The 137,845-nt window shown below is 49.0% G+C and overlaps 6 protein-coding genes and 1 long non-coding RNA gene across 22 annotated transcripts; 2 read left to right on the top strand and 5 right to left on the bottom strand.

The window, feature by feature from the left end:
- Window positions 1-46,674: 46,674 nt before the first annotated feature.
- LOC112992116 (uncharacterized) lies at window positions 46,675-56,096 on the bottom strand. 12 transcript variants are annotated; one of them, XR_010385440.1, is made up of 4 exons: window positions 55,494-55,623; window positions 54,718-54,915; window positions 47,882-53,671; window positions 46,675-46,909 (listed from the first exon to the last, which is right to left on the bottom strand). It is a non-coding gene; the product is annotated as an uncharacterized LOC112992116 (long non-coding RNA). The 12 variants fall into 12 exon arrangements; XR_010385438.1 differs by having other exon boundaries at window positions 46,675-47,961; window positions 50,523-53,671; XR_010385443.1 differs by having other exon boundaries at window positions 46,675-50,606; window positions 51,039-53,671.
- A 1,736-nt stretch (window positions 56,097-57,832) lies between these two features.
- On the bottom strand, window positions 57,833-66,332 carry COLGALT1 (collagen beta(1-O)galactosyltransferase 1). 2 transcript variants are annotated; one of them, XM_064499435.1, is made up of 12 exons: window positions 66,061-66,332; window positions 65,859-65,969; window positions 65,631-65,748; window positions 64,465-64,599; window positions 63,991-64,195; window positions 63,729-63,848; window positions 62,246-62,322; window positions 61,881-61,987; window positions 61,154-61,286; window positions 60,361-60,488; window positions 59,853-60,059; window positions 57,833-58,577 (listed from the first exon to the last, which is right to left on the bottom strand). In XM_064499435.1, exons 1-12 carry the CDS (start codon window positions 66,276-66,278, stop codon window positions 58,310-58,312), a joined length of 1,827 nt encoding a protein of 608 aa, XP_064355505.1. In that variant the 5' UTR covers window positions 66,279-66,332; the 3' UTR covers window positions 57,833-58,309. The 2 variants fall into 2 exon arrangements, with proteins under 2 accessions (XP_064355505.1, XP_064355506.1); XM_064499436.1 differs by lacking the exon at window positions 65,859-65,969.
- Window positions 66,333-66,742: 410 nt separating this feature from the next.
- NIBAN3 (niban apoptosis regulator 3) lies at window positions 66,743-81,994 on the bottom strand. Of its 2 annotated transcripts, XM_064499434.1 has the most exons (14): window positions 78,722-81,994; window positions 75,898-76,028; window positions 74,718-74,849; window positions 74,133-74,247; window positions 72,812-72,979; window positions 72,186-72,301; window positions 71,978-72,082; window positions 71,019-71,181; window positions 70,136-70,323; window positions 69,467-69,622; window positions 69,069-69,185; window positions 68,735-68,842; window positions 67,756-67,867; window positions 66,743-66,963 (listed from the first exon to the last, which is right to left on the bottom strand). In XM_064499434.1, the coding sequence occupies exons 1-14, from the start codon at window positions 78,774-78,776 to the stop codon at window positions 66,749-66,751; spliced, it is 1,881 nt and encodes a 626-aa protein (XP_064355504.1). In that variant the 5' UTR covers window positions 78,777-81,994; the 3' UTR covers window positions 66,743-66,748. The 2 variants fall into 2 exon arrangements, with proteins under 2 accessions (XP_064355504.1, XP_025970779.1); XM_026114994.2 differs by lacking the exon at window positions 71,978-72,082.
- A 61-nt stretch (window positions 81,995-82,055) lies between these two features.
- On the bottom strand, window positions 82,056-84,791 carry PGLS (6-phosphogluconolactonase). Its single transcript, XM_026114995.2, has 5 exons — window positions 84,391-84,791; window positions 84,210-84,317; window positions 83,520-83,621; window positions 82,866-83,006; window positions 82,056-82,554 (listed from the first exon to the last, which is right to left on the bottom strand). The coding sequence occupies exons 1-5, from the start codon at window positions 84,655-84,657 to the stop codon at window positions 82,417-82,419; spliced, it is 756 nt and encodes a 251-aa protein (XP_025970780.1). The 5' UTR covers window positions 84,658-84,791; the 3' UTR covers window positions 82,056-82,416.
- A 163-nt stretch (window positions 84,792-84,954) lies between these two features.
- Window positions 84,955-96,548, bottom strand: SLC27A1 (solute carrier family 27 member 1). Its single transcript, XM_064499433.1, has 13 exons — window positions 96,411-96,548; window positions 96,065-96,232; window positions 94,021-94,415; window positions 93,020-93,181; window positions 91,857-91,926; window positions 91,663-91,754; window positions 91,413-91,522; window positions 90,163-90,372; window positions 89,734-89,860; window positions 89,344-89,481; window positions 88,692-88,856; window positions 87,489-87,635; window positions 84,955-86,595 (listed from the first exon to the last, which is right to left on the bottom strand). The coding sequence occupies exons 2-13, from the start codon at window positions 96,229-96,231 to the stop codon at window positions 86,438-86,440; spliced, it is 1,941 nt and encodes a 646-aa protein (XP_064355503.1). The 5' UTR covers window position 96,232; window positions 96,411-96,548; the 3' UTR covers window positions 84,955-86,437.
- A 494-nt stretch (window positions 96,549-97,042) lies between these two features.
- On the top strand, window positions 97,043-101,130 carry NXNL1 (nucleoredoxin like 1). The gene is made up of 2 exons (XM_026115007.2): window positions 97,043-97,368; window positions 98,409-101,130. The coding sequence occupies exons 1-2, from the start codon at window positions 97,043-97,045 to the stop codon at window positions 98,698-98,700; spliced, it is 618 nt and encodes a 205-aa protein (XP_025970792.2). The 3' UTR covers window positions 98,701-101,130.
- Window positions 101,131-102,439: 1,309 nt separating this feature from the next.
- On the top strand, window positions 102,440-129,089 carry GMIP (GEM interacting protein). Of its 3 annotated transcripts, none has more exons than XM_026115003.2 (21): window positions 102,440-103,471; window positions 113,956-114,049; window positions 114,144-114,219; window positions 115,079-115,142; window positions 116,061-116,186; window positions 116,529-116,593; window positions 117,326-117,436; window positions 117,717-117,797; window positions 118,128-118,316; window positions 118,439-118,576; window positions 119,003-119,193; window positions 119,796-119,917; window positions 120,944-121,030; window positions 121,155-121,253; window positions 121,353-121,492; window positions 121,828-122,016; window positions 122,520-122,657; window positions 123,226-123,422; window positions 124,017-124,311; window positions 126,093-126,213; window positions 126,713-129,089. In XM_026115003.2, exons 1-21 carry the CDS (start codon window positions 103,216-103,218, stop codon window positions 127,231-127,233), a joined length of 3,300 nt encoding a protein of 1,099 aa, XP_025970788.1. In that variant the 5' UTR covers window positions 102,440-103,215; the 3' UTR covers window positions 127,234-129,089. The 3 variants fall into 3 exon arrangements, with proteins under 3 accessions (XP_025970788.1, XP_025970790.1, XP_025970791.1); XM_026115005.2 differs by lacking the exon at window positions 102,440-103,471 and adding an exon at window positions 106,185-106,381; XM_026115006.2 differs by lacking the exons at window positions 102,440-103,471; window positions 113,956-114,049; window positions 115,079-115,142.
- Window positions 129,090-137,845: the final 8,756 nt, after the last annotated feature.

Genomic DNA, 137,845 nt, shown 5'->3' with positions numbered 1-137,845 from the left:
ACAGCGGTCACGCAAGGACTAAAGGGCCAAAACAGAGCTCAGGCACAAAAGGAAGGCTGACAGAGTAGTCCAGAGTAAAATAAAGGGGTTCCTCAGAGCTCTACAGGACCAACAGAGGTCTATGCAGCACAACAAAGCTCTAAAGAGGAATCCACAGCAGATTAGATGTCTCTTATGCAGACTAGAGAGCAACTAAAAGAAGGCAGAAGAGAACATGCAAAGCCTTCAAATGGGTTCAGAAGAAAACATGGGTACTCGGGCACCTAAACGAGGGAAAGAGCACTCTAGGGCATAAGAGAGGGCTAAGGAAGAATTCTGAGACCACTAAAGAACTCCTAAAGGAAACAGCCAAAAGAGAGCTCTAGGGAACAAGTAAGGACAAAACAGTAGTCCAGAGTGCACTATAGAGGTGCTAAGCGGCCCGCATGGCCAAGGAATGACTCTGGAAAACAAGGAAGAAATCTGAAGGGCTTCTGAGGAGACTAGAGAATTCCAAAGGGGGCTGTGCAGCCAGAGAACAGCTCTGGTGCAGAACAAGCACCACACCCCAGGAGTGGTTCTGCACAGACCAGAAGGCTCCTAAGGGGACTAAATGGCAAAAAAAACAAAACTGGCTAACGTGACAGACCTCTGGAGGTGCTCTGAGGGGACAGGAAGGCTCTTATAGTATGCAGATGACCAAAAGAGGGTTCTGGGGCACAACAAAGACCTCCAGAAGGGTTCTGAGTGCACTATAGGGGTGCTAAGGGAACTGGAAATCCAAAACACAGCTTTGAATCATGACAAAGGCCTTTACAAGCCTGCTGACGGGACTAGAGGGGTGCTAAGGGGTCTGCAGGACCAAGAGAGCTCTGCAGGGGAAAAATAAAAGGGTAAAAGATGAGGACAAAGCAGAATAGAGGGCTGCAAAGTGTGGTAGAGAGACAAAAGAGGGCTCCACAACATGAAGAAAAGTCAGAGAAGAATTGTGAGGCGTCTACCAGGGTCCTGAAACACTCTACATATCCAAAATGGAGATCTTAAGCAAAAAGACAGTTCATAGAACAGTCCAGACTACACTACAAGGGTGCTAAGGGATCTACATGGTCCAGAAATGCCTCTGGGGAAAAAGCGAAAAATATGGAGGGGTTGCAAGGAGACTACAGGGTGTCTAAGGGGCCTGGGGGCCCAGAAGAGAACTGGGGGACCCCATTCTGTGGAAAAGAGGGGTCCAGAACGCACTAGAGGGATGCTAAAGTGTCTACATGGTCAAGAAATGGCTCTGGAGAAGAAGGGAGAAATCTGGAGGGGTTACGAGGAGACTAGAGGGTGTCTAAGGGGTCTGGGGGGCCTGAAGAGAGCTGGGGGGCCCAATTCTGTGGAACACAGAGGTACAGAGTGCACTAGAGGTGTCCTAAGGCATCTACACAGTCAACAAATGCCTCTGGGGAAGAAGGGAGAAATCTGCAGGGGTTGCGAGGAGACTAGAGGGTGTCTAAGAGGGCTGGGGTCCAGAAGAGAGCTCGGGGGCCCCATTCTGTGCAAAAGAGGGGTCCAGAGCGCACTAGAGGGGTGCTAAGGTGTCTACACTGTCAAGAAATTCGTCTGGGGAAGAAGGGAGAAATCTGCAGGGGTTACAAGGAGACTAGAGGCGGTCTGGGGGGCCCAAAGAGAGCTGGGGGGCCCAATTCTGTGGAAAAGAGGGGTCCAGAGCACACTAGAGGGGTGCTAAGGCATCTACATAGTCCAGAAATGACTCTGGGGAGGAAGGGAGAAATCTGGAGGGGTTGTGAGGAGACTAGAGGGTGTCTAAGGGGTCTGGAGGTCCCAAAGAGAGCTGGGGGGCCCAATTCTGTGGAACAGAGGGGTCCAGAGTGCACTAGAGGGCTGCTAAGGCTTCTACATGGTCAAGAAATGCCTCTGGGAAAGAAGGGAGAAATCTGGAGGGGTTGCAAGGAGACTAGAGGGTGTCTAATGGGGTACAGGCCCAGAAGATATCTGGGGGTCCCAATTCTGTGGAAAACAGGGGTCCAGAGCGCACTAGAGGGGTGCTAAGGGATCTACATGGTCCAGAAATGGCTCTGGGGAAGCAGGGAGAAATCTGGAGGGGTTGCAAGGAGACTAGAGGGTGTCTAAGGGACCTTAGGGGCCAGAAGAGAGCTGGGGGCCCCAATTCTGTGGAAAAGAGCAGTCCAGAGCACACTAGAGGGGTGCTAAGGCATCTACACTGTCCAGAAATGGCTCTGGGGAAGAAGGGAGAAATCTGGAGGGGTTGCAAGGAGACTAGAGGGCGCCTAAGGGGTCTGGGGGCCAGAAGAGAGCTGGGGGGCCCCATTCAATGGAAAAGAAGGTTCCAGAGCACACTAGAGGGGTGCTAAGGCATCTACACTGTCAAGAATTGCTTCTGGGCAAGAACGGAGAAATCTGGAGGGGTTGCGAGGAGACTAGAGTGGGTCTAAGGGGTCTGGGGGGCCTGAAGAGAGCTCGGTGGCCCAATTCTATGGAAAAGAGGGGTCCAGAGTGCATTAGAGGGGTTCCAAGGCGTCTACACTGTCAAGAAATGGCTCTGGGCAAGAAGGGAGAAATCTGGAGAGGTTGCGAGGAGACTAGAGGGTGTCTAAGCAGTCTGAGGGGCAGAAGAGAGATGGGGGTCCCCATTCTGTGGAAAAGAGCGGTCCAGAGCACACTAGAGGGGTGCTAAGGGGTCTATATGGTCCAGAAATGCCTCTGGGGAAGAAGGGAGAAATCTGGAGGGGTTGCGAGGAGACTAGAGAGGGTTTAACAGGTCTGGGGGCACAGAAGAGAGCTGGGGGTCACATTCTGTGGAAAACAGGGGTCCAGAGCGCACTAGAGGGGTGCTAAGGCGTCTACACTGTCAAGAAATGCCTCTGGGGAAGAAGGGAGAAATCTGGAAGGGTTGCAAGGAGACTAGAGGGTGTCTAAGGGGTCTGGGGGCCCAGAAGACAGCTGGGTGGCCCATTCTGTGCAAAATGGGTCCAGAGCGCACTAGAGGGGTGCTAAGGCATTTACATGGTCCAGAAATAGCTCGGGGGAAGCAGGAGGAAATCTGGAGGGGTTGCGAGGAGACTAGAGGTTGTCTAAGGGGTCGGAGGGGCCTGAAGAGAGCTCGGTGGCCCAATTCTGTGGAAAAGAGGGGTCCAGAGCGCACTAGAGGGGTGCTAAGGGGTCTGCATGGTCTGGAAATGCCTGGGGGAAGAAGGGAGAAATCTGGAGGGGTTGTGACGAGACTAGAGGGTGTCTAAGCAGTCTGAGGGGCAGAAGAGAGATGGGGGGCCCCATTCTGTGGAAAAGAGTGGTCCAGAGCACACTAGAGGGGTGCTAAGGTGTCTACACGGTCAAGAAATGCCTCTGGGGAAGAAGGGAGAAATCTGGAGGGGTTGCAAGGAGACTAGAGGGGGTCTAAGGGGTCTGGGGGCACAGAAGAGAGCTGGGGGTCCCATTCTGTGGAAAAGAGGGGTCTAGAGCGCACTAGAGGGGTTCCAAGGCGTCTCTACATGGTCCAGAAATTCCTCTGGGGAAGAAGGGAGAAATCTGGAGGGGTTGCAAGGAGACTAGAGGGCGCCTAAGGGGTCTGGGGGCCAGAAGAGAGCTGGGGGGCCTCATTCTGTGGAAAAGAAGGTTCCAGAGCGCACTAGAGGGGTGCTAACGCGTCTACACTGTGAAGAATTGCTTCTGGGCAAGAAGGGAGAAATCTGGAGAGGTTGTGAGGAGACTAGAGGGTGTCTAAGGGGTCTTGGGGAGCAGAAGAGAGCTGGGGGGCCCCATTCTGTGGAAAAGAGTGGTCCAGAGTGCACTACAGGGGTACTAAGGTGTCTACACTGTCAAGAAATGGCTCTGGGGAAGAAGGGAGAAATCTGGAGGGGTCGCGAGGAGACTAGAGGCTGTCTAAGGGGTCGGAGGGGCCTGAAGAGAGCTCGGTGGCCCAATTCTGTGGAAAAGAGGGGTCCAGAACGCACTAGAGGGGTGCTAAGGGGTCTGCATGGTCTGGAAATGCCTGGGGGAAGAAGGGAGAAATCTGGAGGGGTTGCGAGGAGACTAGAGGGTGTCTAAGGAGGCTCAGGGGCCCAGAAGAGAGCTGGGGGGCCCCATTCTGTGGAAAAGAGTGGTCCAGAGTGCACTAGAGGGCTGCTAAGGCTTCTACATGGTCAAGAAATGCCTCTGGGAAAGAAGGAAGAAATCTGGAGGGGTTGCAAGGAGACTAGAGGGTGTCTAAGGGGTACAGGCCCAGAAGATATCTGAGGGTCCCAATTCTGTGGAAAACAGGGGTCCAGAGCGCACTAGAGGGGTGCTAAGGCGTCTACATGATCCAGACATGCCTCTGGAGAAGAAGGGAGAAATCTGGAGGGGTTGCGAGGAGACTAGAGGGTGTCTAAGGCGTCTGGGGGACCTGAATAGATCTGGGAGTCCCCATTCTGTGGAACAGAGGGGTCCAGAGTGCATTAGAGGGGTTCTAAGGCGTCTACACTGTCCAGAAATGGCTCTGGGCAAGAAGGGAGAAATCTGCAGGGGTTGCGAGGAGACTAGAGGGTGTCTAAGGCGTCTGGGGGACCTGAATAGATCTGGGAGTCCCCATTCTGTGGAAAAGAGGGGTCCAGAGTGCATTAGAGGGGTGCTAAGGCATCTACACTGTCAAGAAATGGCTCTGGGGAAGAAGGGAGAAATCTGGAGGTGTTGCGAGGAGACTAGAGGGTGTCTAAGGGGCCTGGGGGACCAGAAGAGAGCTGGGGGGCCCATTCTGTGGAAAGGAGGGGTCCAGAGTGCACTAGAGGGGTGCTAAGGCGTCTACATGGTATAGAATTGGCTGTGGGGAAGAAGGGAGAAATCTGGAGGAGTTTCGAGGAGACTAGCGGGTGTCTAAGGGGTCTGGGGGACCAGAAGAGAGCTGGGGGCCCCATTCTGTGGAAAAGAGGGGTCCAGAGTGCACTAGAGGGGTGCTAAGGAGTCTACACGGTGAAGAAATACCTCTAGGGTAGAAGGGAGAAATCTGGAGGCGTTCCGAGGAGACTAGAGGGTGTCTAAGGGGTCTGGGGACCCAGAACACAGCTAGCAGTCCCAATTCTGTGGAAAGAAAGAGGTCCAGAGCACACTAGAGGGGTACTAAGGTGTCTATACAGTCAAGAAATGCTTCTGGGGAAGAAGGGAGAAATCTGGAGAGGTTGTGAGGAGACTAGAGGCTGTCTAAGGGGTCTGGTGGGCCAGAAGAGAGCTGCCGGGCCGTTTCTGTGGAAAAGAGGGGTCCAGAGTGCACTAGAGGGGTGCTAAAGCATCTACACTGTCAGGAAATGCCTCTGGGGAAGAAGGGAAAAATCTGGAGTGGTTGTGAGGAGACTAGAGGGTGTCTAAGGGGTCTGGGGGGCCAGAAGAGAGCTGGGGGGGCCCATTCTGTGGAAAAGAGGGGTCCAGAGCGCACTAGAGGGGTGCTAAGGCGTCTACACTGTCAAGAAATGGCTCTGGGGAAGAAGGGAGAAATCTGGAGGGGTTGCGAGGAGACTAGAGGGTGTCTAAGGGACCTTAGGGGCCAGAAGAGAGCTGGGGGGGCCCATTCTGTGGAAAAGAGGGGTCCAGAGCGCACTAGAGGGGTGCTAAGATGTCTACATGGTCCAGATATGCCTCTGGGGAAGAAGGGAGAAATCTGGAGGGGTTGCAAGGAGACTAGAGGGCGCCTAAGGGGTCTGGGGGACCAGAAGAGATCTGGGGGGCCCCATTCTGTGGAAAAGAGTGGTCCAGAGCACACTAGAGCGGTTCTAAGGCATCTACACTGTCAAGAAATGCCTCTGGGAAAGAAGGGAGAGATCTGGAGGGGTTGCGAGGAGACTAGAGGGTGTCTACGATGTCTGGGGGGCCAGAAGAGATCTGGGGGGCCCCATTCTGTGGAAAAGAGGGGTCTAGAGCACACTAGAGGGGTTCCAAGGCGTCTACATGGTCCAGAAATGCCTCTGGGGAAGAAGGGAGAAATCTGGAGGGGTTGCAAGGAGACTAGAGGGCGCCTAAGGGGTCTGGGGGCCCAAAGAGAGCTGGGGGGCCTCATTCTGTGGAAAAGAAGGTTCCAGAACGCACTAGAGGGGTGCTAAGGCATCTACACTGTGAAGAATTGCTTCTGGGGAAGAAGGGAGAAATCTGGAGGGGTTGCCAGGAGACTAGAGGGGGTCTAAGGGGTCTGGGGGGGCTGAAGAGATCTGGGGGGCCCCATTCTGTGGAAAAGAGGGGTCCAGAGCGCACTAGAGCGGTACTACAGCGTCTACACTGTCAAGAAATGGCTCTGGGCAAGAAGGGAGAAATCTGGAGAGGTTGCGAGGAGACTAGAGGGTGTCTAAGGTGTCTGGGGGACCTGAAGAGATCTGGGGGTCCCCATTCTGTGGAACAGAGGGGTCCAGAGCGCACTAGAGGGGTACTACAGCCTCTACACGGTCCAGAAATGGCTCTGGGCAAGAAGGGAGAAATCTGGAGAGGTTGTGAGGAGACTAGAGGGTGTCTAAGGGGTCTTGGGGAGCAGAAGAGAGCTGGGGGGCCCCATTCTGTGGAAAAGAGTGGTCCAGAGTGCACTACAGGGGTACTAAGGTGTCTACACTGTCAAGAAATGGCTCTGGGGAAGAAGGGAGAAATCTGGAGGGGTTGCGAGGAGACTAGAGGCTGTCTAAGGGGTCGGAGGGGCCTGAAGAGAGCTCGGTGGCCCAATTCTGTGGAAAAGAGGGGTCCAGAACGCACTAGAGGGGTGCTAAGGGGTCTGCATGGTCTGGAAATGCCTGGGGGAAGAAGGGAGAAATCTGGAGGGGTTGCGAGGAGACTAGAGGGTGTCTAAGGAGGCTCAGGGGCCCAGAAGAGAGCTGGGGGGCCCCATTCTGTGGAAAAGAGGGGTCCAGAGTGCACTAGAGGGCTGCTAAGGCTTCTACATGGTCAAGAAATGCCTCTGGGAAAGAAGGAAGAAATCTGGAGGGGTTGCAAGGAGACTAGAGGGTGTCTAATGGGGTACAGGCCCAGAAGATATTTGAGGGTCCCAATTCTGTGGAAAACAGGGGTCCAGAGCGCACTAGAGGGGTGCTAAGGCGTCTACATGATCCAGACATGCCTCTGGAGAAGAAGGGAGAAATCTGGAGGGGTTGCGAGGAGACTAGAGGGTGTCTAAGGCGTCTGGGGGACCTGAATAGATCTGGGAGTCCCCATTCTGTGGAACAGAGGGGTCCAGAGTGCATTAGAGGGGTTCCAAGGCGTCTACACTGTCCAGAAATGGCTCTGGGCAAGAAGGGAGAAATCTGGAGGGGTTGCGAGGAGACTAGAGGGTGTCTAAGGCGTCTGGGGGACCTGAATAGATCTGGGAGTCCCCATTCTGTGGAAAAGAGGGGTCCAGAGTGCATTAGAGGGGTGCTAAGGCGTCTACACTGTCAAGAAATGGCTCTGGGGAAGAAGGGAGAAATCTGGAGGTGTTGCGAGGAGACTAGAGGGTGTCTAAGGGGCCTGGGGGACCAGAAGAGAGCTGGGGGGCCCATTCTGTGGAAAGGAGGGGTCCAGAGTGCACTAGAGGGGTGCTAAGGCGTCTACATGGTATAGAATTAGCTGTGGGGAAGAAGGGAGAAATCTGGAGGAGTTTCGAGGAGACTAGCGGGTGTCTAAGGGGTCTGGGGGACCAGAAGAGAGCTGGGGGCCCCATTCTGTGGAAAAGAGGGGTCCAGAGTGCACTAGAGGGGTGCTAAGGAGTCTACACGGTGAAGAAATACCTCTAGGGTAGAAGGGAGAAATCTGGAGGCGTTCCGAGGAGACTAGAGGGTGTCTAAGGGGTCTGGGGACCCAGAACACAGCTAGCAGTCCCAATTCTGTGGAAAGAAAGAGGTCCAGAGCACACTAGAGGGGTACTAAGGTGTCTATACAGTCAAGAAATGCTTCTGGGGAAGAAGGGAGAAATCTGGAGAGGTTGTGAGGAGACTAGAGGCTGTCTAAGGGGTCTGGTGGGCCAGAAGAGAGCTGCCGGGCCGTTTCTGTGGAAAAGAGGGGTCCAGAGTGCACTAGAGGGGTGCTAAAGCATCTACACTGTCAGGAAATGCCTCTGGGGAAGAAGGGAAAAATCTGGAGTGGTTGTGAGGAGACTAGAGGGTGTCTAAGGGGTCTGGGGGGCCAGAAGAGAGCTGGGGGGGCCCATTCTGTGGAAAAGAGGGGTCCAGAGCGCACTAGAGGGGTGCTAAGGCGTCTACACTGTCAAGAAATGGCTCTGGGGAAGAAGGGAGAAATCTGGAGGGGTTGCGAGGAGACTAGAGGGTGTCTAAGGGACCTTAGGGGCCAGAAGAGAGCTGCCGGGCCGTTTCTGTGGAAAAGAGGGGTCCAGAGCGCACTAGAGGGGTGCTAAGGCGTCTACACTGTCAAGAAATGCTTCTGGGGAAGAAGGGAGAAATCTGGAGAGGTTGTGAGGAGACTAGAGGCTGTCTAAGGGGTCTGGTGGGCCAGAAGAGAGCTGCCGGGCCGTTTCTGTGGAAAAGAGGGGTCCAGAGTGCACTAGAGGGGTGCTAAAGCATCTACACTGTCAGGAAATGCCTCTGGGGAAGAAGGGAAAAATCTGGAGTGGTTGTGAGGAGACTAGAGGGTGTCTAAGGGGTCTGGGGGGCCAGAAGAGAGCTGGGGGGGCCCATTCTGTGGAAAAGAGGGGTCCAGAGCGCACTAGAGGGGTGCTAAGGCGTCTACACTGTCAAGAAATGGCTCTGGGGAAGAAGGGAGAAATCTGGAGGGGTTGCGAGGAGACTAGAGGGTGTCTAAGGGACCTTAGGGGCCAGAAGAGAGCTGGGGGGGCCCATTCTGTGGAAAAGAGGGGTCCAGAGCGCACTAGAGGGGTGCTAAGATGTCTACATGGTCCAGATATGCCTCTGGGGAAGAAGGGAGAAATCTGGAGGGGTTGCAAGGAGACTAGAGGGCGCCTAAGGGGTCTGGGGGACCAGAAGAGATCTGGGGGGCCCCATTCTGTGGAAAAGAGTGGTCCAGAGCACACTAGAGCGGTTCTAAGGCATCTACACTGTCAAGAAATGCCTCTGGGAAAGAAGGGAGAGATCTGGAGGGGTTGCGAGGAGACTAGAGGGTGTCTACGATGTCTGGGGGGCCAGAAGAGAGCTGGGGGGCCCCATTCTGTGGAAAAGAGGGGTCTAGAGCACACTAGAGGGGTTCCAAGGCGTCTACATGGTCCAGAAATGCCTCTGGGGAAGAAGGGAGAAATCTGGAGGGGTTGCAAGGAGACTAGAGGGCGCCTAAGGGGTCTGGGGGCCCAAAGAGAGCTGGGGGGCCTCATTCTGTGGAAAAGAAGGTTCCAGAACGCACTAGAGGGGTGCTAAGGCATCTACACTGTGAAGAATTGCTTCTGGGGAAGAAGGGAGAAATCTGGAGGGGTTGCCAGGAGACTAGAGGGGGTCTAAGGGGTCTGGGGGGGCTGAAGAGATCTGGGGGGCCCCATTCTGTGGAAAAGAGGGGTCCAGAGCGCACTAGAGCGGTACTACAGCGTCTACACTGTCAAGAAATGGCTCTGGGCAAGAAGGGAGAAATCTGGAGAGGTTGCGAGGAGACTAGAGGGTGTCTAAGGTGTCTGGGGGACCTGAAGAGATCTGGGGGTCCCCATTCTGTGGAACAGAGGGGTCCAGAGCGCACTAGAGGGGTACTACAGCCTCTACACGGTCCAGAAATGGCTCTGGGCAAGAAGGGAGAAATCTGGAGAGGTTGCGAGGAGACTAGAGTGGGTCTAAGGGGTCTGGGGGGCCAGAAGAGAGCTGGGGGGCCCCATTCTGTGGAAAAGAGGGGTCCAGAGCGCACTAGAGGGGTGCTAAGGCATTTACATGGTCCAGAAATAGCTCGGGGGAAGAAGGGAGAAATCTGGAGGGGTTGCGAGGAGACTAGAGGGTGTCTAAGGGGTCTTGGGGAGCAGAAGAGTGCTGGGGGGCCCCATTCTGTGGAAAAGAGTGGTCCAGAGCACACTAGAGGGGTGCTAAGGGGTCTACATGGTCTGGAAATGCCTGGGGGAAGAAGGGAGAAATCTGGAGGGGTTGTGACAAAACTAGAGGGTGTGTAAACAGTCTGAGGGGCAGAAGAGAGATGGGGGGCCCCATTCTGTGGCAAAGAGGGGTCCAGAGTGCACTAGAGGGGTGCTAAGGTGTCTACATGGTCCAGAAATGCCTCTGGGCAAGAAGGGAGAAATCTGGAGGGGTTGCAAGGAGACTAGAGTGGGTCTAAGGGGTCTGGGGGGCCACAAGAGAGCTGGGGGCCCCATTCTGTGGAAAAGAGGGGTCCAGAGTGCATTAGAGGGGTTCCAAGGCGTCTACACTGTCCAGAAATGTCTCTGGGGAAAAAGGGAGAAATCTGGAGAGGTTGCGAGGAGACTAGAGTGGGTCTAAGGGGTCTGGGGGGCCACAAGAGAGCTGGGGGGCCCAATTCTGTGGAAAAGAGGGGTCTAGAGCGCACTAGAGGGGTGCTAAGGCATTTACATGGTCCAGAAATAGCTCTGGGGAAGAAGGGAGAAATCTGGAGGGGTTGCGAGGAGACTAGAGTGGGTCTAAGGGGTCTGGGGGGCCACAAGAGATCTGGGGGGCCTCATTCTGTGGAAAAGAGGGGTCCAGAGCGCACTAGAGGGGTGCTAAGGCATCTACACGGCCAAGAAATGGCTCTGGAGAAGAAGGGAGAAATCTGCAGGGGTTGCAAGGAGACTAGAGGCTGTCTAAGGGGTCGGAGGGGCCTGAAGAGAGCTCGGTGGCCCCATTCTGTGGAAAAGAGGGGTCCAGAGCACACTAGAGGGGTGCTAAGGGGTCTGCATGGTCTAGAAACGCCTGGGGGAAGATGGGAAAAATCTGGAGTGGTTGTGAGGAGACTAGAGGGTGTCTAAGGGGTCTGGAGGTCCCAAAGAGAGCTGGGGGCCCCAATTCTGTGGAACAGAGGGGTCCAGAGTGCATTAGAGGGGTTCCAAGGCGTCTACATGGTCTAGAAATGCCTCTGGGGAAAAAGGGAGAAATCTGGAGGGGTTGCGAGGAGACTAGAGGGTGTCTAAGGGGCCTGGGGGGCCACAAGAGAGTGGGGGGGGGTTAATTCTGTGGAAAAGAGGGGTCCAGAGTGCATTAGAGGGGTTCCAAGGCGTCTACACGGTCTAGAAATGCCTCTGGGGAAGAAGGGAGAAATCTGGAGGGGTTGCGAGGAGACTAGAGGGTGTCTAAGGGGTCTGAGGGGCCCAAAGAGAGCTAGGGGGCCCCATTCTGTGCTAAACAGGGGTCCAGAGTGCACTAGAGGGGTGCTAAGGCGTCTACACTGTCAAGAAATGCCTCTGGGGAAGAAGGGAGCAATCTGGAGGGGTTGCGAGGAGACTAGAGAGGGTCTAACAGGTCTGGGGTCCAGAAGAGAGCTGGAGGGCCCCATTCTATGGAAAAGAGTGGTCCAGAGTGCACTAGAGGGGTGCTAAGGCGTCTACATGATCCAGACATGCCTCTGGAGAAGAAGGGAGAAATCTGGAGGGGTTGCAAAGAGACTAGAGGGTGTCTAAGTGGCCTGGGGGGCCAGAAGAGAGCTGGGGGGGCCCAATTCTGTGGAACACAGAGGTACAGAGTGCACTAGAGGGGTGCTAAGGCGTCTACACAGTCAAGAAATGCCTCTGGGGAAGAAGGGAGCAATCTGGAAGGGTTGCGAGGAGTCTAGAGCGTGTCTAAGGGGCCTGGGGGGCCAGAAGAGAGCTGGGTGGCCCATTCTGTGCAAAACAGGGGTCCAGAGCGCACTAGAGGGGTGCTAAGGCATTTACATGGTCCAGAAATAGCTCTGGGGAAGAAGGGAGAAATCTGGAGGGGTTGTGACGAGACTAGAGGGGGTCTAAGGGGTCTGGGGGGTGCAAAGATATCTGGGGGGCCTCATTCTGTGGAAAAGAGGGGTCCAGAGCGCACTAGAGCGGTACTACAGCGTCTACACTGTCAAGAAATGGCTCTGGGGAAGAAGGGAGAAATCTGGAGAGGTTGCGAGGAGACTAGAGGGTGTCTAAGGCGTCTGGGGGACCTGAATAGATCTGGGAGTCCCCATTCTATGGAAAAGAGGGGTCCAGAGTGCATTAGAGGGGTTCCAAGGCGTCTACACTGTCCAGAAATGGCTCTGGGCAAGAAGGGAGAAATCTGGAGGGGTTGCGAGGAGACTAGAGTGGGTCTAAGGGGTCTGGGGGGCCACAAGAGATCTGGGGGGCCCCATTCTGTGGAAAAGAGGGGTCCAGAGCGCACTAGAGGGGTGCTAAGATGTCTACATGGTCCAGATATGCCTCTGGGGAAGAAGGGAGAAATCTGGAGGGGTTGCAAGGAGACTAGAGGCTGTCTAAGGGGCCTGGGGGACCAGAAGAGAGCTGGGGGGCCCATTCTGTAGAAAAGAGGGGTCCAGAGCGCACTAGATGGGTGCTAAGGCGTCTACATGGTATAGAATTGGCTGTGGGGAAGAAGGGAGAAATCTGGAGGAGTTTCGAGGAGACTAGAGTGGGTCTAAGGGGTCTGGGGGACCAAAAGAGAGCTGGGGGGCCAATTCTGTGGAAAAGAGGGGTCCAGAGCGCACTAGAGGGGTGCTAAGGCATCTACATGGTCCAGAAATGCCTCTGGGGAAGAAGGGAGAAATCTGGAGGGGTTGCGAGGAGACTAGAGGGCGCCTAAGGGGTCTGGGGGACCAGAAGAGATCTGGGGGGCTAAATTCTGTGGAAAACAGGGGTCCAGAGCACACTAGAGCGGTTCTAAGGCATCTACACTGTCAAGAAATGCCTCTGGGAAAGAAGGGAGAAATCTGGAGGGTTTGCAAGGAGACTAGAGGGTGTCTACGATGTCTGGGGCGCCACAAGAAAGCTGGGGGGCCCCATTCTGTGGAAAAGAGGGGTCCAGAGCACACTAGAGGGGTGCTAAGGCGTCTACATGGTCAAGAAATGCCCCTGGGGAAGAAGGGAGAAATCTGGAGGGGTTGCGAGGAGACTAGAGGGTGTCTAAGGCGTCTGGGGGACCAGAATAGATCTGGGGGGCCCCATTCTATGGAAAAGAGGGGTCCAGAGTGCATTAGAGGGGTTCCAAGGCGTCTACACTGTCCAGAAAGGCCTCTGGGGAAGAAGGGAGAAATCTGGAGGGGTTGCGAGGAGACTAGAGTGGGTCTAAGGGGTCTTGGGGAGCAGAAGAGAGCTGGGGGGCCCCATTCTGTGGAAAAGAGGGGTCCAGAGTGCACTAGAGGGGTACTAAGGTGTCTACACTGTCAAGAAATGGCTCTGGGGAAGAAGGGAGAAATCTGGAGGGGTCGCGAGGAGACTAGAGGCTGTCTAAGGGGTCGGAGGGGCCTGAAGAGAGCTCGGTGGCCCAATTCTGTGGAAAAGAGGGGTCCAGAGCGCACTAGAGGGGTGCTAAGATGTCTACATGGTCCAGATATGCCTCTGGGGAAGAAGGGAGAAATCTGGAGGGGTTGCAAGGAGACTAGAGGGCGCCTAAGGGGTCTGGGGGACCAGAAGAGATCTGGGGGGCCCCATTCTGTGGAAAAGAGTGGTCCAGAGCACACTAGAGCGGTTCTAAGGCATCTACACTGTCAAGAAATGCCTCTGGGAAAGAAGGGAGAGATCTGGAGGGGTTGCGAGGAGACTAGAGGGTGTCTAAGGCGTCTGGGGGGCCAGAAGAGAGCTGGGGGGCCCCATTCTGTGGAAAAGAGGGGTCTAGAGCACACTAGAGGGGTTCCAAGGCGTCTACATGGTCCAGAAATGCCTCTGGGGAAGAAGGGAGAAATCTGGAGGGGTTGCAAGGAGACTAGAGGGCGCCTAAGGGGTCTGGGGGCCCAAAGAGAGCTGGGGGGCCTCATTCTGTGGAAAAGAAGGTTCCAGAACGCACTAGAGGGGTGCTAAGGCATCTACACTGTGAAGAATTGCTTCTGGGGAAGAAGGGAGAAATCTGGAGGGGTTGCCAGGAGACTAGAGGGGGTCTAAGGGGTCTGGGGGGGCTGAAGAGATCTGGGGGGCCCCATTCTGTGGAAAAGAGGGGTCCAGAGCGCACTAGAGCGGTACTACAGCGTCTACACTGTCAAGAAATGGCTCTGGGCAAGAAGGGAGAAATCTGGAGAGGTTGCGAGGAGACTAGAGGGTGTCTAAGGTGTCTGGGGGACCTGAAGAGATCTGGGGGTCCCCATTCTGTGGAACAGAGGGGTCCAGAGCGCACTAGAGGGGTACTACAGCCTCTACACGGTCCAGAAATGGCTCTGGGCAAGAAGGGAGAAATCTGGAGAGGTTGCGAGGAGACTAGAGTGGGTCTAAGGGGTCTGGGGGGCCAGAAGAGAGCTGGGGGGCCCCATTCTGTGGAAAAGAGGGGTCCAGAGCGCACTAGAGGGGTGCTAAGGCATTTACATGGTCCAGAAATAGCTCGGGGGAAGAAGGGAGAAATCTGGAGGGGTTGCGAGGAGACTAGAGGGTGTCTAAGGGGTCTTGGGGAGCAGAAGAGTGCTGGGGGGCCCCATTCTGTGGAAAAGAGTGGTCCAGAGCACACTAGAGGGGTGCTAAGGGGTCTACATGGTCTGGAAATGCCTGGGGGAAGAAGGGAGAAATCTGGAGGGGTTGTGACAAAACTAGAGGGTGTGTAAACAGTCTGAGGGGCAGAAGAGAGATGGGGGGGCCCCATTCTGTGGCAAAGAGGGGTCCAGAGTGCACTAGAGGGGTGCTAAGGTGTCTACATGGTCCAGAAATGCCTCTGGGCAAGAAGGGAGAAATCTGGAGGGGTTGCAAGGAGACTAGAGTGGGTCTAAGGGGTCTGGGGGGCCACAAGAGAGCTGGGGGCCCCATTCTGTGGAAAAGAGGGGTCCAGAGTGCATTAGAGGGGTTCCAAGGCGTCTACACTGTCCAGAAATGTCTCTGGGGAAAAAGGGAGAAATCTGGAGAGGTTGCGAGGAGACTAGAGTGGGTCTAAGGGGTCTGGGGGGCCACAAGAGAGCTGGGGGGCCCAATTCTGTGGAAAAGAGGGGTCTAGAGCGCACTAGAGGGGTGCTAAGGCATTTACATGGTCCAGAAATAGCTCTGGGGAAGAAGGGAGAAATCTGGAGGGGTTGCGAGGAGACTAGAGTGGGTCTAAGGGGTCTGGGGGGCCACAAGAGATCTGGGGGGCCTCATTCTGTGGAAAAGAGGGGTCCAGAGCGCACTAGAGGGGTGCTAAGGCATCTACACGGCCAAGAAATGGCTCTGGAGAAGAAGGGAGAAATCTGCAGGGGTTGCAAGGAGACTAGAGGCTGTCTAAGGGGTCGGAGGGGCCTGAAGAGAGCTCGGTGGCCCCATTCTGTGGAAAAGAGGGGTCCAGAGCACACTAGAGGGGTGCTAAGGGGTCTGCATGGTCTAGAAACGCCTGGGGGAAGATGGGAAAAATCTGGAGTGGTTGTGAGGAGACTAGAGGGTGTCTAAGGGGTCTGGAGGTCCCAAAGAGAGCTGGGGGCCCCAATTCTGTGGAACAGAGGGGTCCAGAGTGCATTAGAGGGGTTCCAAGGCGTCTACATGGTCTAGAAATGCCTCTGGGGAAAAAGGGAGAAATCTGGAGGGGTTGCGAGGAGACTAGAGGGTGTCTAAGGGGCCTGGGGGGCCACAAGAGAGTGGGGGGGGGTTAATTCTGTGGAAAAGAGGGGTCCAGAGTGCATTAGAGGGGTTCCAAGGCGTCTACACGGTCTAGAAATGCCTCTGGGGAAGAAGGGAGAAATCTGGAGGGGTTGCGAGGAGACTAGAGGGTGTCTAAGGGGTCTGAGGGGCCCAAAGAGAGCTAGGGGGCCCCATTCTGTGCTAAACAGGGGTCCAGAGTGCACTAGAGGGGTGCTAAGGCGTCTACACTGTCAAGAAATGCCTCTGGGGAAGAAGGGAGCAATCTGGAGGGGTTGCGAGGAGACTAGAGAGGGTCTAACAGGTCTGGGGTCCAGAAGAGAGCTGGAGGGCCCCATTCTATGGAAAAGAGTGGTCCAGAGTGCACTAGAGGGGTGCTAAGGCGTCTACATGATCCAGACATGCCTCTGGAGAAGAAGGGAGAAATCTGGAGGGGTTGCAAAGAGACTAGAGGGTGTCTAAGTGGCCTGGGGGGCCAGAAGAGAGCTGGGGGGGCCCAATTCTGTGGAACACAGAGGTACAGAGTGCACTAGAGGGGTGCTAAGGCGTCTACACAGTCAAGAAATGCCTCTGGGGAAGAAGGGAGCAATCTGGAAGGGTTGCGAGGAGTCTAGAGCGTGTCTAAGGGGCCTGGGGGGCCAGAAGAGAGCTGGGTGGCCCATTCTGTGCAAAACAGGGGTCCAGAGCGCACTAGAGGGGTGCTAAGGCATTTACATGGTCCAGAAATAGCTCTGGGGAAGAAGGGAGAAATCTGGAGGGGTTGTGACGAGACTAGAGGGGGTCTAAGGGGTCTGGGGGGTGCAAAGATATCTGGGGGGCCTCATTCTGTGGAAAAGAGGGGTCCAGAGCGCACTAGAGCGGTACTACAGCGTCTACACTGTCAAGAAATGGCTCTGGGGAAGAAGGGAGAAATCTGGAGAGGTTGCGAGGAGACTAGAGGGTGTCTAAGGCGTCTGGGGGACCTGAATAGATCTGGGAGTCCCCATTCTATGGAAAAGAGGGGTCCAGAGTGCATTAGAGGGGTTCCAAGGCGTCTACACTGTCCAGAAATGGCTCTGGGCAAGAAGGGAGAAATCTGGAGGGGTTGCGAGGAGACTAGAGTGGGTCTAAGGGGTCTGGGGGGCCACAAGAGATCTGGGGGGCCCCATTCTGTGGAAAAGAGGGGTCCAGAGCGCACTAGAGGGGTGCTAAGATGTCTACATGGTCCAGATATGCCTCTGGGGAAGAAGGGAGAAATCTGGAGGGGTTGCAAGGAGACTAGAGGCTGTCTAAGGGGCCTGGGGGACCAGAAGAGAGCTGGGGGGCCCATTCTGTAGAAAAGAGGGGTCCAGAGCGCACTAGATGGGTGCTAAGGCGTCTACATGGTATAGAATTGGCTGTGGGGAAGAAGGGAGAAATCTGGAGGAGTTTCGAGGAGACTAGAGTGGGTCTAAGGGGTCTGGGGGACCAAAAGAGAGCTGGGGGGCCAATTCTGTGGAAAAGAGGGGTCCAGAGCGCACTAGAGGGGTGCTAAGGCATCTACATGGTCCAGAAATGCCTCTGGGGAAGAAGGGAGAAATCTGGAGGGGTTGCGAGGAGACTAGAGGGCGCCTAAGGGGTCTGGGGGACCAGAAGAGATCTGGGGGGCTAAATTCTGTGGAAAACAGGGGTCCAGAGCACACTAGAGCGGTTCTAAGGCATCTACACTGTCAAGAAATGCCTCTGGGAAAGAAGGGAGAAATCTGGAGGGTTTGCAAGGAGACTAGAGGGTGTCTACGATGTCTGGGGCGCCACAAGAAAGCTGGGGGGCCCCATTCTGTGGAAAAGAGGGGTCCAGAGCACACTAGAGGGGTGCTAAGGCGTCTACATGGTCAAGAAATGCCCCTGGGGAAGAAGGGAGAAATCTGGAGGGGTTGCGAGGAGACTAGAGGGTGTCTAAGGCGTCTGGGGGACCAGAATAGATCTGGGGGGCCCCATTCTATGGAAAAGAGGGGTCCAGAGTGCATTAGAGGGGTTCCAAGGCGTCTACACTGTCCAGAAAGGCCTCTGGGGAAGAAGGGAGAAATCTGGAGGGGTTGCGAGGAGACTAGAGTGGGTCTAAGGGGTCTTGGGGAGCAGAAGAGAGCTGGGGGGCCCCATTCTGTGGAAAAGAGGGGTCCAGAGTGCACTAGAGGGGTACTAAGGTGTCTACACTGTCAAGAAATGGCTCTGGGGAAGAAGGGAGAAATCTGGAGGGGTCGCGAGGAGACTAGAGGCTGTCTAAGGGGTCGGAGGGGCCTGAAGAGAGCTCGGTGGCCCAATTCTGTGGAAAAGAGGGGTCCAGAGCACACTAGAGGGGTGCTAAGGGGTCTGCATGGTCTGGAAATGCCTGGGGGAAGAAGGGAGAAATCTGGAGGGGTTGTGACAAAACTAGAGGGTGTGTAAGCAGTCTGAGGGGCAGAAGAGAGATGGGGGGGCCCCATTCTGTGGAAAAGAGGGGTCCAGAGTGCACTAGAGGGGTACTAAGGCGTCTACATGGTCTAGAAATGCCTCTGGGGAAGAAGGGAGAAATCTGGAGGGGTTGCGAGGAGACTAGAGGGGGTCTAAGGGGTCTGAGGGTCCCGAAGAGAGCTAGCAGTCCCAATTCTGTGGAAAAGAGGGGTCCAGAGTGCACTAGAGGGGTGCTAAGCTGTCTACATGGTCCAGAAATGCCTCTGGGGAAGAAGGGAGAAATCTGGAGGGGTTGCGAGGAGACTAGAGGGTGTCTAAGGAGGCTCAGGGGCCCAGAAGAGAGCTCGGGGGCCCCATTCTGTGGAAAAGAGGGGTCCAGAGTGCACTAGAGGGGTGCTAAGGCATCTACACTGTCAAGAAATGCCTCTGGGGAAGAAGGGAGCAATCTGGAGGGGTTGCGAGGAGACTAGAGGGTGTCTAAGGAGGCTCAGGGGCCCAGAAGAGAGCTCGGGGGCCCCATTCTGTGGAAAAGAGTGGTCCAGAGTGCACTAGAGGGCTGCTAAGGCTTCTACATGGTCAAGAAATGCCTCTGGGAAAGAAGGGAGAAATCTGGAGGGGTTGCCAGGAGACTAGAGGGGGTCTAATGGGGTACAGGCCCAGAAGATATCTGAGGGTCCCAATTCTGTGGAAAACAGGGGTCCAGAGCGCACTAGAGGGGTGCTAAGGCGTCTACATGATCCAGACATGCCTCTGGAGAAGAAGGGAGAAATCTGGAGGGGTTGCGAGGAGACTAGAGGGTGTCTAAGGCGTCTGGGGGACCTGAATAGATCTGGGAGTCCCCATTCTGTGGAACAGAGGGGTCCAGAGTGCATTAGAGGGGTTCTAAGGCGTCTACACTGTCCAGAAATGGCTCTGGGCAAGAAGGGAGAAATCTGCAGGGGTTGCGAGGAGACTAGAGGGTGTCTAAGGCGTCTGGGGGACCTGAATAGATCTGGGAGTCCCCATTCTGTGGAACAGAGGGGTCCAGAGTGCATTAGAGGGGTTCCAAGGCGTCTACACTGTCCAGAAATGGCTCTGGGCAAGAAGGGAGAAATCTGGAGGGGTTGCGAGGAGACTAGAGTGGGTCTAAGGGGTCTGGGGGGCCACAAGAGAGCTGGGGGGCCCAATTCTGTGGAAAAGAGGGGTCTAGAGTGCACTAGAGGGATGCTAAGGCATTTACATGGTCCAGAAATAGCTCGGGGGAAGAAGGGAGAAATCTGGAGAGGTTGCGAGGAGACTAGAGGGTGTCTAAGGGGTCTTGGGGAGCAGAAGAGAGCTGGGGGGCCCCATTCTGTGGAAAAGAGGGGTCTAGAGCGCACTGGAGGGGTGCTAAGGCATTTACATGGTCCAGAAATAGCTCTGGGGAAGAAGGGAGAAATCTGGAGGGGTTGCGAGGAGACTAGAGGGTGTCTAAGGGGTCTGGGGGGCCACAAGAGATCTGGGGGGCCCCATTCTGTGGAACAGAGGGGTCCAGAGCGCACTAGAGGGGTGCTAAGGCATCTACACGGCCAAGAAATGGCTCTGAAAAAGGGAGAAATCTGCAGGGGTTGCAAGGAGACTAGAGGCTGTCTAAGGGGTCGGAGGGGCCTGAAGAGAGCTCGGTGGCCCCATTCTGTGGAAAAGAGGGGTCCAGAGCACACTAGAGGGGTGCTAAGGGGTCTGCATGGTCTAGAAATGCCTGGGGGAAGATGGGAAAAATCTGGAGTGGTTGTGAGGAGACTAGAGGGTGTCTAAGGGGTCTGGAGGTCCCAAAGAGAGCTGGGGGCCCCAATTCTGTGGAACAGAGGGGTCCAGAGTGCATTAGAGGGGTTCCAAGGCGTCCACATGGTCTAGAAATGCCTCTGGGGAAAAAGGGAGAAATCTGGAGGGGTTGCGAGGAGACTAGAGGGTGTCTAAGGCGTCTGAGGGGCCCAAAGAGAGCTACGGGGCCCCATTCTGTGCTAAACAGGGGTCCAGAGTGCACTAGAGGGGTGCTAAGGCGTCTACACTGTCAAGAAATGCCTCTGGGGAAGAAGGGAGCAATCTGGAGGGGTTGTGAGGAGACTAGAGGGTGTCTAAGGGACCTTAGGGGCCAGAAGAGAGCTGGGTGGCCCATTCTGTGCAAAACAGGGGTCCAGAGCACACTAGAGGGGTGCTAAGGCATTTACATGGTCCAGAAATAGCTCGGGGGAAGAAGGGAGAAATCTGGAGGGGTTGCAAGGAGACTAGAGGGTGTCTAAGGCATCTGGGGGGCCACAAGAGAGCTGGGGGGCCGCATTCTATGGGAAAGAAGGGTCCAGAGCGCACTAGAGGGGTGCTAAGGCATCTACACTGTCAAGAATTGCTTCTGGGCAAGAAGGGAGAAATCTGGAGGGGTTGTGACGAGACTAGAGGGGGTCTAAGGGGTCTGGGGGGTGCAAAGATATCTGGGGGGCCCCATTCTGTGGAAAAGAGGGGTCCAGAGCGCACTAGAGCGGTACTACAGCGTCTACACGGTCAAGAAATGGCTCTGGGGAAGAAGGGAGAAATCTGGAGAGGTTGCGAGGAGACTAGAGGGTGTCTAAGGCGTCTGGGGGACCTGAATAGATCTGGGAGTCCCCATTCTGTGGAACAGAGGGGTCCAGAGTGCATTAGAGGGGTTCCAAGGCGTCTACACTGTCCAGAAATGGCTCTGGGCAAGAAGGGAGAAATCTGGAGGGGTTGCGAGGAGACTAGAGGGTGTCTAAGGGGTCTGGTGGGCCAGAAGAGAGCTGGGGGGGCGCATTCTGTGGAAAAGAGGGGTCCAGAGCGCACTAGAGGGGTGCTAAGGCGTCTACACTGTCAAGAAATGGCTCTGGGGAAGAAGGGAGAAATCTGGAGGGGTTGCAAGGAGACTAGAGGGTGTCTAAGGGGCCTGGGGGACCAGAAGAGAGCTGGGGGGCCCATTCTGTGGAAAAGAGGGGTCCAGAGTGCACTAGAGGGGTGCTAAGGCGTCTACATGGTATAGAATTAGCTGTGGGGAAGAAGGGAGATATCTGGAGGAGTTTCGAGGAGACTAGCGGGTGTCTAAGGGGTCTGGGGGCCAGAAGAGAGCTGGGGGCCCCATTCTGTGGAAAAGAGGGGTCCAGAGTGCACTACAGGGGTGCTAAGGAGTCTACACGGTGAAGAAATACCTCTAGGGTAGAAGGGAGAAATCTGGAGGCGTTCCGAGGAGACTAGAGGGTGTCTAAGGGGTCTGGGGACCCAGAACACAGCTAGCAGTCCCAATTCTGTGGAAAGAAAGAGGTCCAGAGCACACTAGAGGGGTACTAAGGTGTCTATACAGTCAAGAAATGCCTCTGGGGAAAAAGGGAGAAATCTGGAGGGGTTGCGAGGAGACTAGAGGGTGTCTAAGGGGTCTGGGGGAGCAGAAGAGAGCTGGGGGGGCCCATTCTGTGGAAAAGAGGGGTCCAGAGCGCACTAGAGGGGTGCTAAGGCGTCTACACTGTCAAGAAATGGCTCTGGGGAAGAAGGGAGAAATCTGGAGGGGTTGCAAGGAGACTAGAGGGTGTCTAAGGGACCTTAGGGGCCAGAAGAGAGCTGGGGGGGCCCATTCTGTGGAAAAGAGGGGTCCAGAGCGCACTAGAGGGGTGCTAAGATGTCTACATGGTCCAGAAATGCCTCTGGGGAAGAAGGGAGAAATCTGGAGGGGTTGCAAGGAGACTAGAGGGCGCCTAAGGGGTCTGGGGGACCAGAAGAGATCTGGGGGCCCCATTCTGTGGAAAAGAGTGGTCCAGAGCACACTAGAGCGGTTCTAAGGCATCTACACTGTCAAGAAATGCCTCTGGGAAAGAAGGGAGAGATCTGGAGGGGTTGCGAGGAGACTAGAGGGTGTCTACGATGTCTGGGGGGCCAGAAGAGAGCTGGGGGGCCCCATTCTGTGGAAAAGAGGGGTCTAGAGCACACTAGAGGGGTTCCAAGGCGTCTACATGGTCCAGAAATGCCTCTGGGGAAGAAGGGAGAAATCTGGAGGGGTTGCAAGGAGACTAGAGGGCGCCTAAGGGGTCTGGGGGCCCAAAGAGAGCTGGGGGGCCTCATTCTGTGGAAAAGAAGGTTCCAGAACGCACTAGAGGGGTGCTAAGGCATCTACACTGTGAAGAATTGCTTCTGGGGAAGAAGGGAGAAATCTGGAGGGGTTGCCAGGAGACTAGAGGGGGTCTAAGGGGTCTGGGGGGGCTGAAGAGATCTGGGGGGCCCCATTCTGTGGAAAAGAGGGGTCCAGAGCGCACTAGAGCGGTACTACAGCGTCTACACTGTCAAGAAATGGCTCTGGGCAAGAAGGGAGAAATCTGGAGAGGTTGCGAGGAGACTAGAGGGTGTCTAAGGTGTCTGGGGGACCTGAAGAGATCTGGGGGTCCCCATTCTGTGGAACAGAGGGGTCCAGAGCGCACTAGAGGGGTACTACAGCCTCTACACTGTCCAGAAATGGCTCTGGGCAAGAAGGGAGAAATCTGGAGAGGTTGCGAGGAGACTAGAGTGGGTCTAAGGGGTCTGGGGGGCCAGAAGAGAGATGGGGGGCGCATTCTGTGGAAAAGAGGGGTCCAGAGCGCACTAGAGGGGTGCTAAGGCATTTACATGGTCCAGAAATAGCTCGGGGGAAGAAGGGAGAAATCTGGAGGGGTTGCGAGGAGACTAGAGGGTGTCTAAGGGGTCTTGGGGAGCAGAAGAGAGCTGGGGGGCCCCATTCTGTGGAAAAGAGTGGTCCAGAGCACACTAGAGGGGTGCTAAGGGGTCTACACGGTCTGGAAATGCCTGGGGGAAGAAGGGAGAAATCTGGAGTGGTTGTGACAAAACTAGAGGGTGTGTAAGCAGTCTGAGGGGCAGAAGAGAGATGGGGGGGCCCCATTCTGTGGCAAAGAGGGGTCCAGAGTGCACTAGAGGGGTGCTAAGGTGTCTACATGGTCCAGAAATGCCTCTGGGGAAGAAGGGAGAAATCTGGAGGGGTTGCAAGGAGACTAGAGGGTGTCTAAGGGGTCTGAGGGTCCCGAAGAGAGCTGGGGGGCCCCATTCTGTGGAAAAGAGGGGTCCAGAGCGCACTAGAGGGGTGCTAAGGCATCTACACGGTCAAGAAATGCCTCTGGGGAATAAGGGAGAAATCTGGAGAGGTTGCGAGGAGACTAGAGGGTGTCTAAGGCGTCTGGGGGACCTGAATAGATCTGGGAGTCCCCATTCTGTGGAACAGAGGGGTCCAGAGTGCATTAGAGGGGTTCCAAGGCGTCTACACTGTCCAGAAATGGCTCTGGGCAAGAAGGGAGAAATCTGGAGGGGTTGCGAGGAGACTAGAGTGGGTCTAAGGGGTCTGGGGGGCCACAAGAGAGCCGGGGGCCCCATTCTGTGGAAAAGAGGGGTCCAGAGTGCATTAGAGGGGTTCCAAGGCGTCTACACTGTCCAGAAATGGCTCTGGGGAAGAAGGGAGAAATCTGGAGGGGTTGCGAGGAGACTAGAGTGGGTCTAAGGGGTCTGGGGGGCCACAAGAGAGCTGGGGGGCCCAATTCTGTGGAAAAGAGGGGTCTAGAGCGCACTAGAGGGGTGCTAAGGCATTTACATGGTCCAGAAATAGCTCTGGGGAAGAAGGGAGAAATCTGGAGGGGTTGCGAGGAGACTAGAGTGGGTCTAAGGGGTCTGGGGGGCCACAAGAGATCTGGGGGGCCTCATTCTGTGGAAAAGAGGGGTCCAGAGCGCACTAGAGGGGTGCTAAGGCATCTACACGGCCAAGAAATGGCTCTGGAGAAGAAGGGAGAAATCTGCAGGGGTTGCAAGGAGACTAGAGGCTGTCTAAGGGGTCGGAGGGGCCTGAAGAGAGCTCGGTGGCCCCATTCTGTGGAAAAGAGGGGTCCAGAGCACACTAGAGGGGTGCTAAGGGGTCTGCATGGTCTAGAAATGCCTGGGGGAAGATGGGAAAAATCTGGAGTGGTTGTGAGGAGACTAGAGGGTGTCTAAGGGGTCTGGTGGGCCAGAAGAGAGCTGGGGGGGCCCATTCTGTGGAAAAGAGGGGTCCAGAGTGCATTAGAGGGGTTCCAAGGCGTCTACATGGTCTAGAAATGCCTCTGGGGAAAAAGGGAGAAATCTGGAGGGGTTGCGAGGAGACTAGAGGGTGTCTAAGGGGCCTGGGGGGCCACAAGAGAGTGGGGGGGGGTTAATTCTGTGGAAAAGAGGGGTCCAGAGCACACTAGAGGGGTGCTAAGGGGTCTACACAGTCAACAAATGGCTCTGGGGAAGAAGGGAGAAATCTGGAGGGGTTGCGAGGAGACTAGAGGGTGTCTAAGGGGTCTGAGGGGCCCAAAGAGAGCTAGGGGGCCCCATTCTGTGCTAAACAGGGGTCCAGAGTGCACTAGAGGGGTGCTAAGGCGTCTACACTGTCAAGAAATGCCTCTGGGGAAGAAGGGAGCAATCTGGAGGGGTTGCGAGGAGACTAGAGAGGGTCTAACAGGTCTGGGGTCCAGAAGAGATCTGGGGGCCCCATTCTGTGGAAAAGAGTGGTCCAGAGCACACTAGAGCGGTTCTAAGGCATCTACACTGTCAAGAAATGCCTCTGGGAAAGAAGGGAGAGATCTGGAGGGGTTGCGAGGAGACTAGAGGGTGTCTACGATGTCTGGGGGGCCAGAAGAGAGCTGGGGGGCCCCATTCTGTGGAAAAGAGGGGTCTAGAGCACACTAGAGGGGTTCCAAGGCGTCTACATGGTCCAGAAATGCCTCTGGGGAAGAAGGGAGAAATCTGGAGGGGTTGCAAGGAGACTAGAGGGCGCCTAAGGGGTCTGGGGGCCCAAAGAGAGCTGGGGGGCCTCATTCTGTGGAAAAGAAGGTTCCAGAACGCACTAGAGGGGTGCTAAGGCATCTACACTGTGAAGAATTGCTTCTGGGGAAGAAGGGAGAAATCTGGAGGGGTTGCCAGGAGACTAGAGGGGGTCTAAGGGGTCTGGGGGGGCTGAAGAGATCTGGGGGGCCCCATTCTGTGGAAAAGAGGGGTCCAGAGCGCACTAGAGCGGTACTACAGCGTCTACACTGTCAAGAAATGGCTCTGGGCAAGAAGGGAGAAATCTGGAGAGGTTGCGAGGAGACTAGAGGGTGTCTAAGGTGTCTGGGGGACCTGAAGAGATCTGGGGGTCCCCATTCTGTGGAACAGAGGGGTCCAGAGCGCACTAGAGGGGTACTACAGCCTCTACACTGTCCAGAAATGGCTCTGGGCAAGAAGGGAGAAATCTGGAGAGGTTGCGAGGAGACTAGAGTGGGTCTAAGGGGTCTGGGGGGCCAGAAGAGAGATGGGGGGCCCATTCTGTGGAAAAGAGGGGTCCAGAGTGCACTAGAGGGGTGCTAAGGCGTCTACATGGTATAGAATTAGCTGTGGGGAAGAAGGGAGATATCTGGAGGAGTTTCGAGGAGACTAGCGGGTGTCTAAGGGGTCTGGGGGCCAGAAGAGAGCTGGGGGCCCCATTCTGTGGAAAAGAGGGGTCCAGAGTGCACTACAGGGGTGCTAAGGAGTCTACACGGTGAAGAAATACCTCTAGGGTAGAAGGGAGAAATCTGGAGGCGTTCCGAGGAGACTAGAGGGTGTCTAAGGGGTCTGGGGACCCAGAACACAGCTAGCAGTCCCAATTCTGTGGAAAGAAAGAGGTCCAGAGCACACTAGAGGGGTACTAAGGTGTCTATACAGTCAAGAAATGCCTCTGGGGAAAAAGGGAGAAATCTGGAGGGGTTGCGAGGAGACTAGAGGGTGTCTAAGGGGTCTGGTGGGCCAGAAGAGAGCTGGGGGGGCCCATTCTGTGGAAAAGAGGGGTCCAGAGCGCACTAGAGGGGTGCTAAGGCGTCTACACTGTCAAGAAATGGCTCTGGGGAAGAAGGGAGAAATCTGGAGGGGTTGCAAGGAGACTAGAGGGTGTCTAAGGGACCTTAGGGGCCAGAAGAGAGCTGGGGGGGCCCATTCTGTGGAAAAGAGGGGTCCAGAGCGCACTAGAGGGGTGCTAAGATGTCTACATGGTCCAGAAATGCCTCTGGGGAAGAAGGGAGAAATCTGGAGGGGTTGCAAGGAGACTAGAGGGCGCCTAAGGGGTCTGGGGGACCAGAAGAGATCTGGGGGCCCCATTCTGTGGAAAAGAGTGGTCCAGAGCACACTAGAGCGGTTCTAAGGCATCTACACTGTCAAGAAATGCCTCTGGGAAAGAAGGGAGAGATCTGGAGGGGTTGCAAGGAGACTAGAGGGCGCCTAAGGGGTCTGGGGGACCAGAAGAGATCTGGGGGCCCCATTCTGTGGAAAAGAGTGGTCCAGAGCACACTAGAGCGGTTCTAAGGCATCTACACTGTCAAGAAATGCCTCTGGGAAAGAAGGGAGAGATCTGGAGGGGTTGCGAGGAGACTAGAGGGTGTCTACGATGTCTGGGGGGCCAGAAGAGAGCTGGGGGGCCCCATTCTGTGGAAAAGAGGGGTCTAGAGCACACTAGAGGGGTTCCAAGGCGTCTACATGGTCCAGAAATGCCTCTGGGGAAGAAGGGAGAAATCTGGAGGGGTTGCAAGGAGACTAGAGGGCGCCTAAGGGGTCTGGGGGCCCAAAGAGAGCTGGGGGGCCTCATTCTGTGGAAAAGAAGGTTCCAGAACGCACTAGAGGGGTGCTAAGGCATCTACACTGTGAAGAATTGCTTCTGGGGAAGAAGGGAGAAATCTGGAGGGGTTGCCAGGAGACTAGAGGGGGTCTAAGGGGTCTGGGGGGGCTGAAGAGATCTGGGGGGCCCCATTCTGTGGAAAAGAGGGGTCCAGAGCGCACTAGAGCGGTACTACAGCGTCTACACTGTCAAGAAATGGCTCTGGGCAAGAAGGGAGAAATCTGGAGAGGTTGCGAGGAGACTAGAGGGTGTCTAAGGTGTCTGGGGGACCTGAAGAGATCTGGGGGTCCCCATTCTGTGGAACAGAGGGGTCCAGAGCGCACTAGAGGGGTACTACAGCCTCTACACTGTCCAGAAATGGCTCTGGGCAAGAAGGGAGAAATCTGGAGAGGTTGCGAGGAGACTAGAGTGGGTCTAAGGGGTCTGGGGGGCCAGAAGAGAGATGGGGGGCGCATTCTGTGGAAAAGAGGGGTCCAGAGCGCACTAGAGGGGTGCTAAGGTGTCTACATGGTCCAGAAATGCCTCTGGGGAAGAAGGGAGAAATCTGGAGGGGTTGCAAGGAGACTAGAGGGTGTCTAAGGCGTCTGGGGGACCTGAATAGATCTGGGAGTCCCCATTCTGTGGAACAGAGGGGTCCAGAGTGCATTAGAGGGGTTCCAAGGCGTCTACACTGTCCAGAAATGGCTCTGGGCAAGAAGGGAGAAATCTGGAGGGGTTGCGAGGAGACTAGAGTGGGTCTAAGGGGTCTGGGGGGCCACAAGAGAGCCGGGGGCCCCATTCTGTGGAAAAGAGGGGTCCAGAGTGCATTAGAGGGGTTCCAAGGCGTCTACACTGTCCAGAAATGGCTCTGGGGAAGAAGGGAGAAATCTGGAGGGGTTGCGAGGAGACTAGAGTGGGTCTAAGGGGTCTGGGGGGCCACAAGAGAGCTGGGGGGCCCAATTCTGTGGAAAAGAGGGGTCTAGAGCGCACTAGAGGGGTGCTAAGGCATTTACATGGTCCAGAAATAGCTCTGGGGAAGAAGGGAGAAATCTGGAGGGGTTGCGAGGAGACTAGAGTGGGTCTAAGGGGTCTGGGGGGCCACAAGAGATCTGGGGGGCCTCATTCTGTGGAAAAGAGGGGTCCAGAGCGCACTAGAGGGGTGCTAAGGCATCTACACGGCCAAGAAATGGCTCTGGAGAAGAAGGGAGAAATCTGCAGGGGTTGCAAGGAGACTAGAGGCTGTCTAAGGGGTCGGAGGGGCCTGAAGAGAGCTCGGTGGCCCCATTCTGTGGAAAAGAGGGGTCCAGAGCACACTAGAGGGGTGCTAAGGGGTCTGCATGGTCTAGAAATGCCTGGGGGAAGATGGGAAAAATCTGGAGTGGTTGTGAGGAGACTAGAGGGTGTCTAAGGGGTCTGGTGGGCCAGAAGAGAGCTGGGGGGGCCCATTCTGTGGAAAAGAGGGGTCCAGAGTGCATTAGAGGGGTTCCAAGGCGTCTACATGGTCTAGAAATGCCTCTGGGGAAAAAGGGAGAAATCTGGAGGGGTTGCGAGGAGACTAGAGGGTGTCTAAGGGGCCTGGGGGGCCACAAGAGAGTGGGGGGGGGTTAATTCTGTGGAAAAGAGGGGTCCAGAGCACACTAGAGGGGTGCTAAGGGGTCTACACAGTCAACAAATGGCTCTGGGGAAGAAGGGAGAAATCTGGAGGGGTTGCGAGGAGACTAGAGGGTGTCTAAGGGGTCTGAGGGGCCCAAAGAGAGCTAGGGGGCCCCATTCTGTGCTAAACAGGGGTCCAGAGTGCACTAGAGGGGTGCTAAGGCGTCTACACTGTCAAGAAATGCCTCTGGGGAAGAAGGGAGCAATCTGGAGGGGTTGCGAGGAGACTAGAGAGGGTCTAACAGGTCTGGGGTCCAGAAGAGATCTGGGGGCCCCATTCTGTGGAAAAGAGTGGTCCAGAGCACACTAGAGCGGTTCTAAGGCATCTACACTGTCAAGAAATGCCTCTGGGAAAGAAGGGAGAGATCTGGAGGGGTTGCGAGGAGACTAGAGGGTGTCTACGATGTCTGGGGGGCCAGAAGAGAGCTGGGGGGCCCCATTCTGTGGAAAAGAGGGGTCTAGAGCACACTAGAGGGGTTCCAAGGCGTCTACATGGTCCAGAAATGCCTCTGGGGAAGAAGGGAGAAATCTGGAGGGGTTGCAAGGAGACTAGAGGGCGCCTAAGGGGTCTGGGGGCCCAAAGAGAGCTGGGGGGCCTCATTCTGTGGAAAAGAAGGTTCCAGAACGCACTAGAGGGGTGCTAAGGCATCTACACTGTGAAGAATTGCTTCTGGGGAAGAAGGGAGAAATCTGGAGGGGTTGCCAGGAGACTAGAGGGGGTCTAAGGGGTCTGGGGGGGCTGAAGAGATCTGGGGGGCCCCATTCTGTGGAAAAGAGGGGTCCAGAGCGCACTAGAGCGGTACTACAGCGTCTACACTGTCAAGAAATGGCTCTGGGCAAGAAGGGAGAAATCTGGAGAGGTTGCGAGGAGACTAGAGGGTGTCTAAGGTGTCTGGGGGACCTGAAGAGATCTGGGGGTCCCCATTCTGTGGAACAGAGGGGTCCAGAGCGCACTAGAGGGGTACTACAGCCTCTACACTGTCCAGAAATGGCTCTGGGCAAGAAGGGAGAAATCTGGAGAGGTTGCGAGGAGACTAGAGTGGGTCTAAGGGGTCTGGGGGGCCAGAAGAGAGATGGGGGGCCCATTCTGTGGAAAAGAGGGGTCCAGAGTGCACTAGAGGGGTGCTAAGGCGTCTACATGGTATAGAATTAGCTGTGGGGAAGAAGGGAGATATCTGGAGGAGTTTCGAGGAGACTAGCGGGTGTCTAAGGGGTCTGGGGGCCAGAAGAGAGCTGGGGGCCCCATTCTGTGGAAAAGAGGGGTCCAGAGTGCACTACAGGGGTGCTAAGGAGTCTACACGGTGAAGAAATACCTCTAGGGTAGAAGGGAGAAATCTGGAGGCGTTCCGAGGAGACTAGAGGGTGTCTAAGGGGTCTGGGGACCCAGAACACAGCTAGCAGTCCCAATTCTGTGGAAAGAAAGAGGTCCAGAGCACACTAGAGGGGTACTAAGGTGTCTATACAGTCAAGAAATGCCTCTGGGGAAAAAGGGAGAAATCTGGAGGGGTTGCGAGGAGACTAGAGGGTGTCTAAGGGGTCTGGTGGGCCAGAAGAGAGCTGGGGGGGCCCATTCTGTGGAAAAGAGGGGTCCAGAGCGCACTAGAGGGGTGCTAAGGCGTCTACACTGTCAAGAAATGGCTCTGGGGAAGAAGGGAGAAATCTGGAGGGGTTGCAAGGAGACTAGAGGGTGTCTAAGGGACCTTAGGGGCCAGAAGAGAGCTGGGGGGGCCCATTCTGTGGAAAAGAGGGGTCCAGAGCGCACTAGAGGGGTGCTAAGATGTCTACATGGTCCAGAAATGCCTCTGGGGAAGAAGGGAGAAATCTGGAGGGGTTGCAAGGAGACTAGAGGGCGCCTAAGGGGTCTGGGGGACCAGAAGAGATCTGGGGGCCCCATTCTGTGGAAAAGAGTGGTCCAGAGCACACTAGAGCGGTTCTAAGGCATCTACACTGTCAAGAAATGCCTCTGGGAAAGAAGGGAGAGATCTGGAGGGGTTGCGAGGAGACTAGAGGGTGTCTACGATGTCTGGGGGGCCAGAAGAGAGCTGGGGGGCCCCATTCTGTGGAAAAGAGGGGTCTAGAGCACACTAGAGGGGTTCCAAGGCGTCTACATGGTCCAGAAATGCCTCTGGGGAAGAAGGGAGAAATCTGGAGGGGTTGCAAGGAGACTAGAGGGCGCCTAAGGGTACTGGGGGCCCAAAGAGAGCTGGGGGGCCTCATTCTGTGGAAAAGAAGGTTCCAGAACGCACTAGAGGGGTGCTAAGGCATCTACACTGTGAAGAATTGCTTCTGGGGAAGAAGGGAGAAATCTGGAGGGGTTGCCAGGAGACTAGAGGGGGTCTAAGGGGTCTGGGGGGGCTGAAGAGATCTGGGGGGCCCCATTCTGTGGAAAAGAGGGGTCCAGAGCGCACTAGAGCGGTACTACAGCGTCTACACTGTCAAGAAATGGCTCTGGGCAAGAAGGGAGAAATCTGGAGAGGTTGCGAGGAGACTAGAGGGTGTCTAAGGTGTCTGGGGGACCTGAAGAGATCTGGGGGTCCCCATTCTGTGGAACAGAGGGGTCCAGAGCGCACTAGAGGGGTACTACAGCCTCTACACTGTCCAGAAATGGCTCTGGGCAAGAAGGGAGAAATCTGGAGAGGTTGCGAGGAGACTAGAGTGGGTCTAAGGGGTCTGGGGGGCCAGAAGAGAGATGGGGGGCGCATTCTGTGGAAAAGAGGGGTCCAGAGCGCACTAGAGGGGTGCTAAGGCATTTACATGGTCCAGAAATAGCTCGGGGGAAGAAGGGAGAAATCTGGAGGGGTTGCAAGGAGACTAGAGGGTGTCTAAGGGGTCTTGGGGAGCAGAAGAGAGCTGGGGGGCCCCATTCTGTGGAAAAGAGTGGTCCAGAGCACACTAGAGGGGTGCTAAGGGGTCTACACGGTCTGGAAATGCCTGGGGGAAGAAGGGAGAAATCTGGAGTGGTTGTGACAAAACTAGAGGGTGTGTAAGCAGTCTGAGGGGCAGAAGAGAGATGGGGGGGCCCCATTCTGTGGCAAAGAGGGGTCCAGAGTGCACTAGAGGGGTGCTAAGGTGTCTACATGGTCCAGAAATGCCTCTGGGGAAGAAGGGAGAAATCTGGAGGGGTTGCAAGGAGACTAGAGGGTGTCTAAGGGGTCTGAGGGTCCCGAAGAGAGCTGGGGGGCCCCATTCTGTGGAAAAGAGGGGTCCAGAGCGCACTAGAGGGGTGCTAAGGCATCTACACGGTCAAGAAATGCCTCTGGGGAATAAGGGAGAAATCTGGAGAGGTTGCGAGGAGACTAGAGGGTGTCTAAGGCGTCTGGGGGACCTGAATAGATCTGGGAGTCCCCATTCTGTGGAACAGAGGGGTCCAGAGTGCATTAGAGGGGTTCCAAGGCGTCTACACTGTCCAGAAATGGCTCTGGGCAAGAAGGGAGAAATCTGGAGGGGTTGCGAGGAGACTAGAGTGGGTCTAAGGGGTCTGGGGGGCCACAAGAGAGCCGGGGGCCCCATTCTGTGGAAAAGAGGGGTCCAGAGTGCATTAGAGGGGTTCCAAGGCGTCTACACTGTCCAGAAATGGCTCTGGGGAAGAAGGGAGAAATCTGGAGGGGTTGCGAGGAGACTAGAGGGTGTCTAAGGGACCTTAGGGGCCAGAAGAGAGCTGCGGGGCCCCATTCTGTGGAAAAGAGGGGTCTAGAGCGCACTAGAGGGGTGCTAAGGCATTTACATGGTCCAGAAATAGCTCTGGGGAAGAAGGGAGAAATCTGGAGGGGTTGCGAGGAGACTAGAGTGGGTCTAAGGGGTCTGGGGGGCCACAAGAGATCTGGGGGGCCTCATTCTGTGGAAAAGAGGGGTCCAGAGCGCACTAGAGGGGTGCTAAGGCATCTACACGGCCAAGAAATGGCTCTGGAGAAGAAGGGAGAAATCTGCAGGGGTTGCAAGGAGACTAGAGGCTGTCTAAGGGGTCGGAGGGGCCTGAAGAGAGCTCGGTGGCCCCATTCTGTGGAAAAGAGGGGTCCAGAGCACACTAGAGGGGTGCTAAGGGGTCTGCATGGTCTAGAAATGCCTGGGGGAAGATGGGAAAAATCTGGAGTGGTTGTGAGGAGACTAGAGGGTGTCTAAGGGGTCTGGTGGGCCAGAAGAGAGCTGGGGGGGCCCATTCTGTGGAAAAGAGGGGTCCAGAGCGCACTAGAGGGGTGCTAAGGCGTCTACACTGTCAAGAAATGGCTCTGGGGAAGAAGGGAGAAATCTGGAGGGGTTGCAAGGAGACTAGAGGGTGTCTAAGGGACCTTAGGGGCCAGAAGAGAGCTGGGGGGGCCCATTCTGTGGAAAAGAGGGGTCCAGAGCGCACTAGAGGGGTGCTAAGATGTCTACATGGTCCAGATATGCCTCTGGGGAAGAAGGGAGAAATCTGGAGGGGTTGCAAGGAGACTAGAGGGCGCCTAAGGGGTCTGGGGGACCAGAAGAGATCTGGGGGCCCCATTCTGTGGAAAAGAGTGGTCCAGAGCACACTAGAGCGGTTCTAAGGCATCTACACTGTCAAGAAATGCCTCTGGGAAAGAAGGGAGAGATCTGGAGGGGTTGCGAGGAGACTAGAGGGTGTCTACGATGTCTGGGGGGCCAGAAGAGAGCTGGGGGGCCCCATTCTGTGGAAAAGAGGGGTCTAGAGCACACTAGAGGGGTTCCAAGGCGTCTACATGGTCCAGAAATGCCTCTGGGGAAGAAGGGAGAAATCTGGAGGGGTTGCAAGGAGACTAGAGGGCGCCTAAGGGGTCTGGGGGCCCAAAGAGAGCTGGGGGGCCTCATTCTGTGGAAAAGAAGGTTCCAGAACGCACTAGAGGGGTGCTAAGGCATCTACACTGTGAAGAATTGCTTCTGGGGAAGAAGGGAGAAATCTGGAGGGGTTGCCAGGAGACTAGAGGGGGTCTAAGGGGTCTGGGGGGGCTGAAGAGATCTGGGGGGCCCCATTCTGTGGAAAAGAGGGGTCCAGAGCGCACTAGAGCGGTACTACAGCGTCTACACTGTCAAGAAATGGCTCTGGGCAAGAAGGGAGAAATCTGGAGAGGTTGCGAGGAGACTAGAGGGTGTCTAAGGTGTCTGGGGGACCTGAAGAGATCTGGGGGTCCCCATTCTGTGGAACAGAGGGGTCCAGAGCGCACTAGAGGGGTACTACAGCCTCTACACTGTCCAGAAATGGCTCTGGGCAAGAAGGGAGAAATCTGGAGAGGTTGCGAGGAGACTAGAGTGGGTCTAAGGGGTCTGGGGGGCCAGAAGAGAGATGGGGGGCGCATTCTGTGGAAAAGAGGGGTCCAGAGCGCACTAGAGGGGTGCTAAGGTGTCTACATGGTCCAGAAATGCCTCTGGGGAAGAAGGGAGAAATCTGGAGGGGTTGCAAGGAGACTAGAGGGTGTCTAAGGGGTCTGAGGGTCCCGAAGAGAGCTGGGGGGCCCCATTCTGTGGAAAAGAGGGGTCCAGAGTGCACTAGAGGGGTGCTAAGGCGTCTACACGGTCAAGAAATGCCTCTGGGGAATAAGGGAGAAATCTGGAGAGGTTGCGAGGAGACTAGAGGGTGTCTAAGGCGTCTGGGGGACCTGAATAGATCTGGGAGTCCCCATTCTGTGGAACAGAGGGGTCCAGAGTGCATTAGAGGGGTTCCAAGGCGTCTACACTGTCCAGAAATGGCTCTGGGCAAGAAGGGAGAAATCTGGAGGGGTTGCGAGGAGACTAGAGTGGGTCTAAGGGGTCTGGGGGGCCACAAGAGAGCCGGGGGCCCCATTCTGTGGAAAAGAGGGGTCCAGAGTGCATTAGAGGGGTTCCAAGGCGTCTACACTGTCCAGAAATGGCTCTGGGGAAGAAGGGAGAAATCTGGAGGGGTTGCGAGGAGACTAGAGTGGGTCTAAGGGGTCTGGGGGGCCACAAGAGAGCTGGGGGGCCTCATTCTGTGGAAAAGAGGGGTCCAGAGCGCACTAGAGGGGTGCTAAGGCATCTACACGGCCAAGAAATGGCTCTGGAGAAGAAGGGAGAAATCTGCAGGGGTTGCAAGGAGACTAGAGGCTGTCTAAGGGGTCGGAGGGGCCTGAAGAGAGCTCGGTGGCCCCATTCTGTGGAAAAGAGGGGTCCAGAGCACACTAGAGGGGTGCTAAGGGGTCTGCATGGTCTAGAAATGCCTGGGGGAAGATGGGAAAAATCTGGAGTGGTTGTGAGGAGACTAGAGGGTGTCTAAGGGGTCTGGTGGGCCAGAAGAGAGCTGGGGGGGCCCATTCTGTGGAAAAGAGGGGTCCAGAGTGCATTAGAGGGGTTCCAAGGCGTCTACATGGTCTAGAAATGCCTCTGGGGAAAAAGGGAGAAATCTGGAGGGGTTGCGAGGAGACTAGAGGGTGTCTAAGGGGCCTGGGGGGCCACAAGAGAGTGGGGGGGGGTTAATTCTGTGGAAAAGAGGGGTCCAGAGCACACTAGAGGGGTGCTAAGGGGTCTACACAGTCAACAAATGGCTCTGGGGAAGAAGGGAGAAATCTGGAGGGGTTGCGAGGAGACTAGAGGGTGTCTAAGGGGTCTGAGGGGCCCAAAGAGAGCTAGGGGGCCCCATTCTGTGCTAAACAGGGGTCCAGAGTGCACTAGAGGGGTGCTAAGGCGTCTACACTGTCAAGAAATGCCTCTGGGGAAGAAGGGAGCAATCTGGAGGGGTTGCGAGGAGACTAGAGAGGGTCTAACAGGTCTGGGGTCCAGAAGAGATCTGGGGGCCCCATTCTGTGGAAAAGAGTGGTCCAGAGCACACTAGAGCGGTTCTAAGGCATCTACACTGTCAAGAAATGCCTCTGGGAAAGAAGGGAGAGATCTGGAGGGGTTGCGAGGAGACTAGAGGGTGTCTACGATGTCTGGGGGGCCAGAAGAGAGCTGGGGGGCCCCATTCTGTGGAAAAGAGGGGTCTAGAGCACACTAGAGGGGTTCCAAGGCGTCTACATGGTCCAGAAATGCCTCTGGGGAAGAAGGGAGAAATCTGGAGGGGTTGCAAGGAGACTAGAGGGCGCCTAAGGGGTCTGGGGGCCCAAAGAGAGCTGGGGGGCCTCATTCTGTGGAAAAGAAGGTTCCAGAACGCACTAGAGGGGTGCTAAGGCATCTACACTGTGAAGAATTGCTTCTGGGGAAGAAAGGAGAAATCTGGAGGGGTTGCCAGGAGACTAGAGGGGGTCTAAGGGGTCTGGGGGGGCTGAAGAGATCTGGGGGGCCCCATTCTGTGGAAAAGAGGGGTCCAGAGCGCACTAGAGCGGTACTACAGCGTCTACACTGTCAAGAAATGGCTCTGGGCAAGAAGGGAGAAATCTGGAGAGGTTGCGAGGAGACTAGAGGGTGTCTAAGGTGTCTGGGGGACCTGAAGAGATCTGGGGGTCCCCATTCTGTGGAACAGAGGGGTCCAGAGCGCACTAGAGGGGTACTACAGCCTCTACACTGTCCAGAAATGGCTCTGGGCAAGAAGGGAGAAATCTGGAGAGGTTGCGAGGAGACTAGAGTGGGTCTAAGGGGTCTGGGGGGCCAGAAGAGAGCTGGGGGGCGCATTCTGTGGAAAAGAGGGGTCCAGAGCGCACTAGAGGGGTGCTAAGGTGTCTACATGGTCCAGAAATGCCTCTGGGGAAGAAGGGAGAAATCTGGAGGGGTTGCAAGGAGACTAGAGGGTGTCTAAGGGGTCTGAGGGTCCCGAAGAGAGCTGGGGGGCCCCATTCTGTGGAAAAGAGGGGTCCAGAGTGCACTAGAGGGGTGCTAAGGCGTCTACACGGTCAAGAAATGCCTCTGGGGAATAAGGGAGAAATCTGGAGAGGTTGCGAGGAGACTAGAGGGTGTCTAAGGCGTCTGGGGGACCTGAATAGATCTGGGAGTCCCCATTCTGTGGAACAGAGGGGTCCAGAGTGCATTAGAGGGGTTCCAAGGCGTCTACACTGTCCAGAAATGGCTCTGGGCAAGAAGGGAGAAATCTGGAGGGGTTGCGAGGAGACTAGAGTGGGTCTAAGGGGTCTGGGGGGCCACAAGAGAGCCGGGGGCCCCATTCTGTGGAAAAGAGGGGTCCAGAGTGCATTAGAGGGGTTCCAAGGCGTCTACACTGTCCAGAAATGGCTCTGAGAAAGAAGGGAGAAATCTGGAGGGGTTGCGAGGAGACTAGAGTGGGTCTAAGGGGTCTGGGGGGCCACAAGAGAGCTGGGGGGCCCAATTCTGTGGAAAAGAGGGGTCTAGAGCGCACTAGAGGGGTGCTAAGGCATTTACATGGTCCAGAAATAGCTCTGGGGAAGAAGGGAGAAATCTGGAGGGGTTGCGAGGAGACTAGAGTGGGTCTAAGGGGTCTGGGGGGCCACAAGAGATCTGGGGGGCCTCATTCTGTGGAAAAGAGGGGTCCAGAGCGCACTAGAGGGGTGCTAAGGCATCTACACGGCCAAGAAATGGCTCTGGAGAAGAAGGGAGAAATCTGCAGGGGTTGCAAGGAGACTAGAGGCTGTCTAAGGGGTCGGAGGGGCCTGAAGAGAGCTCGGTGGCCCCATTCTGTGGAAAAGAGGGGTCCAGAGCACACTAGAGGGGTGCTAAGGCATCTACACGGTCAAGAAATGCCTCTGGGGAATAAGGGAGAAATCTGGAGAGGTTGCGAGGAGACTAGAGGGTGTCTAAGGCGTCTGGGGGACCTGAATAGATCTGGGAGTCCCCATTCTGTGGAACAGAGGGGTCCAGAGTGCATTAGAGGGGTTCCAAGGCGTCTACACTGTCCAGAAATGGCTCTGGGCAAGAAGGGAGAAATCTGGAGGGGTTGCGAGGAGACTAGAGTGGGTCTAAGGGGTCTGGGGGGCCACAAGAGAGCCGGGGGCCCCATTCTGTGGAAAAGAGGGGTCCAGAGTGCATTAGAGGGGTGCTAAGGCGTCTACATGATCCAGACATGCCTCTGGAGAAGAAGGGAGAAATCTGGAGGGGTTGCAAAGAGACTAGAGGGTGTCTAAGTGGCCTGGGGGGCCAGAAGAGAGCTGGGGGGGCCCAATTCTGTGGAACACAGAGGTACAGAGTGCACTAGAGGGGTGCTAAGGCGTCTACACAGTCAAGAAATGCCTCTGGGGAAGAAGGGAGAAATCTGGAAGGGTTGCGAGGAGACTAGAGCGTGTCTAAGGGGCCTGGGGGGCCAGAAGAGAGCTGGGTGGCCCATTCTGTGCAAAACAGGGGTCCAGAGCGCACTAGAGGGGTGCTAAGGCATTTACATGGTCCAGAAATAGCTCTGGGGAAGAAGGGAGAAATCTGGAGGGGTTGCCAGGAGACTAGAGGGGGTCTAAGGGGTCTGGGGGGTGCAAAGATATCTGGGGGGCCCCATTCTGTGGAAAAGAGGGGTCCAGAGCGCACTAGAGCGGTACTACAGCGTCTACACGGTCAAGAAATGGCTCTGGGCAAGAAGGGAGAAATCTGGAGAGGTTGCGAGGAGACTAGAGGGTGTCTAAGGCGTCTGGGGGACCTGAATAGATCTGGGAGTCCCCATTCTGTGGAACAGAAGGGTCCAGAGTGCATTAGAGGGGTTCCAAGGCGTCTACACTGCCCAGAAATGGCTCTGGGGAAGAAGGGAGAAATCTGGAGGGGTTGCGAGGAGACTAGAGTGGGTCTAAGGGGTCTGGGGGGCCACAAGAGAGCTGGGGGCCCCATTCTGTGGAACAGAGGGGTCCAGAGTGCATTAGAGGGGTTCCAAGGCATCTAGACTGTCCAGAAATGGCTCTGGGGAAGAAGGGAGAAATCTGGAGGGGTTGCGAGGAGACTAGAGTGGGTCTAAGGGGTCTGGGGGGCCACAAGAGATCTGGGGGGCCCCATTCTGTGGAAAAGAGGGGTCCAGAGTGCACTAGAGGGGTGCTAAGCTGTCTACATGGTCCAGAAATGCCTCTGGGGAAGAAGGGAGAAATCTGGAGGGGTTGCGAGGAGACTAGAGGGTGTCTAAGGGGCCTGGGGGACCAGAAGAGAGCTGGGGGGCCCATTCTGTAGAAAAGAGGGGTCCAGAGCGCACTAGAGGGGTGCTAAGGCGTCTACATGGTATAGAATTGGCTGTGGGGAAGAAGGGAGAAATCTGGAGGAGTTTCGAGGAGACTAGAGTGGGTCTAAGGGGTCTGGGGGACCAGAAGAGAGCTGGGGGGCCAATTCTGTGGAAAAGAGGGGTCCAGAGTGCACTAGAGGGGTGCTAAGGAGTCTACACGGTGAAGAAATACCTCTAGGGTAGAAGGGAGAAATCTGGAGGCGTTCCGAGGAGACTAGAGGGTGTCTAAGGGGTCTGGGGACCCAGAACACAGCTAGCAGTCCCAATTCTGTGGAAAGAAAGAGGTCCAGAGCACACTAGAGGGGTACTAAGGTGTCTATACAGTCAAGAAATGCCTCTGGGGAAGAAGGGAGAAATCTGGAGAGGTTGCGAGGAGACTAGAGGGTGTCTAAGGGGTCTGGGGGAGCAGAAGAGAGCTGGGGGGCCCCATTCTGTGGAAAAGAGGGGTCCAGAGCGCACTAGAGGGGTGCTAAGGCGTCTACACTGTCAAGAAATGGCTCTGGGGAAGAAGGGAGAAATCTGGAGGGGTTGCAAGGAGACTAGAGGGTGTCTAAGGGACCTTAGGGGCCAGAAGAGAGCTGCGGGGCCCCATTCTGTGCAAAACAGGGGTCCAGAGCGCACTAGAGGGGTGCTAAGGCATCTACATGGTCCAGAAATGCCTCTGGGGAAGAAGGGAGAAATCTGGAGGGGTTGCAAGGAGACTAGAGGGCGCCTAAGGGGTCTGGGGGACCAGAAGAGATCTGGGTGGCCCATTCTGTGGAAAAGAGGGGTCCAGAGCACACTAGAGCGGTTCTAAGGCGTCTACACTGTCAAGAAATGCCTCTGGGAAAGAAGGGAGAAATCTGGAGGGGTTGCAAGGAGACTACAGGGTGTCTACGATGTCTGGGGGGCCACAAGAGAGCTGGGGGGCCCCATTCTGTGGAAAAGAGGGGTCCAGAGCGCACTAGAGGGGTGCTAAGGCATTTACATGGTCCAGAAATAGCTCTGGGGAAGAAGGGAGAAATCTGGAGGGGTTGCGAGGAGACTAGAGTGGGTCTAAGGGGTCTGGGGGGCCACAAGAGAGCCGGGGGCCCCATTCTGTGGAAAAGAGGGGTCCAGAGTGCATTAGAGGGGTTCCAAGGCGTCTACACTGTCCAGAAATGGCTCTGGGGAAGAAGGGAGAAATCTGGAGAGGTTGCGAGGAGACTAGAGTGGGTCTAAGGGGTCTGGGGGGCCACAAGAGAGCTGGGGGGCCCAATTCTGTGGAAAAGAGGGGTCCAGAGCGCACTAGAGGGGTGCTAAGGGGTCTGCATGGTCTGGAAATGCCTGGGGGAAGAAGGGAGAAATCTGGAGGGGTTGTGACGAGACTAGAGGGTGTCTAAGCAGTCTGAGGGGCAGAAGAGAGATGGGGGGCCCCATTCTGTGGAAAAGAGGGGTCCAGAGCGCACTAGAGCGGTACTACAGCGTCTACACGGTCAAGAAATGGCTCTGGGCAAGAAGGGAGAAATCTGGAGAGGTTGCGAGGAGACTAGAGGGTGTCTAAGGGGTCTGGGGGACCTGAAGAGATCTGGGGGTCCCCATTCTGTGGAACAGAGGGGTCCAGAGCGCACTAGAGGGGTGCTAAGGAGTCTACACGGTGAAGAAATACCTCTAGGGTAGAAGAGAGCAAGGAACCTGGAGAGGTTGTGAGGAAACTAGAGGGTGTCTAAGGGGTCTGGGGGCCCAGAACACAGCTAGCGGTCCCAATTCTGTGGAAAAAAAGAGGTCCAGAGCACACTAGAGGGGTACTAAGGTGTCTATACAGTCAAGAAATGCTTCTGGGGAAGAAGGGAGAAATCTGGAGAGGTTGTGAGGAGACTAGAGGGTGTCTAAGGGGTCTGGTGGGCCAGAAGAGAGCTGGGGGGGCGCATTCTGTGGAAAAGAGGGGTCCAGAGTGCACTAGAGGGGTGCTAAAGCATCTACACTGTCAGGAAATGCCTCTGGGGAAGAAGGGAGAAATCTGGAGGGGTTGCGAGGAGACTAGAGGGTGTCTAAGGAGTCTGGTGGGCCAGAAGAGAGCTGGGGGGGGCGCATTCTGTGGAAAAGAGGGGACCAGAGCGCACTAGAGGGGTGCTAAGGCGTCTACACTGTCAAGAAATGCCTCTGGGGAAGAAGGGAGAAATCTGGAGGGGTTGCAAGGAGACTAGAGGGTGTCTAAGGGGTCTGGGGGGACCAAAGAAAGATGGGGGACAAATTCTGTGGAAAAGAGGGGTCCAGAGCACACTAGAGCGGTTCTAAGGCATCTACACTGTCAAGAAATGCCTCTGGGGAAGAAGGGAGAAATCTGGAGGAGTTGCGAGGAGACTACAGGGTGTCTAAGGGGTCTGGTGGGCCAGAAGAGAGCTGGGGGGGCCCATTCTGTGGAAAAGAGGGGTCCAGAGTGCACTAGAGGGGTGCTAAGGCGTCTACACTGTCAAGAAATGGCTCTGGGGAAGAAGGGAGAAATCTGGAGGTGTTGCGAGGAGACTAGAGGATGTCTAAGGAGTCTGAGGGGCCACAAGGGATATGAGGGGCCCCATTCTGTGGAAAAGAGGGGTCCAGAGCGCACTAGAGGGATGCTAAGGCGTCTACACTGTCAAGAAATGGCTCTGGGGAAGGAGGAAGAAATGTGGAGGGGTTGGAAGCAGACTAGAGGGTGTCTAAGGGGTCTGGGGTCCAGCAGAGAGCTGGGGGGCCCCATTCTGTGGAAGACAGGGGTCCAGAGCGCACTAGAGGGGTGCTAAGGCATCTACATGGTCTAGAAATGCCTCTGGGGAAGAAGGGAGAAATCTGGAGGGGTTGTGAGGAGACTAGAGGGTGTCTAAGGGGTCTGGAGGTCCCAAAGAGAGCTGGGGGGCCCAATTCTGTGGAACAGAGGGGTCCAGAGTGCATTAGAGGGGTTCCAAGGCGTCTACATGGTCAAGAAATGCGTCTGGGGAAGAAGGGAGAAATCTGGAGGGGTTGCGAGGAGACTAGAGGCTGTCTAAGGGGTCTGAGGGGCCCAAAGAGAGCTAGGGGGCCCCATTCTGTGGAAAAGAGGGGTCCAGAGTGCACTAGAGGGGTGCTAAGGTGTCTACACAGTCAAGAAATGCCTCTGGGGAAGAAGGGAGAAATCTGGAGGGGTTGCAAGGAGACTAGAGAGGGTCTAACAGGTCTGGGGGGCCAGAAGAGAGCTGCCGGGCCGGATTCTGTGGAAAAGAGGGGTCCAGAGCGCACTAGAGGGGTGCTAAGGCATCTACACTGTCAAGAAATGGCTCTGGGGAAGAAGGGAGAAATCTGGAGGGGTTGCAAGAAGACTACAGGGTGTCTAAAGGGGACTGGGGGCCAGAAGAGAGCTGGGGGGCCCCATTCTGTGTAACAGACGGCTCCAGAGCACACTAGACGGGTGCTATGGCATCTACACGGTCAAGAAATGCCTCTGGGGAAGAAGGGAGAAATCTGCAGGGGTTGCAAGGAGACTAGAGGGTGCCTAAGGGGTCTGGGGGGCCAGAAGAGAGCTGGGGGGCCCCATTCTGTGGAACAGAGGGGACCAGAGCGCACTAGAGGGGTGCTAAGGTGTCTGCACTGTGAAGAAATGCCTCTGGGGAAGAAGGGAGAAATCTGGAGGGGTTGCAAGGAGACTAGAGGGTGTCTAAGGGGTCTGGGGGCCAGAAGACAGCTGGGGGCCCAATTCTGTGGAAAAGAGGGGTCCAGAGCACACTAGCGGGGTGCTAGGGCGTCTAAAAGGTCCAGAAATGCCTCTGGGGGAGAAGGGAGAGATCTGGTGGGGTTGCGAGGAGACTAGAGGGTGTCTAAGGGGCCTGGGGGGCCAGAAGAGAGCTCCAGGTCACAGCAAGCACCCCAGTAGGGGTGTTCTGAGCAGGCGAGGAGTTTTAAGGGGACTAGGTGGCCAAAAACCCAACTGTGGGGAACCAGGACGAAATATGAAAGGTTTCTGAGGAGACCAGCTGTTCTCTAGGAGGCCTGGGGTCCAGAGAACAGCTCTGGGGCCATACCAGCACCCCAGGAGGCATGCTCAGCAGAGCAGAGGGGTCCTAAGGGGCCTAAACAGCCAAAATAGGAGAACTGGCTAACAAGGAAGACCTCAGGAGGTGCTCTGAGGGGACAGGAGGGGATGGATTTTGAGCAGACTAGGGGACGCATAGAGGTATGTGAGGCACAACCAAGGAAGACAGAGGAGTCTTAAGGGGACTGGAAGGAAAGGGGAGCAGAAGGAAAGGGGATCTGATAGGATAGAGGGCACATGGAATGGTCATAGGGATAGGGCATAGAGAGCACTCTACAGTGCAGCCAATGGAAAAGAAGGGCCGTAAGGCATACTGAAAGGGTGCAATGAATGCATAGGGTTCTGGGGTACCCCCAAGGCAAACCAAGGCATCCTGAGGGGAGCGTGTGGCACTCAGAGGGGTTCTGATGGGGCTAAAGGGCTAGGAGATGGACCCTAAGGGGCTCAGAGGGCAGAGAGGCATCCTGAGAGGACTAGAGGGAAAAGCAAAGGCGCCGAGACGCACCAATGGCAAACGGAGAGGTTTTGAGGAGACTAGAGGGAAAAGAGAGGGGACTTAATAGGACAAGAGGACAAACATAGGAGTCTTGATGCTACCAGAGGGCCTACAGACACCAAATGTCAGAATAATCTTGCAGGAACTAGAAAGCAGCAAAGAATTTTGAAGGGACAAGAGAACAAATGGAGTGCCTTGGAGCACACCTAAAAGCAAATGGATTGGTCCTGAGGGAACTAGGGAGCAAATGGGTGAGTCCTGGGGGGGACGTGGAGGAAAACTGAAGGTTCTGGGGCATTAGCTCACCTGCCATAATCTTCCTGTGTGGAGCCTGCTTCTTCCCTCTGAGAAGCTGGCCTTTGCTTTCATTGCACAGGCAGCTGTGAACTGTTGCGTAGTCTCGGCAGACAAGTTGGGGATCGCTGCCCAGGCAGTCGTGACCTGCAACACTGCATGCTCAGAACAGCTCTCAGGAAGTCACACGTACTCATAACCTGAAGAGCAAAAAGCAAATCTCTCTTAAGGTCAGTTTTTATTTCATCATAGGAGCAAGCTTTCCCTCTCTTCTGCACTGTACTGCCTCTAACAGCACACCTTCCTCATCACCATTTTCCCCTGCTCCTTTCACTCCTCTCAGTTGCCCCTGCGTCTTAGATCTCTAAAGCAGCTGTTTCTCATCCACAGGTACTTTCCTGTCCTGTTGCCGATTCACCCCCCGGTTGTCCTATAGCAAGCAGTTGAGACACCTTGGCCTAATTCTTAGCCGCACACGCCTTTTGATCTGGCAAGCAGCTCAGACAGAGCAGAGGGCAGCAAGAAAGGTGGATCTGAATGTAGTAGACTTGGGCACCGAGCAAGATGGAAGCAGCAGCAAGGCATCAAAGAGATGGCATCTTTGTAAAGAAAAGAGATATAGTTCCAGGCAACTGGGGATTCTCTGTACCTGTGGCCAGGGCTCCTTCCTCTGCAGGCTCTTTCCACACAGTTAAAGGTAGCTGAACGCAGTGCCCTTGGGAGGCAGTGACATGGTGTCCCCGGTACTGCTGTGGGGTGGCTGTTCCAGGGTCTCTCAGGCTGTTTTGGGGTCCTTGGACAGAGACAGTGCTGTTCACATTTCCTTGAGGTCTTTCCCTTGTGCTGCACAGCAGGACAGCTCTGCACCATGCCCTCCCAGCACTGCCACTCCTCATAGCTGCTGCCTAATTGGCCCCAATCTTGAGCAAAGCTACAACTACCAGGAGCCCGCAGCGCCCTCCTACTCTCCCTGCCCTCCCCATTTCCAAGAGGGACGGCCCCAGCCCCTGGGGGCAAGCCTGCCTGGTCACACCAGAGATGGAAAATGCTTCCTGCCTTGTACCAGGGAAAACCAGGGAAATGCCACTGTCCCCAATGACCTATGGGGACTGCTGCGTGAGCGGCACATGTCCAGTAAGGAACAGACCCAGCGGGCCACTGCTGCAAGGCCGAGAAGGCACCGGCACCTGGAACTGCAGCTCCTGGCCTGCCACAGAGCATAACGTGGCCGGCTGGTGAGAACCCCGCTGGCAAAGGACTGCCCCTCTGGCCGCCTCGAGAGGCACAGCATGCTGTCCGAGCAGCCCAATGCGGGAAGACTACATCTCCCGGCATGCCGTTCAAACCAACATGGCCTCCCGGAAGCCCGGTGCCGGAAGACTACCGCTCCCGGCATGCCGCGCAAACCAACATGGCCTCCCGGAAGCCCGGTGCCGGAAGACTACCGCTCCCAGCATGCCTCGCAAGCCAACATGGCTTCCCGGAAGCCCGGTGCCGGAAGACTACCGCTCCCGGCATGCCGCGCAAGCCAACATGGCCTCCCGGAAGCCCGGTGCCGGAAGACTACCACTCCCGGCATGCCGCACAAACTAACATGGCCTCCCGGAAGCCCGGTGCCGGAAGACTACCACTCCCGGAATGCCGCGCAAGCCAACATGGCCTCCCGGAAGCCCAGTGCCGGAAGACTACCACTCCCGGCATGCCGCACAAACCAACATGGCCTCCCGGAAGCCCGGTGCCGGAAGACTACCACTCCCGGCATGCCGCACAAACCTCCCGGAAGCCCGGTGCTGGAAGACTACCGCTCCCGGCATGCCAACGGCGCACCCCTGTTTCCCCCCCCGTTCCCCCCCTCTCGCCCGTAGCTCTAGGTGAAGTTTAACCCTGTGGAGATTCCGTTCCTTTCCGTCCCGCCCCCGTTCCCTTTTCCTCCCTGTCTCCCCGGAATCCACCGCAGAGCCCCGAGCGCGACCCCGCGATCCCCAGCACCGGCCCGGGGCTCCCCCGACACCGCCGCGGCCGGCTACGGGCCAACTCCAACACTGCCCCTGCCTCCCCCCACGACCCTCCCTGCGCTTCCCCTGGGATCCCTCCTCCCCCTCCCCAACGCAGTCCCCAGCGGACATAGGAGACACCCCCCCCCTCCCCGTGCTCCTCCGACTGCGCAATAAACCGCACCACAGCCCCAGCAGACCGCCTGCCTTCCCCCCTCCCCCGTCCTGGCGCACTCCCCTTCTCCCCCCCCAGCACCACTGCAGACCCACCGCACCTCCTTCCTCCCCACCCGAACCCCAATGCACCCCCTCACTCCCCCCCTCCCCATACCACCACAGCCTTGGCACACCCCCTTCCTCCCCCCGCTTCCGTGGTCCTGGTGCACCCCTCTTCCCCACCACTCAGCCCCCACCACCCCAGTACACCACCATCACTGGCCCTGGTGCACCCCGGTTGCACTGCCCGGGACGCTCCCATCCACCAGGACCCCCAGCGCACGTGGGACCCGCAGCCTGGAGCGCACCTCCCCTGGCCCCGCTCACCTCCTCCACGGGGCAGTTGCTGTGCCCGTCTCAGGCGGCAGCACTCAGCAGCAGCTCCAGCGTCCGGAACCAGCCCCAGCATGACCTTCCCCCAAATGCAGCCCCAGCCCCAGCATGTGCCTGCCCTTGCCATCAGCCCCACCTGGGGCCTGTCCTGCCACCCAGCTCCACCTGGCATTCATCCCAGCCCCAGGGCCTGCAGCTGCAGCCCTTCAGGAACTGGGGAGGGGGCCTGGCCATCAGCCCCATGAGGGACAGCTGGGGCCACCAGGGCAGCAGAGGCACCCCCACTTCTGAGAGCAGCTTCCTGAAAGCTGAAGGGAGAGCCCTGGGGTGTAGAGAGGGGAAAGGGGAGTATGCAGAGGACAAGAGAACAAATCGAGAGCTCTGGGTGCAACAAAAGTAGAGAAAGGCAATGATAGAGCAAACAGAGTGACTCTGGGGGCGCCACCAAGAAGCACCCAGAAAACTCTGGGACAGGAAAGAAAGCTAAACAGAGACCTTTACAGCATGCTCCAAAACAAACACAGGGCCCCACAGCCCACCAAAAGGCACACAGAGGCCTTGGGGGGAACCCAAAATGTGAATTGAGGGCTCCGGAGGGCATCAGAGGGCAAATGCAGGGCTCTGGGGCAAACCAAAATACAAATGAAGGGCCTTGGTGCACACCAGAGGGGCCATAAGGCATGTCACAGGGCTCAGTGCGGCTGACAGGATGATGCCTGCAGGCTGCCCCCCATCCCCATGGAAACTATCTCCCCACTCCAGGCACGCAGGCCCTGGCCCCAGACCCACAAGGGACACTGGGGAGTGCTGGAAGCAAATCCAGAAGCAGTCTGGGAACCTCACACAGCCCTGCAGGGGCCCTGGCTGCCCCCACGATGATGGGAAACACCCCCAAGAGCCCAGGCAATGCAAGGGAAATTCCCCACAGCTCTGGGAACAGCACTGGGGTCCCTAGGAAGCGCAGGCACCCCACAGTACAAGGGACTCGGGGACCAGCTCCCAGCCCCGGACACAATGTGTAACCTCCTCCCCTGGGCATCATCTTCAGGCAAACCGACAGCAGGAACCACAGACATAAGTGCAAAGAATAAAGCAACTGTTTATTGTTTTACTGTGCAGAAACAACATGTGGAAGCCATGGAGTGCTAGCATGCTTCCCCTTACCTGTGATGCCTGAAGAGTCATCACCACACCAGCGTCCATCTGTCATCCATCAGGAAAGGGTCAGCTCCTGCTGCTGCCCTTGACGTGACAGATGTCTGAGTAGCCGACAGCCTACTCCTCTGCTTTTTCCTTCAGGGATAGGATTCAGCTCTGAGAGTTGAGAGGAAAATGCCTGATCTCGCCTGTCTGCACTTCCGCCCTACCTGACTAGAGCCCTGCAAGACACCTCCACAGCTCTCAGCTCACCCGTCACACTGCCAGTCTCAGTGTGATGGGCCTGCGCCATATCAAATCCAGCGCTCAGGTCAGCGCGCAGAGCTGAACGCTGGATACAGGGGAAGGTTACAAACCCCAAAGAAGGGTTTGCAGCCTGCTGCTTAGGCTTCAGGGCTTACAGTTTATTATCTAAGGACTTAGCCCTTTTCGTTTATCAGTAAGTCATAAGCCCTGAACCCTAAGTGCCAAACTGCAAGTCTTGGAACCCAAATGGCTGCCGAGGCTTTAAAATTTATGGATGAGGTTGGATTTTAAATTCTGCACCCTGATCGCTAAATGAGCAAACTGTAAACCCTGACTGATAAAGACTGAGTCCCCCAAGAGAAAGTAATAAACCATAACTTCGGAGTGAGAGACCCTCAACAACAAACTAAACAATAAACCTTAAGTGAAAAATTCCAGACCCTCAGCTTTAAGCAACAAACACCAAAGCACCCATGAGCATGGAAACAGTCAAGGGAAGCCAAGGAGTTTTGCCTACAGCTTAAGCAGTTTCCCTTCAAACAGAAGCACAGCAGAACAGGAAGACACGCACCAGAATCACATTACAGTTGCTGTTTAGAGGCTTGGTTTTAGCCACCATTCAAATGTGAGCATGTGCAAGAATCACTCCATGGGACTGCACTAAGCTGCACTCCCACTGAACCTACCTGAAACCCTGCAAGCACTAACTCATCTCTGTGTCAGACAATTAATATTTTTGGTCCTCTCAGCTCCATGGGCAAACATCCACAGCCAGCGACGCCAGTGACCACCTAGGGGACAACCACCTTGCACCTCCCAGCCCTGCTCGTGTACGATGCGGCCCAGGACTTAGCTGTGTCCACGCTGCAAGTCAGAGCTCACCCTCCATGGCCAGCCGCGCATCTCCGCAGAGCTCCCAGCTGCGACGAGGCTCCTTCGACTGCCCGACTGGGCTTCGGCACCTGCAAAGAGGCCAGAGCAGTTAGTGAGAGGCCAGGCAACTGCACAGCCCTCCTAGAACTACTCCCTAGTCCAAGGCTCGTAATTGTTCCCACAGTTATGACTGACCCTCCATGCTGCTTCAGTCACCCTCTCTGGCTCCATTTCATCACAAAGATGTCACAGCAGCTCTCACGGACAGTCAGCCTCGCTCAGGCACCCGGCCACCTCCAGCCTTCGGTAGGTGGTCCTTCTCAGGGAAACTCTGCCTTTGATGGACACTCTCAGAAAGCACTGTCCAGCCAAGGCAGGATAAAAACTAAGGCCTCCAAAAACTCCAAATCCTGGAGAGACAGAGCTGATGGGAAACCGACTCATGCTACCAGCACCGTAGATTACGGTTTTGCTGTGTACTATGGTGCTGTTGCTCATACACATGTAACCCCATTTCTCTGCTATAGCAAAGTTACTGTTGTAGCTGGCTCCTGAAAGAAACTGTAATTTGCGAAAGCAAAAATCCCAGGTAAAACAGCTGCATACTTAAGACATCAGTTGTGAAGGACCTTTACTTTCAAAGTACAAACAACACCAGAATCCCTTGAACCCCTTGACTTCAAAGAAGGAAGCTCCAGAAGGTTTACGGCCCAACATTAGTAAAACTAGAAACAGAAATTGTTTGGAGGGGCCAGAACAGCAAAGAGCACGGAGTCCCAAGGAAAGAAACGAGCCAGAAACTAGGTAAGTGATTGCACTTGCTAAGATAAACTCAAAGCATTCTTCATCAGGAAGTGACAGCAGGGAGGGGGTGTGGGTGTTGACAGCACAGCATAGCCCCTCAGGAAGCACTAAATCAACAAAATGGGTTGAGCTGTAGACATAGGAAAAACACCAGTTTGCATAAAGGCAGACCTGATAGAAAAGTGGCCTCGATGCCAGTGTTGCGCTCACGACTCAAGCTGCATCGCGCAGCAGCCCTGGCTGCGCACAGGTGGAAAAGACGCAGTAACTGCAGACCGTGCTGACAAGTAGGACAGACGACAACAGCAGATGCTCCAGACCGCCCTGCCACGAGCACCTGTCCTAACGCTCGAGTACTCGGAGCCTCTGCTGCTCTCTCCCTCCGTGACACCATCCTGAGGAGCCCCTGGAGCCTCTTTGCTGTCTACTATATATCCCACAGCATCTTTAGCCCACTAGTGCTCCCCCACTGCACACCCACAGCCCCACACCTCCACAGGCAGAGTCAGTGCAGAGGTGTCTGACGTGACCCGAACCAGGCCGATTGATGGCACCCTCTGGGCGCTGCCAATCATCTCCGCTGAGCGCCAACTGCCTCTTGGTGCCTGTCACCCCAGACAAAACACACAGCAATGACAGATCTTCAGCTGGACACAGGGACAGGGAGCAGAACAGAAAAGAGGGGTAGAGATCTTGGCAGATGGATGGAGAAAGAAAGAGGATAGAAAGAAAGAGGATAGAGATCTGGCCCCAGGGTCAGTGCGCTGGACAAAGGAACGGAAAGAGAGGGAGAGAGGGCCACACAGGTGGATGGAGGGCTACACAGAGGACCAGGGAGCAGAAGAGAGAAAAAGAGGGAAGGGGAGGTGGGCAGAAGAATAAAGAGGGGCAAGGAGGGGAGGGGAGGCAGGCAGAGGGACAGGGAGCAAAAGAAAAGGGGGGAGAACCGGACGGAGGAATGGAGACTGGAAGAGAGGGACAGAGAGCCGGTCGGAGCGATGGGAAGAGAATGAGAATGATGAAGAACTGGCCAGAAAGGTGGGGAGAAAAAAAGAGGGAGGGGAAGTCAGACAGAGAGATGGGACAAAACAGGGAAGAAGAGGGACAGGGAGGCAAATAGATGGGTGAGGAGCTGAACAGAGCAGCGGAAACAGAGAGAGAAGGCTGGAGAGGTGGACAGAGGCCTGGGAAGGCAAAGAGAAGTACAGAGACAGAAGAGAGCGGCAGATGGATGGGGAGCCGGACAGAAGGACAGCAGGCAGGTAATGGGATAGGGAAAGCAAGAGAATGATGAAGGGCTGGATAGAGCGATAGGGAGCCAGTCAGAGGGATGGCGATACTGAGAGAGCTGGAAAGAGTACAGAGGGATGGGGAGCTGGGCAGAGGAATGAGTAGCTAAACAAAGGGATGGGGCACAGGACAGAGCCACAGGGAAAGAAAGAGAAGGATGGAGCGCTGGACAGAGGGACAGGGAGCGGAACCGGATGGATCCTGACAGCCCGCAACAGCCCTCGCCACGCTCCGACTCCACTCACTTGCCGAGCACGCAGAGCTGTCTGCATGCCACTGTGCCCAAAGTCCGCTCGTGGGCCTGCTTGCCCATCTCCCTACGGCTCCAGGGCATCTGCAAGACTGAGGGTGCATGCACAGGCCCAGGCCGGGGAGGAACCCTGCGTTTGGTCACTGTATTTTACTACTCCTTGTGCATTAGCCCCTTTCAGATGCTCAGCCCCAAATGCCCTTAACAACCTCAGTACCCATGGCACCTAGTTTTTCCACACGCTCAAATCTTCGTTGCTCTTTCCCATCTTGTTTGAAAACCCTGCCAGACCCCTTCTGTACTTACGTGCCTCCTCAAAACAGTATCACCAAAATCAACAAAACAGGCTGAGCTGCTCCTCTTCAAGTTGCTGGCCCTCAGAACAGTATCCTGCAAATGAAGCAAACCACCAAGGTCACTGGGAGATTCTCATTTTAGAGCTTTTTTTTTTCTCCCAAAACTTTTACGATGGCTCCCTAGCCTGGGCAAATGCAGATCCTCCCTTAAGCGCTGTAGCAGTTTTTACTCTGGCGTCCCAAGTGGCCGTTATGACATTAAGCAGCAAAGCAAGGCAAAGATGGGTGGGGTCACAGCTTACCCATCTAGCCACGAAAATTCTTATTTTAGGCCTCACTGGTTATTCCAGGTAAACAGACCAAAACAGAGCTCCAAACAGGCAGGTGAGGCTTCGCACAGACCTCGTGGCCCTGCTAGCAACAGCAATGCCATAGCGACTGGTAGCCCAGTCGCTATTCCCCCACCCCTTTGCTGGTCCACACATTGTGGCTTTTTACTCACAAGTCCGGTAAGGACGCGACCAACCTTCCTACGGCCAAAGGCTCCTCGTCAAGACCAGGCAGAGAAACTTTCCGCTGGCATTTGGATTCTCCTGGACACTCGACACGTGATAACTTACAAAGGTCCGAGGGCAGTGGTAGCCTGTAGTTCTTCATGGCAGCATACAGTCATTCCCCGAGGTTCTGAACGCCTAGGATTAACACAGTTTATCAATACAAAAATACTATCGCTACAGGGTGTAAAGGCAAGCTAACATTTCTGCAACCAAAGAAAACCTCTTCGCATCTGACAGAATGAGCCACACGTGCCAGCACCTATAGCTCGAGGCTAGCAACCCCTCCCGGGCAACGTTATTCTGGCAGGCTGCGGATCTGAACTCCTCCGTCTCTCCTAAGAGTCTCTGTTGGGACATAACAACTTTGTCAGCCAGCGCTCGTTGATGGAGGCATAGTAAAATCCATCACCCTACAAAAGCATAAAGCAAAGCAAAAAAAAAAAAAAATCAAAACTCTGCAGAATCGTAAGAATCCAAAGTTGTTTATAAGCACAAAAGCGGCTCTAATACGCACACAAGCAAGGTAAACGAGAATACGCAAGCCACAAGTACTGCTTCCCCCAAACCCTGTTCTGGAAGCTATGAGGACAGTCGGGCTGTCTGTGAAAGGGAAGTTAGACTAAGTAGCTGCTAGAGATTAATCTTTCAGAAACCTTCTGCATCCACATTTTTTGCGCAACCGTGCTCTGCCCCCCCGTCAATTCAGACACGCACAAGAAGATCCACTGCTTGTAACACTTGCACAGCAACCCCCCTGCTCGTTAAGGTTAGCACCCACTGTGCCAGTTGCTGTCTATTCATTTCCCTGACCTTACTGCTTTAGAGGGAATTGAGCAGATTGGACTGCCTCGGTGCTATCAAGGGTAAAAGTCTCAAAAACGGTGTCAGCCCAGATTGCTGCTAAACATTCTCACAGCCAGAGAATTTCTGTTCTGGCCCCGAAGGGGATGTAAGGATCAGCCTACTGGCACCCACGTTCCCTTTACCGCCGTTTTCTAACAGTGCTGCTCCCACGGAGTCAGCAGATGTGGAAAGCATTACTGAAAAAGGCTTGCCTTGTACTGGGAATTTGAGGGCAGGAGGTGTTACAGTCACTTCTCCCAGTTTAGTGAAAGCAGCGTCACATTCCTTGTTCCAGCTCCATTCCCGACTCCCTCCCAGTACTTTCCACCACGGTCTGCTGATACCGGCAAAGCCACATTAACACTGCTGGAGGAAATTAAATCCTCCTAAAATTGCTCTAAGTTGGAACTGATGAGAAGGAGCCTTAATGCCACAAGCCTTTAACTTTTCTTCTGTCTACCGTCCTCCTGCTTCCCCAAAAACCATTGCCAAGTAACTAACCAGCAGTTGCACTAATTGAGCCTTCCTAAAATTGATCTCTTAATTTTACACTTCAGACGCCTCTCCCTCTCCCTCTCACTTCCTCTTCAGTAACTCGGGTCACTTCACCACCATTCCCCTAAGATAATAATTCGCTGTCTCGCAGCTCATCAAGTATGATGCTTCACAGACATGTCACAGACACAGACAAGTTACCCGCACGAAAATGAACGCACGCAGCATACTTCTTGTAATGCACACAAACCTTCTGTTTTATGTTGGTGATCTGTTATTCGGATCACTATTAATGGTGATCCTTCCTTGCCAGGAGGAATGGGCTTTCCATTTCTGGCAGAGGGAGACAGCTTTCACTTGGTTCCACTTTGATTTTATTACATCAGCTTGCTTACATTTTTTAGTCTCTTCAGCCATAGCAATTAATCTAAAAAAGGAAGTAGTATATATTCCCCTTTCTATATATACATGTACAATAACAAAACAAAATAGAAACAGCCAAAGCAAAACTAAGGCAGATACAGTTAACAATAGCCACAGGGTAGGAATAGGTTACTTAGTCCTCAGTGCTACCTCTGGGAGGCCAGGAGAACATCTCCTACTGTAGCAGTTTCTGGTGCTATTAAGGGTCTGCTGCATTTTTGCTTCCTTGCTTCATCCCATCCCTTAGGTATTAATCACAAAAAACTGCTTGCCCATTTTTTCTCTTTGTCAGCATTTGCTATCATTGGTTCCGCCTCTGCAACAAAGAGATAAACTTGCATTTTACTTTCAGTGAAACACTTAGATTTATGCAGGTTTTTTTTTCTCTTTACCATGTTCTTTTTCTTTTTTTCCTGTTTCTTCCCCCCTTTTCCTTAAAAGAAAGGTCATACAGCACTTTGCATCATACATTACAGGGTAAACAGTCTGGAAACATTACAGCAATTAGGGCTAGGTTATTAGACAGGTGAGCGCATTACCTAATACTTAAGTATGCCATCTTCCATGAAAGCGTGTTTTTATTCTGCTTCAGTATTATTATTACTGTTCTCAAACCCTTGTACACAGGCACTTAACCAACAATTCTGTTGGTCTTTAACTACATGGAAGAACGATAAGCCTTGATTTGCCTGTCTCCGGTTCAAACCTATTACCTTTTTGATACAGCTCCTAGATTCTTCTTATGCTTGGATGCTGGCCTCACAGGTGATGACCAAAATGAACAACTGGATCACTAGTTCTAGCTGCTTCTCTTCAAGGCATCCCCCTTTGGTGGACTACCCTGCCAAACAAACCAAAAAGACTGCTGAGGCCGCGAGGGTATCAGATTTTTTTTTTTTGGACCACTTCTCCGAGGCTTTCAGGGTGACTGACATGACCGCTTCTCTTCACATTACTCAAAGCTACATTCATCTATTACTTAGGCCTAAACTGTTTCTATTTGAAGAGGGGACTGTTGCTTGTTTAAACTTTACGTATAGTCCATGACCTGCTTTGCATCCTCTCGAGTCCCTTCTGCTTTCACAACTCTTGTGGTAATTAAAGGTGGTAATTAATAGTACCCATTGTCCTACAGGCTGGAGTAAGACATTTCGCCTGCTCTGAGGAGGTACCTAAAAGCCATGCTGTTTTCTACAGCATCACCGGGGCTTCCCAGAGCCCATCAGTGTTCTCTTAGGCTATTCCCAAGCCTTTTATGTTTTGAGAATATTCCTTAGTCTGCCATTTTATGTTAACATTCTCCTTAAGCGTTGCACGCAGCACAATTATCCCAGATCAGCCACATCTTGCATGTACAGAGGCTTCCAAGAGGTGGCGCGGAAGAAGAGAGAAAAAAATCTGTCATCTGTGCATCCACCCATCAATACTCTTCACTAGGAAGTGCTGTAAAGTCCCTTTTCTCTACAGTGGGACTGAGTCAAGGGGGAGACACAGATCACATCCCATCTTTATTAGAACACCTCACTGCTGTGGGTACCGGGTCTGGGAGTGGTTTTAGGATGCTTTGGGACAGAGTCTAGGGGAAGGTCTAGAGTCAGTGACAATGTTGTGGCAGGGCTTGGAGGCATTTTAGAGTCTGTGGGGGTGTTGGGGCAGGATTTGTGAGTGGCTTAATGGCTTTGGGAGGGGCTGGTTGCAGGAAGGGTGGGACTCTGCAGGGCCCCTGGGGCAGGGGATGCCATCCCAGATGCATAGTGAGTGCATAGGGGTGCCACACGTGGCTGTCAGCTTTGCACGGGGAGCCACTGGTCTCCCACCCCACCAGAGGAGAGCAGCAGGGATCTACGAGCTCACAGAGAATGCCAGAAGAGGCAGCAGGGAACTCACCAAGGGCCCCGTATCCCAGAAGAGCGGCGAAGGACCCCGCGTCCCAGACGAGAGGAGGCATCCGGCTGCTGTGCCACTGCTGGAGACATCCAGGCCCCTGCGCAGCATACGAGTGCCTGGGGAGATGTCAGAGGCAACGGAGGACCCATCGACACATGCTGCCATGCTGCACTGGGGAAGCCCATGGCTTTGGGGCAGCTGTACAGGAGAGAGCAGGGCTCAGCAGGGGCTTCAATCAGTTGGTGCCCAGATTGGCTGGTGTCCACAGTCTGTGTCTGGGGATGGGGGAGCCCTCAGGGTGTCTGGGAGTGTCTTTCTTCTACCCATCTCCTTGCTTGCCTAACCACAATTCTCAAGTAAATAACTTGGGGCTGCTAATCATACCCGACTCAAGTTGACCTTAACCCTGGTTGGTCCAGAGGTTTTAAACTTCCTCGTGACTTACCCGCACTCCCGGGCACGCCTGATGCAACAGGAGCCGTCCCCCCCGCCGACGCCGTGCCCCAATCCCGCTCCGGGGCCCGCCTGCCCACCCCCCCCGCCCCCGCTCCTCCAGGCTGCGCCTGCAGGGGCGAGCGCACGCCCCGGCCCGCGCTGGGGAGGAACCGGGGCCCTACAGGCGACACACGGAAAAGGGAAAGGCAGATCCGCGCTCCCGGCGCGGCGCGGCGCCGGGCCCAACCCCCCCCTCCCTCCCCTCGCCACACAGCGACGGCCCCACCGGCCAGGACACAGCCCCACGCCCGCGGCCACCCGAAGGCACGCGCTCGCCTCACCGGGGCCCTCAGATGCTCGACTCCAGGCGGCCTCGGCCCTCACCCGCCCCCGCCGAGCGAAAACACCCTCCCTGCTCGCCGCCATCTTGCTCCCCAGCACCGCGCATGCGCCGGCTACGGACCACGCGGCACAGGCGGGGGGAGCGGGGGGGGAGCAGGGGAAGGGGGGGGAGCAGGGAGTGAGGCGAGACCCGGAATAGCGCCCTCGCGTGGTCGCAGCGCGGCGCTGCAGCCGGCCGGCTCCCGCGGACGAACCGCAGCCCGCCGCGGCACCGCGGAGCTCGCAGCGAGCGCCCCGAGGCTGCTCTGCCCGCGCCCGAGAGCGCGGCGGGGATCAGCGGGCAGGCGCTAGTGCTGCCGCGGTGAGAGAGTACCGCGGAGCGCCTTCGAGACGGCACTGCCCGTCCCTGCAACCCCAGGAAGCACCGAGAAGGAAAAGCACGCTGGGCTCCCGGTCCGTGAGCACCGGGCAGGGGTGACGAGCGCAGCCCACTCGCTTACCCATTACCGAAAGAGCGGAGAGTAGCAGCGAACACGGCGACCGGCAGCGCGCATGTGTGCGTCCGCTGTCTGCAATGGCCTTCGTATGCTGCCGGGGGGGTGGGGGGGCGACGCAGTGCTGGTGCAGTACTATCCTGTCGTCACCCGAGGGCAGCAATGAGCACGAGAAGACCAGTAGGCATGCGCGCCCGTTACGGGTGCAGTACTGCTTTTCTGACACGCGATGGCAGCAGTGAGCGCGGCGGAACGCAGTGCGCACGCGCGTCCCCGTTGCGGGTGCAGTACTGCTTTTCCGACACGCGATGGCAGCAGTGAGCACGCTGGAGGTGTTGAGGCAGGGTGCTGGGGTTGTTGTGGGCTTTGGGGCAGGATTTGTGTGTGCTTTAGAGGCTTTGAGAAGCTAGTTGGTGTAGGCAGGGGCATCTGCCCAGGACCTCAGTTGCAGGGGGCGGGGGGGTTGCCAGGTGGATGAAGAGGCGGGGTTGCCGGGAGGAGGTCAGGGTGGGGATCCCATCCCAGAGGGGTACTAAGTGCATATGGGTGCTGCATATGGCTGCCAGTTTTGCAGGAGGAGCCATGGGGTCCACAGAGGAGGAGGAATCCAGGAACTTTTGGGGAACTGTGGAAGAGGCATCAGGGAACTTGCCAAGGGCACAGCATCCCAGGAGAGGTGTGTAGTGTGTAGGACCCCTTTGGCCCTAAGGAGAAGGCATTGGGCTGCTGTGCCAGGACTGGAGACATCCAGCTCCCTCTGCCACGCATGTGTGCCTGGAGAGACATCTGTGGCAATGTAGGATCGTGAGGCACATAGGGGATTATGGAGCCCTATGGCTTTGAGGCAGGTGTATAAGATGAGTGGGCTTGGGGAGGCTCAGTGTGTGATCCAGACTGGTGCCCAGATTGGCTGGTGCCTGCAGTCAGTAAGAAGGAAAAAACACCTCAAAAACCAAGCTTCCTGCGCACCAAAAAAACCTGCTGTGAAAGCAAGCATGCTTTAAACACTACCATGTTTCAGCGCTGGCTGCAAACCCAATGAAGTGGCACACAACCACCAAAAACCAGCCTGGAAGCGAGAGGGGCAGAGACAGGGCCCCACATCACGAAGCCGGGTCCAGCCAGCAGCAGCCCACACAGCCGCGCCAGGCTCTCGCGCAGCCAGGAGCCAGGATGCGTCCTGAGAAACCAGAGACGAGTGCTGTAGAAGAGGTAATGACTTTTATTAGACTGACACTTTCACCGGGGGGGGGGACGCTAGCTCTTAAGCACACGGCCCTTCAGAAATGGGAGGCGTTCCTAAGTATTTTGGAGGTAGGTCTAATTTCTTTTTCAGGACGGAACTGACTGGGTTGATACGGGAACTGCCAGGCAAATCATAGGATGTTCAGCCTCTCCCCCTCTAGCTTGCAATGCACCATGTGTCACGGCCGACTGCAGCCACTAACTGTAAGTTTAGTAGTCTTGCTTTTAGTAGGAAAAGTCAGTGGTCTCACTCCAGCTCATAGGACATATACCCACAATACAAATAGCAATGACCTCCCTAAGAAGAGACCGAGTAGGGAAAGGGTCACATTGAGCAAACGGACCTAGGGCTCCTCCAGGTCCCGAGAAGCTTAGAGTAGGCAGCCACAGGTTTCCAAAACTGCTGCCCATACTATAAACCAACTTCAGCCTCCAGGGCTGTGAAGCATCTCCTCAATAAAATACTTAAAAAGTGAGTTTGAGCTCAACAGAGTTCAGCTTGTGCTGTGCTCCTTCCCCAGGCACTCTGGGCTATTGGTGAGGAAATGGGACTGTTCAAGTCATAGCCAAAGATTTTATAAAAAGAGGAAAAATCTCTCTCATACGGAGAGAGATCTTCAGCTTGTGTCAGGGATTTTCGTTAGCTGTAATCTACAGATCTGGCTGCGTTTCACTATGCTTTCCTAGCAGCAGCGCAAGCCAGAAGACAATTTTCCTATTGAGTACCAATTTCCAAGACGGAAAAGAAAGCATTGACATTACAGCAGTTGCCTGCATAAGGGTCTTGCACCAAGGAGTGACAACTGAAAGGAACCATGGAGTGAGCGTGGCCAAGTTTTTTCAGCGTTCTCCTCCTCGCATCCCAAGATACCGAAGGTCAGCAGGACTCCAAACGTAAACTCTCACCAGCTTCATCACCTAACCAAATTTGCCTTTATATCCTTGAACAGAGAATGAAGCCCCAGTAATCCCCCTACCTCCCCCCTGCAGAATGTTATACCTTTTCTTGTCATCTACCCCTGCTCTTCCCTACAAGCCAGTCCTTTTGTCCATCCCCTACAGTAGGCTCGATCTGGTCATAGCTCATCTCGAGCTGTACTGTCAAGAGGGGATTGTAACACATCTGAGTTCTTGGCCTCATTTCTCAGCTCCTGCTGCTCTTTCATTTTCTGGGATTTGGCACGATCCCAGTCAGTCTTTATTTTCTCATTGTTCCACACCACTGAGGTCTCCGTGTCACTGATGTAGCCATCGTCACCAGTATAGTGAGTTGGATAAACTAACAGTGGCTCCACTGAAAAGGCCAGCAAATTCCGATTTTCAAAATGCTTCATGTAGTCAGAGCTGTGCACAAAACAGAAGAAAGAAAGAAAGAATAGCATCGTATGTCCCACATTCACCTTACAGTCCACCTCCAGCCTTAATTTAGCCTGTGCAGCAGATTATAACCTGCTCAACCTTTCAATCTGCAGTCCCAGCAAGGGAGGGACACCAACAGAACACAATGATCCCTTCAGGTCCAGTTCCCAACTATTCCAGGCACTGGCATAACTGAGTCCCTTCTTCAGAAGTACTGTCTTCCTGCAAACCCCTTCTTTCTCCCAAAGAAGGGCGGCTGCAGCTGCAGAAGATCTGGTAGCTTTAGGAATTTAGAGCTAGTCAGATGTTTCGAGGCCAGCTCCAAATTTTTCAGCACGCTCCAGCCATATTTGAGCTCTGTGGGGGGGGGTCTGACCATGTTATAGAGCCATGCAGAGAGGGATTACCACGTACAACAGCACATCCAGAACAGCTACTGAATGCTATCCAGAGGCAAGTAATATCCAGCAAGAGTGTCTAATGGCAAAGGCCCAGACTAGGGCAAAGGAAACAGCTGTCAGCCTCCTCCCGGTGAGGCAGCTTCTGAACTCAGGGAAGGATCTGCTGCAGGTCTGCTTGCCACAATACAATGGCAAAGATTTTAGAAACTGCACCAATGGGCAAACTTAGGGAACAAATTCCTCTATAGACACCAAGCCACCGAGTTGCGGAAGGGCTATGGCATGTCCCTTTCGCATGTGCTTCTAGCAGCGCACGCAGCCATTTAAGTAACTTAGTAAATTCATTGTGCGGCTCTGAACATAGAGTTAGAACAGAATAGGGGTTCCAGTTTTGACAAAATATAGCTATCACATGAAAAACTAAAAATGGGGGGGGGGGGAGAAAGAAACAGAAGAAAAAACCCCTATTCCATAGGCCTCCTTTTTCAACAAACATTTGAAAGCTTTTCAAAAAACAAATGAACAAAATCAATCCCTCTCAAGGCCCGAGGAAACTGAAAAGACACAGTATCCCCAGACCAAATCTACAGGTTACTATCAAAATGAGTCACAGTCTGGGAAACAAAAGGTGCTTCTGAATTTGTTACAAGTGTGACAAAGACTAGGTCAAGAGCCTTTCTCCAAGGGAAATGGACTCCAACTCTGGAGACATTCCCAAACTTGCAGAAAGAGCGCTTGCACTGGAGCCCTGCCCATGGCAAACATCTTCCTCAAAGTGCAATTCCCAAGATGTCTGTCACTAACCCACCCCGCCTACTGACACCGGCAGAGGCCCCCTGAGAAGGCAATTCAGACTCACACAGGATGCTTGTCAAACATGACTGGAAGAAATTCATCAACGGGTAACATTTTGGAGAGCGGCTCAGCTGCCAGCAGCTTATGAGCTCCCTGTAGTGAAATCACATAGGCCAAAGTCCAGTAGGAATAATCGGCTTCCACGAGGTTCCGCACGTGAGGCACAGACTTTTCAGGATGCTCTACCTGCATCCGCTTCCTCCCAATGTAACTGCAAGAGGTGAGGAAGGTGCAAAATTAAGTCTCCTTCTAGAAATACATTCCAGCTCTGCCAGGCTCTGAGCTAAGAAGTGCCAGGTGAAACCCGGGCACCCCTGTGACACAAACAGCAAGATATGAGGGCGGCAAGACTTGGACTCTTGTCTCTACAGTAATTCACTACAGGTAGAGAGCAGAGGAGCCAGGCGCAGTAATATATGGCAGCAAACACATCACTGCAGAAATCATTACTTCTAATTATGAGAGGGAGCCTCATAATGCATAAGTTTGACTTTTCAATTTTCCGTACTTACATCAGATCCCAGTCCAAAGCCTCCTCTTCCAAGTCATACATGAGATTCATCAGACGCCGTTTGAAGAAGATCTCAAAGCGCAAGTCATCCTCAAACACTACTGATTTCTCCAGCCCCCTCTCAACAATCTGGCAATTTATCAGAAGATGTTTTTTTACAGGCAAAAAAAAAAAAATCCAACAAACCAACAACATTGACTGCCATTCTCCTCTCCTTCCGGCCCAAAACCTCTTCTTATTTCTCCCGCTACTATAATAAAGACTGGAAACTCTAGAACCAACAACAGTGCTGGGACCTGCAGAACTGGCAAATCAGTCTCACCCCCACATTTTGCCTTCTCAAGACAGCTACAAAATACAGGCTCCCTTTGATTGTCATCAGGATTAGGGACTCGTCCAGTCACCGAGAGCAGCCAGCCAGAAGCCTAATTTGTAAGCCAGCCTCCACATGCATCCTTTTCACAACTTGTGGTGTGATCCAATAAATCATTCTCCTAATACTCATGCCAATCGTCTGGCCAAAAAAGCACCTGCAGATATCCTTTCCCTGACAAAGCAGGGACAGTGCTTTCTCAAATGTCTCAAGCAGAAACTTCTCCCATGTCTTTCCCCTTCTCCTCATCCACAAAACCTAAGTCCACGCTTGTCCTTTGTGCCCCTGCAAACCCACAGCAGAGGGACCATCAGCAACAGTATGACACATTGCAAGCATATAGCCAGTGAGTGCTCTTTCGTGCAGAAGCACCAGGACACCCAAAGCCCTCTTTAGAACAGTTTCTCATTCGCTCACTCACCTCCTTCCAGATTTTGTAGTGACTGAGGAAACAACCCAACTCTCCTTTGGTGAGTGGACGGCCGTGGTACGGATCCTTATAACCTGGCAGCATTTTAATTCCCAGAGCTTCTACCTCACTGCTATTCATAGCTCTGTAAACCAGCAGAACAAGGGTTAGCACTTTCCTATTAAGCAGAAGACAACTGCCAGATTTGGATCTCAGATGAAACTTTCCTCCCAGGTAATCCCTAAGCCATTTCTACCGGTCTTCCACAGAGAGAATCCAACACAGGCCTCACCACCCTCGCTGCCCTCAGCAAGTTTATGCAGGACACGGGCAGTCTGTGTCACTATAATACGGCAACAGCTCGCAGAGCTACTCAGCCAACATCTCGTTGCCTTCCCCCGAGGCTGCGCACATGCACACAGAAGAGAACAGACCATCCAAATCCAAGCAGTATTCACCAAATCTCAAATCACACCATGATGGGGAGAATGGAAGGAGAAAAGCCCCACAGTCCTTGGCAGACTTCTTTGGGCAGAGCCCTTTCTGATGGGACCAGGAGGCACCAGTGACAAAATATGGCTCCTCCTCCTCCTCTTCCAAAAACACCCCTTTGAAATGCATGTTGCCATCCTCCATCCCCTCCCACCAAGTTCTGTTTTCCAGGGACCCTTCTAGAGATGTTCCAGCTCCTTCTGTTGCCAGGAATTGTACTGGCACGAGCCTGATCCTTGGGACTCACTTGCCATCCACCGCTTCAACGATTTTGCACTCGATCTGCTGCTCGTACAGTGTTCGCAGCATTCGGTCTCGTCTGTCTGTCCGGCGCTTCAAGTTAATCATGAAAACCTGAAAACAGAAAGTCTACTGTCACAAATGTACAGGGAGGTTCCTGCTGTATGGGTGAAGATAAAGACTAAGTGGCAATCCTGCTACATTCCGCCTGGAACTCAAGGGCAGAGACAGCCAGTGCTCACCAACAGATTCATCAAGACCAGTCAGAGCACCCGTGACCAAGAGGGTAGCCCACCAGCTCAGTTCAGGCAGGCTAAACGTCATTCCTCATCTCAGTGCCATGATCATACAGAGCAAGAGCGCAGAGCTCACCTCATCAAAGCCCATCTTGTCAGGGATCTTGGGTGGGACAGATACATATTGCGAAGGCTCTGCTGGAGGGTTCTTCACTAAAGGCAAACAATAAGGAAACCCGTTTGCATTCCATTTTATTCAAAGCATTAACACACACAGACACAATCAAGGGATCTCTACCAGTGGCACCAGTTCCTTGTAGGGTGCTACTATGGCTACACAAGGACAACCGCTTAAACGTAATCAAATACAAACAGTCCTGTTAGCCTACTGGGGATGGAGAAAGAAAAAAAACAGCACGACACCTCTTCTGTGACCTTCGCCTCTTTTTCTGCTGCCAAAACAGCAGAGCACCCAACTGCTAATACTAAGTCAATCCCCCACATACATCCAGCAGGAAAGATATACTTAGCTTTTACTGCTGATTGACAAGTTACTATATTATACTTTCATTTATTATTCACCTCAGACTTTTCCTCTTCATATAAGAGCTTTCCAGTCTCAGATCTATGAGCGAATAAGAGAACGTTTGAACAGGAGACCATTGACTAGAGTTGAATTTACAGAAATATTCTGCTTCTGTGGACAAGGAGAATGAAACTTGTGAAATGAGGAGGAACACATGCAGTCTGCAAATGGCCAAAGAAAACTGGAAATAAACCTCTGGCATCAGAGCCTCAGATTGAGGACACTGTTTCAAAACAACGTTGGCTTGAGACCTGGGCTACCTCTCCTGAAACGTTCACACTTAAAAAGATGTTCCTTCATACGACTCAGTCCCATCCTTTTAAATACTAGCAGAGACTCTACTTTCGTAAAAGAACCTTTGTGCAAACAAGACCAAACAAAGATATACTGTGAACCTAAGCAGCAGCAGGATACCCAAGGGAGAGGAGAAAGTACAGCAAACTCCAAAATACACCGCCCTCCCCCCCCCCGTACTGTAAACATGAGACTTCAGAACACTGCTTGTGTATGCCAGGACAAGAGGGTGCTGCCACAGAGATCTTCCTGAGACTAGAGGCTGAGAAGAAGAAAAGCTGAAATAGAAGTCAATGGAGCCAACGGCAATCCAGAGAGGCCACAGGCCTTGCAAGTTGGGAGGGGAAAAAGCAAAACCAGAAGATACAGTCTCTGCTTTCATGTGGCACAAAAAAAAGAAAAAAGAAACATCAAAGAAAAAAGAGAGAGAGAGAGAGAGAAGAACCAAAACAAATTATTCAGATGTCAAATAGCGTAGCTATACCACCCCCTTCACCCCTATAGGAGACACCAAACCTCCTTCCGGGTTATTTTCGTAAGGTATAGATCAGTTCTAAATGTGCTGTATTAACTATTCCTCCCTTAACCTTTTCCTCCAGTCACCCAGAAATCCAAGAGGGTTGAAAGACTCAAAGGCATACCCTAGGAAAGCAGTACAGCTTGAACACAGCACAGAGCAGATCTGAACTGAAATTCCATAGACCTCAGTTCCACCCACAGCAGTCTCAGTACCACTTACCCATGATCTCTAGCTGGACATGCATGAAACTCTCCATCTCATCCCGCAAGGTGCTGTGGGATCTTAGCGGCACCGGAAGAAAGCCATAAACTTCCTTGTTACAAACAAACATCTGGACTTCTAAAATTAACACACATGTATAGCAAATAAAACACTGCTCAAATCCCACTCCTTCACAAATCCAGCCCATTACAAGACTATAAAAATATCCTTCAGACTGAGCTAAAGAGAAACAGTAGTAAGCCATTACCCACTAGCTCACCTGCCTGCCTACAGGAAAATGCAAAAACAATGATGTCATCAAAAGACCAGGTGTAATCAGGGTGCGGTGGGTAGAAAGCAAGGTCCCGGGAGGCCTCTTTCCGCAAGTCAATAAGAAAAGTGGAATGCACCATGGGGACGGCAAAGCAGCCACGTCGATCTCGTTTCCGAATAGGAATGTAGGCAGGAGTGCGCTTATAATAACCCTGAGAGAGGGAAGATCCACACACAAACCCTTAGGTTTGCTTTTTGTGTTTCTCTGCATCTCACACTTGCAGAGCTACCCAAGCCAAGGCAGAAAGAAACTCCAGGGAAGGGCATGGCGGGGAAGAGAGCACAGCTCTAGAGTGAGCAGGAGCCAGAGAGAGCCGGACACAAAACTCCCCGAAGATTAGCACCCTTGCTACTAATAATTCAGAGCAGTAGGAGGGTAGCAAAGATATAATACGAGCTAGAGACCCAGGCCATCTCTTACCTGAGAAGTCATTCCACACCAGAAATTAGAATAAGCGGCACGAGAATCCAGCATGGGTGCTACCACGGTCTTATTCTCTGCCATCAGCAAGCCCAGGGTGTCTGGATTCGTCAAGATGTTATCTGCATCGACAAACTGCAGCAAGCACAGAGAAATCCAGCACACGTGGTCAGTCATAATGCAGCCGGTCTCTCTTAGCGTTAGTCTAACATGCCATTCAGTGAATATTTTCTGCTCGGTTATACGCGTGCTCTGCAGGCTACCCCCATGACTGTACACAGTCCGTCCTATGCAGCATTTTCCAGAGCCAGAGGAACGCTGACATGCATTTCTTCGCTTTCTAGGAATTAGAAGATGAAGTGACTGTTCCCACCCAGAAAGTACAAAGCATACCAAGATACACGTTACCATGCACCAGAGTGCCCAGGGCACAACGCAGCACGTGTGCAGGACGTTACAGAGCAGCTGATATTTCAACTAGAAAGCCTAGGACCCCTCTTCAGGACATGGAAGGAGTTCACAAAAGTCTCCAAGGGAAATCGTTCACGCACAGGACTGAGAAATGCAAAAGGGAACGTATAACAAACAGCAGCTACCCCAACAGCCAGATCATCTGCGACAGCCATACGAGCCTCCAGACCCAAGATGACGTTTCCACAAGAGCAGTTTTTTGTTTGTTTGTTTGTTCTTACACATCCCCAGTTCTCAAAAGACTCAACAGCAACCGAGGCGACTCGCACAACAGCAGCAAAAGCACTAGAGCTTTCCGAATGGTTCGCTTTTCCCTGCCAGGGCCCTCAGAGCATGCAACAGCACTTGTTATCCAGCAGCTACACAGTCAGCAGCACAGTCCAACCGAGTACACCCCGAGAGAAAAGCGAGCAGTTGCAATCTGTCAGGGCATCGCAGGAATAAAACTCAGTTGCTAGGTCACAATGCACTGGCCAGTACCCAAACGGGAACGCCAGGGGCTGCACAGACCGCGAGTTACTAACGCGACAACTAGCTCTTTGCGTGCTTCTGTGACGCTGCTGAAGAGCCAAGCGCGTTAACCAAATCAGTAGTAAACAGCAAACAAAAACTACCTAGCGTAAGCCAAAGCCATCAGGAGGTCAACCGGGCAGCCGCCGCAGCAAAGGGCCCCTGCGGGCAGGCAGGTCCCTTACCAGGATGTAGTCAGCCCACATGTCCCGGGCGGCCTTCAAGGCTGCCTGCCGGAGCTTCATCACGTACTCGTAGCGCGAGTTCGACCAGTGCTTCGGGCCCTCCTCGTCGGGGTAGGACCTGCCGGGGAAGCGGCGCCCGTGAGGCGGCAGCGCCCGTGAGGCGGCAGCGCCCGTGAGGCGGCAGCGCCCGGCCCGGCCCGGCCCCGCCGCCCCCGCGCCGCCGCTCACCGGGGCTCCTCCAGCGGCCGCCACTCCACGCGGTGGTAGAGGCCCTGCACCCGCACCAGCCACTCGCGCAGCACCGCCGTCGTGTTGTCCGCGCTGTGGTCCGTCGCCACCCTGCGACAAGAGTGCTCAGCCGCCGCCGCGGGCCCCGCCGCCGCCCGCCGCCCCGGCCCCCGCCCGCCGCCGCCCCCGCCCCGGGCCCCACCACAGCGCCGTGCGCTCCTTGGGGTGCCGCAGCCGCTCCAGGGCGCCCAGCACGGCGGGCAGCGAGTGCGCCGCGTTGCGCGCCAGCAGCGCCACGGCCACGCGCGGCGCCCGCAGCGGCGACTCGGGGCTCCAGCGCTCCTCGGGGAAGTAGGCGCCGGCCCGCGCCGCCGCCAGCAGCAGCGCCAGCGCCAGCCGCAGCCGCGCCGCCGCCGCCATGGCCGCCGCGCCGCGCCGCGCCGCCGCCCTCCGACAGCGCCCCGCCCCGCCCCCTTAGGCCCCCCCGCCCCGCTCCCGGGGGGGGCGTTGGAGCGCGGCTGTGCTTAACGCTACATGTCCTTCATGCTACGTCTAAATGTCTTTAATGCTACGTCTCCCTCCCGCCCTGCTCCGCATTTTCCGCCTCCCGCGCGGCAGCTTGGGCAGCCCAGTCGTCTGCGGAACATTCGCGGGGGTTTTCCGGATCCCAGAAGCGCTTCATCCCTAACGGGGGGATACTTCACGTGTCGTAGTGGTTTTGCCCCAGCGGTCTCGTAACGCAGATGTCCTGTTCTGAAGCCGCCTGCCGCCTTCAGCGTCCATGCTTAGGCCATACCCTTAAACGTATTTCCACTTCTTTATACCAGCAGGGAGCCTCACAGGCACATTTTGCATTTGGAAGGATGCGCAAGCTCAGCTGGGCCTGTACCTTACCATATTTTCTCACCTGAGGCTGATTTATTGACTTGGCAGGTGGGAAAATTTACAGTGTCCAAGGCACTATTGCTACTCAATGCTCCCATTCTTATTTCAGAGAGTTCCCGGGCTGTCGCTTCGTGGAGCAGGTTGTCCACGCTTTCCAGAACACAGAAGAAACTGTCACTGTAAAGATTATGTTTGTTACGACCTGAGGCCTCTTTCAGGGCTGAAACAAGGAACAAAAGTAATGTAAAACATCAATAAACATAAGTAACATATCAAACTTTTACTTCCAAATGCTGCCCTTCTCACAGGCATATCTGTTTTTAAATCTGAGATGACTTCTAAGAGTCACTACTACTTGGCCCATCCAAGTTCTACTGTGGCAGCATGGTGCAAACTGTTTTAGAGGCACTTAAAATACTGCTGCCAAGGGTTCACCTCTGCTCTTCCTCCCCCCCCCCCAACATATTTAAATAGAATTAAAAAAGACTATTAAGGCTAGTGTGTTTAGAGGAACCGATTGTAGCAGATGTGCAGATGTGCACTAATGATTCATCCTTAGCATAAAAGCTCTTCTGTTCAACACTTTAAAAGGAAGCAGTAAATATGCAGCCCTCCCATGACATCATGCTTGTGAAATGAGATTTTTTTTTTTGCTCACATTGGCCAGTAGGAGGTTTAGAGGTTACAGCGAGCAAGTGGGAACAGTGGGGGAGGGAAAGAGAATTGGCAAGAATAAGCTATGTCAACATTAGTATTCTGGCAACATTAGTATTTTAACCACAGGCAACATCTGGGAAGAAACTTAAGCACAGAAACATGGAAATCACTGTATAACTGCTTAAAAAAAAAAGAAGAAAAGATCAGCTGCATACAACAAAGCAGAAGTTAAAAGCTTGGCAGCAGTAAATATTTTGGTCTCAGGATATACCCTCCTTTCTTTAGCAGAAGATGAAGGAACAATCGCTGTAAATCAGTCTGTCTTGGTATTTTCAGAGGAGCACAATTTCCTTACCTTTGCTAATGGCTTTCAGCAATACAGCCAGAACCATTTCTTCATAAATATTTTCCACATTTATGATGCCACTGAAATCAGCAAACACGTAACTTTCATATTTTGGCAGCTCCTACCAAAGGAAATACGTGAGAGGACGATCAGGCAATATCAGCATCGCATACACCTCAAAGACATACGATCAGGGCTGGTATTGGTCTGACAGCATTTCAAGTACACCAAAATGCGTTATTCCTCTAACAGTTGCTTCTTTGCCGAAGGCACTCTACATTACCCGTTGCTTGACAACTGTTAATTCCCTAAGATGATCTTGTATAACACATCATTTGTATTCACAGCTTATCAGAAGGAAAGATTGCAGTCAGCAGCCAGGATGGGAAGAACCTACAGAAATTAGTTTAAGACTCCCTAGAAATCAGGCAGGACAAGAAAGGAGTGAGCAATCAATGCGCTCAAATCGCAGAGACAGAAGTATTTTCTCCAAAGCAGAGTGCCCTTCAGTAAGAGCAATTCAGAAACCACCACTAGGACCAGCTACAACAGGAATCAGTCCAAGCAGCATTCTGGCACAAGGCGGAAGAGGAAAGAGGGGGGGAAGGGGAAGAGGAGAACGCTCTGTGAAATCGCTAAATGACCGTCACCTCTATGGTGTGAAACAGATTATGACTTATATCCATTTAGAGGAAATTTACTGGATGCCTTGTGTGAGAGGGCTGTGATGGCATGGGTTATTTAAAAGCTCTTTTCTTCAGGGTTACGGTACAGTTCCTAAACACTAGAATACTAGAGAAGGGGGAAAAGCTGTACTGAAGGGAAGAGAAATCACCTATCCATCCAGTAAAAACTTCTGGCTTTGCAAAGCTTTCCAGAAGAATCAAGTTATTTTATTTTTGCTGAGCTAAAAATCTACTTATAGGAGCCCCCTTTCCATCTCAGCTGAGTCAGAACCCCTTCCAGTCTCTCTCAGATTCAACCTTACCAGTTTACACCTGGACTCCAAATGCTTCAGCAGAAAAGGAAGAAAAATCTGAACCAACCACTCCTGAGCAAACTGCTTCCGGGTAGAACTGCTGTCATAGTCAAATTTCTGCAAGCAGATGACAATGAAAATCAAAGGAGAATAAGTCAAATCGTCAGATGCCTTCTCCATAACTACCACTGCATCTGTTGCGTTAAAACAGCACACAAATGTGAAAAAAATACTTGGAGTAAAGCAGCACCACTCAACAGAAAAAACAAAAAGCCCAAAGATTTATGCATCCAAGTAAGAACAAACACGCAGGGAAGAACAAAGAAGGCATCCCATGCCTTACCTTTAGCACACGATCTTTGACATTTTCCAGCATTTGGATGACTTGGTTACGGTTAGTTGCCTGGCTGAGGCGTTGTTCTGAAAGCTGCTGGAAGGTATAGATGGAATTCTGCATTAGCTGTAAAAAACAAAAGTCTACTGAGTGGGTACCAGATATACAGGAACCAGGGTTTCACTCCGCATCTCACCCCAACTGGGAGTGACTCTCCTGGTTAGTCAGCTTTCTTTTACTGAGGAAACCTTTTCAAACCTTTGCCTCACACCTTCTGGGCAGCCTAAGAAGAGATTAAGGAGGGACAGCACAAAAAGTGAAATTAATAGCTAAGATTGGAGCTCACTCACAGGGTCAGCCCTTCTGAGCTTTTTCCAAGAATGTTTTCTCAAAGTTTCACCACTTACTTGCTGCATGAGGTTCTGAGCTCCGAGGACCAAGCTTGTCACACTGTGAAAGCCAAACCTCTCAAGTCCCTGCAGACTTTCTTTATAAACATCAGCCTTCTCATAACACGGTTGCATGATTTCAGGCATCCAAGACGTTCTCCCAAGTGTCAGAAGCTATATCAGAGCAATAGCGCATTACTTAGGCAGTATACAGTGTCACTTTTCCTTTTTACTATTTGTTCCCAAATTCATTTGGAGCCCCAGCTCTGCTATTCCCACTTCCTTCCTTCACTCCATTTCTGGTCAGGCCTCAGATTCTCTCAGGAATACAGGGCAGCAAGACAGCGGCCAGTTACATGTGCTCAAGGAAGGAGTATAAGAGAGAAAAGAGTGTACGATGACAATTCCCCAGCATACCTTTCCAGTAATATGCAACTTAAGAGACTTTATGCTTAATAAAGCTCAATCCTGGGGTCAGTGAGAACCTTCTTGCCAGGATTCAGTATCTGCAAATTAGCTGCGACATTGTGACAGTGAAAAGTATGCTGCCTCGAGAACCAATCCTGTACTGACAACTGCCACAGTAGGTAGAATGCTGGTATTCCTGTCTGCAAATTTAACGGCAACGTGGCCTGCAGGGAGCTGGAAAAAAGCAGTTGCCTTTGTCATATCATTTATGTATTTTACCTCTTTTTGCAAGACTGCAATAGGAGAGTTCCGTACAGTTCTGACCATCTCATCAACTCTCTGAGCAAAGAGCGAGCGTACCATCTCAGCTCCTGAGCTGATCGGACGCATGAGTTCCTCCATCACGCAGTCCAGGTCAGGCTCCACTCCCTGGCAACAGCACGATTCTGCTGGGCTTTGCACTGTGGCTGTCAAAATGGAAAGCTATGGGTTGTGCGATAGACTGTGCTAGACTCCACATTGCCCTGGATCCACTAGGCACAAATCCAAGACAGCAGGGGCTCGGACTATGTAGAAACCACCACCCGATAACTTCTGCCCCCAGTCAATGTTTTATTACATGCAACCATAGTATCTGTTGGTCTGTTCTACCCAAAACAGTGATATCTAAGCCAGCGGTTCACAGATTAAGGACTGCAGCTATGGGCAGGAGCCTTGAAGTTCCTCATATTAAAAATTATTGGAATTTCAGGTATATATATGGATTTTCAACTGAAACAAATTGTTAAGCAGCAGTAAAACGAGCAAAATTGTTCAGAAGAGCACTTCGTGATGAATTAATTCCTACTCCAGCCTCGCTGTTGGCAGAGGATTCTGCATGCTACTCACACCTGCAAGAAAATTGCAAAGTAAAGACTGTATCAACCAAATACAGACTACATAAAGTAAGAACAGCTTCGCTGGGTCAGGCCAAAGTGGTGACTCCGTGTCCTGTTTTCAACAGCCATCAATGGCAGAGGCCTAAGGTGCAAAAGGAGTTCCTGGGCTAGAACAAGTTTCCATGTTTAATAAGCCTCTAAAAATGTAATGGATTTGTCCAATTTTTTTTTGAACCTGAAAATTTTTTGCCTTTCTCCCAGCCTTTTGCACCCATTTGTCCAACCTTGGAGCTTTCTGGCTATCTGATCCTTCAAAGTCAGCATCTGATCCAGGTCTGGGCGGATTTTCTTCTCCAACTGAATTTGTAGTTTTTCTTTCTCCCTCTGAAAAACTTTGAATTCACTGGAGACTTGACTGAGGATCAGTGTGTAAGCCTCCTGCAGAAACTGGGTGGCCGTTAAAGAGCAGGTGAACCAGAAAGAGAGATAAAGAAAGAATACAGGAAAGGTAAGAGGCATCATACAGGCCTTAGGCAAGTTTTGGAAATATTACTGACTATTCTAACAGAAGCAAATTCCTTGTTAGGTTACTAGGTTCACCAGTAAACAAGAGACTGTCTTCCATCTGTGTCACGCTTCTAAGATTCTTCTCAACTCATCCAGCCCAAATATCAAGTAATTCATTGTTCCTCATCTCCCTTATAATCGTTCCCTCATTGCCCATATGCAGCAAACTAGAACTAAACATACCTTTCACACAGTATAATGCTCTCTATCTTTACACAACGTACCACTAAAGACAGCAGTTTCACAGGAGACAGAAAAGGCAGGGAAGCCTTTGAATGGGCACTGTACGTCAAATTGTTCTTTATTTAAAAAGTTTATACGTGAAGTTCATGTTTATAGCTCCCCTGTCCTCTCCAACTGCAGAGTTTTAAATAAAATGGTCCTACCAGCAATTTCCACAATGCTTTCATCTCAGAACTCATCTTTCCTTGAAGCAGATGAGTAAGTTTGCGACCAACAAACCACTCTCTGTTTCACTGTTATACAACCTAATACTTAAGAGCTATGAGTAATGCTGCAATTGGGCAGCTTGCATCAGGCAAAAGGTATCCCAAAATTGGATCTGGCTCTCCCAACAGCAGAGGTTCTATCACCATATGCTAAAGAAAGAAAAAAAAGAACCCTAGGTGGGGACCAGCACTGACTTTCAGATGCAAATAAAGCCCTGTGCATTTACCTGGAGCCACAGCTGCTTCCTCCGAAGTTCTGACCCTCTGATACGTGGGAGCACTTGAGACCGCAGCACTGGCAGCAAATCCTCCATTAGCACATTACCAAGAATCTAACCCCCACCCACCCCCCAAAAAAAAACTATTTAAACCAAGTTCCAGGCAACAAACTTGCATTAAATGCTCTGGTATTGGAACATTCAGCACTTTACAAACCTCAGGTTCCACTCCCAGGAGAAGATCCCCTGTCCTGTAGCTACCTCTCTCTTGTCTGTAAAATCGTACAGCCTCCAGAAACGCTTCAGCTTCAAAAGAGCCTCTCCTCTGTAATTCTGAAGACAAAAGACGAGTTAGTCTAAGATTACTTAGAAAAACCTACTTGATTTTAACCACATTCAAACAACATGTACGTAAATACAACGCAATGACTACAAAATGCCAAGATGACAAATGCTGTATGAAACCTACTGTATAGAGGAAGTTACACTACTGGTGGAAGAACAGAGGGGAAGATATTCTAAACACTTTAGCGAATCTAAATGTAGCAGCCTAACACTGAATCTCAGTATTTCCTAAAGGAGTGCCAGCCAAATCATATGAAGTTGCAGGAATTTAGCAACTATAAAATTATTCCAAGGGAGAATAAAGACTGCAGGAAATTTTCTCACTGTCTAGGCACAGGAATCAAAAAGCCAAGAATTTAGAGAGACCTCATTTATAGCTGGCCCTTCCATGAAAAGAGCCTCATGGTAGAGGGCTCATGCTCTCAGCCTTCATGGATGATATCGCTTCATTAAATGGACTACCTAAAGGCAGACACCTACCAGATTTCAAAGCATTACCTGTACTGTGATACCGAATGCCATCTTGAAGAGCAGATTTCCAGATCTGCTGGGATTCTGCAGAGTTTGTGCAGAAACAAAAGTGCCTTCGGAATGGATGGTAGAGGAAAAACAAGAACTCTCCTGGAGGATCAGTTAAGGTATTCCAGCCCTGCTGGGAACAGCCACCTTGGGGCAGAGGGAAAGAAGAAAAAGCACAGTGTATGCCATCACAGGAACAATTTGAAATTACTGCTTCTATAAACTCCAGGCAATTTCATGGCAACTATTGGTAGGTCTGTTGCCTCTCATTGAGTGCTACCGTTATACTGACAAAATAAAATGCTCAAGGCCTGCTGTATCAATGCGTGATCCAAGGCCTGCTGTATATCAGTAGCTTATTAGAAAATGAGGGAGCAAGATGTAGGGTGATCAGAACCAGCCAGATTCCAGCCTTTAATTTGTGGCAGGGGAAATGCCAAACCAGTGATATCAGACTAGGAGTTTGGATAGTCGTCGCTAAGGTGGGTCAACCTTTTTTTTCTTTTTTTTTTTAGTATTATTAGAAATAATAAATAAATATTTGACATAATATTATAAACAGTAGGCTATTACAAATATTTTGTTCTGAACGCAATTGGTAAAGTCTCACTTCCTTTTTAAGCAGTATCTTCAGCATACTAGAAAGATGCTAGTTCCATTAGCAATTTTTTAATTGCTGTCCATAATTTAAAAAGCCATCAGTAATTTACATATCATCACAGCCAGACATAAATTTTTACAGTATGCAGTTATCTTATAAAAGCGAGACTGAAAAATTGAACAGAGAAAACCATTTCAAATTAATTTTGGTCACTAGCAGAAATGTCTCTGCATGTGCTTCTAATTTCAGGCCACTTCATTTTAAACTGTTAGTTTTTCATCTAGTTAAATAAGGTCTTGCAATCTGCCAGAAGTCCTAAACACAGCTGTGATGTTCCAGGGGAAAGAGACAAAAGAGAATAAGGAAAAACAAAGAAAAAAACACACATTTAGCTGCATGAGATCCTGAAAGCACAGAGTCCACGTGACATCAGTCAATATAATGTTCAGTTTAGCATCTGAATGTTGTAGCTCTGTCTATATGTAATGAAGATTGCTCCGTGTCAGACCGTTACCCTCTTGCATGGCAAGAACTGCAAGATCTCATCACTGCACACGGAGCCCACCTTGCATTATTGCTACTGTTGCTAATGTGCCATTCAAGTCATTGGTTTTTTGTAATGCTTTGAGATGCCCAACTGGATTCTGCTCGTATCCAGGCCAATATATATTTCTTAAGATCAACACATCATAGAATTACCTGCAAATCCTTGGCACAGACTGCTGACCAGTTTGGTGTATTCACTTAGCGAAGTCAACAACAGGTAGCCAGACAGAGCAGTCGAGCCTCTGGGCTCACAGCCTTTTCCCAGGGCCTGGGAAAGAAATCAAACGGAGTGTTCTCAGTGCGGGTTTACAGGCAGAATTATTTATACAGATTTCCATTCTGCACTTTAGAGCAGCTGGCAACAGCAAGCGGTTTTATTTCTCATGACTTCACTTACAAGGCCAACAGCTGTAGAATTCAGTAGCTCGTTAACACAGCAGAGTAACGACAATTAGAGTAGGTAGTGAGGGAACATAAGGCAACACAGCAAACCGGGATGAATTTTAAGGAGATGGAATATATTTGCCCTTGCAAAGAGAATCTTTTTCCAGTGATCCAGGTGTGAAGTGGCAGGCTTTTACATGACACCAGCTACATCCTAGTAGCTGTATTTGCACAGTCCTGGGTTGTCTTCTGTCGTGCCTGCAGGGGATGCCTAGGAATGTTTGCATGGAGTATGACCACATAAACCCCTTGATTTTACAACCTCTACAGCTGTAGCAGAAGGAGCATAGTTACCTCTTTGCTTTCAAACCATTCCAGGGTAGAATCTCCAAGAAGAACAAAGTAATTCTCCTTCCACCTTTGGGAATCTTCATCATACTGAGAGAGCAATCCATCATACAAAGTAACATGAGGTGCCCTCTGGGTCTAAGAATACACAAGAGAGAACAGTGAGCAAACCTCAGCAGAAGCGTCAGCTCTGTAAGAAAAAAGATCATGTTATGCTGTGTGCGGTACAGAGAGCGGGAGCCTGGCCCAATCAAGACTTTTGCTATTAGCACAGTATAAATAATTGCGAGAAGCAATTGAACAAGGACACCTAGCGGTCACAAAAAGCAAACAAAGCACCTAAATCAACTGCGTGCGACACTCCTTGGTAATCTGCAGCGATTTTGACGCTAACCTGTGAGTTATATCCTTGGCTATCGATCCCACCTACTCATCTAAAATATTAGCGCTATGCTTAGTGTAAGAAAATGTGGTTTTACAAATACACCACACAAAAAGCTGACAACTTTTTAATGATAACGGGATAATGAGAATCAGAACACGGAAGTGTCAATTCTTATTCCCAGGCACTGGTCAAAGAGGCATGCAAGTTCCCTAACTTTGCCAAAAAGCCCCCGCCTGAACATTCAATAAACACAAGAACCCTTTTCTCACCTGAAGATGACAAAGAGAACGGAAAAAAAGGTGCAGAGAGTTGTGCGAGACTAGGGGAAAAACAAGCAACTTGAGTGACTCAGAGGAAAAGAGAATGCCTCTCAGTTCCCTAAGGGCACTTTATATATTTATCTTGATCCTTAAGGAGTTAGTGCGGTCGGGAAGATATGCATGCAGGTGGAGGAGACACTAGTCTTCTAATTCTACAAAGGAGCAAGTCCCCCAGGCCTATCCTTACAGAGGCATGAAATGCATAAATGACCACTTGGCAACACAAGTGTGCTGTCTGTTGTTACAGCTGTCTTAAAATACGTTCTTAAACACCTATTTTTAGGCCATAAAAGATAAACTATCCCTTAGTAATAGGTCAGTGATCTGCATAATGGTAGTCAATTGAATAATGAAGCTGCAAAGAGACAGGGAATAGCAGTCAGTCTTCACATTCATAAGAGAATGTGCATCCCCAAGATGAACCTCAGGAGGAAAGTGTTTCTGGGGGACATGACATCAGGTGCAAAGGCTTATCATTTACCTTGCTCTGTAGCAGCTGCAGGGCAAGTTTCCCTTGCAGGTCCAGTTCCTCCGAGACCTGTCGCAGAAAGGCAGTTGCAAGCTGCCTCTGGTAGTAGGGCAAAAAGTTCTTCATCATGGCAGCTGTGCAACCTGGGGTAGAACAAGAACAGAGACAGTTTCACTTGGTAGTTTCCTCACAGAGGAGGCAGCCTTCTGTTTCTAATTAGCATTTTTCTCTCCTCCAAGAACAGCTTTTGAATTAGAAGTACAACTCCCAAGAAACAAGGCTGCTAATTAAGCTCTGGACACCCAAACTGCTCCAGGGGTTGCAAACATGGTAGCCTGACGCAGGGCGCTGCTGTAAGGCTATGGGTAGGCTCTGCCGGAATTGTTACAAACTCACCGTGACCTCTGAGATCCAGACACTCTCCTCACTGCTGCTATGCAACCTCTGAATAATGCCACTTGCCCAAAGAGACCTCTACTACAGACCCTTTGCATTACAAATGTCTAACCCAGCCCAGGCAGTTTAGTGGATGTGCACTCCTATTTTTGACTACTTGAAGCAATTACCGAATACCTTAAATTGCATCAAATGTGATACAGTTTAGTGCCATTTTACAGTAGAGGAAACTGAGCACAGAGGCATGAAGCAACCTTTTTGTATCTCAAAAGGTCCAGAGAGGCCAAGTTCCTTATTTCTTGCAGTCGTCACTAGACCCTAAACTGCTGGCGCTTTATCATCTTGGGAATTCAGTCAGTACAGCACGTGAAGAAGTCTAGTGAAGAAAAGATCCAAAATGCCAGAGGGTCTGATGCTATTCAAAAATAAAAGACTTCTATATGCCACTGCTTCTCCAAACATTTTCTCCACCAGCTGAAAAGACGAAAACAAGGGAGCAAATTCACTGATAGCTGAGTTGTTGAAATGTCACGCCTAAAACTGCTGTAAGCTTAAAAAAAGTCTGACAATAAAGCTACAGTTTGAAGTTGTGGAGGCTTCCAACAGCACATTGCCTACCCTATTGCTATAGGGATCGCAAAGAGGCAGAGAAATATGTTTCTCAAAAAACAGTAGGAGGCAGGAAGGGGAGGAAGCCAGCAGTCTAAAAATAAGGCGTTTCCCAATTCTCACACAGAGAACCATTCAAAAAGGTAGGTACCAGAGAAGAGGGTTTTGAGATTAGTTTCTCACACACACATGCAGTCCTTTTTTGTCCAATTAACACCTTGAAATCAACACCTAAATTAGATTTCATGTCCCACAAAACCCAAATTTGAGCTCAGCGAGCACTAAGCCAATGCTGGCAGCCTTCCGATGTTGAGAAGTACTTATACTAAGCACCAGAAGAACTTACCAGACAGCAGAGAAGGGATTCAGAAACAGCTATCGCTTTTGGAGACTTGTGGAGTTCACTGGTACTCTTGTGGTGGTAAAAAACCCACGCTTTTGGGAAGAAGGATTTCCCTTTATTAATGTCTCTCAGTTCATTTATCCCTGCCTCAAAGATGATGCTTCAACAGTAGAAATCTCACATGAGTGTAGAGCGGCCAGTTTACAAGTAATCGGTGTTAAAGTGACTCATTCAATACAGCAATGAGTAGAATCTGAAAGGGCAGTCACATCTGACATTTTACTGGGACCACTGTATGCTCATCAATAAGCATTTTGAATGAACAATCCCCATGCTTAAGTTGATCCACAGAACACTCCTTGTAACATATATACAGATTAATTACATTCGGTACTCAGGAGGACAGTCAGGCTGCTATGGAACAAATAGAACTCCTATCCTGCCTCTTTCAAATGCTTTTCCCCACTTATTTAGGCTTGAAAAGGTTTAAAAGCTGGTTCCACGCTGCCTATGTAACCCAAATTCTCTATCCTCTGCGCTGGGATTCAGTTGGTGATGATCACTGTTGTATGCAATACGCAAAACACTGAATGGTTAATATCAGAAGGATCCTGAGAGTTGATGAACAATGAATTTGCACTACATGTGTTGGCTGTTGCAGTTATTCAGTCCTTCCCTGACATTGCCCAAAGAAATGAAAGCAGCAAGGAAAATCTGAGTGGTTTTAGGCCAAAACCAACGATGGCACAAATCATCTTAAAGCATCGGTCAACCCAAGCACACACAAAATACCCAGTTCAGAATTTATGAAAGCTCAAGGATTGCAGACCTGACACTGAAAAGGATCAGAACTTCTTGACAAGTGATCCTCAGCTGGGCAGCTTTCTTTGAACTATCTACAGAGTATTGCTGGAGTCCAGCTTGCAGGGACAATTTGCTATTAGTCAGGGATTCAGTGAGAAGAATGCATCTCATACGTTAACAGCAGGAGAAATATCCAGATCAGGCCTGGATCAAGCAGATCAGTAGAAGAGAAGGGCTGGGTATGAACCAACACCAGCAGGAGAGAAAGCGTCCTGTAAAACAACCAGCCTGAGCACCAGTTACATTCAGCTCCATTAGCCGCTTCCTGCCTGCACTGAGAGTATCCTCTTGCATTTTATAGGGGACCCTCTGCCATCTGTACTAATACACCACATTTAATTTACTATTTAAAGATTAAACAACTATTATGTAATACCTTAGTTCTCTAAGCTGATTGCCAGTAGATTTGATCTTGCCTTCTCTTTACAGCAAAGTCTAATAGCCTTGTCCTGTGAATGTTTTCCGAGGACAGTTTTGTGGCAGTCTTCCCTCACCCAATACAGACAGTAATACATAAATGTAAGTATTTGATTATGAGGCTATATACAAAATTAACTATAAACAATTATAAACAGGAACTTTTTTCTTCAAAAGGCAATGGAGATAGTGGAAGCCATTTTTTACCTCTCAGATATCTGCGCTGCTTCCCACTCAGTGGGCTTGAATATCTTCCTCCCATCTTCTGCTTCAGTGTGCTCGCTGTCTACCAAACTTCAAGATCAGGATCTGAGGAAGAGAGAGGACATACCACACACCGATTTTTTAAGTTTTTAAAGTGGCAGAGATTGTCCTTTTCTGCCAAACTCTCCTCCAGCTCATAAATATTCAAATAACGTCTCTCATATCAGTCCCTTGTCTACACCCCTACTCACAAAATAAGCCTTAAAGAGGCAGCAGCACCACAGTCCCTCTGCCCACACACTCCCCTCTTCTCACAGGCCTTACCCCTAAGCCTCTAATGTTAAAAGGGTACTAACTTGATTTCTGCTTTATTTTCCAAGACTGTGGAGTCAGTGTGAATTCATGCTCAACATCACCCTAGCTATGCTCTCATAGCGAGATGGGACTAGCTCACAATGAACTGGATACAGTGGAACTGTAAAGTGAATAACGAACACACCACATTTCTTCACAGAACTGCAAGTGCAATATCCATCCTAGAAATACTGCTGCTTAGTGTTAGTTAAATGCAAAGCAAAAATGCAGCTATTCAAGACAAGCCTGTTTACACTGGAATTTAAGTTTAGGATGCTAAAGCAGTACAGCCTGTAAATTTACATGATGCTATGAACTGCACTACCAGATTTATCAGATACTCTTGGTACTCCTTCATACTCTACCCACTTCTTCCCCCTCTCAGCTTCCGCTGTACAAGACATCCCACAATAAACTTAAGGAGAGGCCTCTGCTTGTGCTAGAGGATAATGCATTTGGGAGTGAGGCAGAAGTGAATGAGTGGAATACGATAAGGGGACTTTTCTGAGTTATTTCTAAATTTGAAAGCCTGTCATGGAAACAACACTGGTCATTGCTTTACTCCGCACCTGCTCTCAGTTCTCAGTTCCCTAATTAAGCTGAACTAAATTATCTTCCACTTTTACTGTTACGCAACTGACAATTTTTGATACCCTTCACACCCCACAGAACATGTAGAAACAGGAAACCCTGAGCAGAAATGCTCAGGGCCTGCATCAGTCCCTAGACTGGTCAAAAAGCCAAAGTACTTCTAATATAGGGAAATCAAAAGAGGAGACTTTAGGGGGAAAAAAATACCAAAAAACTATAAAACCAGATGGAAAAAGAGTTCAGAATCATTAAAAGGATAATACTGTGCTACACAACAGAGAGAAGCAGCTTTCTACAAACATGGCACTTGGACACAGAATGAACCAGCTGCATCTCTTGGCTATTTGAAAACTTAGCACCATGCATTTTTGGATTCACATTTGCACAACTATCTTATTAAATCTTCCATAGTATGTCAGGTATGAGAATCAGGACACATGTCATCTGAGATGCAGGGTGCAATTTGCGCTAATAAGATTTTGAGTTTGAAAGTCTCGTCTGTACACATTTGCTTTACTGGTTTATTTCATATTTTAAGTTGCAGAGCTCAACAATCAGGCAGACATAAACATGATTTTAGTTATGTTTGTATTTCTTTAACTCACAAATCCTTTTACTCTCACGAATTCCTATTGTTCTTTCACCAGCTCACCAATGAAATTGGACATTATTTCTTTTCTGCGAAGGACTGGCAATGAGAACAAGCGGTAATGGAATAAAACATAAAAAGGGACAGGAGTTCCAAAACTGACTGCACGGCCAATCTTGTCATGAGCAGTAAAAATCACAAAGGAATTGAAACAGTTCAGACTTCCCTAGATGCTGAACTCAAATACTGGAAAAGAGTGAAGTATAAAAAGGGAGGTTGACATGATAACCGGTAATGAAGTCACAGGTGAGTCTCATCAGAAATGAGTCTCATGGAGGAGATAGAGCTCTTGGTAAAGAGACATGGAGACTTTGCCAGATGTTGGGGAAAACATGTTTAACTTGGTCTGTGAATAGCAGAAAGATGAAAGCAGCAGTAAAAGTAGGTGGAGGGAATGGGGAATCAGAGGAGTACAGATGCATTTTTCTGCCTGGCACTTCAGCTGGCAAGTTTGCTTCCTCCTCCAGCACCAAGACCACATCTGCCCTCAGAGACGAACAGTAGGAAGAATCGCAGATGCAAAGATGTTTTACCAGTTTGTGACATTCTATCCGGATCTCCTTATAACTAATTTCAAGGACAGCCTATGGGAACAATGAGAACAGTCACTAACCAGTCCTATTTTATAGCTCCTACCAGAATTCATGCCCCCAGGAAAATTATGCTACAGAGGACACTAAGCAACAGAGGCAAACCAGGAATCATGTGGGAAACCCTCAGACACTTTGCTGGTGAAGGCTGAATAGTTTATACTCCAGTAATTGTTGCCAAGGCTTATTAGATTATGGCTCTGAAAGGATGAGATATGTCCTAAAAAGGAACAGATGTGTCCTGCACTGTAATTTCAATTCCTCTACACTTGTCAACAGCAAACTGCCCAAAGTCCTGTCCAGCTTCTGCACAACCGACTTGTGAAAATCATATCACCTTCCATTTACAACCCAGGAATCTGAATTCCTGGGTTTCGTTCCCAGGTCTGGCACAGAAATGCCGCATTTCCTAGGAGATAAGTCATCTATCTTTCCCGACTCAGCTGCTTCATCTGTAAAGACTGGAATACTTTTTCTTTCCGGCTATACACTAACAGATTGCCGGACTCCATGCAAACTCAAAACATTCTGAAACCAACAGCTGAAGGCATAACAAAGGAGGACTGAAAGCCTCTGAGCCAAAAAACTTACCTCAGTCTGTTTGTAGATTATTCTTCTTGGACTGGTTACACTCTAGTGCATCACTAGAATTTATCTGAGCTTCAGGATGCCACCTAAAGAGCAGCAGCCTCTCTCCCTCCTCACGTGTCCAAGATACACCTATGAGGGTTTTTTTTAGCGGTAAACTCTCGACAGTCTAGATTCATGAATAGTATAACCAAAGATCTCTAACAGAAACTAAAGAACAGACCCTCTACATACATTTGAAAAACAGGATAGGAGGAGCCACTGACCCTATGTTTCACACGTGAACTAAGGACAGTTAAAATCAGGATTATAATGAAGACAAATAACCTGAGCGCAGTCCAATGAAACCAGCAAGGGAAACAAAAGACTAGCCTAAAGCCAGAGAGTTCAGGGGTGTTCCACATCTTGCCACCCTGACATCTGCACGACAGCGAGATGACAGACAGAGAGACGACAGACAGCAAGAGCCCCGGATATCCAAAATCCCACACCTGCTCCTTCAGTTCTTGGTTGCTATTCACACAACATCATGACCAGGTGAAAAAGTAAACAAGAGCAGAACAGCTGAAATTTGTATCTTTAATATCGTACATTCACTTGACATCACAGCGACCATTCACAAAACAGATTGTGTTATACTGTCACCTTGTGCAATTCCAAGCATTTCCATTTGCAACCAGAAACCAGATGCATATGTCCCATACCAAGCCAAAGAGATTATTACACAGTGTTCCACAAAGTACCACTTGTTAAAAAAAAAAAAAAAAAAAAAAAAAAAAAAAGATAATGTTAAGTTTTGTGCCACCCCCAAGTACTACAACCAAATGTGCAGTCCTTGATCTGGAATGTTATACAGCTGGTTCTGCGCAGGTACTGCATTTACTGCTGCCAGATTCCTACCAGGAAATCTAGTCAAACATTTGGTTCTACAAGATTGAATGTTTCTCAAAGGGAACAGTCAGTTCCTTGGCTGCAGACTCATCCAGGAACCAGTGCAGCTGCCCAGTATGAGGTTGAACAAGAGCAGCAGGAAGGGGCTTTTCCTCATCACCTTCCAAAATGCGCTGTTCAAAGAAACAGAACAGTGTTTCAGCAGACCGGTCAGTGAAAGAGTGTCGCAAACCAACAACATGAATCTTAAACCATTCATCACATCTAAAAACAAACAAACAAACAAACAAACTTCAGCTTGACTAAAATACTACCGTGTTTTCACCCCTACCCCTGTAGAAAGCAGACATTTGATTAAATGGCAGGTGTAACTATTGGCCTGGCTCTCCAGGAAAGTCAGTAAACCAGTCTTCTCCCCAAATATCTGCTGACAATCTGGATTTTCATTAAAAACATTAATCATTTGTTTTCAAAACATACATACCTTTAAAATAGCAGCTTTACCTTCCCCTGTAGCAACAAACACAACAGTCCGTGCTGCATTAAGCATGGGTAGAGTTAATGTTATCCGCTCTGGTGGTGGCTTTGGAGAATCAGTAATAGCAGCAACGATTTTCTCTTTCTCCTATCAGGGCAAAAAAAGCGTGGAAAAAAAAATCAGAACAAAGCAAGAGAACCACTCAAGGCAGATACGGTATATTCCAAACAGAGGAGTAAGTTGCCTGACTCTGACTAAGTAATGAATAAGGCGAAAGATCGTTATCGAGGACCATCTAGGATATACCAGCAGATTCCTAAAACTTTTCACATCTCCACCTAAACCGAGATCTCCTTTGTTCACTCCAAGGAGTCCAGTATCAGACTACTAGTCTTAGGAACGCAATTTGTGAGCTACTCATCAAAACAGCAGAGCAATAGCATCCATGTAGAGAGAGACAATGATGTTCTGTCAGTCATGAGCACAACCACATACATACAAAAAACAGGACAGGAGGAACCACTGACCCTGTGTTTCACACACACCAACTAAGGACAGTTAAAGTCAGAACTATAAGGAAGACAAAAAACCTAAAAGCGGTCCGATAAGCACAACTCGTATTTTGTTAAGCCGAATCCCCTCCTGGTTCTACAAGCTTACCTGTAAAAGGGGGTGATCTGGAAAGAGGGAGCAAGTGTGACCATCTGGCCCCACTCCTAAAATCAATAAATCAAAGACGGGGAAGTTCTCACCCTGAAAAGCCTATTAAAAAAGAATAAAAGATTAAACAGAAGATAAAAACCCTGGTCACTCCGATCGGTGACATGCTGCAAGGGAGTAAGTTCTACTGCGAACTGAACTGTAGAAGCGCAGGACGCTGCTGCTACTTTATCGCGATGAATTTCTAGTCAGGCCATAAAGTTTCTGGGGTGCCCCATGCTCGAGTGCCCTGTTGTGTGGTATAACCATCTGACAGGGAAGAAAGCACAGCAGTGGTTCACGTCCCTTTGCCAGAGCAATCACCAGTAAGGTAAACCGGAACAAAACATCATAAAAAGCATGCACAAAGCTACAAAGAAAAGCTTCTCCTCAGCACTGGCCCTTGCCTAAGCCCGTTCGCCTCATCAGCTCAGAGAAGAGCCCTGTTCCTGAAGGCATCGTGCTTGCTCTCTGCCCAGCGAGGTGCTGCCCTTCCCACAGGGGAAACGCCAGGGGATCCGGAGCGCGGCGCCTTTCACCCGGTAACCCCACAGGCGGCACCAGTTCCCGGCACCGGGGAGCTTCGCCCGCCCCCCCCGGGAAGCGGCGGCCCAGAGCTGCCGGTGCACCCTCCCCCGCCCCGGCCGGTACCTCTCGGAGCTTGGCGGCGTAGTCGGCAGCGGCGGCGGCCGCGGGCAGGCCAGGGGTGACGGCGAGCACCTGCCGCTCGGGCACAGGCAGCCGCGGCAGCAGCTGGGCCTGAGGAGACGAGCGAGGGGCTGTCAGGGGCGGCCCGGGCGCGGCGGCGCGCGCCGCCCCCAGCCCCGCTCACCTTGTAGGCCCCGAAGGTGCTCTCCGGGTGCTCGGGCGGCACCAGGCGCTCGTCGCAGAAGGCCAGGAGCCAGCGGGCCGGAGCGGCGGGGCCGGCGGCGGCCGGGAGCTCCTGGGAGAGGATCCGCACCAGGCTCCCCCCCGAGAGCCCCAGCGAGAAGCGGCCGCCGGCCTCGGCCGCGCGCTGGGCCACCAGCTGGGCCAGGGAGGAGCCCAGCTCCTGCGGCGAGGGGAACACCGAGATGTGGCGGGGCGCGGAGCGGGGCATGGCCAGGCCGGGACGCGGCGGCTGCGAGCTCGATGGCGGGGGCGGCGGCCGCCAGGCACGGCCGGAAGCGGCACGCCGTACCGTGCCCGGGCGGCTGTGGCGAGGCCGGAAGGGGCGTGGCCCCGCGCCGCCGCGTTGCCCAGCAACCCAGCGCCCCGGGGAAAGCGCGGGAGCTCGGCCGCGGGCCGCCCAGCCCCACGGGTGCCCGCGTGGGACACGCCGCGGGAAGCGCGCCCCACCGCCGCTGCGCAGCAGCCTCGTGCCCTGGCTGCCGCTGGAGGAAAAGACACAAAAAGGCACCTTCCATAGCACATTTACAGTTTTACAGCATCGGCAGTTACTCAGTTTCTGCTATCCAAACACTTAAACATCATGACTGAAAAGCATGAGCAAGGTCCTTGTAAAAATACCGTGCACAAAGCACTGGTCTCTGACAGAGCGAGGAAGAGGCTTCAGGTCAAGCTCCGTATCAGCACTCCCCAGGCAAACACACCACCAGCCCCCCTGGGACAGGGGCGGCAGCAGCAGAACATGGCTCCTCCACCACATATCACATAACCAGGTATTAGTTCGTTTGAGGTTCCTTAAGGCATCCACAGATGGATAGCACGCACGAGCTGCTGCGGCCAGGCAGGAGTTGCTCCCCGTCCTTTGGGGGTGGGGGGGGGACAGGCCAGGCACCCGCCCCAAAATGATTACACTGACACAAAGGCCAAGCCTGTAAATCTTAAAACACAGAACTGAATAGGGTTGTAATGCTGGTAAGAACACATGGAAACAGATGTCCTGCAGCTGTAGGTTTCTCCCATATTGGGAAAAAAACAAACAAACAAACAACAGTGGTTGCCTTTGAAACAAATACAAAAATTGCTCTCCTGGTTTGCTTCTGGTGACCCAGGTCTGCATTCAATTCAGGGCTTGCCTCCTCTCCTGCAGATGGCCACTGGAAGCTGACAGAGCAAATGGAAGCACAGCAGCATCAAAATTAACATTTCCTAAGGCTTCGTATCAGCATAGCGTAACATCGCCACACGGCTCCTGGCCGGCGCGGCCATTTACCGTGCCATCTCCTAGGCAAGGAGCAAACACACTGGCGTTTTCACTCTTTTGTCCTCCTAGGCGTAGCTCTGTAGGCCAGCATTGCTCTGCTCATGTTCAACAGTTGATGTCCACAGTACGTTTTCATCAGCTAGCAACTTACTCATCCTGTATATCAAAGCCTGCAATGACTCCAGATGCTATCCTCTAGTAATAACTAATGTCCATAATTCCCCAACCCTAAGGGCATGACACACTTCAATGTGAGATTTCCAGTGTGTAGTTAAGGTAAAATGTGAGCTAAGACAATTAAAAGACAATTAAGGTCTGCCTGGAGCAAACATTGTTAGAAGTCTTCTAACTTGGTAAGTAAAGTTCAGAGTCGAAGCTGAAAGAAACCTGTGCAGGGCACAAACATCTCCGTTTATCCTCAGGACATAAATAAATATAACCATAAAACTTCTCCCAGGTTGCACAAAGGACCTAGGTTTGTAGTGGTTACAAAAAATACTCTCTCTAGATGTGTAACAGCAGATTAATGGTATGTCAGTGCTCATTGAAGGAGCAGGTCACAGGTTAATGTGCTTTAGGCAAGGGAAACATCCCACGAGATTTTTCCCTGCTAGTGATTCACCATTTAAGGATCTCTCATTGCATATTAAGCAGGAATCTACTGCTTCCCACAAGCATCTCCCCTTCAGTTACTCATAGTTTTCTGTAAAAAGACTGACTTCAGACTAGATCATAAAGCAACTTTTCCAGCACAAATCCTTTCATAAAGGCACTCATCCAGTGGAACATATTTCCCCAACTTTAGATCCAGAAAATACAACCGATCTGATGTTTGATGGGGGTCAAATCCTTCCCTCTGTAAGCGGGTTTTCTGAATCTTAAACGTACCTTCAAGGGGGAGGAAAAAAAACGTTAAAAGATATTTAGCATCAAAAAACCTGTTTGAACAGTGAGGAAGAGGCATCCTGGCTGGCATTTCATTGTTAGTTTATAGTTCTGTCTGAGAATTAGCAACTTACTGAAGTTTGTAACTAAATGGGTTGTTATTCAGTTATATGAAGTTTGTACAGTTTTTACTTCTTCTTACACACAGGTTGAGAAAGGGAGTGTCTGGATTCCTAGGAAGTTAAAAACAAAACAAAGCAGCCAAATCATCAGCCGTTTCAGCAGTTGATGTGGCTGTTAGTCATACCGTAAGAAAGCTTAAGAGTACATGTATGTAGAGTATCTAGAGTAAGGCCAAACGATAGCATGTGAAAGAGCTAAAGGAGTCAAGAGCTTCTGTACACATTTGTTCAACAGCAGTTTGTGCATACCCTTTAGGTTACTTCGCAGCTAGCCAGATATTATTTCCAAGCCTCACTGTTGGGCAAAAGGCTCCAGCTGACCTATACAAATAACTTGCCCACACTGGCACAGATCTCACAGGAATTATTCCAAAGGACAAAGGCCACCCCCTCGCCTCCCATAAAGGTCTTCTCTATTAATGACTTGGAACTGGCTAATTTCATGTTTAAGACTCAACTGCAGTAATTATTTTTTATTAATGGTGACTGTGTGCCTGGTGTACTAGAAGTTATGCTACACGTTTCAGAGACTGCATTATGCAATCCCTGAAAGAAGGGCACAGGACAGCAACCAACCAACTCCACTCAAAACAAAGCGTCTAGTACAGGTTTCTCAGCTTTTTGCAATACAACACTGACACTTTCGGTTTCCTTTTGGATCTCAACATTCCCAGAGCTGTTAAGAGAACAGTTTCATATATGAAACACTGGTACCTGTGGTGTCAACCTGGGGTAAGAAACGGAGGAAGATGGGCCGGGCATAGGGAGGCAACACCTTCTGTAGCTCCTGATACAAAACATTGGGATTCACTTTAGCTTTAGGATCTGCGATTGCCGCCATTCCAGCTTTTCCTTCCACCCCTGAAATAAAACAGCACAGCTTAGATGGAGATTACAGGCAAAGAAGGAGCAATGGTTAGGTTAAGTACGAAATATTCAACAGATTCAAGAACAGATATTTCACCCTTTCCTCTTCATATTGAGGCAAAGTGCAACATGCTGAAGAGAACTGCAGACCGTAATCAAATCCGTTTCCAGCACACTCCCCCTTAGTCTAAGGTAAAAAATCGCAAAATATCCTTGCCCCTGAAAGCTAATGCAGATCTTGTTTTTATCAGACTGCTCTCACATACACTACAATAAAAATTCAGGGGACCGAACCACCATAATGAGAACCTCTCTGACCAACACTTGCTCAGGATAGATTTCTCCTCTCAGAGGGACATCTCCTCTTGCTCACTCTGACTTTGTCCAAACCCTTTATTTACACCCACATTGCTTGAGAGCTATTTATTTATCCTTTCCAAAAGACTTGTTTTGTTCGGTATTACTTCGCTATGCCAGAAACCCAGGCTTCACAAATGAGAACTTTCAGGAGCAGAGCCAGGAGACCTTTGCCACTGGAGTAGCACCGTCCGGAACAAATGACCGGCCATCCCATTCCCATCCTTGTGCCCACCTCTGTTCCATTCTCCCCAACCCCCCTTTCTGCATTACTTGAAGATTTAAGGGCCCAAACACCCAGCTGTTCCTATGGAAGGGTCTTTTCACACCAAGAGCTTCTGCAAAGTTCATCATAAAAACCTTCCTTATTAAGAAACAAAGAGATACAAATCATACAAAAACATGAATCAGGACTGCGTTGTACCCTATGGCAGATGGAAAACTCCAAATACACAAGAGGAAAAATCTGTTGTCTAATCTCTAAATGACATACCTTCCTCCAAATAAAGACTCCACCTCTGGCAACATGGATCACTACTGGGTGTCAGGTTATTTCTCCTGCTCAGAACAGATGCGACCATGTCAAACTCCACTGTCAGTCTCTATCGTATCTTCTCATTTTGGGGCACCCAGTTTTAGTGGCCTAATATTCGCTTTTCTCCCTAAACCTTGAGAGTTCTGCCTATGTTTTACCTGGTACTTCCACTCCATACACTGCAACATCTGTCTGGTTGAGGATGTGACTCAAAATTCCTTCTACTTCTGTGGTGGAGACATTCTCTCCTCGCCATCGGAAGGTGTCCCCACTGCGATCTTTGAAGTACATGTAACCAAGTTCATCCATCACTAACACATCTCCTGGGAGGGAGAGAGAAGACACCAAACCATCTCAGAACTGAAGTCCTGCAGCACTCAAGACTGCCTTCCTGTCGTCTAATCTGCCATGAAGATTCAGCACTGCCTTCTTGCCAGGGAGGTACAGAACTAGATCAGTGAGTTTTCACCTGCAGTGTACTGCATCTCCATGTTATGGGACAGGAAAAAAAAAAACAAAAACAAAAACACCACACTACAACATTAGAAGAGCAGAGGAAAAAAACCCTCCCTACATATATTCACCTTGAAATGTAGACGTTTCTCATTAAATCCAGAACAGCTCAGAAGCTGGGAGCTTCTAAACTCTCACCAGTCTGTCTCTCAAAAGAAAAATCTCACTATTCTAAAATTTTACAACCTTTAGAATTTTATCAATTCAAATTTAGAAGCTCTTAAGACCATCTTCTGCACAATGCTGAAGAATGTCTGCAAACAGTACTGGTGAATCCAGTGCTCACGCTGACAGTACCTGAAAGGTATGCCTGGTCCCCTTTTTCAAACACGTTGTAAGCTATCTTCTTGTTGGTGGCACTCTCACTGACGTAGCCATCAAATCGACGCAGGGGATCCTGTTGATTTATCTGACCTACAAGTAATCCCGGCTCTCCTACAGAAAACAGGGCCAGACACCACAAGATGACAACAATCGATAGCATATTTCACAACCAGTTAAACTTTGTAAACATCAATATGTGGTTGCTGTATGTCAAAGATACTCAGTTGCTGAACTGAGCTATCTTTGAAGGAAAGATCTAGAAGTGGAAGTCTATGTACTATACCTGAAACCACTTAAACCAACTAGCACTCATTAGATTTTTTTTAATAAAGCTGTTATTCATTTGTTGAGATTAACACTCACCTGGGCAACAGGGGATACACAGCCCCCTAGAATCACGGATCAGCTCCATTGTGTCCTCGTTGACCTTCACCAAACGAATGGGATAAACATTGGGCAAAATCCGACTGTTGAAACCACAGGCACCAACCTTCCAAAAGGTAGAGGAAAACAAAGGCTGAAGTAAATTGCTTAGTTTATGTATTACTACTTTCTGGGAATCTTCTGGTCATTCTTCCCCCTCCATTTAACAGGAAGCAAGCAAATTTACCCCAAATACAAGATTTATCCCATGTTTTTTACACATGACACCTCTAATCACCAATTCAGTTCTCTATCATCCCTTGCAAGAGGACTAGGATGCAATGTGCAGAGCAGTAAGGAAAGCAAGCAGAGTTTTTTCTTTCTTTGTACTTTTCCCTAGCCTTCCACTATAATCACTTCTTTCCTTACCTTTCCATCTAAATTTGCAATGCTACAGTTACATTCGGTGGCTCCATAGAACTCTCCAATCTGTTTAATTCGAAAGCGCTTTGTAAAGTCTTCCCAGATGGTTGGTCTCAAACCATTACCCACTGCTAGTCGCACACAGTGTTGGGTTTCTGACTCTCGTACCGGCTGATTCAGAAGATACCTGCAGATTTCCCCGATATACTGAATAATCTGAAGCGGTAAATACAAAAACATAGCTCAGGCTTCAGGCAATCCTTACAGTGCCCTGGAAAAAGCCAACTAAGAGGCCACTGGCATCAATGTACCTCATGGAACTAGACATGTCAGACATTTTAATAAACTGTGAATGTTTACAAATTCAAGTTGGGGCTTCTTTCCATGAAAAACTATGCAAAAGTAAAACAGTCGCTGCCCCCAGGAACCAGCAAATTAACATCAGGAAAGAGAGAGGAGTAGAGAAGGGATTCCTCAGTATGAATCAAAATACCCATAGACAGAAAAACCCTCATACCTCAACAGATCCTGAAGGACCTCTAGAAAGATACGGGGAATGAGCAGCCAAACACAAAGTAAGAACTTGGCTTGCCTGAGCTGGCAAAATTAAGTCTCAGAGGAGATCAAATTACTATCTATAAATACTTTTTTTTTGGGGGGGGGGGGGGCGGGGAGCTGCAAGAAAAACACCAGGAAAGAGGAAGAGCTGCTTGAGTTAGAAGATAATGTTGACAAAAACAAAAGCAGAGATTTATTGGCAATGAAATGCAAAGAAGATTCCTCAGCAGACACTCCTAATGCAGTTAGATTCTGGAAGAGCTTTCCAGAGAGTGGTGGATGCAAACGCCTTTGTTTTAAAAATTGGTCTTGATAAATTTACACAGGGGAAGCAGTAGAGGATGACTGAAACTTCAGAAAGCCTCTTAATCCTGCACTCCTGATGTGGCACTGGCAATTTGAACACATTTTGGTGCCAGTACCTCTATGTTTACCAAGGGTCAAGGGACAGATAGCAGAAGAAGGACGTTCAGAACCAGATGAAAGCTGCTACTGAGCAATGAGAAAGGAACGACAGGAACACAGGAGGCAAAGACTGATAGACTGGTAAGAAAAGAAAGGGAGAGATGACAGGCTAACAATGGCGAAATACTATCTAGAGATCAGTAATTAAGTAGCATACTGAGAGCACCAGAGAGACTAGAGTTAGGCAGCAAAGATAGCAACTGCTCAGTTAGAGGCATCATCAGTACCCTCACCGTGCATTTGTACTTTGTGCAGTCATCCCAGAAGCGACTGGCTGAGAACTTCTTCCTGACTACCACAGTGAGGCCGTGGATTAGACACTGGCCAACTCCCATAATGTTACCTGGAAAACAAGGATCATTGGTGTTAGCTTCAGCCATTCTAGATTCATTCATTTGTAATGGTACATGGAGGATCTCAGTGGCAAAAGGATCATAACATGTAAGGGGGCAGACTCCTGCCTCAGAGGAGAAGCAAGTTTACCTGCAGAATGATACAGCGGCAGGCAGTTGTAGAGGATATCGTCAGGGTGCATTTTGTATGCATAGTAACCAAAGGCAGCTATCCGATAATACCTGTAAGAACATAGTGCATGCTAAAGTAGTAAAATAGGTAAAAACTTGAGTTTCACTATGTGAAAAGCACCTCAAGAGGGAAGTCCCTCTTCAGGTCCTCACCTGCTGTGCACCACAATGGCAGCTTTTGGCATTCCTGTTGTACCTGAAGTATAGATATAAAAGAGTCGATCTAGAAGAATGGAAAGAGGAGTCAGGAGCCAGACAGACTATTCTCAACTGTTTGAGAAAAATCCCCGCAGGGCTGGTATTTTAGGCTCTGTTGCTATCAGCTGAGGAACTGCTTTGAAATGGTGACAGCACAGCAGATAGTACGCTACCAAAGCTGGCACAAAAGTCAATTTGCAGCCCTAGTACAGAACCTGTGGTGCTCCCGAATGTCATCTGTAATGGTAAATACAGAAACCTGTACAACTGGTTTGCAAAGCCCTAAGGACATGAACTTTTCCTGGGCAATTTGCAAGAGGAGGAACTACGTTAACTCTCCAGGTCAGACACTAACGGGAGATGACTCTAGAGGACAGGTCTCAAACTGTGTCTGACAGAAAGGCAGGATTTCTGAAATTCTAAAGCAAAAAAGATAATCTAAAGGAAGAGATGCCACAAGCCTCATGGCAGCATCATTCCTCCTACAGTACCCAAAGTACCAAAATGCAGTCTACTGCTTTACCGATCTCAGATATGATTAGTTCTCTTAAAATATGAAATACAGACTAGCCAGCTAGCCTCTTCCCTTCCTTCTCCTTTATTACAAACCCACCAGTGCTCAGCTGCAGCACAGGCTTATTACAAGGAAAGATTTTAATTACATACAAGTCAGTTACAGGGAAAAGAGGGGGGGACACAACAATGTAGGCTATTACATCCTACAGACAAAGAAAAGCATAAATTTGTGGAGGTAGTGGAGCAAGAGGTAACCCTGGGAAATATAAGCTTCTGCACCCGTGCATTCCAACAGCCATTCTTATGCAATGGAAGAGCTGTCTTAGGGAATGCGCCAATCTCCTTCATTTAGGTATTAAATACATGAGTTCTGTAAAACTTGGAAATCTCAGACAACGAGAAGCTTAGCCCAGAAAGTCCTAAAACCAGGATCTTTTTTTTTTATTCCGTGGTTTTTTTAATTATTTTTATTCCTCTATTTGTGAGCCCAAGACTGAGTTAACTTAATTTCTCTTTATTTGCTTATTTTTCTTGTTTTATTGTCACCTAATCCAGTTCTTCTTCACATCACATAGAAAAGTAAAAATCACTGAGAAAATTACCATCTAAACCTTTGACTGGAACCTGATCTGGAGGAGATTTTGATGCAGTACTCAGAAGAGGATCAAGATGTCTGGTCTCCACAGGAATAACATCTGGGTTGTAGTCACCAGAACAGTATTTTGCCATGTTCTTCCCCAGCATCCCATTCACTTCAGATATTGCTGCAATACCAAACAAGTCTCTTTTACAACAAACATAACGCCCTAGGCTATGGTAAAAATGAACTGTGTCGAGTCCTATTGTGCCTAACAGCATCACTGTAATGGAAAGACCTGGAGAACCAGAGACTATTTTACAAGACTCATGTCATATCTGTTCAGATAACATCACTGCAGTCAGTGTCCTGGGTTCAGCAAAGACCCTGTCACAAAACTAGGCAAAATTATTTTTCCACATGACCCACCATGCCATGATCTTCAAATGATCTAGAAGGATTTCAAGTAGATGATTTGGAATATTAAATTATCAGATCTAACAATAATTGTTGGAAGAAAGTTAATTAGAAAAGCAGGGGTGTACTTAGAAATAGCATCCATTGATAAACCTATTACACAGCAGATAAAGTGTGAAATTAAGCAAAGATTATTAACTAAGCAAAAGAGAAACATAAGTAAGCCTAGTGGCACATTTCACCGTTTCTATGCTAAAGTACAAAACTCCAGATGTGGCTCTTCCAGAGCCAATGGGACTAGATCAAACCAATGAGTTCAGTTTGTGCCCTCTGATACCAGAAAGACACCAGCATATGAAACCAAGCTACTTACAGCTCCACTCAGAGCACTGCTCCTCCTTTAGTCTGAAATATTAACTGAACAGTTTTGCATTTTTTAAATCATTAGATTTACCATCTTCATATTGTTCCTAGCTTTTAATATGGCCAGATGTGGCCATATCTTTTTGTTTTTAGTACACTTGATCTCTGCATTAAACAGGACTCATCCGAGTGAGCACTTCACTTCATGATTTGACCATAACGTATACAAACATCCAAGTGACTCACCTGAAGACAGCTCTCCTCCAAAGATCACAGCTTTTGCACCTGAGGTTGTCACACAGTAAACCAGAGAATCCAAGCGCAAATTAAAGTTAATAAGAGCTGCTTCAATGCCAACTTTTGCCATCCCTAGCCAGAGGCCAACAAACTCAGGACGGCTCTCCATGAAGATTGCAATGACATCCCCCAGACGGAAGCCCTGCTGATAGAAGTAGTTAGCCACAGCATTGGAGTACTCGTCTAGCCACCTAAAAGTCCATTTCTCACCAGTGGCCTCATAAATCAGAGCCACCTTGTCAGGGTGCCTGCGGACAACATCCTGGAACATCTTCGGAATAGTGTTTTTGGCTTTTTGATGCCTTCGCAACTTATACTTGACTCGTAACAGCACTGAGAGGCCACTGCAGCAAAGAAAGAGAAGGAATAACTCCAGCAAAAATTATGAAGGTCTCAAAGACAGTTTGATATTCACACCAAAATATATTGATTCAAGCTTCTGTGCAGACATACAGACTGAAAAACCTCTTTCTGCTGGGAGATTCTGTGTTATCTGGAGGGCCACTAAGTTTGTCACTGTTTTTCTGTAATCTGAAAAAATTCTTCCTTTTATATTGCAATTCTGTTTTGCTTTTTGGGGGTCTTTTTGGTTTTTTGCTTGTTAGAAAAGAAAAAAAAAAGGATGATGCTTCTGGATAACTACTCATATCTGTTTCCACATCAGAAAGGGAAGTGGAGGCTTTTCTGTCTTCTGTAATTTACATAATTCTTTTAAGTCTGTTGAGCAGTAGCTGCAAGTTAGCACAGTTCAAACTTTAGGGCAGTTAAAGAAGTCCTTGTCTGAGCTTCAGCTGTCTCCCTTATATTGTTCTGGTTCTCCTGGTGAATACTATCTTTAGAGGCATACTGGCTCTCTTGATTAGCAAGCTTATTTTCATATCTAAATTATAATTGATAGCCAAAAGTACACTTCCATAACATCATCATCAAAATGAGAACAGCAGATCTGGGTGCATATAATGGGTCCCATTTCCTTCCTGGAGATCGGAAGATGGAGGCGGCATTTTTCCACCATCAAATAGGAAATTGTAGTGCAACAAGAGTTTGGAAGAATCCCCAGAAACTTGAAAGGTCAGTTAATATTAGTACTTAAAACCCCCGCAACTCTCATGAGTGAAAGTCAATAGCAGGAACCTTCGTCAGTGAAGCCTTGGAGAAGGGGGAAGGGTACATTTGAGAAACAAGTTGTTGGCATTTGTCGGACTGAGCTGGGCTTTCATGGTGACCTTACACTAAGCTGTGCCAAATACAGAACAGAAGAGCCTTTTCACTGGTTAGCTGCACTTTCCAGACACTTAAGGGGCTCCATTCTGCCTAGTTTATTTTCTGCCATTATTCCTAGCTTGCCATGCAATCAGGAGGAAACAGCTCTTCAAAGCACACTGACAGCCACAGTAAAGCCAGGCAGTCCCTGGCAATCCCAAGAGCCCTAAATCCTTTAGAATAAAGGGATCTCCTCAGAGAGGCCTAAAAAACCACGGAACTAAATGAGACAGCAACAACAGACTCCCAGGAGATGGGAATGGCCCTAGAGACTTACAAATCTGTAGGTCATAAATGATCATTTTAGGTTACGTGGCCTAATACCGACTGTCTCCAAGTCTAGGAGCAACAATAGCACACTTTGCTCCTGTAACTCTTCCCACAGGTTAAGCAAATGCTCTATGAACTACTCATTGCATGCCACGGAAGGACACTTTTGCAGCTCGTATCCCCGTTTTGTGAGCTGTTCACCTGCTCCCTTTAAGACTGGGCCTTCCGAATCGCTGTTTGCTTCTCCTCACGCACAGGGAAGGCTGCCAGAAAGAAAAGCTGCCTCCAGTAAACACTTTGCACGGTTCGGACTCAGAGCGAGCTGCAAGGCGCACGCTTATCCCCCCCCGCGCCTCCCGTCCTGCAGGGCCGGCAGCGAAACCCGACAGGTCTCCTGGGGGCAACGGAGGTGGCTCGGTGGGAACGCCGAGCGCTGGGGGCACCTGCGGGCAATACTCACAACAGGTCCCGCAGGGCGGTCTTGAAGACGACACGCAGAAGCCGCCAGCCGCCGCTGCCGATGTAGACGCCCAGCGAGGCCGCCAGGCTCCATGACCAGGGCACGCCGAAAAACCGCATCAGCCCCAGCGAGCCGAGGGAGGCGGTGCAGGCCCCGACGGCGTGCATGCTGCGGGGATACGGCAAGCGTCAGGGCGGCCCGGCACCCCCCGCCGGGTGCCGGCAGCGAGGCCGCCCCGGGCCCGCCCGCCGGGATCCCCCCAGCTGCGGCCGGCGGGCACAGGAGGCGGCGCCCGCCCGGAGGAACCCGACCCCGCCGCGGGCAGCCGCCCGCCCGGCCCCGCTACCTCAGCGGCTCCAGCAGCTTCTGCGACCCTGGCAGCCGCGGCCCCCCCGGCCCCGCGCGCAGCCCCCCGAGGGCCGGGAGCGCCGAAAGCGCCACCTCTGATAGGCCGGAGGGCAGCGGCTGCCGCTCCGCGATTGGGCGGTGAGGAAGGCCTGCGTAACGCCGCCAGGGGGGCGGGCGCAGCCTGGGCGGGTGCTTCGCGCCCCGCCCCCTGGGCGGCGCTGTCGTCGCGGCCGGGGCCGGGGCCGGCACGGCCCGGGAGACCTCATAGCCCGGGACCGAACCGGACCTGGGTCTGCACGGCCCGGGAACCGGCTCGGCCCGGGCCCGGCACGGCCCAGGGAACCGGCACGGCCGGCGACCGCCTCCCCACACCCGTCTCGGCAGCCCCAGGCGCTGGCCTCGCACTTTAAGCAGATTAGGGGAGACTTCGCGGAATCCGCGTTTATTAATAGCCCGGGAGCGGGAGGCGGGAGCGCCGCGGGGCCGGGGCCGGGGCCGGGGCCGGGCAGAGCGGGGCAGGCGCCCGGAGGAGGCTGCGGCCGGAGCCCCGCGTCCTCAAAGGACTGAAAAGCGGCGCAGTTGTTGCTCTTTGGTCCGTAAAGCCCCGGCTGACCCAGCTCGGGCTTGCCTATGGCTTCGCTCTTCACTGGGAGGGTCTTGGTTGTGAACAACGGTGCCCGGGACGAGCTGGACACGGACCGGGAGCTGGGCCGCAGTCTGGAGAACAAGGTGCTGCTGCTGTATTTTGGGTCTGGGGAGTGCCCACGATGCCAGGAGTTCTCGCCACTGCTCAGAGATTTCTTTGTGAGACTCACAGATGAATTTTATGTGGAAAGGGCTTCACAGCTGGTCCTGGTGTACGTGTCTCAGGATGAGACGGAGGAAAAGCAAATCAAGTTCCTGAAGACGATGCCAAAGAGATGGCTGTCCTTGCCTTTCGAGGATGAGTTCAAAAGGTAAGTGCTGAATAAAGCAGCAAGACAGAATTTATCAGTTTCTAAGTTTCCTTCAGGTAACTCCATGATGTATTTTCAAACATTTATACAGTTTTCAAACAGGAAAATTCCATTTCCATTTTATACAGTCCCCACAGGACTGGTCAGCATGGTGCATTCATACATTTAATTGACAGCTTGAGGCAGGCACCACGCTGTGCAAACACAGAGGAAAGTCTTCCGTGGTACTGGTGGTCAAATCACTGCTGGGGAATAGGAAGGCGCAGACTGAACATTTGTCTGGAGGAAAAAAAAATACCAAACAGCTAAAGCTATTTCGTTGAACACCTTTATAAAGGACTTAGAGTAAAAAATGTTTCCTCTACTTCTATTTTTTGCTGATCTAATGTATTTGTATTCTTATTTTATAACACTATTTATTTCTAAGTCTTAAAGACTCCTGCCAATACATCATCCCTCTAAGCTGAATATATAGAGTGAAAGATTGCGTAAGTAACTGAAGTGTACCTTCAGCCAAAAGGGAAACGTGCCCCTCTCCAACGTAACCTCATTAGTGGCAGAAAGAATTGTAATTAAATAGTAGATGTTGAGAATACGTCTAGCTCCTTTTGATGATAAACTGGAGCATGTTAAAAAGTCAAGCTTCTTACTAACTGTTGAAGTCCTGCATTGCTTGCGTAGAACAAGCCTAAGCAGTCATCCTGCATCTACTGGTGCCCTGACATGTCAGTACTTAAATACCCTTCCCCTTTTCCTGGCACCACAGGAAATAATTATTTGCATAATTTGCATAATTTGCATAATTGTCAGATCTCAGACTAGTGAGCAGGGTTTGTGAGCTACTTCCCAAGACCCCTTTTTGCCCAAGGCAGATACTACAAGTAGCGGTATATCATCATGCAACCCTGTCTGCAAGATCTGCAAACTCTCCCACAGTATAAACCTGGCAGCATGTAGACAGTAGCCTTGGTAGCCATCTAGCACTGTTTGAGGATCACTGCTCTTCTTAATTCGTGTTTTTTTCCCCCATTGCCTTCCAGAGAGCTGGAGCTGAGGTTTGCAGTGTCTGATGTACCTGCAGTGGTGGTGCTGAAGCCAAACGGGGAGGTGATTGTTGGAAATGCTGTGGAAGAGATTAGGCGCATGGGTCCTGCCTGCTTCAGGAACTGGCAGGAGGCTGCTGAGCTAGTAGATAGAAACTTCCTCTTGGCAGAGGACTTTGATTACCTGGCTAGAAGAAGCATCACTGACCCCATCCGCCGCCTCAAATACAAACTGAACAAGAAGACAAAGAATGAAGAAAAGAAAGAGGAAGGTGAAGAGTCTCGTTAGGGGCTCACGAGGTTGCAGCTGCTACGCTGATGTGGCTTGGGACTTCCCTCAGATGACTATCTCAGCCTGGCTGCGTGCAGTCTCAGGAACACAAGTCTATTTATCTAATTTTTGCATCCCTAAGATTTACTGTGATCGTGGTGATAGCTGCAGAACCCTTAGCAAGAGTCAGCATATGAGTGGGGAGATGAGGCAGACAACTGGGCTTTACAGATGTGTCCAGTAACATCTATCTGTATCTTAAAAGTCTGCCAGTTTTCTGAAAGGAAAATTGTTCTGAGACAAATGCATCCTACTGTCACACACAGTTTTTGGTACCTAGAAAATTGGTTAGCATATCAAGGGCATTTGGAACCTGGCCAAATCACATTTCATTTTTATGACTCCAGGACCCTTACATTTACTGTAGTAAAAAATCTCACGGTAAAGTCTTTGTTGTTCATTTACTAAAAACAGTAGAAGAAAAGCAACTACTAGAGAGCAGCATTCAGTGAATGAGTCAGTAAAAACAATTTTAAAAGAAGGGATCTGCATTAAAAAAACCCAAAACCAGCATGTCCATGGGCTGCTATGAAGACACTGAGAAGCTATAGCAAACAACAGTGAGAACACAATCCCTGTGATAAGCCAATGTCTTCTTTTTTGGAGACAGAAAGATACCCATGGGCTAAGTGAGCAAGTCCTGAGAAAGCTCTTGTGTTGCTGCTAATATACTGCTGCAAGTTTACATTCCAACCAGGTTCATTTGAGAGGTAATGAACAGGTTGTTTCACGACTAGCAATACGACACTCAGCGGCTGCCCCAGTGACCTGCCTCTGCCCTGCAAACCTCTTCCTTTTCTCTGCTAATGGCGGTTGCCATCTGCTGCTGAAAAGCATCAAGTGCTGAGCACAGTAGCAGGGAACCCAGGTCCCTTTTCCGGAGAGGAGCTCCAGCCTTGTTAGAAAGCGTTTAACTAGGCACAACCTCAAGAAAGCTTCCTTCAAGAAATCCCTCCTTTACTCCACTGAAGAAATTCCTGAGCATAGATATTCATAACTGTACGGCTGGCAGGCCTGAGTCAGGTCAAAGACCCGTCTGTCCTCACCTACCATTGCAAGCGCTAGGTGGGTAAGGAAAACTGTAAGGCCAGGACACATCTTAAGTAAGCAGCTCTCTGCCTCACCCTTCCAGTTTAAACTGATTTGTATGAAGCCAACTAAGATGATATTTTTACACCTTTGGGAGCGTACAAAAACTTGGTTACAGAGTCTGCAGACTGGAGATGGAGGCATCTCCAGTAACTAAGGAGTTTGAAAAGCAGTAAGCCTGTGAAAGACCAAAGAATAATTCATTTGCTCATTTCTGGTCCCTTGTTCTTAATAATATCACTGGTGGGAGGAGGCGCTGAGGATTTAAAAAACTTTATTGGATACGTGAAGGATCTGAGAACAGATGTGTGTGTTGAAGACAGACAGAGAAGCAGTGCCAGGCCAGCTTGTTCAACTTGTTTTCTCACTTAATCCTCCCTCTCTTTGCCCAGCAAGCTTGACAGGTGGAAGAGGGAAGAAGGAGAATATTAAACCAATGATTGTGAGGAACCATCAAGAGCCCTGGCTATCTGGCTTGGTTTGTAAAAGACTGGTACCTGCAGGTGTAGTATATGTCTGACAGACAAAGATTCCCATGGGCGGGGGGGGGGGGGGGACCTGACAGATTAATCTCTCATGTTTCACATGAAGAAAGTATAACCAGCTCACTTGTTATCAGTCTGTGACAGAGAATCTGAGAAAATAAATGAGAAAGAAAAATGGACGAAGGGATCCTGGAAGAGCCATATGAGCAGCAAGAAGGCCGCGTCCTTCAAGATGCTCCCTGTATTTTGTATGGCACGCTGACACTGAGCAAAGAGATAGAAATAAAACCTTTCTTTCAGATGACATATCTGCTGGATGAGTAAAACTATACTGTCAGATTGTCATTAATAAAACGTTATTCCATTTACCTAGGGCAATGCTCAACAGTTAATACAACAGACTGTTACAACAGTATTTAAAAAAACAAGTTCTAAATCACAAATCAGGAGCCTGAGGAAATGCCAGTGTGGGAGGGAGGCAAAGGACAATGCTTTTATCTGTAAAAGCTGTCCATTTTAGTGTTAAAACTATTAATAGGCAGTCAGGTGCCGCTTCTCACCCTCATGGACCTTTGACATTAGTAAAAGGACCACTTGACTTTTTGTTAATTATATTAATATGGAATTGTCCTGTCCTGTCCATTTTTACCCACCACATTTTGCTGTGCTCAAAACAGAAAGTTACTCTTTTGTTGGTTATTGTGTGACAGAGCAACAGGCCGAGCAACAGGCGCTGAGCAATTGTGAAAAGTGAAACAGCTACCAATGGAAAGTGCTGCTGTGCTAACATAATAAACAAACTCTTTATTTCCTCTTTTTGCTTTTCCGTTTTTTTTTTCCCCCAATACAAGCCATAATGCTTATGAATGTACTTTGGACAAAAGTGTGAGATATAGTCATACTTTTCTCATAACTAATAAAGCTTCACAAAATGTGGAAAGCAATGGAAACCAAACCTGCAAGGCACATCATAGGCAGGAGTCACATTACAGATCTAAGAACAAGGGGCAATGTGAGCTGTAGATGCTCTACCTAGAGAGTAAGCATGGTATTGCACTTAACGCAGAAAAATCCTGCAGAGAAAGAAAGGCCAGGAACAGGTTTGCATTCCCAAGTAGCTCTGGGCTGTCCCTTATGCTAAGTCATGTTCAGTCATACAATCCAAGGAAAAGCATACAAGCTGTCAATATGCAGGAATGACCAGTGATGCCAAGCAGCCAAACCAACCCCTACACCTTTGTGTCAGTTCAGGATTATTACTGTACAGCCTCTGCAAGCTCTGCAGTTGCCAAAGCTTACTCGTCTTTTGCTTCCTTGATGGGGGTTTTCTAGGGCAATCTGTAGCTGAAGTTAATTGCTAAGATGCTGAGTGAATTGCTAAGATACCTGAAACCTCATTTCAAATGTCCAATGTCAGGAGATGACTATGTTACAAAACCCTGTGCTCAGCACATCCTTTAAATCCTTCAGTGGGCCTAGTAGAAAAACTCAATATTATTGATAATATACACAAAAAAGTATATTTTATTCTGTCTTTACAGATGATTTTTTGGGGGGGCCAGAACATGGAACTAGACTAGCCATTGCCTGAGCTCTAATAGTGGCTCCATCTGTGGTCTTAGGAAAGTCACATTATTTTTCCACCTTAAGTTCCGTCGCACATGAAAATTCTCCCGACTGATACATCGCACAGAAGCACTGCAAAGTGCTGTTAGGATATTTAGCTCTGGCTTCATGTGTGGGGCTTATTATTTATAAGTATGACATAGAACAAAGGTCATTTGAGTGCTTGGAGTAGTACCTAGGTACCATTTAGTGCAAATACTCAATTTATGATATATTTATTTTTTCAGATGTGCTACCTTACAGTTGTTCTGTGTAATTCTTACTTTACTTTTGTCCTGTTTCATAAATAATACTTCCTAGAAAAGGCCTTGCTATACTGTACAAGTAAACTACTAATGTGTGCCAAATCATGAATACGCTTCACTAGTTTCAGGAAGCAAAGAGTTAAGGAACATCAGGTAGGAGGATCAGTCTGATCCTACAGATGGCAGAGAGAGTCTGGGAAGTGAGTAATTTCGTAACTCCAAAGAGGAATGTGGAAGATCCACATAGCCTGACACCTGTCTGAGGTTTCAGACTCGTCCCATGCAGCCTGCACGTAGAGCTCCTTCCCACCGTGGCGTCCTCCAACGGGACTGACACAGGGGCAGCGCGGAAGACCTCAGAGACCAGCTGCAGCCGCTGGGAGTGAGTGCTACACGAGGACAGAGGTAATAGAGACGACAGCTTGATTTTCTGGTTGCATCAGCAAACACCAAGATGCCGCGCTACTTAGGATAAGCAGCCAACAGATTTCTCACAATAGGGCAGGTTTTTTCCTTATCTGTGTCTTGCCTGAGAAAGGACAAGGAAAGAACAACTTGTAGGCAATGTTATGCTGAATAAGAGAGACCGATACAGAAATGCAATGCTATTGCATATGGATATTCAGGGCTTACTTTGATATCCAAATCTTGCCAAGAAAAAGTTCCCTAAACTTGGGTTTCCGCTTGCTGAAATGAGTGCAAGGAAATTTGATGATTAAAACTTGCTTTGTGGGTTTCTCAGAAGGCACCGATTACAGCTCTACTGAATTAGAAAAAGAAGAAATACTGCAAACAAAATATGAAAATTCATTTCATATCTTCCATTTTTTTCCAAGGATTTTGTATTGCATCTCCAGACTTTTTGCAGAATGCTTCTTTTCTTTATTTCAATCAGTGAAAGCTGTGCACAAGGCCTGCAGGACTTTGGAACCGGGCACCCAAAATCTGAGCCTGAGAAAAAAGTTCATCCGCTGGGTTCTGGAAAGAATAGTACTGCCCAGTAGTTGGTGCTACATCTCAGTCTTACCATGAATCAAACAGAATCTCAGGATAATGCCAGGTACACTCAGATTGCAAGTAGATTACCAGGCAATAGGCTCCTTACATCTGACCATGAATCTGACTCCAAACTCCTGAGTGCTGCGCAGGCTTCAGTCCAGAGCCCTGTCTCCAGTGACTGTGCCAGCCACATGGACCATTCTGCTAGTGAGGTACTCCACATCACTGAGCACCTGAGGAACATCAACAGGAAATTTCAGAACTTCCGTGAGCTCTTCGAAAAAGGTAATTTAAAAAAAAAAGTATTTATTTGCTTGCAAAACAAGCAGATTATGGCCAGTGTTTCCCAACTGTGGGCAAAAGCAAGCCTAGGTGTCATTCTTGCTGCATTACATATTTAAAACAGTGAATCTGACAAATAGGGAGCCACAGCCTTTATTATGTTAGCATGTATTAGATTTATGAGCTTTTTTTTTTTTTTTTTTTTTAGAAAAGGGGGGGTTGCTTTACCGTGTTGCAACCCTTTTGGTATAAATGCCTTTACACTACAAAAATACTTTTTTAGCACTTCCTACTTGTAAATAAAGCACTTTACAAACTGGGTAATGATAATTGTACCTGTTGAACATAAGCAACTGAGACACAGGCTAGGGAAGATTTGATGGGAGAAACTCATCAAAACAGATGTTGACATTCCACTGATGTCAGCAGCACTTCCCTGCAGTTACACGCCCTGATTTGCCAGCTCTTTTTCAAGAGTTAACTGTTAATTCTGTTGTCTGAACAGAACTTGTTGGAGTTCACACACACACAACATTCACTTGAGCCTGAAACATTTGACACTAAAGCAGTAGTTTTGTGATTATATGATTTTTTTAAATGAAACAAGTGTTTATGATAGAAAGGTCAGCTAAATCTTGATTCTGACTCGTGCCAGTGAAGTGCTGGAGGCCTGACTGTCTGTAGTTAATGTGACAGAAGAGCAAGCAGATTTGGCTGCCACAAAGTCTGCGATGCAACTGCAGTGAAAAATTTTGCAGAAGATATTTAGCAGCATTACTTAAGTCTCCAGCAGATGTCGAGGAAGGGGAAATGGTGGGTTTGGGGAGTCCAAAGCCACAAAAAAATTACAGTGTGCCTGCGGCAGGTCCCTTCAGGTCAGCTCTGTATGTTGCCACAGTAGGTATAGATCAGACTTTCCACTCAGATCATAACACTGAGAGAAAGCAAGATCACAAAACTGAGTCAGAAAACAGGATGAGGAGGAAGAGGAGGAGGAGGAGGAGGAAGAGGAGGAAGAGGAGGATGACTTAGAGAAAACGTCATGCTTTTGCGTCCCTAGTTCTGTATTTTAAACCACAGAAACTTGTGAACAACATTTAACCACTGTGCTCTAACAATAACGTTTGTACTCAAGTCTGCGTTATAGCCTTTGATACCTGCCTGCAGACAGCTGCATGAGCAGAAATACGTGTGAAGCTGTGAGCTTCACAGTGGGTTCTGCTTGTCTCATCACACAGAAAAACAGTTCTCCTGCTCACTTATGTAAGTGAACAAAGGATTGGTTCTAGGACAAAGACTCAAAGGAACTGGCAATGATTTCCTATGCTCCCCACACCAAAAGAACTCAGCTAGCGGAGGATTTGCTCATGTTGAGAAGGAAACTAGAATTAAGGAGATTTAGTAGTGTGATTTTAACACATTTGAAGAAATACTGTATTTTTATGTTGCACAGAGAAAATGGATGTATTTTTTTTAAATTATTTATAACTTAGTGAAGAAAAATGAAGAGCTTCACTGCTGAGCACAAGTTTGTCCATAACACTTTTTTTTTTGCCATACGCTTCTCTTATTAATAGTTGCGTAAAAAAACACTCCAAGTTCTGCTCACTTCAATCTATAACCTTTGAATAAATGTGTTTTCTATTTTCCATCTCACAGTTTCACCACTAAATCATTAACAGCATTTCTAAACTGAAGGGAAAATTAATAGATTTTAAAATCAGCAACACCAGCTACATGGTTCCACCCAGTAAATCCATAGTTTCATTTACTGTTTACTATTTACAACTGAGCTAGGGCATAACATCTAACGAGAGGGATAGTTGTGACTTAAAGGCTTACATCACGATCCACAGTCTGAAGGATGCTCCCAGTCTGAAGAACATATTGATGCACGCAGGAGATAGATTTTTCTGTAGCATATCAAAAACTTAGGAAATCAGGGCTTTTTTCTTAATTTACAGAATAATCTCTCAAAACCTTACATTTCAATTTTGCCGCGCTAAATTCGAGAAAGGCTGTGATCTCTGAGAAGACTCCATTATACCCACATACCAGTGAATAGAGTGGAGGGAGAGAAGTGCAGATAACGACCACTTTGGGCCCCTTTCTACCATTCTCTCACTGCCTGCAGCCCCAAACCCACTCCTCCTGGCCTGACATGAAGTACACTGCTCTGAATAAGAGTCTGTTAAAACACTGGCCATGTTTTGTGGCAACTCTTCACCTGTGGAAAATCAATTTGGATGAAATTCTTAACAACATATTGGAGGCCCAGTAGTTTACAGGCATAAATGTTGGTGCTGAATGGGCATTAAAACTACAGGGTGGTTTGACCACTACAGCTGGAGCCTGAGACGCTGATCCCTTGCCTTCTTCTGTCGACGTTTTTAACCTAACGGCCCTTTCCCCTCATCACTGACGGTGTCTCAGTAGGTTGTTCTGTATATTTGGAAACACAGGTGGTGTTTTCTTCAGGAAACAGTGAGTGAGTGCTACCTGTGTACACGAATTGCAAAAGCAAGCACTTGGGTTGCTGTGATAGCTGCAAGCACTGAAGCCAAGAGTCTGAAATGGTCCCTTCTTTGTTATTTACCAAGACAGTTCTGAGTTATGCAAATTGCATGATCAAATGTGCACTGCACACTGTTTCCTTACACGGAAGTGTATCTGCAGGAAGTAGATTGGCTACAGCAGCCACACTCACTGACATACACTTCTGCCAGGTATTTCAGACAGGTCTTCTTTGTGTGCAGCTATCATGGGCCACTGGATAATTTGCTAACATCTGATCTGACCAAGGATTTGTGTTTTACTTAACTCAGCTGTGATTCAAAGCTGGGTAATTTGGGATTCTGCCACTTTCAGACCAAAACCCTGAGGATTCAGCCATGGGAGACCAAGAACCAAGTGGTATGTGATGGCATTTGAAACAACTTTATACTATTTATAGTGTAACCTTTTGGGGCACGATGTGACATAAGATGCAGATCAGCCTGTAATGTACTTAGCAAATATGGGTACTGTAGAGCTGTAAGTTCCTCTGAAGGGGGTTCCTATGAGGATCTTGGCTGTTCAGTTCACTGAATCTTTCTCTGGCAGATTAAATTATTTGATGTATTTGTACTAGATTTTGACTTTTGTAAGAGGAAAGGATGCAAACCCCCCTTTTCAGGGGTCAGAAGTTGCATCACTCTTTCTTAAGAGACTTGGAGTATATAATGCTGGTACTTGCGTACCTTTAGTTAAAGTCCCTTTGACAAAAATTTCCCATAAATCTTTGTTCTCAAAGGTGTCAACCTTAAATATGAATGTAATTTGCTTTCATGAAATACTTTATATGGCTTAAACCAGAGGGCAGCAGTAGATCTTCTGTGGCTTCAGGATATCAGAGAAGGCTTCCCCACTGCAGCACAGTATTAAAACCAAATATTTCAGTTAAAGCATTTCATTCCATTAGAGATTAAACTGTACTGTTGGTGGGAGTAGCTGAAGGTGCGCCATCCTGTAGTAACAACAGATAAGCTGAGTGACAGATGCCCAAAGACAGAGCAGTCAAACTACACGAGGCTGCAGAGAAAGTCTTGCTCCCCCCTGCCCTTTCCATCTGTCCTTTCTCCCCAGCTGCTGCCACTAAGGTCCTTGCTAATCCAACTTGTAAATGTTTCTTTCCAAATATTTTTCAGATAATCAGTTTGAATCTGAGTAACACTTACCAACCGAGCATCTAAGAAAGAGTTCTCTGTACCACCTGGGGGCATGATTCCCTCCTGCCAGAGCCCCATGTTCAACAGGGGACAATCTCTGGTGCTTCAGAAAGAAGTGAAAAAAATCTCAGTGGATCTGTAATCAAGGAAACACAACAAGCACCATTAGTACTTTCCCAGCTGTCACATTCAAATGCATCATTATCCTTGTAGCTAGAAACCTTCAGCAGCTGGATCTTGTTAAGTCTTTGTCATAAAAATTGAGAAGCCATTAGCTAACATATAATTTCTATGTCTCAGGATCATACACGGGAAAGCTATGAATTGAATAATCTGAGTTTGTTTAGCTTCATATTGTGAGACTAGTTTTGTGCCCATCCCTCCCCTCCAGACCACTTTTGTGTCTTCAGTAATGTCTCCACATCCTTCTGCCAGCATGGGCACCAGAACTAACATAATGCTAATGTGGTCATACGCTACTGCGTGCAGAGGCATAGGCAGAGCCTTATTTCTGCTTTATTTTCCCTTTTTGTATATATCCAAAGCTTGCATAGGTCCTCTTTTTACAGCAGAGCCTGTGGAACTCGTGTTAGGCAATTTTCTGTTGTTGCGTCTGTTATGGAAGTTAGGCCTGTCGGCCACCATAACAGGGCTCGACCCTAGGTTCCCGCAGAAAAGTTCAGAGTCAAATCAAAACAAGTCAGATAATTTTAATCACGCGCGTGCTGTAATTACAGCTCGAGCTGGGTGCCTCCGAAGAGGGACCCTAACATGAACAAATTCTGGGTAATTATAGTCTTTTCGACTTACATTTCCCACCCCTCACGCGATAGTTAGACCAATAATAATTTTTTGGTCTGGGGTCTCCTGCTCCTCATTGGGTCTCATCGTCTTTCTGAGGCAAGCTGTTTTTCTCCTTATTCTTGTTTTTTGCAGTCTCTGATGATGGTTGTACCTCTGGTTTTGTTGGGTCTGGCAGTTGTCTCCCAAGGTCTTATTTTTCCCCATTGTTTTGGCGTCTTCCCTCTCGGAGTCGGTGACACAGGTGCGCAGACTGCATGTGGCTCCCCTATCTTCCCAGCCTGAACGAGCTCTGAGGCACTATTTTTTATTAAACTAAGTAAAGATTTGTTACTTTTCCCATGCTTGGCCTAAGGCTTCAGCAAATCTAGCCACTCATGCTAAGCAAGTTTTATATAAGTTGTGCTAAGCAGCCATTTCTAGACAGTTTCAATTCACTATTCTTTAACAGCTCTTCTGCAAAACCAAGATAAATGGTATTAATTAATTCTCAGTCTTATTATTTGGCAAATAAAGAATCCTAAATTAATTCTTCCACTGTTTTCTAGGGGTCTGCTATCACTCTAATTTGGAGGTCCTTTCACTATTTTCCAGTACTAGAAACATATCTGCTGTGCTTCACTGCCAACGTGAATTCTTCTTACCATATCTAACAGTTCCTTATTCTTAATATTGAAGAAACAAGCAGCCAGAAGTTTAATACAGTTTTTTGTCCTTACTTAAAATGCAAGGTTTATTAACCAAGTAAAAAACGGTAGGAAGCCCGCCATCTATCAAGACACAGCTCAGCTAACTTTAGGGGAACAAAACAGTGAAGTAATTACCTTATTTTTATCTTGCAGACTACTGCACCTGTGCTCAGTTTCTGCTGTCAGACATCTCAGAAACATTTGGAGTCTGCACACTCTTTTTTTAAATGAATTGATGTATTAAGTGGAAATTCTCCTTTTCCCCGTGATGTGTTTCATTAAGCACCTTTTTGATATGTACTATTTAAGACATGTGACCTTACCAGTCTATTTCCTGCCAGTTGTGGGTGATCGCGCAGCTCAGTAGCAGTTCCGGCCTCCTAAAGAATTAGTTCATTTTAAGTTCATTTTTTTCTAGGGCCTTTGTTCCATCGAAATAGGAAGAGAATACGAGAAATAACGGAGTGACAGATGGGAAGGGATCTTGGTTTTGCAAAGCTGTTTTCAGGGAATTGGGAGCAGTTTGTTCTAAAACCCTTCTTTCTCAAGTAGGTAGAGAGACCCTGATCTAGGCAGCTGGCACAGCTTTCTTTGCTCTTAGCTACAATCAGACTGCCACTAAGGGATGGAGGGAGGATTTCAGACAGGAGTGGCAGAAGACAATTTGAGAGTTTTCAGGCTTGAATTTTGTATTTGGTTGAAACTGTATTGTGACCTAGCAAACAGTGGATTTTTATATAGCTGCTGCTTATACGCATGAGTCCTGCAGATGAAATATGCAGGATGCAGATGAAATATATGCAGATGAAATACAATTTCCAGAATGATTTATGATGTATATGTATTAAGTGCTGAAAGTGAAGTCCCAGTGCAGGCAGAAGGCATGCGTGCAGTCACCAACTTTGCAGCTTGACAGTATTATCGGAAATGGGAGATCTGAGCCAGTGGAAAAATTCAGGTATTGTGTCGCAAACTGTAGAATTGAGCGCAAAGAGGAAGGCACTACTGGGAACTCCTGAAACAGGCTTATGATACTGATGTTCAGCAATGGTGCCACACTGAAGAGTAAATTAGGTTTTAGACATTTACCTCATTTCATGGTAACTGCGGCTGAAAGGGAAGTGATGCTTCTGCTAATCTGCAGAACAAGAACTTCTCCTTCTAAAAATATCCATGATGCTTTGCACACCCCCCACAGTAGGAGCCTGTTCTCTCCACAACAGCAGCAAAAGGAGGCAAAGAGCAATGTGCTTTTTGGAAGGTGGATCAGATGACAGTCTCATCTCATTCAAGACCCAAGGATGTGGCAGAGCTTTGCATGACAGCTGGCCAACTCTGGTGCTAGCATTAGCCACACAGATACTTTTCTTTAGTACACAGGTCTGTTGCTGATGCTGGAAGGGATTTCTGCTCCATCACTAGGACTGGTTAGTGTCAAGGAGAATAAGAACTAACTAAACAAAATCACTTGCAGAGGATGCAAAATGGAAAATATTTGCAAACTCTTTCCATTTGCCATCACTTACACTGATATTTAGAACCTAATCCTTATTGACCTTGAGGCCAGAGATTTTTGAAAGCAGACCCAGAGATGAAGATAATGCTCGTTGTATATTCTAGCGACAATATAACACTAATTTTTCAAACCAACTTTTTGCTTTAGGAGAAAATTGCTAGGTGCTTGGGTAGCCTCAGTCTGAGTTTCCTCATCTGTACAGCTGGGATAACTGTGCCCATCATAGTGAATTATGTTCAGGCCTCTGAGTTGGGCAGATGAAAGCAAATCGTTTACTAAGTGGCTCTTTTTTCCAACTTTCATGCATTACTCTTTGTCCAAGAGTTAGCAGGCATCATGAAGAACTGCCGTATCTTCATGTGTATACTCTGAAGGTAAAAAAGAGGAAAAAAAGCAATGCAGGTGGTATACCTCTGTGAGAGAATTCTGTATGAGAGCCCAGTCTCTCTCAATAGTCCAGATTATCTGAGTAGCTATTATTAAAGAACAGCCTTAAAAAAAAAAAGTTATATGGCATACAAACGATACATTCACAATTATGTTATTCCATTTCTCCTCTGCTGCTGACCATCAAAGTGTTTAATTACATGATGTTAAACCTCCTCATTTACCTCAAGGTAGTTTTTCACTACAAATGTATTTAATACTGATTCTTAGTATTTAACTTGTATTTGGAGAGTGCCAAAACAAGCATAAAACTATGGCCTGTGTTCCAAAGAGCTATGTTTAAGACAAGGGACAGGAGAACACACTTGGAAGCACAAGCAAGCAATGAGAAAACAGCATCAGAGAGTTTGACAAGCTGCTTAAGGCACAGACACAGGAGAAGACTAAGGATACACTGTCCTTCAGGAAACTGAGACTAGAAATATAGAAGGTTTTTAATCACCAGAACAGTCAGTTTATGGATCAGCCTCCCTGTTTTCACTGGGTTGTCCAGTAACATAACTGGTTTTAAAATGAAGCCTGCACTTATTAATAAGACTACAGAATTATAGTGAATTGGCAAAGGACTAAGTAGACTCAGTGAGCCAGAGTCTCTTCCAGGCCTGTGTAGCAGCGCTATAGCAGATGCACTGTGAATCTGCTACCCAGTCATCACTGGACAAGATAAAGGGATTTGAGCAGTGATTTGAAAGATGAATTAGTTTATGGATATTTGCAGGAGCCCTCACAAGCCTGCCAGGCAGTACAGTCAAGGATGCACTGTTAATCAGGTGAAAGCAGGAAGGGACCTCTTGAAAGTGTCTGACAGATGGCTGAGTAATGAGAGCTGTGACAATGAAGAGAAGCAATATATTTGAGGCAACTTCTTCATGAGATATGTATGAGGCACATGAATCATTTGGCCCAGGCCTGTATGTGCCAAAAAGCCACTTGAAAGTTTTCAAATAGATCAGGACAAATTGGTGTTGCTCCTGAATGGCAAAGGGAATGCATATGGGAGAGCATACATTTAAACTTGTGAGAAGGCATTTAAAAACATCAGATATGGCAAGGCTAGGAAAACCTTCTATTTGGAGTTCTTCTAACTTTCTACTTTTGTAGTATTACATATAATATTACCTTACTTAAGATAAAGCAAAAGGATTGTGAGAACTTGAGGTTCTTTCTTATCTTATGGTGCCTTACAATGATCGCTTTCAAAAGCAGCATGTTTCATTTTGCCCATCCCCAGTGCTGCTAAGTTGAGTCACTTCTTCCTGTTGTACAATCCTTCTGCCTCTACTAATGGTAAACAAGAGAAATTAAATATATCTGCTCGGGAAAAGTAACGAGGCTGGTTAGGATTCAGATTAAACTAATGTGTCTTTAATTTGTTGCGTTATGCCTCAGATTATGAACATTTTGTGTCTCTTCCAGAAAACCAGAATGAGATGTTTTGTAAATTAACTGTGAACTGTTAAGCTTGAGAACTAGTAAAGAGAATTTCTACTAATGAAAAATAGTCAGAAGCTGCCAATCTCAGAAACTGCCAGCCCCAAAGATCTTTCTTTTGCCACTAAACCAGGTTACAATCCTGAAGCTATGACAGGCTACGGGAATTGCCTTTCTCGTCATGGTACAGGATTCATCTGATTGCACCAGGTGTTTCAGGCTATCCCCTGTAAGCCACTTCATGGACATTTGGGTTACAGTTGTTTCCCAGAGCCTTGATGCTACTCGTTACCAATATGGGGTCTTGCCATTAATACAGCAGAGGTGAGCCAAGTTCTCAGCTTCAGACTGCTCACTCTCATTGCACAGGAGGTGAGAAATAATTGTTGATTTATAAAGATCAACCAGGATGCATGTTGGGTACATTTACAGGTCTGTATTAGTTCCTTTGGTGCTTTTAAATTCCTTTTGTAGGTTCTCCAAGCAAGGCCAGCCATTCTGAATGGTTCATTACAGTTCCTTCAGGCCTCAGTGGTTTATTATTATTTCTATTTTCAAGCTGATAGGCTAATGGTATGGCAGCTCCTAATAAAAACCTGACTTGAAAATCTTCATTTTTCAGGACTGACACAAGGCCCAGACATAGCTAGAGCTAAATGAGACACAAACTGACTTTTCCATCAGGTATCATTTGAGTGACATTTGCAAGTATTTGCTCACTGTCAAAGGCTCAACTACCAGTGAAACAGCTCTAGATTTAGGTCAACCACATCCTGTTTCCTGGAATGTCAAGGGGACAAAGAAGAGTGAAGTTTTCTTTTACTTACATCAAAAGTGCCCAGTTCTATATTTTAAAATGTTTTTTTCTTTTCTGCAGTGACTTTCGGCCTGAGCCAATTTTAGTTTCTGTCCTCAGTCACAATGTATGACTGAGTGGAAAGTGAGATTAACTGCACGGATCACCCCACGTAAAATGCCTATGCTTGCTTCCACCCTGCTATTTGTCAAACTGCTGGCAGAATATGCTTAGCCCTTATGAAGATCCATGGCAGGAATGCATTGCCTAGTTTGAAAACTTCTCATGCGGAGACATGCACATGTTATGCTTTGCATGCCCAATAAATTCCACCTGCTACGGACTCAATGAGATGAATATTTCCTAGTGTGGATTATCACCATAAATAAGCATGCCTAAAGTTGAGAAATGGTCACTGCACACAAACACATTGCAACACATGCATGTGATGTGCAAGGAATGAACAGCTTGGGCAACTCAGCCCTGCCTGTACACCACAATTCTGACTGCAGCAATGTCTGCTGTTCCACCATCATATGCACATGGTTCTGCAAATGCACGTTTTAACAGCATGTACATGCACTGCTTACCTGGGCCTGGCTTCCCAAGAAAAGGCTGATCATTTACTTGATCGAAGCACAGAGCAGGCCACTGTATTCTATGAGTCCCTCCATCAGGCCTTCCTGCACATTGCCAACACTGAACTAATGACAGTGTCCTGACTTTAGCTCAGAGCATCTATTACAGAGAATTCCATGCAGTTTTCATGGCTGATCTTGTATCAGACTGCAAGCCCTAAAAATGGCTTGGATGTCTCCCACAGACATCTGCTAACTTATTTTCCAGGGGGGGGGGGGGGGGGTGTCTGCCCAAGGAATCTTGACAAATATACCATTTCCAAAGTTTTCTTTTAAATACCATCTCACCTTTGGCCTCACCTTGTTATGCTTTGCCAGGCCATCATAGTTTTCACTTCCCTGTGAATCCACCCAGGATAGTAGAGCTAAGTCATGTTCCACTGCATCTCTAGAAACCGTCCTGTAGATATCAGGAACTTTGGGCCAAGCACTTTAGTGAAACTATATCTTCTCCAACTCCAGGTCTTGACAGTCAAGAGAGAGTACCTGAAAATAAGAAGCGGTACAGTGAGATTTTCCGGAGTCTGGATGCCATAGAAATCTCAATTGGAAATGCGTATGTACAGGGACAGAACTAGTTTTCTGGGTTGTTACAATCTCATTGTATTGTATTGCATTGCATTGCATTGTATTGTATTGTATTTTAACAGGACGGTTGATATGTTCATTGGTGATTTGGATGGCAATGACGACATAGACTCGACCCCAGAAAGAGAGATTGTTCCGGTAGGCGAAGAATGAGATCCTTGTTAAAAAAGAAATTATCAATGTCCCATGCCAAAGTGAATGCTACTCAAATTGTTTTTCTGGTGACCATGCGAAAAAATAGTTATGTCTCTTATTTGAGTAGATAGCAAAGAATTTTTTAACACTCAGTTATTGGAATAATGGTGGTGGCAGCAGAACAGATAATATTTAGTGGAAATGTTCAGGCATGTACTGTCTGGATTTTTTTTTCCTGGAAAAGGAAATGTGGAAATTGCTGGTTTAAGTTCTGCGTGCTAAGAAAAAAAACAGATGAGACAGCAGCACAGCAAGCCCAAAATATATTTGAGCCACGCATCAGGCTTCAAAAATCTCTAAAGTTTTGGCCTCAAGAAACAGAATCCCTTTAAAATAGAAATTAATGGTTCATTTGCTTGCTTTCGGCGGTGTGAGACTTTTGGGGATAATCAGCCTCATTTCATATTTTTCTGTGTAAACAAAAGGGCTAGAAACTTAATTTTTCTCTGGCAGCCAATGTTCTCATATAATTGTATTATCCCAGGAGCTAAAATTTAAGAAAAAGCGTAAATCTTTTGAGATTTGTGATAAAATGAGAGCTGAATACATTCAGTCATAGCAGCCCTTTTCTGGCCTTAATCCCTCTGCACTGATGACGTGTTTGTTCCCTCCATGTTTTTGTTAGTGGTAGACTTTTATGTCATGCTACGTTCCTTCTGTCAAATCTCGGGCTGTTATTCTAACTGCTCTGGGTTGCTTAGATAAGCAAAAAAAGCACTGCAGATGACCACTTAAAAAAATCCTCTAAGCTTCTGAATACTCATTTTCCTTTACCATTTTCCTCTCTTTCCCCCCCCTACAGTTGAGTGAAAGTTTCTGCAAGAGCAAAAACATTTCAGAGAGGCAAGTGCAGACAGACATAACAGGTAACACAATGAAATAAAATTAAAAAGGTGGCATGAGAATATTTGGTCGATTACCTGGCAGCAGTTCCTGCAGTCTCATAGCAAGAATGAGTAACGCAGATGTGTCACTGTTGCCACCAGTTTAGAACTGAACCCAGGCCAGTTCCCAGCAAGGCTGATGCCTGGCTGAGCTCCGCAGTCTCCCTGTTTCCTCTAGTGCATGCCAAGCTCGCTGTCTCTGCAGATCTTCACTTGTTCCTCCATTAATGTCTTGTTAAGCTAGCCCCTTACATTATCTTGACTTCTAAGTATTGAGACAATAATTACAAAAAATATCTGCTAGTCTGACGCACAGTAAATGGCTACCCAATAAAACTCGGGATAATCTGAAATGTTTTTCTTGGCCACTGGGAAGAGTCTCATCTGTTCTGTACTTGTTGCTAGCATCATAAAATGCAACATAAAAGCCTTTCTTGCTTCATGGGGACTTTATATGAAGAAAAACACATTTTCTAAGTGTTTGGTGACAGATTTTAACTTGAAATGATTTTAGAATTGCTCACTACAGTGTGATGGATAGTTCTGCCAGGAACAAGAATCATTACTGCCATTCCCCAATTCACCCATTGTCACCCCAAAATGCATTAGGTCCTTAACTTCTGATTTTCAAGATAAATTAAATCAAAATATTAATAAAAAGTGAGAAGAGGGAGATACATGTGCCTAAGTTGCTGGGAACTTGCATGGTTTCGTAGGTGAGACTGTATGGGATTGCCATGAAATAGAACATAATGGCATTATTCAGTGAAGACCTATTTTATGGCTGTTATCTGAGTATTTCACAGCACCAACTATTAGGGAGACTCCAATGTTATCACTCTTGGGGGAGCCTCTGCCTGTCAGCTAGAGCCATTCTGAATCTGGATTTATTTTTTGCAGTTGAGGAGGCAGATGAAATGTTGATAAAATGTGAAGGTGGCATTGATGCAGCCCTTGAATATGCCAAAATGTGGTGTAAATATGTCAAAGAGCTCCTTAGCTGGATTGAAAAACGTCTGAATTATGGTGAGTCATCAGCATGCACAGTACCAGCTGAGAGTTTGTATGCTTTGGGGTGGTTGTTTTTTTCTTTTCATAGGTAACTGGGAGGGTCAGAGCACGCAGTTGTGCATGAAAATACACGAGTGAAAAACAGGCTAAACACCAATCCTTTTATGTGCTTTTGGCCAAATATAAAGATGAAGAAGTCAGTGAGAATTTCTGCTTATCTGAAGAAGAAATTCATCCTCCTTCAGAACTCTGCTAGGATGATCCTAATTACCACACTGGCTGAAAGCACCTCTGGCTTTGACAAACACACCTGTGCTACTGTAAATCTAGCATTTAATCCACTCTTCCCCTTCACAGAAACAGACTTTGCCAAAGGGATTGTGAAAATAGCAGAATCAGGAAGAAATGCGATTATCCATCAGGTATGGGTCGTTGTGCTCTTCCTTCCTCACTGCTGCACGGCACAGGGTTCGCTATCCCCCTGTGCAAACACTGCCCCTGGAGCTAGGTGTGCTCTGTTCCAGATAGCAATAAGGCCTGCATGATGGGATTTCCTCTTTGTTCAAGGAAAACCCAGAGAAGTGCAGCAATTTTCAACAGACAGACCTAAGTAAGAAGATGGGCAATACTCTAAATGCCGATATCATGTCAGGATAACCAGCTGTGCAGTCTACCTGTCTGGCCTCTGATGGGGAAAAGAAACAGATGTTTCAGAGAAGAAGGAAGGGAATCCTACGCCAAGCAAATGTGAGGCAGTCTGCACACGACTTGTGTGTAGTTAAGAGTCCAACAACAAACATACCTCCAAATATCCCTTCTGCAAATACCCTTCCAAAGACTTTCCTAAGCCTCTCAGTATTGGAACAATTCCTTGTTTTCTTCTATATGTTTATAACACATGGCGTGACCGTTTAGAAAATTAGACAGAGGGATGAACTAGCAAGAATTCAGCACAATACTGTACATGATAAAAGCTCTTCCGCTTCCAGCATTCCGCAGTCTGAGTTGTCTGAAAAAACCTCCACTAATTGAACCAGTGTAGACACTCATCCCTTTCTATAATCAATCTTGATCATAGTTAACAGAAGCCCTTTAATTTGGAAAAGCTGCAGTAAGGATCCAGCATTTTACACTGACTTTTTTGGTTTCTGCAGTCCAACATGCCTCTTCGGGCACTCTACACAATGGTCCTGGAACATGACATTATGGTTGGAAACTCAGCTAATGAGACTGCAGGATTGCTTCAACAGAAAGAATTCTACCAGGTAATGTATTTCTGCTTAGGTTACACAACTTTGCCGAAAAATTAGATAGAGGCAGTTGCTTGAGCATTACAAAGGCCTAACAGAAGTGGTATACTGTAGTTTGAGGAGGGAAAAAAAGAGAGAGAAGAATTCACACCAAGTTTGAGGAAAAAGGAAGCATTAATTTTCAAGAATGCAGTATCTTGCAAAGCTTGTTTTTTAATGTCATGACCTCATCTATCAGATACGTTTTCTTACCTTGTAAGGAATTGTTGCTGTCATAACTATTATTCCTCTTCAGCCTCTGTCAGCCAAGAAGAATGAAATTGAGAAGTGGAGGAAAGAATTCAAAGATCAGTGGATAAAGGAACAAAAGAGAATGGTAAGAGGTCAAAAGATGGACCTGACCTTTATGCTAATTACAGCCCAAACACTGGAAACATAAATCTGTACCAACAAGTAGTAACTATATTATGTAATATGCATCCTGCTATTTACCAGATTGAATAAAAGCACATTCCATTTTTTAAAGAGTACCTGGGGAGGACTGCTAGTGGCCTTCCTGCTCTATCCTGTCTGTGCTACCTGCTAGATCCCATTATCTCCCACTGACTCTGCCGAGACTGGAAGAGAGAGAATGCAGTTCAGATTTGTACCCATTTGCACTACTGCCTCACCAGGTTTCCTAAATTTGTTCCTTTTCCAATTGAAGAATGAATCCTTGTCATCCCTGCGCAAGTCCCGTCTGCAATATGTACAGCGCTGTGAGGAGCTGGAGAAAGCAAAGCACCTCAGTGCCAAGGCAGAGGATGAATACCAGAGCACAGCGGTCACTCATCCTGGCAGTGCCAACAAGCAGCTGGAGAAACGCCGCCGGTCTTGCGAGGAGGCACAAGCAAAGGTGATGAGTTTAGACCCCAGTGCTGTTACTTCCAACATGTCTGCACTCTGACTGCATTATGCTATCTTCCTCCCTATTCTGAAGGCTTTCTCCTCCCTTGCTTTGTTTTTCACCACACAAAGGTTCAAGAAACAGAAGCTTTGTACAAGATGTGCATCAGTGATGCCAACTTCCGACGACAAGAACTGGAGAAAGTGCGGGCACGGATTGTTTCCCATATTCGGAAACTCATTTATCAAGGAGATGAGGTGCTGACATGGGTATGTGTAGTCTTCCAATTTCTCCTGCAATCCTAGTTTCAGGGAAGCTGCTGTTTGGGATAAGTCCACTATATCCTTCACTATTTTATGGTTTAATTACCGTATAACAAACCATTCTCATTAACAGTCAAAATTAGAGGAGTGCTGTGGACACTGCTTTGTTACTGACCGGCTGCAGATCGTTCTCAGATACATAAGTGCATTTGAGAACATAGATATCCATAGGAAAAGACCACGAAAAGCGCTGACAAGCATTTTTTGTCCACACTGTTAAGCAGAACTATCAATAAGCACGAGTGCAGGTAACTGAGCATGGATAACATACAAACTGCACACTGGTGAACTACAGAGATATCCAAGGGAGGAAAGATCATCTCAGCTTTGACTTTCAGTGTTTGCTTTCTTTTTTTTTTTTCTTTCTATAAGGTCACGTTAAGGATGTTCAAGCAGCGGCAGATTCAGTCTGAACAGATTCCAGCGGGTTACCAGCACCTGACTGAGGTCTGCAGACCATACAAAGTGGGTGAGAAATACCTGGAATTCATTCAGACTCTGCAGAAGAAAGAAGTCCATATGGAGGTGTTTGAATTTGAGCCACTTGCTTCCGGGGGGCAAAGGTAGAAAAAAAAAAGTGAAAAACATAAATTCTAATTTAAAGGTCAAAATACATAATGTACAGAACAAAAAAGACAAATTTAAAACACAGATGACTATAAAGTCACTAGCAATGCTGCAGCATTGTCATTGATAATTTCAGGAAACCCTGCAACCTCAAATGTTAGGGTCTTTTCTCTCTACGTAGTTCCATTAACACTAGTGGAGAACAGATTTTTAAAGCTGTATTTGTTTCCTCGGGATGAGCAGCAGCTCACAGGATCAGCAACAGCAAAAGCAGGGCACCAGGTACATACTGTGGGCCTAAGATTATTTCTATCATTTGCCAAAGATTCAGATCACTCTTTTCTCAGACAGGCGATATTTGACTTATGTTCTATACTTTTCCTGTGGATAGAAAAGGTGAAAGTGTAGTGAACAAATTCCTGAAACAATTCCTAGTTTTGTGCAAGTGTTTGTTATGGTCTCCTTGAAAACTCAGTTTGTACCTATACATAAACTCCTTAAAACAGATGCTTTGTCTCAGTATCTATAAAGTACCTCTGTGGTGCAGTATTGCCCATTATTCTTCACTGCTGGCACATTGTTTGCAACCTCTCCTCAGGTCCCCCCCCGGTGGCAAAAAAAAGACAGCATTGCATTACACAGGAGCCTCTTCTGCAGCAAAGGATGTGAGCACTCCAGAAGATGCATCAAGAAAGCAGTTCTCCCCAAATGGTGAACAGAGTAGGTTTAACATAATAAAGAAGACCTAATTTTCTCTTGAGTCGCTGTAGTTTAATACAGGTACTGATGTAGCCAAAAAGAGCTGGGAGAGGAGCTCAAATTCTTAGGGCAATGCTTCAGGCTCTCCTCAGATTGGGAGAGGTTGCAGCATGGAGATCATACTTTCATACAAAGGAATTCAAATTCCAAAAAATCTATTCCTTAAGTAAATCAAGACTCTTGTTGCTTCTCACCTGCATGCATCTTACATGCTGCGTGTCACAGAGAAAAGAGTCAGCTGCCACCATCGGTCTCTGGTGACCACTGACGCGAATGTAGCTGTGCCTGTGCTGTGACCTGTGGCAGGACACGCCTGCCCCTCTGCTTTTGAAGCTTTTACCTCTGTCATGATGTGAGACCTCTCCTAGCTTTCTCTCTCACTCACTCTCTCTTAATCTTTCTGTTCTTGTTTTTATACATATTGAAAAATATTTATGGATTTTCTGGAAGTTTGCTTTGGACTTTGGCCCTGTGTTTGTCACCAAACCCATATATAGGTAGTGCTGTGTTTGTAAATCCATCCTTGATTTATGCTCAACTGTTGCTTGTAGGAATCCCAGCTTAGGATGAACTATGATGTAGCAGTGTAGCCCAAGAGCCTTTCACAACTGTTGCTTCAGCCCTGTCTTCCCTTTAGCATACTAACATCTTTCTAGCAAAGAAAATCACATTTCTTTACAAGTTTAAAACTTATTTCACCATCAAACAGCATCTCAAATACATCTATCTCTAAAGTAGAAACTGTCTAAATTTTTCTAATACAGAAGGACATTTCCTAGAAGTCTTTTAAAGCCCAACTTGACTGGGATAGGTTGCTGCTTTGGTCCATCAGGTACCTGCCTGTTTTTCTGCTTAAAGGACAGTCACAGATGAGCAGGTGTTTTGAGAAATAATTGAAAAGAATATATATCCATGCAGAGGCATTCACTAGTTCCCTCAGCTAGAAGAGTGTTTGGGATGGTCTGTCACTGTGTCCCTCCTCTGTAGGTATGAGCAAGTCCCTCTGCAGCGATACAGAAAGCCCTGGTGGGAGTTGTGAATCCCGATCTCTGGACTCTCCCAATTCCAGCCCAGGTGAGCGCAGCAGAAATTCCTGCCTAATATGGAAACCAGAAACTAAAATGGAAATAAAATACACTGAACTACTTTGTGCATTATGAGGGAGAGAAGAACTGTTTATATTTTCTCTTGTCTCAAGGAAACTCTAACAGGAAGTTGCTAAAAGCTCCATCCACTGGCACCATGTCCTCCTCTGATGATTTTGAAGAGAGAGATTCATTGCAAACTTTTGAAAATGGTGAGCAATACAGAGGTATTTCACTGATACGGTGGAAACTGATTGTGCTCTCTTGCTTATATATCAGTTCTCTACCGTGCTTAAATACTGTTTCCACAGAAAATGGAACGTTCCAGCAGCAGTTTAAGAACATCCTTCTCTCCAGCGCAGCACAGACCCACCGGCTCAGGAAGCTCCGGGGGCCATCCAAATGCAGGGAATGTGACACCTTCATGGTCAATGGCTTTGAGTGTGAGGAGGTGAGAGCTGGAACTAATCAGCTGTCGTTGCAGACACCTTGTATGGGAGTCAGTCATAATCATTATCTCACTGAAGGACTGTGGAAGTGAAGGGCCCCTCTGTAAGTTACATGATTTTTCTCCTCGTGTAGTATATGAGGCATTTTTCTGTTCATGAGCAAGTAAGCCATGAACTGCCATTTGCCCCAAACAGCCCCACTGTTCCACTGCACTAAGAAGGCAACATGGTGGTTTCGCAGAGAGGAAGGGACCAGGACACCTGAACAACAGACCCAGATGCTGCTGAAGTCTGGGCTATAACCAGACCATAATCGAGAGTGATTCTGCCATTTCAGTGCTACCTGACCTGCCACAAGAAGTGTCTAGAGAACCTGTTGATCACCTGTGGCCACAAGAAGTTACCTAACCGAGTACCTCTTTTTGGCATCGACTTCATGCAAGTCCCTCGAGATTTCCCAGAGGAAGTTCCCTTCATAGTGGTGAAATGCACCTCAGAAATTGAAACTCGTGCCCTTGGAGTGCAGGTGAGTAGCATGGCCACAGCTCCCGCGTAGATGGGTACAGCTCTGTTCAGTCTAAGGTTTAGGATAAAACTCTCCACAGTTTTGATTAAACATTTGCTTGGCGATTTTTGTCCCAAAACAGCTAAGATATGTTTCCCTGATGCACTGCCTAGGGTGGCTCTGATCCTTCCCTCCTCACACAGAACACAACGGCAACAAAGAAATCTCCCCGACTCTCTGTTGTTCTGGTATTTGTAATGCCCTGCTATAGGGAAGATAACTAGCAAATCTTGTCACACTTTGTGACGCTGTCCTCATTATTCATAGCAAAAAGGAGAAGGTATCTATCTTCTTTCTTCTTCCTTCCTTTCTTCTTTCCTTTCTTTTTAACTGACCCTGAAGGGAAATCTGATCTGGAAATACTAAGTTATTCTGCCGAATATCTTACTCTGACCCTCTTCTTCTCTGTTCTGTTGATATTCTGTACCCAAAATTCCTGATGTCTCTCCCCTTTAATAATGCAGGGGATCTATCGGATAAGCGGATCCAAGGCCCGGGTGGAAAAGCTGTGCCAGGCCTTTGAAAATGGAAGGAGCCTGGTGGAACTCTCTGAGCACTCCCCCCACGATATCACTGGGGTCCTGAAGCATTTCCTGAAGGAAGTGGGTACCAAATCTCTGTTCGGAGGGCAGGTCTCAGCCAGTTGCATACACTGGGTTTCAATTTCTGATGCTTCCTTATAAAGGAGGCTACTCCCGGTCTTCTTGGTTAGGTATCAGGTTGCTGAAGTATATCACATTGTTTGTGGGAGAGGGCTTTACTTCCGCAAGCTCTTTCCTCCTAGTCACTGGCCTTGACATGTTCAATAATGCTATGTGTGACGTTAAAACAACAGCTGAGAGTTGTTCTGATTCACCAGAACTTGGAGCTCCTTGCTTATAGTTTTAGTGGGATGATGAGACCGAATCTCTAAGCAGTAGCAAGTCTTACATATTTTTGAGCTTGCCACAAGTATTTCTTCCAGGTAAATGGCAACTCTGGCAGTGCCTGGCATTTTTTATAGGCCCTTAGGGTCAGGGAACCTTTGTGACATGGGGATGAGAGCTGGTGAGAGTCAAAGCATGTGAAGCTGAAGTACAACTTGTCTCACAGAAGAAAAAGATGATGAGATTTTCCTCAGTGTCAGACCACCAGGATGAAGTAACATGCTTTTTTCCCCACTCTCTGCAGCTTTCAGGACCTGTGCTGGTGTACCAGCTCTATGACAATCTCATTGCTCTTGCCAAAGATTTGCAAAAACCCAGTGAAGAAAAGAGGGACTGTGCAGGCTTCCCTTCAGATCCCATCCAGTGCATGAAGGACTTGCTGAGCAAATTACCTGGAACCAACTACAATACTCTGCGGCATCTCATTGCACACCTGTACAGGTGAGGAGTGTGCTGGCTGTCACGCTGGCTAGCATTAGCTCTAGTGCTGACCACAGGAGGAGATCACTGTTGAGATCTCACTACCAGAGGAGCAGCTAGCACAGCACCAAATGTGTATAGAAGAGCATCTGGGCTTCCTTAATTGGAGAGAGGCCTGATCTAGAGCTCCATAGGCGGTTGTGAGGAGGCTAAAAATTCATTCGTAGAAAGGGCTATTTGACAGCTTGCAGCAACAAGGAGAAAGTCTTAATGACCAGTAAGAACTAAAAGCTTCTTATTGATGATGCTTCACAGTTAAAGTGCAAAGCAAGAGGTCAAGGCAGAACATGAAGCAGGCCCCTTTCACCCAGCTCTGAACACAGGTCATAAGAAGCAGTCACTCTGCTTAGAGCTGCACCACCCAGACAGATCCAGGCAACTTTTGAGATTTTTCTCTGGAGTTTCTCTGCACAAACCAGAATGCTGTTCCCCTGTAAAAAGCTGGGGTTTCTCTCTCTACTGGGAAATGGGGGTATTGGCTCATTCCATTTGTACATTTTGTGCATTCGGGTTGAGAGCTAGGAAGCTCCTAACAGTCATGTTTCCCTTCCCCAGGGTGGCAGAAAAATACGAAGAGAACAAGATGTCCCCAAACAACCTGGGCATAATATTTGGGCCAACTCTGATCCGGCCATGCTCAGGGAGCGATGTCTCAATGTCATGCCTTGTTGACTCTGGGTATCAAGCCCAGATTGTGGAGTTTCTCATTCAGAACTACGAAAGGGTGTTTGGGATGGATGACCTGCCTTCATCCTTGTCCCTTGGATGTGAAAATCCTTCACAAGAAGCATCGACGGAGAAGGATGAAGGACATCAGAACCCAGACAAAGTCCAGCATATAACTCTAGAGGTAGAGCTCCCAGACACTGAGCTGGGCTTACTGACCCTGCTGTAGAGACAGGAAGGTGGACTAGCAATTAAAGAGATTTTTTTCACAGAAAAGGAAACCATTTGCTAGCAGAGGGTTATTCAAAGGGGAAGGAGCAGAGAGCTCATTGCTCTCTGCAATGTGAGAGAAACTGAAGAAATTTTGAGCTACAGATCATTCAGCAGCTTCTCAGACCACTTTGGATGGTGTTTTTACTGCATGTTTTAGAATCCAGTCATTCTGAAAAGTTGTGGGTTTCTCCATACCAAATTACTTGGAACACTGCTGTTTCTCTCTGTAAACAGCACTGTAACTTTTGAGGCAGATATGTGCACATAAGACCCAGCTGATTTCTTTGTGCAGCCCTACAGGGCTCTGCTGCATTCCCGATCAGAAGCCACGGACCCTTTATCTCCCTGCTACCGAGTGCTCTGTATCCTTCCCAAGCTCCCCAACTCTTGCCTCACAATGGTTCACAGCTTATTTCACAACACTTCAAAAACACAAATTGGCATAATGTCCCTGCGCTGGGATGTGGTGGTTCTGTCTTTTTCACAGCTGGTTTGACTAAGCCAGAAAGAGGAAATTACTTTCCTAAAGTTAAAAAAGGGAGTCGGATCCTGTTCTTAGGACTCTCTACCCCCTACTTCTAAGTCACAGATGCTTATGTGTGAGACACTCCGTGTCTGCAATGATCGCATCCATGCCTGACATGCAGTAATCCTGCCTTCTGTACAGGTCCTGCTCACTGAGGAAGCAGAAATTAGAGTAACTATGATTACAGCTGAAATAAAATCACCAGAGTAGACACAATTCACTTCTAGTATGCAGAAATCCTACAAGATTAATAAACCTTCACAGAGAACACTTTGAGAGATACACAACTATTACCTGTGAAAAGGTTTATACTTTCAAAGCCACTTTATATAATTCTATAGCATAACTGAATTCTACAAAAGGTCTTGTAAACCTTTGAAAGGAAGAGTTGCTTTTAATGTGACTCTCATTTTGTAATTAATAAAACCAACTTCTGGAGCCCCTGTTCAGGTGATATAATCCTTGTGTGAACTTGCACTGGTTCCATGAGAGCTATGACTCCCAAGAACTTCCATGTAATTGACTCATGGTCCCATTTGTATGTGATCATAATTACTGTGCTATAGTTAACGATGATGTCTGATGTTTCCCTTTCTCATTTTAAAATGGGCTATTTCAATATCATGCAGGACACAAGGATCTCAGTCTCAGCACACTGCTTCTCCACAGAAAGCAACGTCTGCTTTCTGGGGTGAATTTTGTGGCGGTTGTTGCAGTCTGTTGGCCTGGGTGCTGAACTTGGCTGGTCTGGAATCATAACTTGCTCTCACGGCCCTGCCATGTGACCTTCTGCAAGCTCCCTCCCTACTTCCCCCCCCCCCCCCTGTTTGTGTATTTAGACCACAAGCACTTCCAGACAGGGACTGTTCGCTAGAAATATAAGCACAAGATATAGCAGACTAGGGGGCTCTAGATGCACTTATAATACAAACTCATTTTTTTCCTGAACAGTCTCAAAGCCAGCATATATTGCAGGCTGTGCTGCATCTCCATCTTGCTGAACCAGGCAGCTCAAGCATTACTGGGAAACTAAGACAAATTAAGGCATTTTTAGCTCAAGCAGTTGCCTTCATTCACTTGTCTATAACAGCATTTGGGGTGAAGTGGGAGTGGACAGTATCTTCATATCAGAGTCCTGTATAAACACTCATGGCTTTTTCCAACAGAATTTCTCCTCCAAGCATGATTTAAATGTGGACTATGTGTCTGATAACTCGTCTTCCAGGGAAGCCATCAATGAGCTGACTCTGGAGAGAGCCCACAGTCCATTAAACACGGATGCCCTAGGTAAAAATGGTGATCATGGTGTTGATATAGGTTGTCTTGCTTTCGGTTTGCTGTTTTTCACACCTCCTGTCTCTCTCTGCCTCTACATTACACAGCAGAGAAGCCTTTCACTCTTTGTACGGATAACCTGCTGCAGAACAACGATCACCTTTGCCTGAAAGTGCAAGCACATTTTCCATTGCTCAGGAAGGGCTTTTCCCTTGTACTGCCTCAGCTCTCAGGCCCAGAGTCGCATGCAAACTGTCCTTGCTTTAATGTATTGCAGACAGCATTAAGAATATAAGCCTGATTCGTATGTTACACTGCTTTCAAATGCTTATCTTTGCAATTGCTCCTGATTAATTAAATTGTTAGAGGGAGGATTTTTAGCCTGGCAGCACTGAAGGGTTTTCAATATCCTTTCTACTAGGAAAAGAAATCATCAACCAAAACTGTACTTACTACTGTCGTAGTAACCATGTCTCACTGTTCTAAGATAACTCTCTAATTTTTTGTTCAGTGATGAATAGAAGTATTGACTCTGAGCTGGAGGACCTGGAGGACTCTGTGCAGGAAAAGACAGACAGTGATTTGGACATGGTCCTAGGGACCCAGCCCAGAGGCCATTTCAGCCGTCAGCCAGTAAGATATATTCGAACACAGGCAAAAATGAGACCAGTCATTCCCAAGTCTTCCAGTTTGCCTTTGAGAACTACTACTTTATCCAGCACGGCAATGGAGTTTGCTGCAGAAGGCAACCCTAATGACAGCAGCTCCACAACAAAGGACAGCCTGGAGGAGAGCAGTAGGAGTAGGAACAGTTCACCAGACACGAGCACACTCAAGTGCCGCCCAGGCGGGAAACAGCAACTCAAACGTTTTGAGATCACACAGGAAACTGCCAGGATCGTCTCCAAGTTTAAAGTCGATGACACTTCAACATCCTCTGAGCCGTCTCTGGAGAGCACAGAGTCTACTGAGAAAGCAGTGAACCTCAACTCAGAGATACTGCTACAGAAAGACCCCAAGGATAATAGATAATAGCAGTGGAAAGGGAGAAAGGACTGACATCCCACACCATGCTTCCTGCTGAAGAAAGAAATAGCGATGGGGTGAGGATAACATCTTAGCACGTGCATTTACAACGCAGGCTAGAGAAAAGAACTTCTACTGTGAACTACCTGACAGATGTTGAGCTAGCCTGGGATTTGGTTTTTATTCTATAAGAAACCATATGAGTGTTAAGAAGCAAGTCCAAAGGCTCTCTTTTCGGAACATAAAAAAAAAAGTGTGTGGCACCAGCTGGTTATCTGAAAGGGAGGACTCAGTGTGGTTACATGAAGTAAAGGAAACACAGATTGTCTGGCTAAAAAGGTGTAGGCAGGAAGGACGTCACTGAAATGTCTGGCATTGGAAAGAAAACATTCCCAACTGGTCATTTTATGGCAGCTACAATAAGCACTTATTTTTTTAGTTTTTATTTCACAGTATTTTTTCAGTGTAAATCTAATAGAACAGAGTACATAGGCAAAGTTCATGTACTCTAGGTCTTTGTGCTTCCATTGCAGGACTTTCAAATTTCTAGCTAGCACAAAGTCATTTTATAAAGCAAAAAGACACTGCTGCACTCTAAGCTGGACCCCCTTTCTCCAAAACATTAATTCTGTTTCTCTTGTAGCATTTTAAGCTTCTTCCGTGTGAAGCTCCTGCTGTCATCAAGAGGGTAATCCCCTGAACCCGTTACAAATGGGAAGATTCTTGTTGGTCTAAGTCTATGTAACCCTGACTTTCTGGTTCTCCAGCTCACCTGCATGTGGATTACCCCCATATTCACAGAATCACAGCATGGTTGAGGTTGGAAGGGACCTTCAGAGATTATCTAGTCCAATCTCCCTGCTCAAGCAGGGTCACCTACAGCAGGCTGCCCAGAACCCCGCCCAGGCGGCTTCTGAATATCTCCAAGGATGGAAACTCCACAGTCTCTCTTGGCAACCTGTTCCACCGCTCAGACATCCTCGCAGGAAAAAAGTTTTTCTTAGAGTCAGACGGACCTTCCCACGTTTCAATCTGGGCCCGTTGCCGCTCATCCTATCGCTGGGCACCACTGAAAAGGGTCGGCCCTGTCCTCTTTACACCCTCCCTTCAGATACTTTCACACGTTGATAAGATCCCCCCTCATCCTTCCCTTCTCCAGGCTGAACAGTCTCAGCTCTCTCAGCCTTTCCTCGTAGGAGAGATGCTCCAGTCCCTCCATCATCTCAGGAGCCCTTCGCTGGACTCGCTCCTGTAGCCCCGGTCTCTCTTGCACTGGGAGCCCGGCACTGGACACGGCCCGCGGGGGAGCCTCGCCTCCCTTCCTGCCCACGGCGGCAGACTTTCTGCCGGTCCAAGGGCGGTACGAGCGCGGCGGCTCTGTCCTGCAGCGCCATCTCGTGATGCCCGCGAAACCCAGGCTCCGCGTACTGCTGAGGTCCTGGCTTTACTTTGTATTATGGGACGGGCCGCGTTACGGATTTCCTTGCCGCTTGGTTGTGCCAGCAGGATAGAATTCAGATGACGGTGTAAGAGCTTCCACATTAGGGTAGATTTCAGCAATTACAATCAGCTGCAAAGACACTAGGACACGTATGAAGCCACCAGAGATGAATGCGAAAAGAAAACATTACGCTTTCCCTAAACAGCTCAAGAGATCAAACCATCCACCTTGCAATTTTTTTATCTCATCAGTAGACTATGTTTTAGTTCTGTTTCTTAACAAAGTTGTAAAAGAAATGCTAAGGATTTATGCATAGTATTTGTACAGTTTAGACTAAAGAGAAAGTTTGCATCTCTGGAAAAATGTATATTTGTTAATATATTGCTTTGTATTTTTGAATACTAAATTATCTTTTAATGTAGAGCTTCTGTAAATTACTGGGTATTTTATTATAAGCTGATCCTGTATTTGCTAAATGAGCATAGTGAAACCTTAAGTAAATACTTACTGGACTATTGTTAAAATGCCAAGTGCACTCAGGTCTTCCTGAAATGAAGGTAGCGTTTGCCCAGGAGAGTTTATAACCTGAGGAACTAGCAGAGCTAAAACAAGATGCCTGTTAAAATCCTCACTTCCTTTTCTTGCTGCACACTTAAATAGTTAATTAGGAGATTCATTCCATGTAGGAGAAACATTACAGGCTTGTACAGTCTGTACAACTTTTGCCATCCACCTCTGCCCTTCGCTTTTCCTTCAAGGAGTCCAATACATACAAAAATGCTATTAGAGAAAACATGCTCACTCTTCCCCAGTAACTCCTCATTACTTGCTGCTTTCTGCAGAGCTAGTAATTTGTTGAGGGTAAGACTTGTCAAAGCAACATTTCCAGCCAGAGTTGTACAGCTGCCAAGTCTCACTTGCGTGGAGAGAGTCTGGATGCACGGTCAGAAACATCTCTCCCTCTGCTTGTCATGACGATTCTCTCTCTTTCAGCCATAGTTAACGTGTCTTAGTTTGGAAACCGAGATGCTGAATTTCAAACAAATTTGCAGGGAGAGAAGCATCAGTATCCCAAGTTCTCCAACCTCCTTGAGACTGTTGTTCAGAGGAACAACTTCGGCTGCACATGTGCATGGCAAGGGACAGGCACCAGTCCTAGGTAAATCCTGTGAAGCCCTGAACGGGAATCATCTCCTACTGCTTTTCCTAATTCCCACTTCAAAGCAGAAGCAGGGAAGCCCTTGTAAATACCTTATCTGCTACTAATGCTTCTTGCAGCCGGCTGCTTTCACAGCAGCACTTTGGGTAGGTGGCTGTCTGACCCTCTGACTCGGAGCTACATCACAGAGAATTGCACTGTTTTCCACATAATTGCAACATAAAGCCATAGTAACCTCAAGAAATCTTTTATCAGTGAAACAGCCAAGAATCTGACTTCTTGCTTCAAGCTTATTTTCATCAGCCAGTGTGAATTCAGTGCACAATGCAACAGTCCAATCTCAGCCAGTCAAGGTGTTTCTGAGCTTCAGAAAGAATCAGTAGCCCTCATGCCAGTAAGCGAGTTAAAGGCCCCAGGACCTCACTAAGATGGATCTCAGCTCCACACTGAGAGCATCTTGTCACCACTGCTGTGAAACACCAGCTGGGATGCATAAGCCAAACTCCTAATTGAGTTAGGAGAACTCAAGCACCTGTTAAATTTTAGGCAGAGATCAGAGATTCCTTTTCCTTGCAGAAGCCAGTTGGATTTTGTTGATATCTGATCACTGAATGTTTAATTCTGAACAGGATAGGTTAGAGGAGTTCTCAGACAAATTCAGCAGGCCTGCCCCACACTTACTTCTGGCGAAGAAAGGAGCTCTTTCCTCTATCCTTTTAAAAAGTCAGTGCAAATAGATCAGCATATAACCAGGAGTCTTGAGGGGAAAAATTTTCAGGGTTTTCCAGTAGGGACTGCTGAAGAATTACCTTTACAGTGTCCTGCAAACCAAGGTGAAGTGAAGCAAAAGGCACTACCTTTTTTTCAAGGAGCTCAGGGCTTTGGGCAATTAGTGATCCTGCCCCCCCCCCTTTTTTTTTCTCATTTTGACTTTTGTCCCATATCATTATTTCTTACTATCTAATTACAGAAGCTAAATGGAGCTCATAACACACAAGATATTTCCTAAAATTACTTGCCAAAGGAGGGCCTTTGCAAAGGACAGTTCAGACTATTTATTGGCTGGAAACATGCTTCATTCTCAGGTGTTGCCTTTTTGAACCCTTAGCACTTTTTCATCATTTGCCTTTGAAAGAGCATCCCTGAAATATAAAGCTAGGTGCTACTACCTTGCTTGCTATGTGGAGTGGAGTATGGAAGCTTATTGGAGTTTGTCCTTGTTAAATAAGTGTTCCCAGAAACAGGCTCTTCCCATGAGGTTTCATGCTTTGCAGGATCTGTTCTCCTAAGGGTAAGGAGTACAGCAGTATTTGATTATCAGACTGCCTCTCAAAATGTAAAATGAGATAGTCTTTGTTGCTTTTTAAAATGAGCCCAAAGATAAGGTAGAGCCACAAGAAACTGATTTATAGATTAGGGCCCCTTTATAGGTCACTTGCTGCCTACTTCAGGAGGAGTCACTGAGACATACGTACTTGCAGCAAGCCAGCAAGCCAAGCCTGAGCGGTCAGTAGTTGCTGTGTAGCATGGATGCACATATGCCCTTAGAGGGTATGTTGAGTGAATGCTTATAAAAAGATAAGCTGCTACTTAATGCTTATATGAGCAGATAAGAAAGGTCTTTCTGTAAATCTGTTAGTCAAGGAGAAGCCTGAATGGGGAGCTACTTATAAAATGGCAACTCTACTGTCTTCCTGAAGCTAGCTGAGGCACAGTTCACATTTGTTTTTTGGAATTTGTTATATTTGGATGGGAGGGTTCACTTCTTTCAGGTGAGAAGTGTTGCCCTTGTGCAAGATGTTTCCTTGCTCAATTTTAGGTAAAGACCAGTGCAGGCCGTTATATTCTGCCTCACTAAATTATTCTAGCAATTACTGGTAGGTACAGAATTCATTTCTATTCTTTCTTCTAAGCTGTTTTGTTGCCTTGTACTGTAGTGGGCAGTTTCACAGCAGAAGTGGCTGTGTACTTCCTTTCAATTGGCCAATGAAAAGATTCCTGTTTACACTTTGTGTATTAACTTTAACGCATTTGGAATACTGCAGGGTATAAGATATGTCAGCATTATTGTGTTCTTGTTTTATTTGTTTTTGAAAGATGTCTTCCAGCAATCAATTAGCAGACCAGATGAGGCAGAATGCTGGGCACATGAGGTAGTGAAAAGCAAGTTCCTCTGAACCTCTTGCTGGGCGTTCGTAACACTGGAGACAAATGGCTTCTAATTTCTTTTCCCATCCCCCTGACCCCCTGTATTTGACACTATTCTTTTTTTGTGACTGTGCAGAGTAATGGTACCTACAGCAAGATGAGAGAGCAAGTAAACCAGGTATATGAATATCAAATCAGTTAAAACTTGCTCGTCTGGAATTCAGAGAACACTTTACTTAGTGGATTTTTGCCAAAGATGCTGGATAACAGTATGTTTCTATCCTTTCATTTGTGTCATAGTTCAGGCATGCCCATAGGCGTTATACCTTAAGACACTCAAGAAAAAGCTCATGAAAGGCGAAAGTTTGGAATGAGCTAAATCAAATATGCATGTCTACCCAATAAGACCCACAGCTTGTGGCTGGAATCCTTTAAGGGCACTGGCCGCTCTCCTCTATCATTTATTTTAAAAAAAGATTTGTAGAGCTGTAATTCAAGCTTTGCTTATACAGCGAGTTTCAGACATCTAGCAACCAGGGCCCTAGAGACAGTCAGCTTTGTAGGTATCTTCTAAACTGGTTTAAAAGAAGTTATATTTCTCAATATAAATCTGTCTAATAAATGGAACTCAAAGCCTTCCTCTGCCCTTGACAAAAATGGCTTAATTAAGAAAGTATGTCTTAAAAGGAGCAACAACTTTCTCATTGCTTTTAATACTTTTGTGATGTAAGAAGGCATGGAAGCAAATGTCTTGAGTGTTATTCTTTTCCATTAGAAACATGCCAGAAAAGTTAATAAAGGCTTTTGGAAGCTAGTGAAATGACACCAAAAATGATCAGAAGTTTAAGAATTAATGGCACATACTTCTTGACAACAGTAGAAAAGGCAGTTTCATTTGTAATGAAAGTCTTCAGTGTTATGGGTCAGACTGTGGCCTGAGTGATGGAGTAATCTGCTGGAGTTGTTTCAGTTAGTCCACACTTACCAATATGATAAATGGCAAACAGAATCTGGACACTGGTGGTGAGGGCAATGAAAAATAAATGGGCTTGGGTGCCAGCCAAGCAGCTGGATCTGCCTAGGAAAGACTCTGTACCTGGACTGTGGCTGCAGGACCAAGAGAGCAAGGAGAAGGTTTGCTCACTATCGCACAAATGTATTCAAGGAATTTGGGGGGGTTGGGGGGGGGGAAGATTGGTAAAGGAAAGGTGGGCTGTGCTGCCATCCTGGACCTCCCTTTGGCTATGGGTAGAAAATATGGCATCAGGTGCTGTTTAACCTGAGCTTGCTAGTATCAGACTTTCTGTGGTGTGGTAGTTTTTGTTGTTGTTTTTTTTTGGGGGGGGGGGTTGTTTGTTTGTTTTGTTTTGTTTTTTTTAAAGCTGTACTGAAGAAGGCTGCTTTAGTACTTCTGGGAGTAGAAGAAGCTGCTGACTGTAGAGTTTCTGATTTTCCAATAAAGGAGACTTGGTATCATAAAATCAATTTTGCTGGTCCTCCACTGTTGAGCAAACATTAGTCAAGGGACCCCAAACCTGTAAACAATTTTAAAGTGACCAGTAATGTACTCTTTTACTTTTATTACCAGTTTTCAGGTGTCAGGGGCTGGACTTCCCAGGTCTTCTGCGCATCAAAGAGGGACCCAAACTTGTGCTTTTTGCATAACCTCACTACTGCTGATCCTGGATAAGAAATGCAAGACTTGGTAACGTGGTTCAGTTCATCAGCCGGGCAGTTGTAGATATAATGAAACATCACTGGAGCGACCTGAAACTTTCACCTAACTGGGAAAAAGCTGTGTTGCGTTCACTGAGAATTTTGCTTGACTGAGAGTGCCCCAAAGAGTGACTCTGTGGAGGAAGTTCCTTTTCCATGAAGAGACAGATTTTCTCTCCTCTTGCTTAGGGACAGTAGCTATGTGTCAGTCCCTGATGCTCTCTTTTCAAGATAAAGCTGCAGTTGTGCTGTGTGTGCTTGTTCTTTGGCTGGAGGTTTTTCTGAATTGGTTTTGTTTTTCCTTTCGAGACTTAAGCAGAAAGGCATGTTAAATGCTTTTTATGACTCTCCAGCCATAAGCTGCAGGCATCTGACATCAAACCAAATGGAGACATGGGGGAAGTGCGTTTTCAGAAATAATTCCTATAAAAGCAAAGGCAGAGGCATGTGGAGCTCGAGTCCTTGTAAAGTTCCCTTACTTTCCAGCATGTGCCAGCTAAACAGGGAGACTTCATCTTGCTGGGTCCCAGCCAAGATCAGAGGAGTTCAGAGCAAAGCAGGGTGCAGCCTTCTTGCAAAAGGAGACTGAGCTTAGGGCTGCCTGCATGTGGTTCACAGGAAGGGAATTTCCATCCAGTTTTGTTTTTATTGACAATAGTGCAAAGTGCCAGATGAAATTATCTTTGGGTGAAGATGAGGCTAAGTCCTGCTTCATAAACACAGCATCCCAACTTGATTTTAACCTCACTGTGGCTTCTAATAATGTGTCATCATTCAGGGGCCAAGCTATTCTTCCTCTGAAGTGCTGCTTCTGCCTTCAGTATTGCTTGTCTCTATGTAGGATAATCTCCTTCTTCCTGTGTGAATTAGGAGCAGCAGCAGAGGGGCCCCTAGACCATCCTGACTCCAAACAAAACACCACTGCGAATAACCCCTCTCTTCCCTCCCTACCCTGTTTTCTTTCCACTGCCGCAGAACAAATGTTTTCATCTTGGAGAGTGCTTGAGTATCCAGTAACTGTGCAGAAGGAAGTTAGCACTGCACACATCAAAATCCGTTTCCAAGATAGTTACCTGGGGGAAGGTAAGAGTGCTCTGCCAGGACCCAGAGGCATTTGCGAAAATATCCAGGCTGTTCTTTTTCTCAGCTGTTTGTCATCTTTTTCTAACAAGACAAACATGACAGATTCAGATCTTATGTTTTGTTTCAGTGATCTCCCTGCTCTAATTTAAGGTGTTTTCTGCAGTATGGAAATGTCTTGCCAGGGCAAACCTCTAGGGAAGATGAAAGTAGAAGAATTTTCCAGGTTCTTTGCAATTTGTTCTGGAGCAATTGATTGTAAATGGTTGCTAACTTGCTGGAATTAAAGAAAATTCCTGTTGTAGGCAAGGCTGCAATGAGCACTGAGTTCTTCCATACCTCGTTGTTGAAAACTGTTCTTTGATGCTGTAGGCTTGCAAATAACAGCTCTGTTCCACCTCAGAATTGGCTGCATTTCAGCAGCAGTGGGTGTTATGAAATTCCTGCATTTTTAAAGCTGGTGTATATGCTGTTTTCCACCTAAAGATTTGGCAAGTAGCTGAAATTGTAAGGATCGTGTTGTCCCTTTGTCAGACTCTAGGCAGTGTTTCCCGTTCAGGGTTGGGAATCTCTGAGCCAGCTGGAACTTGGGAAGTATTAGTTTGAGCAAGTGATTCTCTGCAGAGATCTGCAGTGTGTAGGGGGGGCTCCTTCCACAAGGTTTCTAACATTCCTGGGATTCCATGAGGGGGTCACAGTAAAGAGAATTTCAGATTGTCGTGAACAGGAACAGTCACAGCTGTAAGACTTGAAGAAAAATCTTGGTTTCAACTTTACTTGAAAATCCATAATCTACTAAAACAATTTAACTTTTTTTTTTTTTTTGAAGTAAAAGGAAGTGTAATAAAGGGGATGCAAACATCCCCGTTATGTTTGGAAAAGTTTCTCTACCAGCTCTCTACTGGGCACCAGAATGTGATCAGATCTGCAGACTGCATCAGATCAGGTTACTCAGCCAAGAGGCTGAGCTGTTCTCCTTATGGGGGAAAGCTGCTCAATACATGATGGACCCCTCCTGAACTGGTGCAACCAGAAAGACTTATGGAGCAGTTGAAGGGGGAGGGGGGGGGGAATGGATGCGATGAGTATCTGATCTCCTTGATGTTGCCAGTGTACAGTGTTTGGTATACACTTCCAGCAGTACCACTGTTGGAAGACATATGAACTCAATCTTTAGAAAGTGCTTGCGTGACTGTAAAAGCTAGTGAGATATTTTCCGGTGCAATGTGGGTTTTTTTGTTTATTTGTTTTGTGCAGGTAGCATACTCCTGATGATTACATAAAGGGTGGGACTATACTGGGCCCAGTCAAACTTCTGTATATCAGTAGGTTAGAGACATACACTAAATGTGCCTCAGTTCCTTCAAATATCCCCAAAATGTGAAAATAAAGAAAGAGACTCCCAGACTTCTGTTATGAAGGGAAGTAAAGTTAGTTTTTTTGATTATATCTAGACTGGGGGGCTAGAAAAATTACTATTATAAAAGCCAGGACCTTGAATTCCTAAATATTCTTTCAGCTCCCTATGACCCAGATAATGTCTGTGACAGGCCTACATGAGCCCTGGCCTCATCCAATCTATGCTTCTTATGCCCGAACTCTTGTGTGTGTGGCGAAAGAATCACAAACATGCTCCTGACCCTTTATCAGCCTTTGGTGCTACAAACTTGCTGGGTCTGTCTGACATGTTGATCTATTGTGATGGATTGCCAGCACTTCAGCTGAAACCAGTTATGCTGGGCAGTTTTCCTGTTTGCTGAGAGTGTTTGATTGTTTATGAACATGTAGCCTCTAAAGTGCTCAGTGAGTGCCGATATGAAACCTTAAAGGCACAAGTAAATCAAAAGTATTTTTAGACTGCTGCCATCCCAAACCGCACAGCTGCAGAACACATGTGGTTTTGTAACTGTCTGAGGCCTATTCAAGCCAGTGCTGCTGCCAAATGGTTGCCCTAACCTGGCTTCTGTTTCTCTCTGCTCTGCTGCTTGTGCACCAGTGTGGTGAGCAGGATCAGTGCACTTAAACCCATTGGTGGCAGCATAAGTATTGGAGCACACTGAAGGGTGGGCAGGGGAAATGTGGGACTGCTTTATTCAGCAGCAGTTCGGGTTTAAAACTCCTTGGCTGGTCTTAAACTAATTGCATAGGCAACAGGCTCATAACTGACTCATAGGAAGGTGAAGGATCTGAAGGTGGTGAAAGGCGCTTCCTTCAAATTTGAGATGCCTTCTTGTAATTACAGTATTGTTGTAAATCTGTGACCAAGGGGCCTAGTCACTTTGAGTATTCCTGGCTCTCCAAGTCAGGACCTGACTTCTTGATACCTTGTTTGTTCTCTGCCATGAGAAAGCAATTTACATAGTCAGAATTTACATAGTCCAAGGAAAGACTCTGGAATATGTTTGCACAACTTTGTCCTCCAGGTATTTCTAAAATGCATATAGAAACATCTTGAAAAGCCCCTGTGCCTGTGTCTTGTAGATGGCATCACCAGTTTGAAGGTGTACAATTTGCAAGAAAGTGATGATGATAGGTTCTCTTTTTTTTTTTTTTTTTTTTTTTTAAAGCCTGCATAACTTTCTGGCAGGTTCTTCTGACATGATTTTGGCCTTTTGGGGCGGTAGGACAGAGAACATACAGGGAGCCTGAGGTAACTTTCTCCTTCTGTAGTACTCAATACTTGCCCCTTTCATATCAGTGGAATTACTGTCTCAGCCTGTCCTACTCATCCATCTTTACTTCTGTCAATGTTATTAGTGACCTGCTCCCATTTATTGGCTGCCCTGCTCTGTTAATGATTCCTCGGGTCTTTGGCCCTATCTCTTTCCCTTTTGTGTGGGGCCCTCTTTGTAAATCTCTTGCCTACTTTACATAACACTGCTTGGCTCTGCCAAGCTCCATGAAGTATTTGACTGGCAGTAGATCAGGGCTGTGCTTTGTGATAACATTGTTCCTTTGGGAACAGATGATGGTAGGAGGAGGGTGGGAGAATAGGAAATTGGAGTAGAACAGAAATTACTGGGGCCTCTTCAAGATCAGCAGGCATGAATCAAAATAAATGGATGTTGCAGACT

Source organism: Dromaius novaehollandiae, chromosome 33, assembly GCF_036370855.1.
Source record: "Dromaius novaehollandiae isolate bDroNov1 chromosome 33, bDroNov1.hap1, whole genome shotgun sequence".
Classification (NCBI taxonomy): Eukaryota; Metazoa; Chordata; class Aves; order Casuariiformes; family Dromaiidae; genus Dromaius; species Dromaius novaehollandiae.
The sequence above is the reverse complement of the archived record's forward strand: the minus strand, read 5'-3'. Positions and strand labels throughout refer to the sequence as shown.

What these genes read in the sequence shown, in the direction of transcription:
- COLGALT1 (XM_064499435.1), bottom strand. Translation starts at nt 66,278, where the DNA reads ATGGCGGCGGCGGCGCGGCTGCGGCTGGCGCTGGCGCTGCTGCTGGCG. An exon ending in ATTTTCCTGTAGGCAGGCAG is followed by an intron (nt 63,849 to 63,990) that starts GTGAGCTAGTGG and finishes TGTTAATTTTAG; the next exon opens with AAGTCCAGATGTTTGTTTGT. An exon ending in GCTTTGGACTGGGATCTGAT is followed by an intron (nt 60,060 to 60,360) that starts GTAAGTACGGAA and finishes CACCTCTTGCAG; the next exon opens with TTACATTGGGAGGAAGCGGA.
- NIBAN3 (XM_064499434.1), bottom strand. Translation starts at nt 78,776, where the DNA reads ATGGGAGGAAGATATTCAAGCCCACTGAGTGGGAAGCAGCGCAGATAT. An exon ending in AATGGTTTGAAAGCAAAGAG is followed by an intron (nt 74,248 to 74,717) that starts GTAACTATGCTC and finishes TTTCTTTCCCAG; the next exon opens with GCCCTGGGAAAAGGCTGTGA. An exon ending in TCAAAGATCGTGTGCTAAAG is followed by an intron (nt 68,843 to 69,068) that starts GTAAGGCATGGG and finishes ATCTGCTTGCAG; the next exon opens with AAATTTGACTATGACAGCAG.
- PGLS (XM_026114995.2), bottom strand. Translation starts at nt 84,657, where the DNA reads ATGCCCCGCTCCGCGCCCCGCCACATCTCGGTGTTCCCCTCGCCGCAG. An exon ending in GCACCTTCGGGGCCTACAAG is followed by an intron (nt 84,318 to 84,390) that starts GTGAGCGGGGCT and finishes TCGTCTCCTCAG; the next exon opens with GCCCAGCTGCTGCCGCGGCT. An exon ending in GTAAAGCTGCTATTTTAAAG is followed by an intron (nt 82,555 to 82,865) that starts GTATGTATGTTT and finishes TTCTTTGAACAG; the next exon opens with CGCATTTTGGAAGGTGATGA.
- SLC27A1 (XM_064499433.1), bottom strand. Translation starts at nt 96,231, where the DNA reads ATGCACGCCGTCGGGGCCTGCACCGCCTCCCTCGGCTCGCTGGGGCTG. An exon ending in TGGAGGAGAGCTGTCTTCAG is followed by an intron (nt 93,182 to 94,020) that starts GTGAGTCACTTG and finishes TTGGTATTGCAG; the next exon opens with CAATATCTGAAGTGAATGGG. An exon ending in GTATGGAGTGGAAGTACCAG is followed by an intron (nt 87,636 to 88,691) that starts GTAAAACATAGG and finishes GTTTTATTTCAG; the next exon opens with GGGTGGAAGGAAAAGCTGGA.
- NXNL1 (XM_026115007.2), top strand. Translation starts at nt 97,043, where the DNA reads ATGGCTTCGCTCTTCACTGGGAGGGTCTTGGTTGTGAACAACGGTGCC. An exon ending in TTCGAGGATGAGTTCAAAAG is followed by an intron (nt 97,369 to 98,408) that starts GTAAGTGCTGAA and finishes ATTGCCTTCCAG; the next exon opens with AGAGCTGGAGCTGAGGTTTG.
- GMIP (XM_026115003.2), top strand. Translation starts at nt 103,216, where the DNA reads ATGAATCAAACAGAATCTCAGGATAATGCCAGGTACACTCAGATTGCA. An exon ending in TAAAGGAACAAAAGAGAATG is followed by an intron (nt 117,798 to 118,127) that starts GTAAGAGGTCAA and finishes TTCCAATTGAAG; the next exon opens with AATGAATCCTTGTCATCCCT. An exon ending in CTCATTGCACACCTGTACAG is followed by an intron (nt 123,423 to 124,016) that starts GTGAGGAGTGTG and finishes TCCCTTCCCCAG; the next exon opens with GGTGGCAGAAAAATACGAAG.